Source organism: Pholcus phalangioides, unplaced genomic scaffold, assembly GCF_987345545.1.
Source record: "Pholcus phalangioides strain wild (caught in Gottingen) unplaced genomic scaffold, Ppha-v1.0 ptg000002l_1, whole genome shotgun sequence".
Lineage (NCBI taxonomy): Eukaryota > Metazoa > Arthropoda > Arachnida > Araneae > Pholcidae > Pholcus > Pholcus phalangioides.
Window position 1 is genome coordinate 4,412,694 of NW_028301595.1, and position 129,742 is coordinate 4,542,435.

A 129,742-nucleotide genomic window follows, 5' to 3' on the forward strand; every position below is an offset into this window, starting at 1 on the left:
TATATATACAGTCAAACCTCTCGAAACTGACGGGACTGAAAAAAATTTCGAGATGGAGAATTTTCCAGTTTTTTGAGTGAGAAAGGAAAAACACACACGCCAAAAGTAGCAAAAAAACTCGACTGATAGAAACTAAAAAATACCGTATTATATATTACTACGTACTAATGAAATTATTGGTCAAGGTTCAATCACATTATGCAAATACACTGATATACGTTCGATTTTTTTATTCTTTTTGCACAATTCAATTCAAATTTGTTTGCAAACTTTATTTAAAATAATCCGTCAGCTTGGACTGAGGCTTGGATTTTTGGCTCTTTGAACTTTAAGCCTTCATAAATTCATTCATATTAGCAAGAACTGCAAATATTTCGAGCCCTATCATCTCAGTTTGCTTTAGGAAATGACGCGGCGTTTTTACAGCATTTTTGTTTAGCATTTTTTACACTGCTACTATTTTCTAATTTCTCTGGAGCATCTTTTGCTGTATTTTCATCGCTTGAGTCGTCCATACATTCAGCAATGATTTCGGTGTCAGTCAAGGTGCTGAAAGTTTGTCGTAAACACTGTTTATTTCCACAAAATCGGAAAATGAAATTTTTAGCTTCAAGTGTTCTTAGCAATGTGTGTGCCCTAATGTTCTGAAATTTCATCTTCAGCATTGTTTTGAGAACCACTGAAATCCAAGTGAAGCACCAGATCACTGAGATGACTGATTCCAAATCCGCACCTTTCTTGAAGCAATTTTAAATTGTCTGTTATGATTGACAAGATCCATCAAACACAATGGGCTGTACGAATATAACCCTTTTTTATAAGTTTCACTTCCGAAGAAAAGCCAGTCTTTACCCGAAAGAAAGGAATTTCTCTTTGTTTTCCTTTTTACTATCATTGGGCTTGGCCTTCGAGATAGAGTTTTTCGAAAATTTTTCTTCGAGACAGAGAGGTGAAAATTCATTGGTTTAGCACTGCAAAAGCAATGATTGTTTTATTTTTCGAGATAGAGTTTTTTGAGAAATAAATTTTTCGAGAAAGAGAGGTTTGACTGTATATTTAACCATTCTGCATATATTCATAAGTCTATCTATCCTTTACAGATGAACCTACATATTTTCGCAGCTGCAGAAGATAAAGATACAAATTTTCGCTTAATAAAGCAGCAGATGGAGTGAAGCTATATTGTCGTAATTTGCAAATAAACCTCTCTATTTTTACAAGTGTAGTGTAAGCTAAATGTTGTCACAGCTGCAGATGAAGCCCTACTGTTACAGTTGCAGAACAACCTGCGTATTACCGCAGCTGCAGATGAAGCCACATAGTGTCACATTTGCATAAAAAACTACAAACCATCGCAGCTGCATATGTAGCTATATTGCTGCAGCTGAAGATGAAGCTACATATTTTCGCAGCTGTAAGTGATCTAATCACCACATTTGCAAAATTAATAAAGCTACATATTATCGTAATTGCAGATGAAGCTGGTTACCGCAGCTGCAGATAGAGTGTGAAGCTATACTTCCACACTATTGCAGATAGAGTGTGAAGCTATATTTCCACACTATTGCAGATAGAGTGTGAAGCTATATTTCCACATTATTGCAGGTAGAGTGTGAAGCTATATTTCCATACTATTGCAGATAAAGCTCTTTATTTCTGCATCTGCAGATATGAAGCTAATCACCGCAGCTGCAAAGGAAGCAAAATATTGTCGCAGCTGCAGATGAAAATCAGATCATATCATCTTTAAACCATCGACTCCAACTGTGTAAGCTTTCATGCCTCGCCAAAGTTTGGTGGGAAAAAAATAGAAGCCGATCCAAATTAAAAACCCATTCACGCACGATCCATGCCACCGAATACGTCGCACGGGATACAAATTACAGTAAATAACGGCAATGAAATATTACACACAGAAAAAAAGACCTTAAATACGTGGGTGGGAGACGATCTATAAAACACAATGGAAACCCCAACAATGCTATTTTAATCTAATGAGAGAGAGAGAGAGTCAAGAATTCAATCTAGGTCATCATCGTGTATATAATAGACGAATCCCTATTCAACAATGAAAGCTTGACTATTATAGCTGCAACATTAACATTAGCCTGTGATAATTTCTATAAAGAGCGTCTTTTCAAAAGTGTTTCCTCCGAAGATTCATGACGGATATGCAAATGATGTTTATAAACACGAGTAATTATTTATTATTACCTGTGTGTCTTCCTACACAGATTTATTTTACATTCATTATACGTTGATTTTATAGCGCTGCTCAAAAACAATAAAAAACCGAATATACTGTACCCATATTTTAAGCTCTTGTATTTTTATTGCATCAAAGTTTATTTCAAAGGAATGTCCGTAGGTGGGATATGCTATCGAAAACAACCTGAGAAATGCAAATCAATTTTTTTGCAGTGTTTTAACTGAACGATGATAGTAGCGGAACAATTGTAGAATAATGGTAGTAACAATAAGTTTTAGCAGATTTGTTTTAATTTAGGGGTCTTCAACCTTTCAGACACGACGGGACAAATCGAAACGTTCCATGAAGTCCGCGGGAAACCAACTCATGTAATTTAGTGCCATCTTAATAGAAGGGGGCCAACGGAGCCCTTAGTTAAACAGGGACTTTTATTTGTTCTGAAATTATTTATTTTATTAATTGTCAATTTTGATTCGTTCTGAAATCATTTTTTCCCATGTGAATAAGTTTTTGATTAATTACTGATTAAATTTATTAATTCTGATATTAATTTTAATCTGAAGACACTTTAACTGATTCTTTAGTTTGATTCTTTAGACAGTGTATACTTTTTCCCAGGTTCTCTCAATAACTTTGTTTTTCCTTCCACTTGGGCCTATAGTTGTAGTGTTAGTGTGATTTGAGATAGCTAGCTAATTCTAAGAAGTAAAAATTGTACTTTGTAGCTTAATACTTTTTTTAGAGTGTGTTCTATTCTTTATTTACATATTTATTTTATTCTTCGTGGTTTAGTGTTGAGCATTCTATTTTACGTAATTTTTTCGTACGATCTCTTACGTATATTTCGCATAGTAATGTATTTTACATTATTTTAATTTCCTGTTAACGTTTTTCATTTTCCTATTTTTAATTATTATTATTATCTAGCTTTAGCAATAGTGTTAGTATGCCTCGACCTCGACTGGTGTGTAGAGCTTGCGACGGGAGGTTTCCCTGGTCTAGGGGTATAGTAGCTGATAGTTTCAACTGTAAAGGGTGCTTGGATAGGAAAAGGCTGGAACTCGAGGTCGAAGCTTTACGAGAAAAAGTTAGGGTGCTAGAGGGCCCGGTTATAACGGAGCCTCTGGTCGTCGAGCCACCTGTTGATGAAGAAGCAATCTCCACGAACAACGACAGTTTAGAGGGCGAATGGGTGGTCGTGGATGAGGTAGAGGGGGATAGTGATAGGGGATTAATCATCGGCGATTCTATGGTTAGGGAACTTGGGAACCGAGTGTGTAGGGATTTTCGGGGTTTCGAGCGCTGTTGTCTTCCTGGGGGGAAGATTGGCAACGTTCGAGACGTTTTTCATCGTCGAAAGTTGCCCTTGCGGGTGATTCTGTGGGTGGGAACTAATCAGGTAGGAGCGAATATTAGTGAGTCTCTGTCAGAGTACCGGGATTTACTATTATCCGCTAGGGAGGGGGGTTCAGATGTGGCAGTGATTCCAGTGCTGCCAAGGGGTAGTAGGGGGTATAGGAATAGGATCCACCAATTCAATATAGGCCTGAAGGACATTTGCTCCTCACTTGGGGTCACGTTCTTGGAGCTTCCCGCATTTACCGATAGGTGGCTTCGTTCGGATGGGATCCATCTAAATAAGAGGGGGGGGGGTCTGGGAGGTTTACGATAGTCTTAGGTCAGGTTTTTTACTCCCAGACCACGAAGTCGGGAATGCGGGTTAGTTAATGGTAATCACAACAGTACTGACGGGGTATTACCCACCTCTGACTTGGATGGCTTCTTAATTGTCACTAAACCACCGGGCAAATTAAAATGTGTGTTAATAAATGCCAGGAGCTTGGGTAATAAGAAAGATTTTTTTAGAAACTATGACAGTTGGGGAGGGCCTGGATCTTATAGCCATTACAGAATCTTGGGCAAACGATGGGGATGAATCTTTCTTACACATCTCAGGATACGATACTTTTTTGAGAAATAGATCTGATAGGAAAGGGGGTGGAGTGTTGATATACGTGAAATCCTGTTTGAAGGCTAGAGAGTGTAACGTGCAGAGAAGTGATATTGAAACCATATGGGTTGAACTTGACAACAAAAGACGTCATAAACTTATTGTTGGGGTTTGTTACAATCCACCGAATAGGGATCCAAACTGCATCGCCAAATTGCATGATGAAATTTCCTTCATGTGTAAGCAGCGTAAGAGGGTTCTCATACTAGACGATTTCAATTACCCAGGTATTGATTGGGAGAACCTTTCATCTGGAAATCAATATGAAAGAGATTTTTTTAAGTTGGTGCTCGAAAATTTTTTGTATCAGCATGTATCAGAAGCCACTAGGGGTACTGCTATTTTGGATTTAGTTCTTACTAGTTCTGAGGATCTAGTTGAACATGTTTCAGTGGGGGAAGAGTTTTCTTCCAGTGATCATCGTATCGTCAGATTTCACTGTAACTTTTCCTCGGGTAAGGTTGATAACAAAAGATTGGTTCCTTGTTTTCGGAAAACTAACTTTGATGTTTTGAGAGGAAGGTTAGCGGAAGTTTTCAAAGACCGGTTGGAATCAGTAGGGATGGTAAGTCAATGGGAAGAATTTAGTACGAAGCTGTCCTCTGTTTTGCACGACGTCATACCCTTTGTTCGAAAAAAGCGTGTTTGTACATCGCACCCTCTATGGTTCACGGATAGCGTGCGGAACCTTTATCTTGGAAAGAAAAGAGCATTCAGAGAGTATAAAAGTAGACGAGGTGACCTATCATTGTTTACTGATAAAAGAAGACTGTTGAAGAAAGCGATAAGGGAGAGTAAAAAGGAAGTTGAATCTAGGTTGGCAGATAACATTGGCTCTGACCCAAAATCATTTTTTCGATGCGTCAATAATGGATGTAAGGGGACAGTTGGCCCCCCTCTCCATAGGAGGCTCTAGGGTAGAGAGCAATGTAGGCATGTGCAGTGCTTTCAATGACTTTTTCGCGTCGGTTTTAATGGAGATAATGATATTCGATATACGGGTGCTGCATGGGGTAATAAGACCCTCAACGATATTCAAGTAGAAGACGTGGAGGTCCTAAATCTTCTAAGAAATGTATGTGCAAGCAAAGCACCAGGACCAGATGATATCTATCCCAGGGTCCTCAGGGAACGTGCTAATGAATTGTTGGGGCCAGTCGCACAGATATACAGAAGTAGTGTTGCTGAGGGTATCGTCCCAAGAGATTGGAAACTTGCGTTGTTCCGATATTTAAGAAGGGTAGTAGAGAAGTGGTGTCTAATTATCGTCCAGTGAGTTTGACGAGCTCCCTCTCGAAAATTTTGGAAATTATCATCAAAAGGCAGTTTGTGAAGTGGATAGACGAGAATAATGTATTGTCGGATAATCAGCATGGGTTCAGGAAGGGGAAGTCATGTGTAACTAACCTCCTTTGCTTCTATGATCACGTGACTTTGGCTTTGGGTAAGAGCAAAAATGTAGACGTTGTTTACCTTGATTTCCAGAAGGCATTCGATCGGGTCCAATATGGCAAACTCTTGAAGCGTTTACACGAGATTGGAATTTGGGGCACCTTGCTGAATTGGATAGAATCGTGGTTAAGAGATAGGTCGCAACGAGTTATGGTGAAAGGGGAATTCTCTGGTTGGACAGACGTCACAAGTGGAGTTCCTCAAGGAAGTGTCCTTGGTCCCATACCTTTTTCACTTTTTATCGATAAACTCGATCAGGGTATCGATGGGATTACTAGCAAATTCGCAGATGATGTGAAGCTAATGGGGGTAATCGGGAATGAAAGCGATAGGGAGTTGCTCCAGACCAACTTAAACAAGATTGCAGCATGGGCAAATGAATGGGGCATGACGTTTAGCGTAGATAAGTGCATGGTCGCTCATTTTGGTTCGAACAACCCATGGTTATCTTACGAGTTGAATGGTGTCACTATCCCGGATGCAACTAGAGTCACCGATTTGGGAATTCTCATTGACGAGCGACTTAAGTTTTCTGAACATTGTTCAGCGGTTGTAAAAAAAGCGAATAGAATGCTTGGTCTCATTTTCAAAAAGGTCTCTTCGCGTTCTCCTAAAGTCATTCTTCCTCTTTTTCGAGGATTAGTTCGTCCTGGACTGGAGTATGCTGTAAGGTTTTGGAGACCATACCTACAGAGGGACATAGAATTGGTTGAAGGGGTGCAGAGAAGAGCTACGCGTGTCCTTGTTGGCACACAGGGCTTGAGTTATGAAGCGGGACTTCATTTTTTGAATATGTTTACATTGGATGAACGTAGGTATCGAGGAGATATGATCGAAGTGTTCAAAATTTTCAGTGGGATGGATAGGATGGACCATGAACTTTTAGTACACCGCCAATCGACTGCTTTTACAAGGGGCCACCAGTATCGATTGGTGAGGGACAATGCAAGGTTATGGTGTCGCAGGGAATTTTTCTCTAGTAGGGTTGTTAATCAATGGAATAGCTTACCCCCGGAGGTAGTAAATTGTAACACAATTGACACGTTTAAAAAGAAATACGATAAGCATGTTGGGGTAAATCGAGAAGCTATCCCTATTTAGATTAAGTATTCTTTATGGGCATTGTGTAATATTTTATCGTGTGTATATATCTATCTATATATATAAAATTGATTTTCTGTGTGTGTGTCTGTGTGTGTCTGTGTGTGTGTGTGTGTGTGTGTGTGTGTGTGTGTGTGTGTGTGTGTGTGTGTGTGTGTGTTCTCTATACAAATCTACAATTTTAGATCGATCGTCGCCAAATTTTGCATATATACCAAATGGGACCCGACTTGAACGATAGGCTACTTTAAAATTTCGTCAGACCAGGGCAAATGCCCCAAATGGGCGAAAAACTGTCCGACAACAATGGTTTTTGGGCCTCAACAATCACTTTCCGAACGTTTACTTTGGTTACCGTGGTTCCCTAGCGATGAGTTTCAGACGTGTTTATGTCTTTACAATGGTTTGTCACTTCTTTAATGCTGCCAGTTATGTATAATAGTTTATGCCTTTATAATGGTTTGCCAAATTTTCAATACTCTCAGTAATGAGGCTTTTTGAATAGACGTCATAATCATCACCATCATCGCTTTGATGGTCAGGAAAAGGGTGATCCTCATAGAAATCAGTATTAAAATCGCCGATTTAACTGCATAAATACGGAAATTTAGTGGGGGGGGGGGGTTCCCTGCCACATCAATAACTTTAAAAATTAAATTGAATTCTAGATTTTTGAAATATTGAATTCACTTGGAGATACGAAGCCCAGAAAATTAAAAATATGAATAATTTACCGGATCTACTTTTGAGTTGGATATCCATGTAATAACATTGATTTCAACTTTTTATTTACATCTTATCAAGCATGAAAATTAATGTCTCCGTATTGTCTTTTGATATTTATTTGCATAAATTCATATAGTTTAGGATGTTTTTAAAATTAGTTATGGGCCCCGTAAAGTGCATCGAAAAAATTCCACAGCTTTAATTAAGCATTTTTGGAAGCTGAAACAGGCAGAGACGGGGATAACTTGAAGTTCAGGGGGAGGGAATCGAAATACCTAACACCCATTAAAAAAAGGGGGGGACTATTCATTTCTACGTTTCTTTAAATTTAGATTTGTTTCTTTGATGAGTCGCGCAGGACGTCGCCATATTCGTTAACTTAGACACGGTTTGCATGTCCCTCAAAGAAAGAGGGAAATATCGCATGATCCAAAAAGCCTCATTGAAGAAAACCCGGGCAGCGCCGGGTATTGTAGCTAGTTGTTTATAATTTGTGTTAATTGCATTTTTAATGGGGTTGCTGTATTTTTGAAATATATGACATCCATATTTTTATGGGCATCTTTTTATCAGCCACCTCGTTGGGCATTTTGCCTGTTGTGGCGTTATATTTGTATTTGTATTATTTAATTATGTATTTATATCGGTAATTCTGAAATAATTTTCCTTCTCAACATATTTTATCATTTTTTTCAATAATTACGCAATTATTCATTTACTAATTGTGAAATGATTTCTATATCAGAAATTACGAAATTATCTCTTATTGATTTATGTAAATTGCTTTTTTTTCACTAATTCTGAAATTATTTGTTTAAAAAATTCTGAAATTATTTCTTTCAGTAATTCTGGATTTTCATCAATTCTGGAATTATTTCTTTCATTAATTCTAAAATTGTTTCTTTCATTAATTCTAAAATTGTTTCTTTCATTAATTCTAAAATTGTTTCTTTCATTAATTCTAAAATTGTTTCTTTCATTAATTCTAGAATTAATCGTTTTCAATGTTTTCAACCATTTTTTGAAAATCATCGGCTGGCCATAACAAAAATCTCAGAAGGCCAAATGTGGCCCACGGGCCATGCTTTGAAGAACCCCCCCCCCCCCGCCTCAATCAATATAATCACAACTTCATTTATATGATAAATATGGTGAATGCCGTTTTTGTGAATGAGCAATGAAGCGTTTGATCGATCGTAACTTTTTAGAAGAATTCTCTCTCCCATCCAAATCTATATCAAAATCTATACTGTTTACGTAATTGTATTTTTGCCAAAAATAATTTTGCTGCTCAAGGGATATTTCAGAATTAATTGTTGTAAAATTGACAGAGGGAGTTCAAAGGCACATCACAACAATGTTGAACACTGACTTCGTTCAAGGTCGTCAGAAAAGTAGTATTGCAGTTGGATAATGTTTGTTTTTCAACACGGATTCAAAGTACCAATGCTATTGTTTGTGTAAGAAAAAAAAATGAACAGGGGTAACAGTTTGTACCGGAAAAAAATAAATAGGAAAAAATAACTAACATACTGGCAAATGTACATAACTAGGAGAACTAACTTGGGGATCGGCTGAAAAAGCAAATAAATAGGATTAATAGTTTGTGTACCGGAAAAAATAAATAGGAGATATAATTTTATGACCCACAAAAAACAAAAAAAAAATAGGAGAAATAATTTGCGGAGGCAAAAATAAAATAATCAAAAGAAATAATATGCAGACCGGAAAACACACACAAGTGTGAATACGGCTGAGGCTGAAATACAAACCAATGTAGAGACGGTGTAATTTTTAAATAAATCTCTAAAATTTTATGTGACGGCTACATGAATTGGTTGAAATATTTTGCGGAAATTCTCACGAACTGGCATCGGTCCATGGACCAGCGGTTGAAGAATACTTGTCTGTATCATACTGGTATATGGTAAACCTAATTAAACCAACACCACCTATAGAACAAGGCCTCCGCACGAAGCTCGTGACAGGGCCGCAACTAGGGGGGAACATTTTGGGTCTCGTGCCCCGGGCACTGGACCAGAGGGGGGGGCACCCATTTTATTCTCAAACCTCTCCTTCAACATTACAAGGGGGCACCAAAATGCTCACTTGCCCCGGGTGACCAAGCATCTAGTTGCGGCCCTGGCTCGTGAAGTCACGAAGAAGACCATTTGACCTATAGCCGTTGAATATAGCAGGCCGACGCATGCGATATCTTTACCTTTTTTTGCAACATATCCAATGGCAGGAGAAATGGCCTTCTTCATTGACGTCATAAGCTTCGTGCGAAGGCCTTGTGCTATAGGTGGTGTTGATTAAACGCACATTTTCATGTGTGCCAGGAATCTTCAACGCATGACCCGTGGGTCACATTAGACCCGCGAATATGTTGGTCGTGGCCCGCCTGTCATTTTCAGAAAATGGTTGAAAACATTAAAAACGATTAATTCTATATTCGAATTGATGAAAACTTCCGAATTTTAATGAAAGAAATAATTTCAGAATTTTAATGAAAGAAATAATTTCAGAATTTTAATGAAAGAAATAATTTCAGAATTTTAATGAAAGAAATAATTTCAGAATTTTAATGAAAGAAATAATTTCAGAATTTTCGAAACAAATAATTTCATAATTAGTGAAAAAAAAATAACAGCCTAAATCGATGATTGAAATAATTTCGTAAATTTCTAATGGAAATTATTTTACAATCAATAGAAGAATAATTGCACGATTAGTGAAAGAAATGATTTCAAGATATATATCGGTAAGGATAATAATTTCCAACGTACCAAAAAAATAATTATAAAATCATTTAAAGTGGTTTCAGAGACTAAAATTAATTTTAGAATTAATTAGTAGAGTTAATTATCAGTAATCTATCAAAAAATATTTTCAGAATTAGTGAAAAAAATGATTTCAGAATTAGTGAAAAAAATGATTTCAGAATTAGTGAAAAAATGATTTCAGAATTAGTGAAAAAAATGATTTCAGAATTAGTGAAAAAAATGATTTCAGAATTAGTGAAAAAATGATTTCAGAATTAGTGAAAAAAATGATTTCAGAATTAGTGAAAAAATGATTTCAGAATTAGTGAAAAAAATGATTTCAGAATTAGTGAAAAAAATGATTTCAGAATTAATCAAAATTAATAATTAATAAAATAAATAATTTCAGACAAATAAAAGCCTTCAATTATTTTTGTCCCTGTTTAACTCCCTGCTATTAAGATATCACCAAATTACATGAGTTAGTGGCCCGCAGGCTTCGTGGCAAATTTCAATTCGGCCCGCCGTATCTGAAAGGTTGAAGACCCCTGATGTATGCCTATTCTGGGTGCTTATCTACCGCCTTCAAGTAAATAAAACCGCAGCTAAATTGATCTCCAAAAACTTTTTGAAACCCAGGCTCTTAAGTAGCCGTTAAGAGGGTTTTGGGATCGACAAATAATTGTCTAACTAGACCATCCGAAAGAAGATTCAACAGGGAAACAAAAGAAAAAAAAAAAAGATACGATCAACCTGATGATTGATTAGTTTCGAGTCTTTCCTGTACGGCTCGAGAGAAATCCGAACATAGACTGTCAATGACCGAAATCTCGCGAGAAATTATTATTGCATCGTTTTCGAATATCGCACGGTGTTACGCATTCGTTGTTCCGTATTGACTCATGACTGTCATGATGATGACGATAGCCATGGATTGGGAAAAACTCTCGAAACGTGAGATCATTAAAAAAAAAATGAACTTTTTTTCCCCCCACCATGAAATTCCATGTCACGATCAACGTACATGAGTCAGATACGCAATCGGCGATCCATAAATGAGAAGCCTGAAACAATTTCTAGAACTGAAGCCGATCCCTTAACAAAGATACGCGTACGAAAGCACATGCATCACCGCCACTGACCACCGTCCGAACGGAGGTCACGTGCTCTCCGTACTCACGTTTTTCGCGAGAAATGGAACATTTTATCATCACTTATAATTACCCTGAAAATATAAATAAATAAATAAAATACTACGAGACGGCTATATATTCTGTTTTGTTAATTTTTAAAACGTACAAACTTCCTTAACTTTCTACCATTTATTTCCGTGATCGAATTATTATTGTTTTTTTTTTTTTCACTAAATATAAGTATCATCATCATCATCACCATCATGACCGAACACTCTATTGTACGTCGGAGATTAAAATAGCCGTTTTTATTTTACTTTATTTATGTTTTATTTTTAAAAAGACTATACATCACTTTTACCGAATCGAGACCTTCTTCTTTTTCCACGTCAAAGGGATTATTACATGGAAAGAGATCCTTTTCCTCGTGGAGAGGAAAATGTCTGGCTCTTTTTTTTTTTTTTTTTGTGATCGAATCATGCTACAAACTCCTTGAAGGTGATGCTCGGGGATATGATTTATGATATTTGAAAAATAAAAATAAATTGCATGGTTTTTACAGAAACATCTTATAGCGAGGAGAGCGTCTTATAGCATTATCAAGGATATAAATGAGATGAATTATTATCATCAGAAAGTTACGATTCGTTAAAGTCTTGTCATAACACACCTTGGTTCTTTTTTTTCGCATGGCTTCCGACTGAGTTTAATTTGTAGGAAACTTTTATTTTGACTAATAATAATAATTAGCAGCGGCAGCATCTTTTATGTTACGTTGATGATGAATATTGAACGTGACGTTGATGGAAAAACGATTGTTGTTGTAATTGTTACGGCAATGACCGAAATAGATTCCTCTGCAGTTGCGGCTGTACGTAGTTTCATCTGCAGCGGCAACGCAATGTAGCTTGATTTGCGGTTGCGACAAATTAGCTGCACCTGCAGCAAATTTGTTGTAATATACTACATAAAAATATGTAGTTTCATCTGCAACTACCCCAATATGTAGCTTGTTCTATGGCTGTGCGACAATATGTAACTTCATTTGGAGCTGTGGCAATTGGTTTCATCTTTAATTGTAGCAATTAGCTTCATCTGCAGTGGCAACACTATGTAGCTTAATTTGCGGTTGCGGCAAATTAGCTGCACCTGCAGCTTTTCAAAAATGTGTAGTTTTCATCTCCAACTGCCCCAATATGTATCTTGTTCTACAGCTGTGCGACAATATGTAACTTTATTTGGAGCTGCGGCAATCAGTTTCATCTTCAATTGTATCAATTAGCTTCATCTGCAGTTGCGGCAACATGTGGTTTGTTCTGCAGCTGCATCGGTATTTAACTTGTTTTGTAACTGCGATAATATTTAGCTTCATCTGCGGCAAAATGTAGCTTGTTCTGCAGCGGTGGCAATATGTAGCTTCATATGCAAGCGTGGCTATCAGCTGCATCCGCAGTTCTGACAATGGCTTCCGACTGAGTTTTTAAAAATTATTTTTTGATTGATAATAATGATTAATGGTTGTCAGAATGGTATGATGTTATATATAACTCTGTTTAAATTCTGTTAGATGCAATAACCTGGTTTTCAGTATCATTTTGATGATGACAGCATTTCTTATGGTACATTGATGATGAATAGTAAAAAGTGACATTGATGGACGATTGTTGTTATTTTTACGGCAATTGGATTCATTTGCTACTGCAGCAATATGGAGGTTTTTCTGCAGATGCAGAAATATGTAGTTTCATCTCGTCCTCGTGCGCAGAAAATGGTCGTGGTGAGATAAAACTATCAAAAAATTATCAAATGATATATATATATTTTTTACGAATGAATGCAGAAGTCTTGAGTAGAAAGTTTTTAATTTCATTTTTGCGAATAAATATGAAATTTCCGATCTGGAAATTTTGGGTTTTTACGCATCCTTAATTTTTCTCCCCTTTCAGACCTTACTTCGCCAACTCTAGTCATATCGCAATTTACTGCCATTAACGAGATGGATTGGAAATGAAGGCGCTGTCTATTGGTGGTCGCCTCAACTTCAATTGGGAAAATATCTATTTCCTCCCTCGGGTTCGGATCGCGACAGAAACCTTCAAGGTGGTAGACGAACATCTTACCACCACGCCACTCGGGCGTTCCCTTTCAGACCCTGTGCCAAAAATGTATCGGTTGCTTTTTCTTGATGTGGATTTTTTTTTTTTGACCTAAGAAAGTTAAGTTCTAACTTAAAGGATTGTGTAAGTTTTGAATTATAAATATGGTGAATATAAAGTTTGGGGGCTTTCGTTAGAGGGCAGCGCTTATAGTTGAACTTTCAGGGGTTTTTTATGATGGATTCTAAGAGAAAGTACCTCCAGGAAAAGTATGACTTATAACATAAAATTTTGCAGTAAAATTCTGGAAAACAATTGTATGGGAAGATAAATTTCCCCTCATTATCTTTGCTGAAAACATTTGAAAAAAGTGAAGTAGTTGTTTACGAAAAAAAGTAAACAAAAATTCGAAAGGAAAAAATGAAAAAATTAAAGATTTGATGACATTTATGTTTTCTTTGCATTTTTCGAGTGCCAAAAATGCACAAAAACATTTTGAAAATTCCAAAAAATGAATGCCCGGGTTTGAAAGGGTATGTAGCATGTTAGTTCCCTGTTTTATATACTGTACGTTTTCACCAAAGATATGAAATGACATGTCCAAGAGACTGGTCAATAGGCACACAACACCTGCGCATATTTCATTTCAATCTACCGGAAATAAATTAAAACAGCTGCACAGAAACAGGTAAACTCATGAAGATGAATATCATGATTCCAGTCACCCACGACTTTGATGTTAACTTCCCGTGGAAATTTACGACAACAAATTCTTTTTGAGAATATAACCTCAGGGAAGGTTTATCTTATGTAAATATGTACACATATTTTTCTCACAACGAGTCCATATTTTACAAAGGCTACCGAAAGGTCACTCGTTTTTCCTGTTGCATGAAATGTGGTCACTTTCTCTCACTCGGCTCTAGACAAACTGCGTGAGATATATTACTAATCTATCTTCTTGTTACGTAATTTATCCCATCTTAGTTCTTGGGAAAGTATCGAATGCGATCACTTCCTCGTTTCAAGGGTCATAAAAGGGTCATTTTATATATATATTAGCGTTACACATTTCCATTTAATACGAACATCTTCTTCTTCCCATTACTACTAAAGTATGAAGGATATTACTATTGCCTTGAGGAATGAAAGTCGGGACATCTTTTTCCTCCATCTACGATCACAAATTAAAAGCTCGAGTTTCTTAAAAAATAACAGCGACGCTCGTTATAACGACTGTGCGTTACAGCGACCGTTCCGATGTGAGGGTATCTTATTAAGGTATCTTAAAACTTTTTCTGCGGTGAATAATTTAATTATGCGTCAAAAACATTGACAGATATTTTGTCATCTGTTTTAATTATTTTTTTATCTGTTTCGTCATTTTAAAACTTTTCATTCAGTGATGGGCAATATTTCGACACGTTCGATGTTTAGACCTTAGTTCAGTAGCAGATGAAATGAAGCAATTTTCGCTGGCTGCATTAGTTATACGTAATAGATGCGAAAATTGATCACAATAATGTTACTCAACCTGTAGTTTCTAGTTTTTTATTCGGAATTTTTTTTCAGTTGGAATCAAAGCCACCACGAGATGAAATTCCTTCCTGTCCCGTCAAAAAACTGAAAAATAATGTCTGCGGAAATTATTTAGGACGGAATCTTGAAACTAAAAGTGACCATATAACATCCATATGATGCCAGAAACACTTCGATACAGTATCGCGCCGATTAATTCGATAACATTCTTTTCCTTGTTACATACTTTTATAACTTCTTCCGCAACCGGAACACCTCATGTGTATGTATACATAAAAGGAAGAAAAAGAGGGGGGCCTTACAGGTTCTTTAACCCATAAATAGAAGAAACTAGGCTACCTGTACGAAAAAGCAATTTATCCTCAGGAACCATCTACGAGATAAAAAAATTACACGCCAGTCCATCCGAAAGAACTTTTACATTGTAGACAATGACAACACGTAGGTTCAATCTCGATTCTGGTACTTCCTGGTGTATTGTTGTGCATTAAATGCTAGAAAAGATATCACAGGAATAAATGTCGATAGGATCCACACCCGATCCTGCAACAGGAACCCATTCCCCATGTTCACATCCACATTCAGGTAGATCTCTATGCCCTGGTTGTTGTTATTATTACCACTTTTCACTTTTCATGATTCAAATCACGTTGGTCTTTTTTGTGGCAAGTTAATCTACATATCACTATGCCTCTCTATGTTTTATAAACTCATTCGGAGGATTTATTTCGTTCTACGTTATTCATTCGGATGAGAGAGGGGTCAACGTGTCTTTTAATTTCTTTTCTTACTTGACCAGTAGCTGAAAAGAGGAATGGCCTGTGAAAGGGTTTTTGATACTTTCTTCCATCTTCCAAAAGAATTATCACATATTTTTATTCTTTATCTTTTTTATTATAAAAAAGAAAGACGTGGGATTATCGTTGAGAAACACGTGGATAAGAATAATAATAATTATTATTAAGATTGCCATATCTGATAGGACTTTTGTAAGGTTCGTCTTTAAGTCTGTATAACCATTGCATGTAGTTTTTTTTCTTGGCTTTGTTAGTTTCCATTTCTTATCATTTCTGATCAGAATTTTTTTTTTGTGAGAATTATATAAGAGAAAATGACTATGATTATATATAAAAAGAATGATATTTGTATATAATTTACTTATCTATGTTAGTAATAATTAGAACATTTTTCTTTTCAGTTAGGAGCTTGTGAAAGTGCTTTTATTCAATACTAGCTATAATACCCGGCGCTGCCCGGGTTTTCTTCAGTGAGGCTTTTTGGATCATGCGATTTCCCCTTCTTTCTTTGAGGGACATACAAACCGTGTCTAAGTTAACCAATATGGCGACTCTTGAAACAAACAAATCCAGAAACGTAGAAATGAATACATTTTTTTCCTTTTTTAAGGGGCGTTAGGTATTTTGATGCCCCCGGAACTTCAAGTTATCGAGATCTGCCTGTTTTCAGCCTCCAAAAATGCTTAATTAAAGCTGTGGAATGTTTCGATGTACTTTTACGGGTTCATAATTAATTTTAAATCATTAATTAATTAATTTTAATCAAAAGACATTACGGAGATATTAATTTTCATGCTTGAGAAAATATGAATAAAAAATTGAAAAATCAATGTTATTGTACGAATATCCAACTCAAAAAGCCGGTCCGGCTAATTACTTCATATTTAATCTTCTGGGCTTCGTATATCTCTAAGCGAATTCAATATTTCAAAAATCGAGAATTCTACACAATTTTTAAAATTACTGATGTGGCAGGAAACCCCCACTAAATTTCCGCATTTCTGCATTAAAATCGACAATTTTACAACTGATTTCCATGAGATCATCCTTTGCCTGTCCCTCAAAGTGATGCTGATGATGACTCTGATGACTATTGAAAAAGCGGCAAGCCATTGTAAAGGCATAAACACGTCTGAAACGCATTGCTAGGGAACCACGGTAACCAAAGTAAACGTTCCGAAAGTGATTGTTGAGGCCCAAAAACCATTGTTGTCCGACAGTTTTTTGCCCATTTGGGGCATTTGCCCTGCTCTGACGCAATTTTAAAGTAGCCTATCGTTCAAGTCGGGTCCCATTTGGTATATATTCAAAATTTGGCGACGATCGATCTAAAATTGTAGATTTGTATAGAGATCATACACACACACACACACAGACACACACACACACAGACACACACACAGACACACACACAGACACACACACACACACAGACAGACAGACAGAAAATCAATTTTATATATATAGATTAACTGTATACCGGTTGTAATGGTACAGTCAGAGCGGTTGAAATATTTATAACTATGTGAACTAAATGGGAAATTTCATTAATTGTGAGAAATTATTTTTTTATTAAATGCAGGTCTCCCACTCAAAAAATTAGAAAGAGTAGGACGGGGGGGGGGGTATTTCTTCCCCCCCCCCCTGATAACATAATCATAGCATAATAAACGGTTTAAGTACGTTTCGCCTTAATTGGAGTGTTAATCATAAGGTGTGATGGGGACATCGCGTTGAAGTCCTTCTGAATGTCATAAATAACCTTGGCTTATCTACATCCTTCTCCGAGTGGTCCAAGGCCAATTTCGAATCTGTCATATGCACAATCGCGGAAAATTTTATTGACAGTTTTCGAAATAGGATTGAAGAAAGCAATTTTAACCCATATTATAAACATAATCCCGCTCAAGATGTTTTCTTTAAAAATTAAATGTCCCTATGTCAGTGGTGCGAAATGGTTGCATTTAGAGCTGTGCCATACATCGTCATCATTGTGTCTCCTCTCCCGGGGGCCCTAGCTTATCCCCAACCTAAACCAAAAAAAAACATACCAGAAGTCCCTTCTGGGTGCCCATAATCCATATTATCTACTAATTCAATGGCATTAATTCGTCTAGTGTGGAGAAAATATGCACTCAATATGGTATTCAATATCTTACGCATGAAACATACATCGACTGAACACACTGAATATACATTGAAACACTTATAACCATATTACCATGGCGCCATATCACAGTGGCGCAATTATGCCAAGTTTGACGCACAGTATACGCGATATACATTATCGCGTATTCAGCTCTATCACATAACCCAGGTCAAACTTTATTTAGATTATTCAATTTAATGTATGAGATTTACAATCTCAATTAACTTTTATAGGTAAAATACCAGTCATAGATATATCCATCAGCAAAAGTCAGTAAAAATCAGCAAATTCAGAAGAAAAAAACCAGTTAAAAAATAATATTCTCGCAGCCTGTCATAGACACAAGTTATTTAAAATTTCAAGGTACCATTTGAAATCTTCCGCATAAAAAAAAACAACAACATACATACATAGTAAGCATTTACGACTATATCGCCGAGGCACAATTACGCCAAACTCGACACACAATATACAAGAGATATGCATTATTACGTATTCAGCTTTGTCACACGACACAGTTGAACTTTACATAAACATTCGATTTAAGGTATAAGGTTCACAATCTCAATTATCTCTTGTAGCCGAAAATACAAGATCACATATATATCCATCAGTGTTGTTGTATACACAGGTGAGCTTAGTTCAAACAGATCACCGGATGTCAATGGTGTGATTATCGTGGGGAAATTGATTTCCTACACGTCATTGCAAACTGCAGTCATTTTGCTGGCCAACGTCTCGGTTTTTGGCTCTCGGACATTATCGTTGTGTGATTTATCCAATATTTTACAAGATGGAAGAAACTTATTGTTCCATATTTTTTAAGCGTTTGTATTACATTCTGCACCTGGATGTTCATCTATGTTCCTCTTTTGTAATAGCTTTTTTGCACTGTGGGCTCCGGCTTAATGCACAATAGAGACATTATTACCATTTTACCATAGTATAATAAAAAATCCCTAAAAAAAATTATTTTTTTGAAACATTTTTTCAATTTTTTTTTTTTTTTCATAGCATTATTTCAGTATAGTGTAAGATTGACTCGAGCCAAAGCAAAATCACGGAAATGACTTTGTAACAAAAACAATTTATGGCCAAAATAGGGTATTAGCAACCACAAATAATTATTTTCTGCCTCTCCTCGCAATATATATTACATTCTTTTTTCTTTTTTTGGAGTCTTCCACGGTCCAGTCTGTCAACTCTCTTCAACAATAAACACGGCAAATTATGATGACATGTAAGTTTTTTTAAGAATGGTGCTCTTTCGAGACCACTTCTCAGAACACAGTGCTAAATATGTAAATTGCAAGGTTCGATATAAATAAGTCAAGGTGCACCAGATAATTTTACTGCGTTGTCCATCCATTTTTTTAAAAGGATTTAAGTTTTAGCGCTGAACGCACGCCATATAATCGTTTTTGACGAATGAATCGCTTTCATTTCTAGCTCTTTGCTGAGGACATTTTAAATACTGTTTATGCCTCTTCACATGCCCTAAAAATACAGAAGACCATTGAATGCTATTGGGTAGAATCAAAATCATTAAACCTAGAATAGGCCTATCTATCCAACTGCTTTGCTATGCAAACTGTTGTATCACCTATACACAAAATGTGCACCATAATAATTATGCACTAAAATTATTTTGAATGACGAATGTTAGTAAGAGACCATGAAGTATTAAATACAATTTTTTTTTTCAACCAGGTAGAAGTTTATAATTACTACGTGTTGAACTCTCAAACTAAGCAAGCGAAAAATTAATAAACCACCAAATGATCATTATTTGGCATTATATATCGGTGATTCCCTCCACAATTAAAATCAATTATACGAATTTTGTTGATAGGTTTTGGTAAAAAAGTAGGAAAAGTAGGACAAAAGTAGGGCATTTTACAAAAAAGGAGCAGAAATAGGACGAGTGGGAGCTCTGTAAATATGAATTTTCATCAATTTTGAAATTATTTCCTCATTAAATGTGAATCTTCATTAATTCTGAGAAATTACTTTTTATTACATATAAATTTTCATTGATTTCAAATTATCAGAAAGTATTTCTTCATTAAATGCAAATCTTCATTAACTCTTCAAGAATTTCTTTCGATATTTCTGGAAATATCTTTCAATAATTCTGAAAAAAACATTTCTTTCACCAATTCTAGAAATATTTTTCCCATTAAATATGAATTTAATGGATTCCGAAATATTTTTTGTTGAATATGAATTCCCATCAATTATGAAATTATTTCTCTATTAAATATGCGTCCTCATTAAATTCTTGAAATACTCCTTTAATTAATTCTGAAAATGTTTCTTTCAATAGTTCTAAAAATATTCTTTCCATAAAGAATTTTCTGAAATATTTTTCCCATAAATTCATTCGGAGGATTTATTTCGTTCCATGTTATTCCTTCGGATGCGAGAGAGGGAGAGGTCAACGTGTTTTTTCATTATTTTTTTTTTACTTCATAGTTTCGGCTCGGCGCGATTTCTTTATGCGGAAAGTACCTCTTCTTAGTGATTCTTTACGTCATGAAAATGAAGCTTATAACCAAATTTCATGTTTATAGCTTCAGCGGTTTCGGCTCGGCGATGATGAATCTGTCAATGAATCAGTCAGTCAAGACGTGTTATTTTTTATATCTATAGATGGATTTCCATAAATTCTGAAAATATTTCCTTCAATAATTTTGGAAATATCTTTCAATGGTTATGAGAATATTTCTTTCAATAATGCTACACAAATATTTTTCGTTAATTCTGAAAATATTTCTTTTAATGGAAATAATTCTAAAATTACTTCGCAATAATTCTGGCATTATTTCTCATTAATTCTGAAAATATTTTTCATTAATTCTTAAAATATTTTTCATTAATTCTTGAAATATTTTTCGTTAATTCTGAAAATATTTTTCATTAATTCTTAAAATATTTTTCATTAATTCTTAAAATATTTTTCGTTAATTCTGAAAATATTTCTTTTAATGGAAATAATTCTAAAATTACTTCGCAATAATTCTGGCATTATTTCTCATTAATTCTGAAAATATTTTTCATTAATTTTTAAAATATTTTTCATTAATTTTTAACATATTTTTCATTAATTTTTAAAATATTTTTCATTAATTTTTAAAATATTTTTCATTAATTTTTAAAATATTTTTCATTAATTCTTGAAATATTTTTCGTTAATTGTTTTTATTATCGGCATTATTTCTGATTAATTCTGAAAATATTTCTTTTAACGGAAATAATTCTAAAAATATTTCCTTTAATGGAAATAATTCTAAAATTATTTCGCAATAATTCTGGCATTATTTCTGAAAATATTTATTTCAATCTTACTGGAAATGTTTTTCGTCAATTCTGAAAAATTAGTTCTCATTAATTCTTAAAATATTTTTCTTTAATTCTTAAAATATTTTTCATTAATTCTTAAAATATTTTTCATTAATTCTTAAAATATTTTTCATTAATTCTTAAAATATTTTTCATTAATTCTTAAAATATTTTTCATTAATTCTTAAAATATTTTTCATTAATTCTGAAAATATTTTTATTAATTCTGAAAATATTTTTCATTAATTCTGAACTAATTTCTTTCATTTCAGTTCTTCAGTATTTTCTTATAAAGTAAGTTTTGAAACTACTTCTTCCACCAATTCCAGAATACATTTCTTCATTGGTGTTTTTTTTTCCATGAATTCTACGAATTTATATAAATTCTATAATTATGTAAAAATTCTCGTCGGTGGGCCACCCTTCGTTCAAGACCTCTGATTTACATCATGTTTTAAAAAAATCGCGGGAAAATTCCGCTTCTCTTTACAGGACAAAACCCATCAAGATACAAACCTCTGGTAACCCTAGTCTAAAAAAGCTATTCTGATTCAAAACCAGAAATAAAACGAAACAAAAAACATGCATAAATATTCCACACAATGTCACGGTTAACAAGTAATGATTCCTATTCTGTTGTTTTCTTCTCTTCGTCCTAGAAAACCTCCATCTTTACCTGTATAACCCGTAATGATATTTTTGGCAAGAGAGGTCTGAAAGAGAGAGAGGAAAAAATAATCATAATTATTATTATTAACAATATTGTTATATGACGTAGGTGTTCGAAATATCGAACGAAATCGTTTCCTTCGGGACTTTAATAATAACTTCTTGAAAATGGCACTTTCGTGGCTGGTCCATTTGGTTGTGAATATGATGGAAATGCGACTCAGACTTCCTTCTCAGACATCTAAATCAAACGATATTCGCCATTGTTTCGAACTAGTTCAATTTATTCTGTCTTGAAGATCACGCTATTATGTGTAAGTATGTATAGTATGTGGAGCGTAGAATTTCGAGTTCCGACGTATTGGATATCATTTGCGAGAAAAGAAACTGCGATTTCAATAATTTATTTGAATATCAATCACTTTTTATCACTACTAAGCAACAAAAATTGTTATATTAATGTCAATATTTCCACGGGTTAACCAGGTATCCTGGTTTAGTACATCCAGATATCTGTTGTTACGATTTTCGTTGTCACGGAAGAATCTTTTACATCGTATTTACTTGACAAAAGTTGGCGTTACTTGACCAATAGTTCAGGAGGATTTACTCTTTCCGCGTTTTTATAGATTCAACTGATCCGCATTACAAATGGCTCAGTGGAGATAACGACACCCCCCCCCTGTGAAAAATATGCCACATCTTTTCTCAAGAACACTGACGATTTTGTGCAGGTGTGATATTGCTCCGTCGTCCCACTCCGAATCCCGAGAATAACAAACTGAGGAAGAGAAATACGAAGGTCTTCAACTGCTGGCTGATGCGAAGATGAATTTGGGACAGAGAGAAAATTCAACAGCGGGGAATCAAACTCGCGTCCTCTCACTTGTCAGGTAAGTGCCCTAGACCACTAGACTACAAGTACAACTCAACGACATCAATCTTTTCCTTAGAGTTCGTGTGCGCTGAACGGAACCGTACAGGGTTGCCTTTGTAGTCTAGTGGTCTAGGGTGTTCATCCGGCAAGTGAAAAGACGTGGGTTTAATTACACGCCGCTGCATTTTCTTTTTTTTTTTCCTAAATTCATCTTTGCATCAGCCAGCTGTTGAAAACCTTCGTATGGATAATCGAGAGTGACATCATCCTTGGTGAAGAGAAATACTCTATCTTTTTCTATCATTTATACCAGGGGGACACAACCTCTGCCCCGCGGGCCAAAAATGCTGCCCTTTCTTTCTTTCAAACCAAGTACAACTTCGGTCTATCGTCATGGCTAACGATTGAGTCAGTGGCGTTGGAGACGGGGGTGCTGTGGGTGCTCGACCAACCATGGTATTTTTTGGCACAGGTCTGAGCACCCCTTGAGAAATCGTAATTTCCAATATAAAGCTCAAGACGAGTACCCACAAGTTCGAAACACTTCCGACTCCCCTGGATTGAGTTGTGCCGGAAGTGTTACAATTGTACGATTACAGACTGATTAGTATGGACGATGCATGATTACATTCTTAATTCCAGATTTCTTATTGTATGTATGTATGAAATAACGGTTGTTATTTTCTTATAAATTAACAAATTTCCATACACAGCCATCCTTCGAAAGCACTTCGATATCTCTCTGAAATGTGAAGCGGGGAGGGGGGACGTCCGGTTCTTCAATGTTCAATGTGCCGGAAGTGTGAGTGTGTGTACCTAACAGTCTTAGTGCGTATGTATAGTGTTGTGTGTAAATTTTAGTGCTGTCATAAATATTTCAAATTGTGAGGGAAAAGTAGGGATTAAATATTTGTGCCATTGCAAACCTGTTGCTTTCTGTGGCGAGACTTGTTAACGAGAATATCGGCTCGCTTTCGCGCCTCGAAGTTGGGAACCACAGAAAACCAACTACAGACGACCACCACTGCGGCACCGGTGGAATTTGAATACGCCAAGGTGTTCCGTAGACCTACGGAAGTTGTTCCGGTAGAAAAGTATCAATATACATAACAAGATAAATATCCTTTCTAAGCTGACCACGTTTCCTAAAAATCATAAAAATACAGGGAAATCACCCAAAAACTTGTCAAATGCAAGTTTCCATTTACCACCGAAAAAAATTGCCAAAGGTAAGTAAAGTCGCCAAGAGTCGATGAAACTGCTGAAAACCTGCAAATTGCAGAAAATGGTCAGTACTTCAAGTAAAAATTTAATTCACCAAAAAAACATATTTGTTTGACAAATGTGAGATATGACATGAATGTCGCTATTCACTTGTTAATAAAAGATATACGGAAGACTGTGGATGTTGTGAAGATATTTTTTATTTGAGATGTTAATTTTTTTTTTTTTTTTAAGGAAGGAAAAACTCATCTCTGCCTCTACCGGGAGTCGAACCCGGGTCCCTCGATTGCCGGACTAGTGCTCTGACCACTAAGCTACAGAGGAGATAGAGATTGTCCTTCGCTAGAGCGTATGTATGTGCGTAAATGTATGAAGAGCGACATTCATGTCTCATATATAGCCATCTGGTGGCTCGTCGTCCATGAGCTATTGGCTGATCGGTTCACCGTCCATTGCACGGTTCCGTTCGGCACATACATACGCTCTAGCGAAGGAAAATCTCTGTCTCCTCTGTAGCTTAGTGGTCAGAGCACTCGTTCGGCAATCGACTCCCGATAGAGGCAGAGATGAGTTTTTCCTTCCTTTAAAAAAAAAAAATTAACATCTCAAATAATAAATATCTTCACAACATCCAGTCTTCCGTATATCTTGTATAAATGTGAGATAAATATATTTTCCGACTTTTGTTCATTATGATAGTCATAATTATCATAATATAATTTAAGAAGTATAGTTATATCAGATCATGAAAATAATCTTACTTCTTGATTTCAGAAATTCCCTCGAGCCTTGTTAGAAAAAACGGGACATTCTATAAAAAAAATAGGACGGCCAAAATTACGGGAATACCCTTCAAAATACGGCTCATATGATCATTTTTATATGCAAGTTTCTGTTATACCACCTTCTCTCTCTCTCTCTCTCTCTCTCTTTTCCCTTCTGTTATCAAAACATGAACAACGGCTCCACCCACTGGCAGTTGATTTGACGGGCTGGGGGTATAAACACAAGCAAACAAGGCTTTAAGGAGAAGCAGGATTCACAAAGGTCTTGGAGTTCGTCATTGTCGAAATGAAAGAGTTTTAAGGAGGCGAGATATCTCATAATTGCCGAAATACAAAGCATCAAGTTGGGTGAGACGTCTCGTAAATGCAGCTGAGAAGGCCAACAGGTATCCCGGTTTCATAAAATTGAAACTTAGTCTCACGTACCAAGTTATGTTGATATATTCGACTGAATACTAGAACAATATTTGGAGCTTATCTTTTAGTATGCTTCCATTTATAATTTAACATATGCGCAATATCTTTTGTCATCTTATTGCAAAACGAACAGACGCCAATTTTAATCTCGTTAGTGGTGTGTGTGTGTGCACGCACGAGAATATGATCGATTTCGGACAGCCGAGCCGAGCGTGTTTAATCGCGCACGTTCTCTTGACATCCATCCTTGAAAAGCCTAACCCCCTCACCAACTTTAGAATCAAACTTCATTGCCTTTGACACTGTTGAATACATCGAAAATCGCCAAATTCACACGGAAGTACACAGACAGTGTAGTAGAAAGTAGTACTAGTAGTAGTAAGTGGTATAAAATGTTAAAATTTTGACAGTCAGTGTACTCAATCTGAGAGTAGGCTTTATATATCATCATCTCATTAAGTAGAACTTCACAAATTTTAGCTGTGATTTTGTTCAAAGCTGTTGATTTTTCAAGATAAGGTGAAAAAAAGTTCAAGAATATTTAACCAGGTGGCATTTTGATTGTCATTATCGTTTAGCGCATGTCCGATTTAGTATACCTAGACACTTCTTCCATCGCCCTACCTTCATCCATTCAAAACTTATGACCACTTGAAGATCTCGTGTACAGGGAAATACGCGCTGGCTCTTGCAATCATTTTCAACCTCTAAGAATCATTTTGAGATGCCCGGGAGCAAAAAAAAATTATATCTTGAAGAGAGAATTTTTTTTGGAAACATTGGAAATTTCACATAATCTGGAATAGCTCCCAAAACATTCTACATAGAGTCATGGAAGTAGCGCAGTTTTATAGCAATAAGAGTACGGCTATGTGATAAGAGTACGTGCTATATGATAAGATAGGTTAGAACGCCACCTGGTGGGAAATTTAGGAACTTTTTTGTGTTATTTATCAAGAGAGAGACAAAAAACTTCAACAACGAGGTCGTAGAAAAGCCTTCAGTCAATGAAACACATGCTCGGTTATGAATAATGTGATGAAGACATTGTGTGTGTGAAAAAATTAGTGTATAAACTATTTAGGACGAACATGATCACTACTCGGAATTTTGTTACATATTCGTGATTGCAAGTTGTAAGCCTTTATAAGTTGTTCGTATGTATGTGCAGTATCATATTGTAGGTCTACTGCTCTCTTCGAAGAGTAGGGTCCATGGAAATGAACTATCTCCTACAAAAAAAATTAAAAAGCTGCAAAGCAAATGATTACGTGTTCCTGCGAACGGCAATGCTATATCGGGCAAGCTTACGAGGATTTTTTTTTTCTAAAATATGAAAAATACGTACCCCACTATTCTCTGCTTAAAAGTATTTACTTTTTTTTTTGCCAAATCTCTCATGCTTGCACACTGTTTTGGTCACTCACATGCTTGCACACTGTTTTTGTGACTCACATACTCATGGTCACGCTTTTGGTCGCTAACTGACATGGTTCCTTGCTTTATAGATCACTCATTTGATTATTTACTCTTTTACACATGCTCCACGTAATTTTTTTGGACATTCACATGCTTTCAAACTGTTTTTGTCACTCACATGCTTACACACTGTTTTGGTCACTCATATACTTGCACGCAGTTTTAGTCACTCCCATACTTGTACATTGTTTTAATCACTCACATGCTTGCAGACTGTTTGGTCACTCACATGCTTACACACTGTTTTGGTTACTCCCATGCTTGTACGCTGTTTTAGTCACTCACATGCTTGCAGACTGTTCAGTCACTCACATGCTTGCAGACTGTTCAGTCACTCACATGCTTGCAGACTGTTCAGTCACTCACATGCATGCATGCAGACTGTTCAGTCACTCACATGCTTACACACTGTTTTGGTCACTCACATGCTTACGCATTGTTTTTGTCACTCACATGCTTGCGCACTGTTTTCGTCGCTCACATGTTTGCAAGCTGTTTTGGTCTGTCACATGTTTGCACACTGTTTTGGGGCTCACTCACATGCTTACACACTGTTTTGGTAACTCACATGCTTGCACATGCTCTACGTCGCGCTTTTGGTCTCTCACTGACATGGTTCCTTGCTTTATAGATCACTCATTTGATTATTTACACTTTTACAAATGTCCTACGTAATTCTTTTGGACATTCACATGCTTTCACACTCTGTAAGTCCCTCTTTTAGTCGTTCACATGCTTGCACACTGTTTTAGTCACTCACATGCTTTCACAATGTTTTGGTCACTCACGTTCTTATCTTACACACTGTTTTGGTCACTCACGTGCTTACCTTACACACTGTTTTTATCACTCATATGATTGCACACTCACTAATTGCACAGTTTTGGTCACTCACGTGCTTATCTTACACACTGTTTTGGTCACTCACGTGCTTATCTTACACACTGTTTTGGTCACTCACGTGCTTACCTTACACACTGTTTTTATCACTCATATGATTGCACACTCACTAATTGCACAGTTTTGGTCACTCCCGTGCTTATCTTACACACTGTTTTGGTCACTCACGTGCTTACCTTACACACTGTTTTTATCACTCATATGATTGCACACTCACTAATTGCACAGTTTTGGTCACTCACATGCTTATCTTACACACTGTTTTGGTCACTCACGTGCTTACCTTACACACTGTTTTTATCACTCATATGATTGCACACTCACTAATTGCACAGTTTTGGTCACTCATGTGCTTATCTTACACACTGTTTTGGTCACTCACGTGCTTATCTTACACACTGTTTTGGTCACTCACGTGCTTACCTTACACACTGTTTTTATCACTCATATGATTGCACACTCACTAATTGCACAGCTTTGGTCACTCGCGTGCTTACCTTACACACTGTTTATATCACTCTTATGATTGCACACTCAGTAATTGCACACTGTTTTGGTCACTCACGTGCTTGCACATTGTTTTGGTCGCTTCGTTGCCTGGACGGGACATTCTTCAACATTTCCATCGCACGACGTGAAACGCACATCTTACCAATGTGATTTAAAATAGCGCCCGTTTGTTTGGAGGCACAGCGCATGTGCAAAATCCCAAACGCTAGCTCTTTATATAATGAGGTGGTTTCTAAATAAAAATCGTGACTTTAAAAAAATTATCCTCTAATTGATTATTAAAAGAGGAAAAATCGTTTTAGCTTTGATTTCATTTTTAATTAATATATCGGTAAAAATAAATATCAAGGATAATTTGGTAGATGAAAGTACACATTTCTTCGAGAAAATAATGGATTACGAGATCTGAGTTGAACACACAGATGAGATCGATATCAATCATAATTACCATCTGTCATTACGATGTTATCGTAAAAATCCGTCGATTTCTTGACAAGATGAGAAAATACGAGGAAAATATACGAGAGATGTGGAAATTACGAGAAGAAAATGATGTTCCGATGTTATCACTGTTGTCTAAAGTCTCTTTAGTTTTTATAAATGAGCAACATCATTCCTGAATGGAGTAGTAGTTATGTATGCAAAGAGAAAAAACTAACCATTCTTGGAGCCTAATTTTGTCCCTGTTTTACAGTTTCTTTTAAATTACACTAGAGTTCATCAAACTTTCTAGAGAAACTGTTATCCTATCATCAGTTAAAGTATTTGGATTCGCTGATGAAACGTCAAAGGTAGATGGATGATAAAGAACTGCTCTGTCCTTGGCGTAGAGCAAAAGCAATTCATTGAGTATCGCTGCAAACTGCAGGGCCCGTTTTGAACGTTTTGCAGCCTGGTGCGGTCACTTCGGCGTCTACAGGGTGAGAAATAAGGAAGACAAGGTCGTGTCTTTTCAGCGGTGTATGTGGTAGTGCACTTTCCCGGTTTTGCAAGAGGACTTTGGTTCGATTCCCAGCGGAGAGGAGAGGAGACGAATTTCTTTCCGAGTTTAACTCGCGGCATAAAATACAGAAAATGTCTATTTACTTCATGTGGGCATTGCCAAGGATTCTCATCGAGAGAATCCAGGTTCAAACTTCTTTGGCGGCACAGCGGTTGGCGGCAGTTAAACTGGTTTTTCTGCGGTTTTCCAATTTAGTGTTCCGAATATGGTTCGATCTCCCATTCGAAAAAGTCTCCCTGAAGGGTACTAGCAGACCTTCAACACAATACTGCATTTACATAGCATGAAAATTCAGTCATTTTTACATTTCCGCATCAAAATATTTAGACAGATGGCAGCACCAGCATAGCACGAAAAAAGCGTAATTCTGACAACATAAATACGTAAGGGTCACACATACAATCCGAACTCACTTTCCAGCATGTACCGATTCGTAAGAAATTCCACAGAGAAATATGAACGAGATACATGTCCAGTTCAGTAATAGTATTAGTGGTGTGGTGTGAATGCGAGCCCCGGTCTTCCGTTTGAAAAATTCTCTCCTCAGAGAGCAGGCAGCCCTACAAAATATGATACTCACGTAACATGAAATTCAAACATTCATCATCTTCACTTCAGAATATGGAAGATAGTTGTCGACTGAAGTTGGTTTGTTGCGGTTTTCCAACTTCGAGCTATGGAAACTTCAAACTATGGAAGACAAATGGCCGCACCAGTGTAATAAATATGATGAACACATAATATGATGAAATTATATGACAACATAATATGATAAAAAATGACCTTCATGCTTGAAGACCATCGTCCATTTGAGTTTGTCCTTAACGTTTCCCTAACACTTTGTGGTTGACATATTCAAAAGAAAGGGTAAGACGGAGAACGCAAAATGGTGTAACTTAACATAAATATGTTAGGGCCACACACACACACACACATACGCACAACACATGTTCCCGGCACGTATCGATTCATTGGAAATTTCCCAGAGGAATGTTTACGCGGCGCATATGCGGTTGAGTAGTAGTGCTTAAAAATTGGGCATGCGCAACAGCATTCATAAACAACAGAATGCAACTTTTTTTACAGCGCATTTCCATTATTCCAGTGAAAAAAAAATTCAACGTGTAAAATAACACCCCCCCCCCCTTTTACCACTTAATGATAAGGGACCAGATATCTCATCCAAACGCAAATTGAAGAAATTCATTCCGGCTCTCCCTGATTATCTACCTTATCATCATCGGAGGCTTTATTGCAACCCCATGAAAGGAAAAGTTTTTCCCTCTCTCCCTTCTTTCCACACTCCTGTTTAGTGATTCCCCCCCCCCCGATGTATAAATGTATAATGGTGGTCGGCTGAAGTTGGTTTTCTGTGGTTCCCAACTTCAAGGCGCAAATGCGAGCTGATCTCCCCGTTAAAAAGTCTCGCCACAGAGAGCAACAGTCCTACAACGATAAATCATTCAATCATAACACTTCACTCATAGTTAGAAAAACTGGTGGCAGATGGCAGCACTATACATAACAAAACATTACATAGAAACAAACTTTACGTCAGGTTGCACTACATGTACACGCACATTGCCGCATGTACCGATTCGTTGGGGGGTTCCGCGGGGGGGTGCATTTGTGGTGTAGCAGTAGTAGGTAGGGCCTCAAAAAAATGGCTCGGGGATCCATAATGTTTCAGCCACCTCGTTGGGCAATTTGCCTGTTGTGGCGTTGTATTTGTATTTGTATAATGTATCTTTCTACTATATACAGTCGACCAAGGCCACAACTAGATGGTTAGTCACCCGGGGCAAACGCGCATTTTGACTCCCCCTTGTAATATTGAAGGAGAAGTTTCATAATAGAATTTGCGCCCCCTCAGGTTCAGCGCCCGAAGCACGAGACCCTCCTGCACACCCCCCCCCCTAGTTGCGGCCCTGCAGTCGACTCTCGATATAGCAACCCCCGTCCCATCGGAAACGGACGTTATATTGGGAGGGTCGTTATATCGGAAGTAAAACATATATGATAGCCGTTCTATGAACACATTTGGGTGGGACTTATCGCACCGGTCGTTGTAATGGAATGGGCGCTATAACGTGGGGTCGTTATAACGAGCGTTGATTGCGTTTATAAGGGGAACAGAAAGAGAACAACCACAGAGACTGGTATTTTTTGAGAGAGAAAGAGAGAAAGCGAGGGCACAAAAAAGTGAAATCTCTGTGCTGCACTAATCTTTTTCCCATTTACATTTCTAACATTTGAACTAAGAAACCAGTTTTTGAGTTTGATCTTCATACTTCAAATACAGATAAACCAAAGATTTTGCCAAATGCTTGTATGTGAAGGGGTAAATTAGCACACTTTGTTGTGCAGAGTCATACAATGCATACCAACTAGATTTGTAGTACCTTCAGTCCATCGGTTCTCTATCTGTGAATAAGTTTCTCTGAGATTAAATTTCCTCATCCATCAAAAAAAGCTAAATCTCTTCTTAATCCAAAAATTGATTTCATCACCGCGTCAATGATCAAACACTTTCTCGACGATCGTGACTCAAATCCTTAATCTCTTCATCCTTGATACACAAGAAACTCCCTTTGTTCCTTGCAATGGTTAATAGTCCGAAAGGTCAAAGTTTTTCGTCTTTTAAGAAATATGGTTATTGAATATAGGGCCCTACCCCTATAGGGCTTCGAACTCTTTCTTTTAGTCTTTGTTATTAAAAAAGGACATTTTCCTTCTAGAAAATTCTAGAGACACTACTTTTTCCTCGAAATAAAGCGGAACAAAAACCTGTGAATTCAGAGTGATTCGGTAAACAACATTTACGACCTCTTCTCTTTCTTTTTGTCTTTGGGCTTTTTTTCCCACAGCGACGCTATTTACAGACCCATGTTGACAGTTATATGAATTCTTAACTGAGAAACAGGACCATGACTCTCTTCTTGTTTTTACCTCATGTTGTTGTTGTTTTCAGGTTTCAAAGAAATATTCGTTGAATGTATTTGTTATGGTAAACACTGTCAATTTATTGAATTTAAAGAAAATGGACTAATGAAATTAGTAAATACCAACTCATCCAATAGAAATTTTGTATTGCATACGCACAATTTTTTTCCGCAATGTCTGTTTACTTTTGTTTGAAAATGGTATTTAATTTTTTTTTTTCTACTCAACCTATTTTAGGGTTTCTCAACCTTTCTGAAAACAAGGACCCGCAAAATGTCTGAAACAATTTGACGGGCCAATTGTGTCCCGTATTACGGGGCATTCCTGTAGTTTCCGTTGTTCCGATTTTTTTAAAAAATAAATTTGTCTGGTTTTTTCAACGGAACTTTTTCAAACTATACTTATTTAGATTTGTAATATTTACAAAGTTTGTGAATACACAGTGTTTTTATAATGTAAATAATATAATGATGGCAAAATTACAAATATTAATCTCACATATTTGTCAAATTTAATCTTTCCGTCCGCAATTTTTTTTTTTTTTTTTTTTGAAATTCCAATTACGATTGGTGATTGTGCCTATTTCTGACAAAGTTTTTCGTGGCAATTGGCGATGTCCCGTATTTTACGAATTACTACGTCAGCATCGATGGGGGTTTTACGATTTGCTGACTTTTGATGACAAGGGGGGAGGGGGGTTTGGATGATGCTTACGTCATCAACCACCCTCTATGAAAATATTTTGAATGACATCTTATAAGCGCCACTTCAGTGATCTCTAAATGTTTCGTGGATATAAGTGATCTGGAAATGTGTCCGCACCTCTTAAGTGCTCAGGAAATATGTCCGCACCTCTTAAGTGCTCTGGAAATGTGTCCGCACCTCTTAAGTGCTCTGGAACTCTACCACGCATCACTCAAGTGATCCTTAATTATATGTGCCGCGGATCACTTAAATAATCAGAGAATGTGCCGCAGGAAATTTGAGTGATGTAGAACCGCACTTAAGTGCTCTAAAACTACGTCACATGTCACTTAAGGGATCTCTAAATGTGTCACGGATCGCTTAATTGTTCTGGAACTGGGTCATTTAAATGATCTGAAAATGTGCCACGAGCCGCTTAAATGTTCTGTAATTGTACCACGGGACACTTAAGTGATCTATAAATGTGCCGGTCAGTTCATTTTTACAAAATTAGGTTTGAGGAGTGGAGGCCGCATCAGATAAACCCCAAGGCCATATTTTGTCCGCGGGCCAAGGTCCTTTATGCGATTTATCATTATATGGCTTAGAGGGTGGGTCACAATGAATTTATTAAAGATAAATTTTGAGTTCATAGCCTTCAAATAGCATTAAAATTAACAGAAATTGATTATAATAACACATAAAGGTAGTCTTCCGAAATTTCAATTTAAACAAAAAATATATGCCATATGGCATATGGGGTCGGGGAACCCCTATGCCCCCCCCCCCCTGTACGTCTCTGATCCCACCAACGTACATTAGGATTCAGAAGGCAGAGCTGATGACGAAATTTTGCTAACAAGGAGGAAGGGGGTCAGAAATGGCTAAAAATTTGCTGACGTAATACTTGAACGACCCCTTAAAGTTAAGTAACCACAGTTTACCGTATTTTCCTAAATGAAATATATATAGTCATACCATTTGAATATTTTTTCGTGAAATACATTTTTGTTTACTGCGATTTGTGCCAACCCTTACAGGACATCATGTATAATTTCTAAGTAAAGGTCATGAAAATAATCTTAATTCTTGAATTCAAAAATTCAAGTAAGCCTTATTGAAAATAAGGGGAAAAAAGGCACTTTTTTTTATGAGAAATTTGGGGCGGCTAAAATTACGTGAATGTCCCGTAAAATACGAATCATATGGTCACCTCCTTCTATATATACAAGTTTCCCGCCCACGAGCGGCAGAAATACCGTGTATCTGGCCCGCGGACTGAAAAGGTTGTGCACCCCTGTCCTATATGGTGCATCCAGTAGCAAGACCTTGTCTAACAAAAGCAAGTCACCAATTGTTACTGCGGTGTATCCAAAGACATATTATATTGTTAATCAGAGTCGGTCTTGATCGATTACATCACATTTTTTCTTTTTCACGATTGTCCAATTTCATCCATCTTGCATCGATGATAGCTCAAACCGACATTGAATTTCAATTGTTTTCTCGTTTTTTGATTCTATCATAAATGAAAGCCAAGTATGGATTCTACTTGTTGATTTTCCATTGAATTCGTCGTTCATGATTCATTATATCGATTTGACGAACGTCTATTTTCTAAATTTGTCTATTCAGGTCTTTGAAATGTATTATGAATCGTGATCACATGCCCTTTGCATGATCATTGGCCGAGTTTTCCTATGAGGGTCGTTTCCTTCCAAGTAGTAGAAAAATTTGGTTTCGTTTGTTGAAAGTTGGTCGTTCTCTTGATTTCGCAGATGTAAACTTTTTTTTTTTTTTTTTTTTTTTTTTAACCGAGCACAACTCAGGTCTATCACCATAGGCAATTTTCTACCTAGTGAGTTGTGCCGGAAGTGTAATTGTGTGTACCTAACAGTCTGAGTGCGTATCTAGTGTTGTGTATGATTTTTCAGTGCTGCCATCTATATCTCAGAAGTGAAGTAAGTGATTTGTCGTGACTGAATATTTGTACTGTTTATAGGTCTGTCGCTCTCTGTGGCGAGACTTTTTAACGGGGAGATCGGCTCGCATTTGCGTCCCGGCAATTCTCGCAAGCGTTCTTGTCTTTGAGCGTTCCATGTCTTCAGTGGCGAATTTGCGGGGGATTGCGGACTATGGCCCAGGGTGGCAAATTTGAGGAATGAAGCGCCAGGAAAATTAGTAGAATGGAAGAAGGACGGCGAAAGTTGCATAAATCTCGATAAATCCACCTCTGCCCAGATCGCAAGGGGACTAGGCTAATGAGTGACCAAGAGAGTGACCTAGAGAGTTTGCAAGCATGTGAATGACCAAAAAGAGTAACCTAGAGGGTGTGAAAGCATGTGAATGCAGTGCCGTCTTAACGCATGGGCCCACCCGGGCATGGTCCAGGGGCCCTCAAGAGAAGAAGGGGCCTCAGAAAAATGAGAAGTAGTTGAATTTTTTGAGAATTCGTCATGTAGGGCCTCAGAAAAATCACTTGGCCCGGGGGCCCATGATGCTCTTAAGACGGCGCTGTGTGAATGTCCAAAAAAATTACATAGAGCAGGTGTAAAAGTGTAAAATGATCAAAAGTGTAACCTATAAAACAAGCAACCATGTCAGTGAGTAACCAAAAGCGTGACCTACAGCATGTGCAATTATGTGAGTAACCAAAACAGTGTGTAAGCACGTCAGTGACCAAAACAGTACACAAGAATGTAAATGACCACGAGAGTGGCCACAATAGTGATTTAGATGTACTCTCAGGAGGGGGCCATGTGGGGGGGGGGTCATAGCAAAGCGTCGTGAATTCGGGGAAAGAGTAGTCACGAAAATTAGACTATAATGGATAATGGTAGAAGGGCGGCAAAATTCATGTAGCGCACAAGCGGCAAAACCATGAATGCGCCCTCTGCGTGTCGTGCGATAAAAATGTTCAAGATGGGAACATGTGAAAATAAGATTCGCTTGTAATAAAGGTACAGTAATAAGAATAATAAGAATATAACGAAAAGAAAATAAGGTATAATTCCCTACTACTACTACTACTATACCGTACGCGCGTCTCGTAAATGTTCAGTATGACGTCGGACATAGGCGAATGCAGGGGAAGGGAGGGACGACCACCCTCTCCCCAAAAAAAGGGTTACTAGCATAGGCAAGAGAGTGAAGGTTAAAAATCCGCGCCCCTCGTTTGAAAAGCCTATAATCGTTTATGATGTTCAGAGTTATGTCGAAGCAGTTTAGAGACCCGGGGCACATTTACAAATCACTGAAGAGGTTCACGACATATTTACAGATCATTTAAATGACCTGCGGTATTGTTCCAGATCACTCAACTAAGTGGTCCGCATTACGTTTTCAAATCAATGAAGTGGCCCGCATTCTCCTGAAGGTGGAACACCCTTCGTGTATACTTGCCGTTGCTACTGTTGCGATGTACCGAGCACTTGTCTTGGTTTTTCTACTTAGGTAGGGATATTGATCAGTCAATGGCAAAATTTTTGCTTATAAACAACCAGAAACGCCCTTGGTGTATATAATTAAAGAAAATGATGTAAATACAAATGCAACCAAAGTCACCATCGGTTGATAATTTAAATATATATATATATATATATATATATATACTGTATTTTCATCTTTAATTCTATAAATACGTTTCTAGCCCGAGATTTGATAAAAGTTCCTTTAAAAAAATGAAAATTGCAACCAATAAGCGCATCCGTTGCATTTGAGCGGATGTAACCAATACGCTTATTGATTGTGGTTTTTTCTTTTTTTTTCAAGTCTTGTGTAAGATCTTTTATCGATCTTCTATTGTGTAATCCCATTCTGTACGAGTAAAAATTTCCAAATATTTCTCCTAATATAAATATAGTGTAGGCCTACATCTCGCGCTTCGCCAAAACATCAACATGTTCTTGCAGCGTGAAAAAAAAAAAAGAAGATGGATAAAGAAAAATCCCTGTTGATTTTCTGTCAAAAAATGATAGCATCGTTTTCCGTGAAAATATTTTCATTGCATCGAGTGCAATTCATACAAAAGAAAGGGTTGGCACGACATACATATAAAAAAGCACATAGAATAGCAATGATAATAATAATAATAATAATAAAACCGCGCCCTCGATTCCCAGGTTTATTCTAATACGAACCCCAAAATAGAACTATGCATTCAGACTATGTATATGACTCGTTCCATCAGCGTCTGAAAATCTTTTAAAAGCTTCAGCAAAAACGTCTTTGGACGTCTTTCTTTGCATATATAAGCCTCGTTATATTCCGCCAGAATATGTGCCATTACAAAAAAAGCTAAAACCAATTCTGTTCACCTCTAAGCTGTCTATGAGGTGTCTTTTCATATCAAACCATCTCATAAATATTGTTAAAATCTGTTTATCACAACAAAATACTCCACTCAATCTGTAATTCCAATTAATGATTAACTCTTAACTGTCAAGGATTATATTAGTAATAGTTGTTTGAGATCAATAGAACGTTGGTTGATATTGATCGATCATAAACCCATAAAGTGGGAGTCATAACTTCTCAATCTGATGCTTTCCTCGAGATACAAAATTTCTCACTTTCATATGCCTTCCAGATCTCCCACTATCTCTCTCTTCACACGCTTCCCCCCCCCCATTCCTCCAAAATCTTTTACTTTTCATATGCATTTCCTAATTCCCCCAATATCTTCAAGTTCGTCTCCCAATCCTGTAAAATCCTCCCACTTTCCCTTTCCATGCCCGTTACTGATCTCCTAATATCTTTACGTACTTCTAATTCTCCAACAATCTCTTTTTTTCATACGCTTTCCAGATCTCCCAATATCTTCACGCACTCTCCCTCCTCCTAATCCTCCAAAATCTCTCACTTTTGTGATACGTCTTCCTCATCTCCCAATGTCTTCAAGTGCATCCCCCCAACCCTCCAAAATCCTATCATTTTTCATACCCACCCTCCTGATCTCGCAATATCTTCACTCGCTTCTTTTCAATGCTCCAAAATCATCTCTTTTCATAAGCCTTCCTAATCTCCAATATCGCCATATGCTTTTCCGAATCCTCCAAAATCACAATCAAACTGAGAAAAAAAAACACAAAACAATAAAACTCTACAAAAAGCAACATTACGATGACACAGGCACTCTGTGACCCCAAGGGACTGATAGTCCTTCCAGTGGGTCAATATAAGTTAAATTAAAGAGTTAATCGCATTATGCAACAGTCTTGTTACAGTACTAATTGGTTAATATTTTATAAAGTCATGTATATATTTTTAGATATTTTTTAACTGAACAAAGAAAATATACATATATATATAATATATTTAAATCCAAACATATAAAGTCAGTTAGTTGACGAACACAGAATTCACGTGTACTTTTAAGTTGATTACAGGAATGGTTGTATTTTTGATGTTTTTGGAATGAATTATTTTGTGTTGTTTTATGATCCATTATTGTTGTAGCATGGACTCTAAACTATTGTTTATTGAGAACATAAATATATTGTGATTGGATCTTATGTTGTTATTTGTATGATTAGTTGCATGATATTGGTTCATTATTTTCTCTGGGCAGTGTATCTATATAACTCTTTTGGAATAGCGTTTTATTTGTTTTCGGCACTTGATATAAGTTATTCAATCTAGATGAGGTTCTATTTTGTTTCGTTTCTATCCATTTATTGTTTAAGAATGAGAATTTTATTAATCTATAAATATAGTTTTGTCTTATAGTTAGTTTGTGACATTTTGTTATATAATTATTTGCTGTAATGTTTGTTATTTGGGATCTTATTCTTTTACATATATTATCTAGTTTTTGTATATTTGCTTCATAAGCACCTCCCCAAGCAGTGATGCAGTGATTCCATGTGTTACTATTGAGTACACCCAAGCATAAAATAAATCTTTTAGAAAGTTATTGTCGATTGTGTTTTTCAATCTATATTAAAATGGCGGCATATGTTCTTAATTTCTTTATTATTTTTTCACATCGTGAGTTCCATTTTAGGTCATCTTGTATCATTATTTCTAGGTAGTTGTATTCAGGAACTCTATCAGTTTCATGATAATTAAATTGTGGAATATTTTGACATGGGCAGTGATCATGGATTTTGATTTTTATGTTAGTTAAATTATTTATATTTCTTGTTTTTAAGCAAATATATTTGGTTTTTTGTATATTTAATTCAAGTTAATTTTTCTTCAGCCAGGTGTTGATTTTGTGTAGATCCTCTTCGACTTTTTTCAGTAAATTTGCAATTTCAGTATCTTCAACATACAGTATTGTGTCGTCTGTAAACGAGATTAGTTTACCATTTATATTTAATTTAAATATGTCATTTATGTAAATAAGAAATAATATCTGCCCAAGGGCAGATCCCTGGGGAACAGCTTTTTTAACTTCTAGGAATGTACAGATTTCTTTATCTATTTTAACTGCTTGTCTTCTATTAAAGTAATATTTTTTAAGCCAGTTTAATGTATTACCTCGTATACCAGCTGATGACAATTTCTCTGTCAGTATCCTCATCTCCTAATGTCTTCACGAGCTTCTTTCGATCTTCCAAAATCCTCCCGATTTTCATATCCGTTCCTTATCTCCCAATATATTCACGTGCTTCTCCTAATCCTCCGAAAAATCTCTTTTTTCTTACGATTTCCTGATCTCCGAATATCTTCATGGGCATCTCAATCCTTGGAAAAAAATTCTATCATATTTCACCCGCCTTCCTGATATCCCAACATCTTCACGTGCTTCTCTCAATCTTCCAAAATCTATCACTTTTCATACCACCTTCCTTATCTCTCAATAACCTTCACGTGCTTCTTTCCAATCTTCAAAAAATGTTTCTTTTCATACGCCTTCCTAATCTTCCAATATCTTCACATGCTTCCCCCAATTTCCCAAAATTTGTCTATTTTCCTACCTACTTCGTGATCTCCCCATACTTCCATATGCTCTTCCCAATCCTCCTAAATCTCTCACCTTTCATACACATTCCTCATCTCCCAATATATCTTCTTTCAATCCTTCAAAATCTCTCTCTCTCTCTCTCTCTTACCATTCGCTTTCCTGATCTCCCGATATCTTCACTTACTTCTCTTTAATCTTCCAAAATCTTCTACTTCACATGCCTCCTTTTTGTTCAAAAGTTTTTTATGTTCCACCTCTTATATTCTAAAAATCTTGCGCGCTTTTCCCGGATCTTCCGGAATCTTAACTTTCTTTATCCAGATTTACGAAAATATGCGCGTGATTCCCTATTCATTATTTCTAGACAAGACAGAGGTTGAAAAGCTCATACAGACAAGGCCGTCTTAAGAGCATCATGGGCCCCGGGCCAAGTGATTTTTCCGAGGCCCTACCAGGCCAGTTCTCGAAAATTTCAACAACATTTTACTTTTTTGAGGCCCCCGGGACCATGCGTTAAGACGGCACTGCATACAGTGTTCTGTAAGTTTTTATTCGGTATTTGTCTCATTAACCGTTCGTCGTAGAGGTATGATTTCAGTTCGAAAAATGCTTGAAATGTGTTCTGAAATCACCCTGTACCAGTTTTGACAGTGAAAATACAGTGTGCCACAAAATAAAAAAATCTAAATTTTTATAAAGTAATTTTTTTTTATGGTTTTTCCTGTCCTCCAACTTGTAATTAGAAATTTGTTGCCCTGTCTCTCCTGAGCACCTAAAAAAAATCCCATATTGCAAAGTGCAATATTTGTTGAGATGTTTGAATTCAAAATCGGAGAAAAGTTAGGAAATAACAGCAAATGAACGGACAACGCTTCTTTTCCTCATTTGTGCTGTTCTTTAACAACTTTCCTCCGAGATTTGAATTCAAATATCTCAGCGATTATTGCACTTTGCAATATGGGAACTTTTTTGGGCTTATGAGAGACAGGGCAACCGATTTCTAATTATAAGTTGAAGGACGGGGGACCATAAAAAAAAATTGGATTTTTTGACACACTGTATATTTTCATTCTCAAAACTGGTACAGGGTGATTTCTGAACACATTTCGAGCATTTTTTATAAATTAGAGCCATACCTCTACAACAAAAGGTTGATGAGATAAAGGACGAATTAGGACTTACAGGAAACCCTGTATATTTGCTAATTTTTTTTTCGCGTTTCAAATTGTCTGTGGGATGGCGTCAATGTATGGGTGGTCAATGCATAGTGGGGTGGCAAAGGTTTCCCAGAACCTTAAAAAAAATGAAACCTTCGAAGTATGCTCAGTATTGACACGGTGTGTCAATAATGATATCAGCAACTCGGATTTGGTCTGAATAAGAATCAAGACACGTCTCAGAGAAGTTATATTTGTCGAAGCGTTAGGCCAATCATTATCCTAAGAAGAGAGACTTTCTCAAGGATCGTGACCTTTTTGGTCGGCTGGACCCTAAGAAAGCAGAACATCAGCTTCTTGGAAGAGGCCTTTGTCCTTTTTTCCTAAATGCCTCTAACTGACTTAACACGTTTTGTTAGAGAGCATTTATATAACACGCCATTACTTCCTTCTTCCAGATTCTCACCTTTGATCATTCAAGGAAAACTAATGCATCCACGTTGAAATAACATTTTAAAATACAGTTCAAAAATATTATAATGGGGTTTAAGTAGTCTAATTTTTCAATATAACGGGACCATTTTAAGGAGAGGAATCGACATATTTCCGTGTTTTTTAATAACTACATATTTATTATATATTAATTTTTAGACGTAGCAATGCAACTATATGCGATCAAATTCATAACTAGAGCCCGGATATATATGTGCCGAAATAGTTGCAAAATGTGCACCGAAAAAGCTGAAATATGCACTAAAAATTAAGATCAATCTTCATTCAAAAATGCTGAGATATGATACGAAAGCAAAAATTACCTGCGAAAATAGGAAACAAATCCATCTAATAATGCTAAAATATAGGACTAAAATTGAAAAACATACGCAAAAATGGAAAAAAATGTATATATATGCACTTGAAAGTGCCAAAAAGTGAAAAACTTCATAAAAGTTATTAAAAATCATTTAAAAATATTGAAATATGGCTTTAACAATACCGAAATATGCATAAAATAGAAAACATGCTCTAAAAGTTTTTCGATATGCCCTAATGAATGAATGAACACCAGAGCTTTGCCACTGGACTTATCCCGTTGCTGAGATCTCTTCCAGCCCAGCTTCGTGGCAGAGTTTGGAACACTTTATTTTGTGTCAAAAAAAAAGAAGAAAAAATACAAACTTTCACAACATATTTTTCCCGGACAATTGGGTACTGTCGCGATTAACAAATATTGTGGTGATTACATGGAAATATTGAAAAATATACGTTAAAAAGAAGAAAAATGCATTTAAAAATGCTGTCGCTTCTCTAAAAAGGGAAAATATGCGCGAAAATTGAAAAATTTTTGAAAAGACAAAAATTTGATCTGAAAAGGGAAAATTCCCACAAAATAATTGCAGGAAAAACTAGAAAAAAAGCATGTACAAAAATTAAAATATGCACAAAAATTTTTAAAAATGTGCACAAAAATTTTTAAAAATGTGCACAAAAATTTTAAAAGATGTGCACAAAAATTTTAAAAAATGTGCACAAAATTAAAAAATATATATACACAAAAATTTTTAATAAAATATGCTGAAAAATGAATAAAATATGCTGAAAAATGAATAAAATATGCTGAAAAATGAATAAAATATGGTGAAAAATGAATAAAATATGGTGAAAAATGAATGAAATATGCTATAGAATGAAAAAAATAGGTATATATATATATATGCGGAAGAATGAAAAAATACGCATATTAAATGCATTTAAGTATGCTCTAAGAGAAACGAAAAATATGCAGTAAAACTAAAAATATGCGCAAAAAATGAGAAAACGTGCAAAAAAATATGCATTTAAAAATTCCTAAAAATGTGTCTCAAATTGACTAATACTCAATGGTGAAATATTTCCTTGAAAAAGAAATCAAAGAAATTTGATTAAATTTACAGAATAAAACGATAAAAAATAATCTTGAAAACATTAGTCCAATGCGATTTTTTAAAAAAATTTTAAAAATATGCACTTATTCTAAAATTTCGGCGATTTTATACATTTATATGCAGTAGGTATAAAAAAGTGCTAAAATATGTAATTCCATATGCACTTATGCATTTACATATTATCCGGGCTCTATTCATAACATTAACTGATCTAAAATTCAGTAATTGGTAACTTCTTATTTACAGCTTTATTATCTCAATGTTTCTATCGGAGAGTTGAAACGCCTCGAGGGATTATGCATAATGAAACGGGCTCGTAGCCAATAAGAACAAGATTTTAATCTCAGGAAGAGAAGTGAGCATAATACTGACAGATCGCTAACAACTGATGTTTGAAAGCATGTTAAAATGACTGCACCTGAGTAATTCAGGCTGAATTTGATGAATGTTTTTTCCTCATATAATAAACTATTTTTATTTCATGAAAGTGATTACATGAGAGTGTCTGTGGTTTCTTTTTAATGAATCGATTTTCAACGCTTTTCATAATACAATAACAAATAACGAGGATTTGGGTCTCTGGCAGTTTTTTTTTCCTGCTCTGTTGTATATAAACGAAAGACTGGGAATATACAGGTTGTTTTTTTTCCATCATTATTATTATCACCTGTGGATAATGGTTTCTTGGAATGTTATTTCCTTCCTCAGGACAGATCGCGTGGACCACCAGCAGACACTGATTAAAGAAGTGAAAAAGCATCTCCTACGATGTTTTTGTTGACCTTATTTGAGAACAAATATCGGGTCACCTTGTGTTAATGAGTAAACGTGCCAAAGACTGTGAATGTTTGGCCGAAATATACTGGTGGAAGTAACCAGAGCTAGATAGGGGATCATTCAAGTATTACGTAAGCACCTATGGGGGTTTGTTTTTGCTTACTTTTGATAACAAGGCGTGGGACGGGGGAGGTTGAATGACAATTACGTAAGCAATTAGGTGTGAAAATACGAAAGTGAAAAATAATTTTATTTTAATTAGAATTGAAGGAGACCTAATGCGTATCTAATTTTTACATCAATGGAGTGGGGACATACAGGGTGGATACTATCGACCACCCAATAATTACGCACGTGATTCTATGTGAAAACCAATATAGAAAAGTGTTTTTTTACAGTTTTTTTCTCTCGGTTCCTATTACTATCACTATCCCGGATTCAACTAGGGTCACCGATTGGGGAGCTCTCTTTGACGAACAGCTTAGGTATTTCAACATTGTTCAGCGAAGGTCACAAAAGCGAATAGAATGCTCGGTTTCATTCTTAAAAAGGACTCTTCGGGTTTTCCTAAAGTCATTCTTCCGCTTTTCTCAGCCTTAGTCCGTCCTGGACTGGAGTATACTTTAAGGTTTTAGAGACCACGCTCACAGAGACATATAGACTTGGTTGAAGGGATGCAGAGAAGAGCTACGCGTGCTCCTATTGGCACACAAGGCTTGAGACTATGAAGAAAGACTTGATTTCTTGAATATCATTACATTGGAAGAACGCAGGTGTCGGGGGGCATGATCAAAGTGTTTAAAATTTTCAACGGGATGGATAAGATGGACCGTAAGTTATTGATACACCGTCAATCGACTGCTTTGACAAGGGGACACCAGCATGGTTTAGTAAGGGACAATTCTAGATCGTGGTGTCACAGAAAGTTTTTCTCTAATAGGGTTGTTAATAAATCTCCGGGGGTCAGAATTTTAACCCAATTGAGACATTTAAAAAAGAAGTACACATAGTGGGATAAATAAAGAAGTTATCCATACTTAAGATTGAGACAACCATAATCTTTGTTATGGGCCGTGTATTATATAGCATTAGTTAACCAATAATTATTAGTTTTTTTTTTCTTTCGTAATATATACTTTTATATCGGGTTGATGTTTTTTGTTATATTTGACATCTATATTTTTTATTGGCATCTTTTTTCAGCCACCTCGTTTGGCATGTTGCCTGTTGTGGCCTTTGTGTTTGTATTTGTATGAAACAGATGGTATCACTGAAAAATCAAACACAACACTTTATGCGCACTCAGACTGTTGGGTACACACACACACACTTCCGGCAAAACTCACTCGAAAATAAATTGCCCATAGCGAAAGACCGTAGGTGTGCTCGGTTTGAAAGAAAAATAATTCATTTTATGGACCGCCTGATTTGCATAGATCTGCTTCATTTTCATAGTTATTAAGAATTTTCTGTTTTTTGCCAAGGTATATTTATTCTATATTGATAAATTTTGAAAATTCGAATTTCGGATACTTCGAACTTTTTTGCTGTCCCCTTGAGCTTCGAATTAACCGAGTTCGACTGTGATCTAAAAACTAGTAGCCGGCTTCCAACGTGTGATTTACGGGTTCTTAGTTAGCATTAATAAGTGTCACGTATGGCCTAACTTTTGGTTAATCTATTATTCATACAGTTTTCAAGGGTGGTTTATGGCTTTGCCTAGACTAAACGCCTAGTTCATTAACCGTATAATTGCGTCAGACATAACATAGCATTTTTTGCATTTTTTTTCCCTGCCGTGTAAATTACTCGTCATGTGTATGTTTGTTATCTTCTCGAGAAACGGTAAACACCAACCCTATAAAAAAAAACTATAAAATCTCGAAAGAATGGACACTAACTCTTTGCCCTTTTGTGAAACGTGATACGAATTAAAACTGAGAAGATGTTATATGGTATGAGAAATCTCAAAAAAAAACTGGCCACGCTGAGAATTTTATTCTTCTTATCTTTAATCTTCTTACCTTTATGTATATATAAAAATAATAATAATAACTGAGCTAGTTTTCCAAAGTCGAAGAAGTGTTCTTTCAAATAAAAATGATATGACTTTACTTTTTGCTGAAAAAAAAATAGTATTATTTAAGAAGAAGATAAAATTGCCGGACGAGGTCAAAGCCGACGGCCTCTTTACTCTTTACCGTGGCTTACTTTCATTCACTATATTTTGTTTTATTTATTTATTTTTATTTATTTTTTACATCGTTTCAGGACATAAATCTTTTTTTGTTGATTCAAGTCTTGATCTTTCGTTGATCTTCCCTTTGTTTAAGTATCTAATGATAGGTCCAACTTGTTGCTAATAGGTTCGAACTTGTTTACTCGATTTAGTTTGTATATTCGCGAGTTTAGTGTATTACGGGATGACAAGTCATGAATAGAGATACGTAAGTTTCACAAATAAAAATTCGGAATTTTGCAAAAACTGATGATTCTTGCTTTGTCCACGGCGTTTTCAAGTTACAATAGGGCTGCCGTCCACCACCTCCCCCCCCCCCAAACATTAGTGAAATGAAATTACTGCAGTCGGACCCGGATATACCGCACGAGAACGGGAAAAACATTCCCGATATCGGTATTCGTTATAGCCGATACACGGTAAATACTCGAGTTTAGTGAGCGGAATCCGTTTGAACTAAAAATTCATGGCAGATTCTAGGAGTGAACAGAACCAGTGCTACGTGTATGTTACGGTGAATGTGGTAAATTCGGTTATTATACATAATAACAGGTTATTAGGCCTATTCGCCGAGCGCACTGGCAAGTTTGATAAACGTCCTCAAATTTATCACATTTACCGGTGGTGATTATGCATAATACCCAAGCGTCGCGTCGTTGATAAACATGATAAATCGTACTATATAATATACCATACCATACATGATACTTCATACACATATTGTATCATTCCATCGAGGTGTAATCGTAAAATTGGTTGTCGTTATATCGGGGTCTGACAATATTCGTCACACATACTAGACTGATTTGGATTTTGTTTTTCATATGTATCAAATTCATCAACTAAACTAGAGTATTACGCATAATCACAAATAAAAGCGATAAATTTCAATTATTTATCTAATTTACCAACGACACTTTGTTACTATGCATAATCTTCGGTAAAAGTGATAAATTTATCAAACTTATCGAGAAGATTGGTAAGTATGCGTAATAAGCGGTTATTTATATATAATAACCGATTTATCACATTTACCGTGACATATTCACTGTAAAAATTGGATCTAACTAAAAAAACCTTTGACACCCAAGGGTCCTCGGAAGCACGCTTTGCCCAGACCCCCCCTTTCAAGTTGAAAAATAGGGACCCCCCCCCCCCACTCTCAACCATTAGTGTATGTTTCTTAAAGTGTGTGTCGCGACTCGTAGGAGCGGCACCTGACTTTGTCAGGGGAGTCACGGTGAGCTGGAGGTATTGATTTTCGTGCCTATTCACGCTTTGAAGCGGTTCTTTCACAAGTAAAAATATCTGCTAAACTTTTTTGGGGGAGTAGCAGATGACTTAGGGGAAAGGGAGCCGCGGGTGACCAAAGTTTGAGAACCACTGCATTAGTGAAAGGAAATTACTCTTTTCTTCTCCCATGAAAGCTTTTCATCTAGGAATGATCATTTCTTTCATTGCCCTCCATGGGTGTGCTAAATAAGACTGAATGCTGTCTATAATTGTGAACACTGTGTAACATTTCCACTGTGGTCTGATTTGCATACGCGTAGATATCATCTATTCTTTTCCTTCCTTGTACAAAAAAACACACAGGGCTGGTTTTTTTTTTTTTGTTTGTTTTTTTTCGTCATTTTCCTTTTCGCTCATCCTTTGCTTTGAGAGACGATGCGTTTCAAAGCCAATCTAGCCGACGGATAAGACAGTGAATGTAAGAACCCGTCCGTCATCTGTCGTTTGATGAGACATGAAGAAAAGAAAAGACAGATTCCTTGTCTGATGGTCATTCCGCCATCAATCATTTCCATCACATCTTGTCTTGTTTTTTCTTAAGGCTGACCGAAGAACAAGAAGAAGAAAGATGAAAAGTGTAACAACAGAAAAATGGGAGAAAGAAAGAACACGAAAATTACACGAACTCGGATTTCCTCCTGAAGAATGTAGGTTAATGAGAAACTTCTCGAATCTTCTTCTCCGTTTAATGATAAGAAGTCCTTCTCTCCTATATAGACAAGTTGTATCACTATTTGAGACCGATACCAATCCATCGATAGTGAGAGGGAAAACGAAAATTATCGACTGTAATAGCCAATGTAATGACCGTTTCAGTCACATACTAAGTAATAATCGTGTAATTGTACTCTGATCGGCTATTGCCTTGTTTACTTTATTTGTTTTCCTGTGTAATGTGGTTGATCGCTGATGATTGGTGTATTTGGTGGTTCGATTGGTGTCGTTGAACCTTATGGTTACGTTTCTTAAGGCAAACTCTGTTATAACGATATCGAAGATTCCACGAAATTTTGTCGTTATAACCGAGGTTAACGTTTTTAAGACTTTTTTTTTTTTGATGAAGAGTATGATCAGAGGTGATCAAATACCTTGTGTATGAAATTTTTATTTCTTTATGATTAAGCTGATTAATTTGATCAAGAAAAATACGAAAAATTTCGATAATTAATATGGTGCATCGCCGATTACAGCCAAACAAGTAGCCAAGTGTCGACGAAATTACCAAATATTGTTTATAAATAACCCTTCGCGAGAAAAACAAAGTGCTACAGCATGTCTGTCAAAATGTATTTCATGGGAGAAGATGAATTTGGCAAATATGTGAGATAAATATTTATGGTCATATTCGTTATGACACAATTTATAAATTATGCAAACGATCTTCATTCCTGATTCTACTAAAGATTGGAAATTAATGCAAGCTTCATTAAAGAAAAAAACGACGGGACATTTTCATAAAATAAAGTCGTTGCGATCATCAAGTCAGAACGTCATACATACATTAATTAAAAATATTTTTTTTTTCAACTTTGGACGAATATTCCCCGAATGTTATCAGCTCTGATATTAAGAATTTCTGTGGAAAACGTCATTGAAATGGAAACAAAAGTGATGAAAATTTTATATCCGAGTTGATTTCTTTCCATCGACGTTATAAACAAGGTTCATTAACAACGAAATGATGAACCTCCCCGCTAATTATACAAAGTACTATTGCCTGGATACGAGATCCGGAAATCTCACCTCCAACATTTCGCCCTCACATTTCGCCTACCCTGACCATGTGAGTGGCCAAGTGAATGATCGTCACTCACTTTGTCGCAATCTTATGCTCAATTTATTTACAATGCCAAAAAAAAAACATATGCAGCAAAACCTAGCTACAACGATACTCGATATAGCGATAAATCCCTCTATGACGGTATTTTTCGAATCCTGTTTACAATTGCCTATAGTCTAATGTTAAACTCCTCTCGATACAACGATATATATCCTTTACTATAGTAAACCTCTCTACAACAATGTTTTAGGAGGATTTCGAAACCGGCCAACGTTATTTCTATTCATTTTTCGCTGGAAATATTCTTTATATTTCTAAAACGGTATTTTAGTCTCAATTCATTAGTTTTTTTCTTTTAAAAATTGAAGAGAAAAAGAATCATAATGTAAATGTATACAAGAAAGCACACATTATAAACGAGATTTACAGCAGCAGTGCTGAGGTTATCGTCCCAAGGATTGGAAGCTGGCTAATGTTGTTGCGATACTTAAAAAAGGGTAGTAGAGAAGCTGTGTCCAAGTGAGTTTGACGAGCTTACTTTCGAAAATTTTGAAAGTCATTATCAAAATTCATTTGGTGAAATGGATCGGCGAGAATAATGTATTGTCGGATAATCAGCATGGGTTCAGGAAGGGAAGTCATGTGTGCTAACCTCCTCTGCTTCCATGATCACGTGATTAAGGGTTTGGGTAAGGGTAAAAAGATAGCTGATGTTTACTTTGATTTCCAGAAGGCATTCCATCCGGTCCAATATGGTAAACTCTTGAGTCGTTTTCACATGAGATTGGGATTGGGGGAAACTTGTTGAATTGGATAGAATCGGGGTTAAGAGATAGGTCACAACCTGATTGGACAGGCGTCACAAATATAGTTCCTCAAGGAAGTGTCCTTGGCCCCATACTTTTTCACTTTTTATCGATAAAATCGATCAGGGTATCAATGGGATTTGGGATTGCTAGCAGAATTCGCACATGACGTGAAGCTAATGGGGGTAGTCGGGAATCAAAGCGATAGGGAGTTGCTCCAGACCAACTTAAACAGGATTAGAGCATGGGCAAATGAATGGAGCATCACGTTTAGCGTTGGCAAGTGCATGGTCGTTCATTTTGGTTCGAACGACCCTCGTTTCTCTTACGAGTTGAACAGTGCCACTCTGCCGGAACTAGGGTCACCGATTTGGGAATTCTCATTGACGAGCGGCTTAGGTTTTCTTAACATTGTTCAGCGGTGGTGAAAAAATCGAATAGAATGCTCGGTTTCATTTTCAAAAAGGTCTCTTCGCGTTCTCCTAAAGTCATTCTTCCGCTTTTTCTAGGCTTAGTTCGTCCTGGACTGGAGTATGCTGTAAGCTTTTGGAGACCATACCTACAGAGGGACATAGACTTGGTTGAAGGGGTGCAGAGAAGAGCTACGCATATCCTTATTGGCATACGGGGCTTGAGTTATGCGAACACCAAACATGGTCCCCGCGTTGTCCCTTGTGGGATATAAGTAGGCTACCTTGCGGCTGGGCCATGCTGGGAGAAAAAAGAAAAATCCCCGCCAGCCACCAAGACCACGGGCCGGACGCCGGCTGGCATTGCGCCACCGGACCTCCGACCCACGCAAAGGACCACAACTACTACCACTAAACATGACCCCGCTCTGAAGCAGATTACCTAGTGGGCCATGCTGGAAAAACTCTTTTGATGTCCGGGCCCGGCAGGCATCCCCGACCCGTAAGCCACGGGACCGAACCCCGCCGGGGCCCCATCGCCTCCGACTCGTGGCAATCACACCCCCCAAGGCCCCCGGAAACCCCCGCCGGCCGTCAAGGAGCACGGACGGTTCGTCCGCCGCAACCTCGCCATAGAGCAAGAGACCAACGAAAACATCCCGAGCCATCCGCCTTCATCACCGTATTCTGTTCCCAACCATCAGCCGGATGACTGATCTGCGACACCAATTCCTCTTATCCTGTCCTCTATTGGAGGGGTTTTTTCGTATGCCCGAATCTGAAAATAGAACATGAAAAGAAAAACACACAGAATACGTGTACAAATTCAGGTCCAATGAACTATAGTTATGAAGAGAGACTTCATTTTTTAATATGTTTACATTGAAGGAACAAAGATGTCAGGGAGATATGATCGAAGTGTTCAAAATTTTCAACTGGATGGATGGGATGGATCATGAAATCATGAATCATTAGTACACCGTCAATCGACTGCTTTTACAAGGGGACTCCAGTATCGATTGGTAAGGGACAATTCTAGGTTATGGTGCCGCGGGGAATTTTCCTCTGATAGGATTGTTAATAAATGGAATAGCTTACCCCCGGAGGTAGTAAATTGTAACACAATTGACACGTTTAAAAAGAAATACGATAAACATGTTGGGTAAATCGAGAAGCTATCCACACTTAGAATAAGACAACCATAAATACATTTTATGGGCATTGTATAATATTTTATCATGTACAGTCTCCCCCCCCCGGTATTCGAGGGTCCCCCCCCCCTTCATAAATATATATATATATATATATATATATATATATATATATATTTATTTATTTATTTATTTATATATTTTTTTTTTTTTTTTTTTTTTTTTTTTTTTTTTTGCAACACTTAGAAATCGTCATTCATGTGTTTCGTTTACAAAATTTGAGTTGTGCATGTTTAGGATGGCTCGCAAATGGCATCACCGTCATCACTAGAGCCGTGACAGCTCCCAAGACAGAAACAGTCCCCTCTGGTTGGATTAACCTTTGGCCACAATGTGCGTTAAAAGACGTAACCATTTCTACAGGCCGGAATTCTAACGCAATTGACACGTTTAAAAAGAAATACCATAAATATGTTGGGATAAACCGGGAAGCTATCCGTACTTATATTGAATAAGACAACCATAAATATTTTATGGGCATTGTATAATATTTCATCATGTACATACAGTTTTTAGTTTTTATAATTGCATTTGTAATTGGGAGTTGGTTGCTGTATTTTAGAAATATTATGACATCCATATTTGTTATGGGCATCTTTTTCTCAGCCACCTCGTTGAGCATTTTGCTTGTTGTGGCCTTGTATTTGTATTTTCTCATTTTACATTTTTTGTGCTTTTCCGTAAGATTAAAAAAAAAATAACAGCACCAAATTTTCTAAAATTTTATAGGAATTATCTGTACGACATTTGTTAATAAAGTAAACCTCAAACGTGGATAGCTGATTATTTTTTAAGAATTTTAAAAATTTTAAAAATAATTTTATGAATTTTAAAATTTTGGTTAAAGAAGATAAATTTCAGAAACTTAATTCAATATTTGTTTAAAAATACCACATTTATATGAAAAAGGTGGGTTTTTTAAAATCATTATACCGTTCCCTACGGTGGCTGGGAACTCGATTATATTTTGGTCAATTGCTAAGTCGAGGTTCGTTTTACTTACGGATGGGCTGCTTCCAGAAATTCGATCTGAGAAAAACACGTTCAAGGTGTTTGTTTCTTTAATACTTTTACATTGTCATCCACATTTTACTTGTTTCTTTTATTTTGAAAGAACCACTTAACCGTTTGACACGAAATTTTTCGCAATCAGTTTGCAATCAGATTACAGTCGCTTCTCCGTATTCGTGTGGGTTACGTTCCGGAGGTGTCCGCGAATAACATAAACCCTAAAATTTTGTTCTTTGGACATCTCATTTTTACAGTATCTGCTTTATGTGGAAGAAGTGGGGGGGGGGGTCCAGTGGTTCAAGGCGATGCTTTCTGGGAAGAATAACATAACGTCCGTTATTAGCCGTTTCTTTTTTGTAAATTTGTTAGAGTATGTTAACAAGGCTTCCTTTACTTCCTTTACCAGTTTTGCTACACTTCAAAATGTACCAGAGATGATTTCATGGAAACAATCTATTACCGATTTAAACTTACGAAGCCTCTGAGATGTTGCTCATATTGAACTTGTCTTTTAATTCCCAATCTTGATCATCTTCACAAGGTATCGCTTCGGTTTCAGAAGCAGCCAGCTACTCTGTTGATTTCTGAATTGCTATTAATTAAATCTCTAGTTTATTATATCTTTACATCAGTCAACCCTTCTCCATGAACAATCCAGAAAAAAAGGTTTTCGTAGTCCAAGCTTTTCCATTGTTCATACAAAATGCTTCTACTACTGCTTTACCGTGCATGCACCTCGTATACATTCCTATACGAAATTTCTAACGAGTCGGCACATGCCGGAATGCGAGTTCTGAGTGTATGTGTTGCTCTAACGTATTTATGTTCTCGAGTTGCGCTTGTTTCGTGTTGCTATCTGTCCTCCATTTTCTGAAGTAAGGATGGGAATACTTAAATTGCCATGCTATGTCAGCAGACTTTTCCAAATGGGTCACCGGCTAACATTCTCACCTCGAAGGTGGAAAACAGCAGAAAACCACCTTCAGCCAGCCACCACTGTGCCGTCAACAGGGTTCAAACCTCGATCCTCAGGACGAGAATCCAGCACGATGCCCACACGACCGTACGGCGGCTCATACAAGACACTGGGATATGTGATTTATTCTTTTCATCAATGCCTCACGGATTCTGAGAATTGATAACGGAGAAGTGATAACATGATATGCATTATACATAACTTGCATAATTTTTTTATCGTACCAATAGGGAAACAGCACTTTCTACATGAGAGACATGTGTATCCAGGGCTATATAGTGATAGCGGATGTAGCTACAGCAACAGTTTTTATCGAATTTCAAGTTCTTATTTCTTGGCATATTTGACTACAGACTCATTGATGCCTTAATAGCGAAAAACCGCAGCAATGAAGCTGACCTTTGTCAATATTTCGAATTGACAAATCCCTGCAAGTTTTCACTTTTGAAAACATTTAAACAACAGTCTTGTAAAAATATTTTGAGAAGCAACAAAATAACTTTTAACAAGGATTTTTTTAAACGTTTATTTAACACCAGGTATGCCAGGTCTGCAGCAGCGACGACAATCCGCGCTATGAGGTCCTCCAGTGTGTCACAGGCGTCGCGTAAATGAGTGATTTTAGGTGATCCCATAGGAAAAAGTCGCACGGATTGAGATCCGGCGAACGTATGAGCCAAGCAACGGGTAGCGCGCGTCCAATCCACCTCCTTGGGTATGTAACATCGAGGTGGTCATGCACCTCGCGGGAAAAATGTGCAGGGGCACCATCATGCATTAACCGCATGCCTCGCTGCAGTGCGGCCGGCACACTTTGCAGCAATTCCGGGAGGACGTGTTGCAGGAAAAACAAGGTACGTTGCTCCATTTTTCACTCGCGTGTCGCTCGGGGGAAGTCTCGACCTTGGATAAATTCCGAAAAACATATACCTGCTGGTTGATCCTGCAAGTAGTCATATACATATATATTTTTTTCTTTCAATTACACATGATCTTCAATTCTCTTCGAAGGAGACGTGATTCTGTGCACATAAGAATACTTTGCCTTGCTTTAAACACATATCTGACTGGAAATTGCGTAGGAGAAAGATAAGATTACTAACCTACGCAAAATATTTGACTATACAGGTGTGTAAGAGACCCTAAATACAGTCTCTGTGTTTGGCCAAGTCCTCGGGTATCGTAAAAAAACGCGTAGTAGTAGTAGTAGTAGACTAGTAAATGTATTAAACTAAGATTATCGTAAAAAAAAACGCGTCTAAATATACTGCCATAATTTAATTCACAACACCAGATGCTTACTATGAATAAATATGTACGTGTTCTGGGAACTTGACTCCAAGACTTGTTTATCACTCACGCTTTATTCATGTTCCCGTTATAATTGATGCCTACTCACATATTCATATTCATGATATTCATGGCGTTGTTGCCCCTTCGGCTACTTTTTTTTTTCTATAACAATTCTCTCCTCCTCGTCGACGACAAAGAGAGTTGCTGTTCTTCTCACTTCAGAAGTCGAACGCACTTCAGAAGTAACCGCGAACACACTTTTCTGGTATAATTAAAGTACCGCATTCGGTCTTGTTTTCTTGTTATTCTGCGCTCCAGCAACGGGCAGTCTGGACTTTCCATTTCGAGACAAAATCTCTCTCTCTTTCTCTGTATTCGATGGATGACTGGGAACATCCTTTTAGCCTACGGCGTGAATAAAATAAAATAAAATAGTGAACAACGTCCGATGACCTAAGCTCTTTTCCTTGTTCCTTGACTAGGTGCAAGTTTGGCTTCTTTTATCTTATTTTCTCTCAACGCTTAGGGTCTAGGGGTCAGTAGGTCTTTAGGTGTTAAGAGAAAACGACGCATCTTTTTCCATGGCTTCGTTTCCTTTCTTTCTTTTTCTTCAACGAGATTTAAAAAAAAAAATCGCCAAAGGCCAAAGAAAAAAATCGCTTTTTCTTTTCTTTACCTTAAGATAGGATCCAATTTAAATTGCAGTCTTTGGTTTCTTTTCTCAATGAGGAATAAGGGAATTGGAATCCCATCTTTCCCTCTGAAGATATACCAGTAATAAAGGGGAAAAAATTATTTTATTTATCTGAAAAATGGGGGAAAAGTCCAATGAAATTCGATATCCAATGGTATTTGTTGTTATGCACCCAACCTATATTAATATCTCCATCAGAAATTTGTAACAGTTTCGCCGGAAATTAAGGAGACCGGAAATTCGAAAAAAACCAAAGAGGGAATAAATTCAGAAAAAAGAGGGAAAAGTTTGGAAAGGGATTTAAAAAAGAACTTTCCGGCAGTAGCATATTTACAGGAGGAGTTGGCGGCAAATTCGGGGGGGGGGGACAAATTTGTTGAGTGAGTGGACAAGAAAATCAGTGGGATGGGAGGGCGGCAAAATTTGAATAGCCCACCATAAATTTGTCTCTGCCCAGACAGGAAGAAAGCTTGGTCAGTGAGTGTAAAAACGAGTGACCTAGAGAATTTTTGATAGCATGTTAGTGAACAAAAGAGTGTGCAAGCACATTGGCGTACGCAAAGGGGGGGTTTTGGGGTTCTAACCCCCCTCCCCTCAAACCGAGATTATAGTGTTATTTTGCAGGAAAAACATAAAAACCCCTCCTTGAGATGAAAAAAAATTGAACCCCCTCCCCCGAGAAAATTCTGTGTACGCCTATGTGCAAGCATATGAGTGATCAAAAGAGTGACCTAGAAAGCGAGGTACCAGTTTAGTGAGTGACAAAAAGAGTGACTTAGAATGTGTAAGCATGGGACTGACCAAACGAGGGATCTAGAGCTGTGTTTTTCATCCGCTGGTCCGTTGATGGTCGGTGGTAAAACCCTCTGGATTCCGGTCGTAATACCGACAATACGAAAATTCCTATTCAAATAATAATCCCGATTATTCCATTGAAAAAATTATTCAATTGAATCAGTTCGAAAATTCACCAACAGGATGTGGTGGTACACAATGGATAAATTTGATGTATTACGATCGAATGAATTTTTAAAAATTCAAATTTCAGATGTAAGCCTCCTGTCGGAATCTTCATTTCTTGCACGAAATCTGCGCCCCCAACAACCTTTGGTTTTCTAATTCGTGAATGGGAATTCCGACAGAGAACCGAAGGTGCGGCTTATGTCTTCAAGATTAAATTTGTTTAAATAATTAATTTATAGTTCATTCTTCGCCGCCTCATCCTCCTGTTGATGAGTTTCAAAAGTTCGTTAAATACAGGATGTTCTATAAATTCGTAAACAGTTTAAAAATTCATGAAATTAAAAGAATTGGTATATTTAAATGCGGTTTGCAAAAAAGTTATTCTCACGAAGGGAGAATTGTGTGTGTGTGTGTGTGTGTGTGTGTGTGTGTGTGTGTGTGCGCGCGTGTGTGTGTACAGAGGTAAAATTTATCAATTATCGATAGAGGGCGCTGAACGAAAGCAAATCACTCTGATATGTAAATTAGAGTCCTATGAAATGAAGGATGTATGACAGACAGCTCATTTCTGAATTTTTCTTTTACTGGTGCTGTCAGAAGTTTTTCATTTCATTGTGATGTTGACAGCAGTGAATAAAGCACTATTGGTGAAGTTATTTTACCTCAGCAACGGGCAGAGGCGGATTTAACGGCTAGCGCATGGGGCCCCGACTTCTGAAGGGCCCAAAAAAATCCAAACTTTACACTCTTTTTTAATTCAAGGGGTCCAATATTTTTCTTTTGCGCCCACGCCCTCACCCGACATTAATCCGCCACTGGCAACGGATCACCGTGTAGTTAACTATCCGGTTATATTGTAACCTTGGGCGATTACAGCAACGGTTCCCAAGTACTATATAGTCGTAGACCCCCCCCCCTCCCCACGAAAATATTGGTGTCTGTCAAAAACCTTAACCATTTATAGTAGCAGCAGAAACTATATCCATCTATCAACGAGAAAGTTCTTGAACAATAGAGAACTTTCGGTCCAGTGCTAGTAAATGTGGATGCGATAGCGATTTCATCTACTGGACTGCAAAAACACAAAAAAAAAATGCTTCATACCCGTAATCGAGATCTAGTTGTCGCCACGAGTACATTTTTTGTCAAATCATAACAATATTATTACTGCAGTCAGAGTTGGACTTAGTCATGCAGCGGCCCGATGCGAGAACAGTTTTGCGGCCCTCTTTAATATTTATATCCATGCCGCTTTCTTCCTCAACACGAATTAGATTCAGAGATTACCTCATTTTCGCTCTACACACATTCACCGAAAATCAATTTATGGGGGCCCTTTATAAGTCAAAATTTGGGTCCGTCAAAGAACCTTTCCCAGGAGGTTCCAGAGTTCAAGTCCGTTTTAACGCATAGGCATAGGCCCACTCGGTGGCTCGAGTGGTTAGGGAGCCTCATAACAAAACATATGCAAAACAAAATAGTGTCTAATGAAAAAATATTTTGAATTCGGGTGGCTGGCACCTCAAGTCTAATTCAGAAACGTGCCCAGAGAATCTATTTTTCCGAAGTCTCATGGTGCTGTTGGGATCATGCTCCCCCACCTCCCATGGGAAAAACTAATGGGGCTCTGGGGCAACGCCGTCTCAAGAGAATTGTGGGCCCCAGGATAATTGATCCTACTTTGTTAAAAATGCCTGCCTACCAATATTTACATTCTTAATCTTGAAAATTTTAACCAGATTAAATTTGCGCGAAGCCCCCTCTGCACTTGGGGGGGGCGGCCCAGGACGTGCCTGAATGAGTCCATGTGTTCAGATGACCTGCTCTGGGACCTCTCAGAGGTATTGGTCTTATACTTTTCCAATATTTATAACTATAAATTTTCTTGAAAACCAGTAATTATATAAGATACCAGCTAGAAATCTTAGTCTGGGGGAGGGGGGGGGGTCCTATCAAAAATTAAGTCCCCCATCATCAAAAATCGGATGATGGGGGAGAGGGCACACACACGTGAATTCACTGTGATTGCCTATGTGTGTCTGTAATATATATCAACATACATCAACATATTTTTCATCGACAGATCTTCAAGTTCAGGCTTTTTAAAGTAGTTATAGTTTTAAAAAGTTCAGTTTTACGACCCTTAGTATCTTGCAGCCCGGTGCTATAGCACCCTTCGCACCTGCTCAAGTCCGATCCTGACTGCAGTCTACCAACGCTGCAGCGGTGCTTTTTCGTGTTAATTTAATTAAAACTTTTCTTTCCAAGTAATTTATTCGTTTTGTTTTCACCTTATCAGTAATATTTTTATCATTCTACATTTTTTCTAATCGTGTCGTGGACCCCTGGGGGCAGGGCCGGACTTGGGAATTTTGCGGCCCGGAGCAAAAAAAAAAATTGCGGCCCCCCCCTCTAAAAAAATGTATGTAATTACTCCCGATTTACGAACTTCCCAAGTTGCGAACCGAAATATTTTTGTAGTCTTGGTTTTACAGCGTGCAACGAAAATTTTACAGGCAGTGTGATGGAGATCAAAATCAGAATGTGCGTTGAAGGGAAAGTAATGTTAACAAAAGTCTTTTTTATTACTATTATATTCAGTGGCGGATTAAAGTCGGTCAAGGCAACACCCTTATAAATAAGATCTTATCTATGGGGGATGTTGGTCGCGGTCCCGGGAGCAAAAAAAAATAATGGGCCCCTTAAATTAGAAAAAAGTGTGAAGTTTAGGTTTTTTGGGGTCCCTTTAGAAGTCGTGGGCAACGAGCGCGTGTCCAGTGCACCTGGCGATAAAAGAATATAATCCACCTCTGATTATATTCTTATTTATTGTATACTGGAAACAGGGGCGCAACTGGGGGGGGGGAGTAGGCGGATCTGATGTCCCTGGTGCCAGACGTGAGACCACAAATTTCATACTTTAGCCTCTTCAATATTAGAGAGGATAGCAAAAATGCGTGCTTTCCTGCAGCTGACCAAACATCTGGTTGCGGCCCTCATTGGAAATATTGGAAGGGCTCAAAAAATATTGGCGAGGAAGGGGGCTATAAAACCCAATGTTTCCATTAGTATTACAAATATTAGGGGGGAGGTTTGATCCCAATACAAGTTCACACATATGCACACCGGGTTCCTCCACTAATTGAAATGGCTATCAGCGCTTTTATGTTATTGGGGTTGAACTGAAAGCTGCTTCTTTTACACAAAAAATGTAAGTTTCAGAGGAAAAAATAAAATTTTTCACAAATGGTTCCCATTTCAGAAGAAAAGGGTTCCTTTAAAAGCAAGGGTTTCTTTTCTTCCAGGAAAATTGCGGCCCGGTGCGACCGCACCTTTCGCACCTGCTTAAGTCCGGGCCTGCCTGGGGGCCCAGCCAATACCTTCTAGAGAGAAGGCCTTCGCCCGAGATATTTTCGATGCTGTGACGTCACCACACTCCGGCTTAAACGAGAAAGAGAATTTCTTCTTCTCGGCATTCTCCCCCGATCCACGCTCTGCTTCTCCCAAGAAATCGCCATTAACGAAGGCACGTGGTCGTCGATTAGATATTTTTTTTATAGAAATATGTCTGACCCAAAAGTATCTGTATTTTATTTTCCGAAATGTGAAGATCTGAAGAAGAAGTGGTTGAATTCCATCCAAAGAAAGGACTTCGTACCGAATGATCGCAGTAGTGTAAGTGCTCATTTCGTAAACATTATATTGTTTTATTCTTTAAGAAAAATTAAAGAAAAAAACAACGGAATGCAAAAAAATCAACTCCGATATTAAGAAGAGATGGGACAAATAGTGATTCGGCGGAATAACCGAGTACCAAATATTCAGATAATGTTTTGGCCAGATAGCTAATATTTCGTGGCCGAATATTAGCTCTAGAAGGTATTGGCCCAGCAGTCGCGTAAGTAGGCTGGAGCCAATGCCTTGGGAGCTCTAGTCCAATGAACGCATTAAAAAAAGGGGGTTTTTTTTTGCATATTTCTTTGAAATTTTGAAAGTTTCTTGTTTGAAATAATCTGCATAATAAGAGTAAAGGAGTGGGGACATCCTTTTTCTGAGCTTAACTCTTTCAAGAGGTCCCAAAAAAAAGTCTGCTCCGGGGTCCCCCGAGAAGCCATGCTACTGCCCTGGAGTGCAGGCATACCCAATGGGAAACCGCTGGATTGTAGTATTTATTTCTTTGATGCCATCTAAGGAATATAAAACCAACTACATTTTAAACACGTAGTTTTTCGTTTATTTCTTAGATGGCAGCAAAGTTTCATGTAACGATAATAAACCACTATATTTGTGGTTAGAGCCGAACAGATAGTTAAAGCCGTCCGGATCATTCAAAAACATCAGCGCAGATCTCGAGTGTGAACATTTCAATGCGGATCATTTTTTCTTTTCATTTCTATCAACGCATGAGTAAAGTTTTTGTCCGCGTTTTTGGATCCAGGTGCGTAAAGGTGGGCTTTCCCTCAGTGGCGTAGACAGACGTTATTAGGACAACAACTACAACTAAAGATATCAATAAATCCACGTGATTGCACCGAGAAACACAATGCCACATTATCTTATCGGAACAAAAGCTAATTTTTCAAAAGCCGCATGTCAACGAAGATAGCGTATTTGTTTTGCGTGGGTGCGGTACGGTCATAATTTCGTTGTAGCGATCTAACTAACCCCCCCCCCCCCGGTATTTGTGATGATTCGTAAATGTCATGCACCGATTGAGCAATCCTTTTTTCAAAAGCGTTGATATCTTATAAAGGACTCGGCATTTCTCATCCAGATATTATGATGCAGTGAAGGTATCTTTTCAGGTATAAAATTATAATATTTCTCTATGAATAGGAGCGCATGCAGGGGGTGATCTTAATGGGGGGGGGGGGAGATGTGCAAGAGAGCACTTTTTTTAGTGAGGAAGTGTAAAATGCTTTTGATGTTATTGTCGCTAGAATATAAATTCAAGTTTACAGGGGAATGCTGATGAATGCATCAATAATTATGCTGAGTTATCTAACGTACAGGGTGGTCATAAAATAACTTTTGCTGCTATACAAGCCACTAGTGGCGATAAAAATCAAAGAATTGAAATGAAATTCAAAATACAGTAGAACCTTTATAACTTAGAGGGACTGAAGGTTGTCCATTTTAACACTTCAATGACAGGAATTTCTAATTACCTAGAACATAGTTTCCCAACCTTTTTTGTCCCATCGCTCCCTTCTTCAGGAATGTTTTTCTCCTATCACCCCCTAACGCAATCTAACCCATAGGATCCTATGTTTTACCCGTAGCTTCTACCGCCCCCCTGGAACTTTCCATTGTCCCCAAGGGGGCGTTAACGCCCACGTTGGGAATCACTGACCTAGAACAATGTAGCAGTCAAAATGACCGCTGTAAGAAAAAATTGACGAAAATTATTTTTCTTTATTGAAACATCTTAAAGCAGTCTCTTTGACTTATTTTCACAATAAACCCTTGTTCGTGTACTAATTTTTTGGAATTTCGGAAGGGCTTGTTATGAAAAAGACTAACCCTGTGTTTTGTTAATTTAAAAAAAGGTTTGACAATTTTTTAGGCTCTTGTAACCGGTGGCTTCAATTTCACTTGGCAGTCTACTGACAAGGTTTTAAGTATAATACGCTTGAGAAATTTGTGAACAGATTGCAGGAGCAGAATGAAGAGACCACGAATAGCCGCCAATTCCTGAACACTATGAAATACATATGTGAGACAGTTTTTCGATGTTGATTGCATTGTGCACTGAACAAATTCATTTTGTTGAAAACATCAACACTCCGTAGGGGCCGTTCAAGTATTACGTAAGTAAATTTTTAGCCATTTTTGACCCCTTTGTCAGTAAAACTCTGACCCCTTTCCCCTATTGTCAGCAAAATTTTGTTATCGGCGCTCTGCCCCTCTGAATCCAAACGCATATTAGTGGGATCAGAGATGTACACAGGTGGGGACTCATGCCCCCCCCCCCCGATCAAATATATTTTTTTTTAATTGAAATTTTGGAAGAAAATACTTTTATATGGTATTATAATCAAAATTTCATTTAATTTCAATATTATTTGAAGGTTATGAACGCAAAATTTACCTTTAATAAATTCATTGTGACCCTCCCTCTAAGGCATATAATGATAAATCACATAAAAGGCTGTTGGCCAAATATGGCTTTAGGCGTTATCTGATGCTGCCTGCCCTCCTCAAACCTAATTTTATAAAAATGAACTAAGCTGCATATTTACAGATCGCTTAAGTGTCCCATGGTACAATTCCAGAACACTTAAGCGATCTGTGTCACATTTAGAGGTCCCGTGAGTGACATCTGATGTAGTTTTAGAGCACTTAAGTGGCCCCCAGTGCGTTTCTACATCACTCAAGTTACCCGCTGCACATTCTCAGATTATTTAAGTGATCCAGTGCATATAATTACGGATCACTTAAGTAATGCGTGCCACAGTTCCAGAGCACTTGGATCTGTGAAACATTTAGAGATCACTGAAGTGGTTCTGTAGGGCACTTATCAATAGCAGGGGGGGGGGATGTCACTTCAAGTGCCCTCAAACTATCGAAAGGTTTTTCTCGTTTTTGGCACACCGAGTAAGATGGCATTAAAAATATTTCATAGTTTCATAAAGGGTGGTTGATGACGAAAGCATTATCCAAACCTCCCCCTCCCCCTTGTCATCAAAAGTCAGCAAATCTGAAAACCCCCATCGATGCTGATGTAATACTTGAATGGCCTCTTAGGGGTCATTCAAGTATTTCAAGTATTATGTAAGCATCGGGGCGGGGGTTTGGATTGGCTGACTTTTAATGACAAGGGGGAAGGGAGGTTGAAGGTTGCTTACATCATCAACCACCCCTTTTTGAAGATATGAAACATTCTAAGCTGCTTGTAAAATTTTGCTGACTGGGGGAGGAGGGTCAGTGTTTTGCTGACTTTTGCTGACAAGAGGGGGGGGGGGTCAAAAATGGCTGGAAATCTGCTTATGTAATACATGAATGGCCCCTTAGTAAAGCAATAACATTTCATTATTTCTGGCAGAAATTTCCCTTTTCTGCAATTTCAATTTTGTGTCTGCACTGTACTCAAAACCTACTACTACTTAACCAAACATGCACCTTGTACACATTCCTCTGTTGAATTTCTAACGAATCGGCACATGCCGGAGAGGGGGAGAGAAAGAATGTGTTCTAAATGTATGCTTGGACCTAATGTATTTATGTTGTCAAGTTGTGCTTGTTTCATGTTCATGCTGCCATCTGTCTTCCACTTTATGAAGTAATAATGGAAATGTTTAAATTTTCATGTTTTGTCAGTACCGTGTTATAGGACCGTACTCAAGATCTAGATTTTCTCTATTAACCAAATACTACTAAACTAGACATGCACCTCGCCCATATTCCTCTGCGGAACTTCTAACGAATTGGTGCATGTTAAAATGTGTATATACGTATAGTTAACTTTTCCCGTAAAGTTTGTTTCTGTATAATGCTTGTTATGCAATCAATTTTTTTAAACCATGAGTTTTTTTTCTCAACTCGTAGTAAACCATATGTTGTAATAAACAAATAACTGCATTGTTTTGTAGACCTGTTGCTCTCTGCAGCGAAACATTTTAATGGGCAGATCAGCTTTTTCATTCGCACCTCAAAGTTGAGAACCGCAGGAAACCAACTTCAGCTGACCACCATTGCAGGGTTCGAACCAGGATCCTTGCGATGTGAGTCTGTCACTATGACCACTCTACCACCACAGCGGCTGTGCTAACCAACTGTCAAATTTTCAAATAATCAACTGTCAAAAAAAAAAAAAATTGCTAACCAACTGTCTATATACATTTTTTTTTTTTTTTTTTTTTTGCTCCTTTGGAAGCATTGCCCCTACATCCTGGATCGGCGCCCCCCAGGCTAGGATCTTTGGTGGGCGCCCAAACCAGATTTTTCATGGGCCCTTCTATAGTGAATTTATAGCATGAAAAAAGCAGAATGATGGTAATTGTTTCTGGCCCCAGGGCTGGAGCTCTGTCAATCCCACTCTTGCAGGAGTGCCATGGCTGGAAGCACCATATGTTGTAAATTAATGGCTCCCCACATCATCCAGCAGAGCCCCTATCCTGGGATCTTTGGTGGGTACCAGGGCTTACTCCCCTGTATAGTGAATTGTAGTGTGAAGAAACAAAAAAATATAAGAATCGTCTCGTCCCCTGGGCTGGAGCCCTGCCTATGGTAAAATACAGTGGAGCCTTGATAATCCGAGGTGGATGGGACCAAGACCACCTCAGATTATCGAAACACGGATGAGATACTGATAGCTTGCAAGTTCCTTTCCGATGATTTTACTAAAGCAAGCAGGACATAATGCCATTGTCCATCATTTCTGAAGAAGACCATCGAATTTACTCCTCTTTTTCAGCGACCCCCGAAATTTAAAATGGTCTACGTCCATTCAAGGGAGCCTAATATTTTATTACTCCAGTTACCCATTATATGGGTGGGAGCTGCCTTGTCCCTTTCAAACTGAAAATTACTGTGCAGTACGTACATAATATGTAGTATTCCTGAGAAAAATAATAATGAAATAGAGTTCTTGGAGTAAAAAAAGAGAAAAGGTTTCAAAAAAAGGAAATTCAAAAATTTTCAGTGTCTCAGATTATCCCAAAACTTGAACATTCGGGGCTCGTATTTGTGAGGCTCTACTGTAGTGAAAAATTAAGGTTCTTTTTGTTATGCGACGTTGGACCAGTGAATCCAATGAAGTAGAAGTGCAAAAATACATAAAAATGCTAAATGAACAGAATGAAGTACTACGACAAGGTTTTTTAATAGTGTAGCTTCTCGATTGGTACAAAATGCATAGCTACTGGAGAAAAGCGAACCCCATGATAGAACATCTGTTTTCCCAATACTAATGTTCATATTAGAAGATTGTCCATTTCAGCATGTTTTGCTGTCATATTAGTTAAATATCTCCATGGCGATCATTTTGACCTCTACCGTCATTCTAGGTTGAACTTCATTTTTCCCCCTAAACTAAGAAACCTAGAATGTTCATACTTCAGGTATTTAAGAGCCTCAACAAGATAAGGACAGTCATAAAGTTCCAGGTACGTGAAATAAACGGAGTGTAATTGCGTGTTAAAGTAAGTTTGCACTCAAACTAACCGCTTTCGTCATTCTTGTTTTAAGGAGAAAGTGTGTTTTATAACAAATAATTCCAATAAGGGTGTAATGCAACAAGGTGTGCATCCACGAAAGTGCAGTAATGAGCTGTGAAAAGTATTTCTTACTTATTCAAATAAAAAACGACTCTCAGTATAAGTTGAATTGAAAAAATATGTTATACATATACATTGCATTTATCTTGATTTTTTTTGCTGGCGAGTGGTACGAGTCATCCATATGTACACAAAATAACACAATGATTAATGTTTAATCGCTTGCTTAGAAAGGTAAGACTCATCAGGTAAAAATAAGCACCCTTTGTTATCATTACAATTTTTTTAACTGTCCGTTATAAGTGACATTCATTATAATGATGTTCAACTATACATGCATCTCAGAGTATGCACTCGAGAATTTGTAGAGAAACAAAAACGTGGTAACGGTTACAGCAACGAAATTTCAAAAAATTCAATGATACTTGCACACAATTGTGGTCACTCAAATGCTTTCACGCACTTTAGTTCACTCTTTTGTCAGTCATTGATCGGATCACTTGCTCTCTATGTCACAGTTTTGGACATTCACATGCTTTCACATACTCTAAGCCAGTGGTTCTCAACTGGGGGCCATATGGCCCCAGATGGGCCTTAGGATATTCCAGGGGGGCCACGGATGAAAATCTCGCAAAAGGGAAGCCACGGCTACTGATATGGGGGCCACAAAGAGAGAGAGAAAGTTTGTGAAATTAAATTTTTTTTTTTAGTCACTCTGACTAAAAAAAATTAATTTCAAACAAAATGTGTGCATAAAATATCTTTTTAGCAATTTTCCCCCATTCAAGTAATATTAACATGAGGAAGGAAATAAAAAAAGTGTTGCATGTAATCTCGATGGTTTTACGACTTGGGGGTGACAGTAGGCCCTGACACAAACTATAGAAGTTTAAGCAAAATGGAGTAACTGTAAAGACCAAAAATTGAGTGTGTTCAAAGACTTTTCATTCAAAGAGGGCTGCCATGAAAAAAACTGACAGAGATTTGTTGACCATTCATTGACATTCTTTTGAGTGCTGATAGTAAATGTAATCCAAGAAGTAGATAGGTGAAAAATGAAAGCTTGTAAAAAAAAAAACGATGGTTTTTTTTTACAAGCTTAGCTTTCATGCAATTACAGACGGATAGCCATCTAGTTTAGCACAAAGCTAACTTCAGCAGTGGGAATACATTTATAAAAATTGAATAAAGAATGATTGCTCTAGGGTTATTTTTTTATGAATTTTGATGGGGGGGGGGTGCCAATCCATTGCCTCTGATGAAAAGAAATGAAGTCGAAACCAGTTATAACCAACTCCAAGAGACCAAATCATATATGAAAAAAAATACCCGCATAATTTAATTATTTAAAACTACATTGTGTGGTATAACTTAAGAAACTGTAAATGCATAAAATTACTGTTGTTTCAATCGCAAATGTTCATATGCCATTCCTTTCAATTTAACAGGAAAATGTAATTTTAAACATATTTAAGACGGTCTTAATGTCATTTGGTTTGCTGATTAGTTTTTATAAGCAATCCAAGCAGATAATGTATTGGGACTTCCTCTAAGATCGACACCACATCTTTAAAGTTTTTTTAATCCATACTGTAAAGCTTCCTATTAACAGCCCTACTACTTAAGCCTGCTGCTGGCCTGCAACATCCCAAATAATTTCAATGAAATTTTCCTGTCCTGCAAGAACAATATTGTGGACATTAGAAAAAAATTATTCTAAAAGGGCGTATGACCACATTTAAAGCAATTTAAATCCGTTTATTTGAGACTTACTGTGTCTGCTGATTTCTCAGAAAAGTGCAATAAATTCTCACGTAAGTCTTCACTTTGAAATGTCCATAACCCGCGTCAATGCATCTTTTTCTATCTGTCAACCTAAAATTTATGGTTTTTAGTGTTGATAATACGCATCCAAAACCAATTCAGCAACGCGTTTTCACAATCTGCAAAAACTGCATGGATTTGACAGCTGGAAATGATGTCTAAACGCCAAAGATGTGGAGTTTGAATCAAAATGAAAATGTCAAATAATTGAAATTGTGCTTCATATAAATGAAATACTTTAATATTGAAACCTATATATAGAGATTAATCGTGACCATAGTCAAACGTCTCATAAATGTGAAATTTTGTCATAAAACTGAGAGTGAGCTTTGAATCCCCCTTTTGCAAAAGTGGAATTTCTAGGCATTTACGCATAGCCAAGTCTCTCCTGGCCATTTTCCTTTTTTTTCTCCCCACTTTTTCTTCCTTTTGTTTCCTTCCAAAATTTATAAAAGTAAAAAAGACTGTTTTCAGATTAAATTGCCGAAGTTCAATTACTTTAGTGCAAAAATGTCAGATTTTTTTTTTGGGAGGGGGGGAATACAGTCAAACCATATTATAATGAACTCCAAGAGACAGGGGAAATCACTGCGTAATAACAAAATTTCGTTACAAAGGAATTCCAGATTTTTATGTTGTTTCTATGTAAACTTATCCAGGGGATTAGAAAAGTTTTCGTTAAAATGATATTTTTCCCGTTATAATGGTATTCGTTAAAACGGGAGTCGACTGTATTTCGTTAGTCTTAGAGCAGCGGTTCTTAACCTTTTCTGACTTGCTGAGCCCTTTTCAGTGTATAATTTCTATGGTGGAGTCCTTTTCTCTATATTATTTATATCGCGGTACCCTTTAGGCCTCTTTTTTTTTTTTTTTTGTTTGTTTATCAAATTTATTGATTTATCTTATTATCCTCGAGTGGTCGCGGAGCCCCTGGGAAGTTCTGAGCACCGGTTGAGAGCAGCTGGTCTTAGAGACATACTTCCAACTAGAAAAAATATCCGAATCACGTGTCCAACTCAGACATGTCATTTATGTTGTAAGGGGTTGTATAGTTATGAAATTTAAAAAAAACCTTTTTATATCGTCCCAGTGTGCCAAAAAACCCAAAGTTGTTGCTCTGTCTTTCTCGATGCCTAAAATAATTTCACATTTCTAAGTGCAATATTCACCGAGATACGCGAATTCGAAAAATTAAGGAAATTTGGGAAAAAAACAGTGTTAAATGCGAGTAAAATGGTTTCCCCACATCTGATGCTGTTTTTTTCCTCCAACTTTCTTCGAATATCTCAGGGAATATTGCACTTAGAAATGTTGAATTTTTTTGTTGGAGACAGGGAAACAACTTTCCAACTGGGTTTTGGGGCATAGGGTGTCCATATAAAAAGTTAACATTTTTATTTTGATAATTATGCAACCCCTGGCAATATGAATCAAATATCTGTGTATTGCATATTATTGGGGTACTTTTTCCAACTGGAAGTATGCCTCTATGACCAATGGTTCGCCAGTAAAATGTCATATGTCCCGTTACCTTTGCGCCCTGTATATTAAATATAGTGCGGACTGTTATGTGCAATATTGTGTTGTGTCTAACTCTATCCCTACTATATCTGGCCGATCTGGCCAAAGTGGGGGGGGGGGGTGCAGGCATTCACACTCTTTTATTCCGTGGGCTGGACACAGTGACAGATTGTTGACGGCTGCTGCGCGGGGTTCTTGTTGGAGAAAGAGGATTATTTTACAACTACAGTTACTTATGAAAGAATGACTATTGACGATGACAATACCTCAGATGAACTTTGAGAAAGACGTGTGGTTACTATTTTTTGAAATTTCGCCAACATTCTGATTTTCATTAAAAGTTTATTTCGTTTTGTTTGAAACTAGTAAAACATCTGCCAGCTAGCTATAAGGTTGATTAGTAATCGAAGAATTTCTTTCATAGTACAATATTACATCAGAAAATCTTAATTTTTTTTGTAATTAAAACATTACAAAAATTTTATTTTCGGACATTTTTTTATGAAACACTCAATGAATGACTAAATTCAGATGTACTGTACATCGGACCCATTAGAATTTGAAGAAATCAATGTTCAAACAGACAACTAAATATTATTGTATTTTTGCATCACTGTCGTTATTGTTAATTAACTTACGTACAATTTCAAATGATTTCTAGAACTAAGATTACCGAAGTTCGATCTTTTCATATTTTTTCTAGCAAAACATACGCACACAAAGAAAATAAAAAGTTTCCGTCAAAAAAGTGATTAAATGTCGGTAAAACTGAAAGAAATTTTTATTTTTTTATTTTTGTGGATTTAGTTCGAATTCTGTATTCCACACCCAACTGCAGTGGTTCTCAAACTTTTGTCACTCATGGCCATGCGCCACCCCCCACATCCTCGAGTAGGGTGGCTAGGATCTCTTGCAGGCCCCCAGCGCAGACTGTCACAGGCCTTCTTATGATGAATTTATGTGTGAAAAAAACAAAAAAAAAATTAAGAATCATCCCGGAACCCAGGGCTAGTGCCCTGTCAGCTCTACCCTTGTGGTGGTCATGCTCGTGCTGTTCATAGTTCATCTATGGCTCTCATTATAGTTTAGTATAGATATTGAACATCCATAAAAGAACCACCTCAAGACATAAATAGGCACACAAATACACATCAATATTTCCAGCTCGTCGTGACGCCCCTCACAAAAGGTTGGCAACACGCCTAGGAGCCACAACGCACACTTTGAGAAACACTGCCCTGGCGGCTTAAAATTAGTGATAAGAAAACTAGAATAGATTTTAATAAACACCACTATCTGTCTCCAACATTTTCAGCCTCTGATCCACTTGACAAAAGGTTGAGATGCTTGAAGAATTCACTATCACAAAGTGGACAATAGATGTATGAGAAGATAAGTAAAAGCTTTTATACAGGCGTGTTCCAAGAAAAATTGGCCTGACCTATACTATTTCAATATATATATGCTTATAACAATAGCAGAATTTGGGTTGTGGCTCTCACATAGGTTTGTTGTGCTGTTATCCTGTTGCTTTTTGGTGTGTTTGAGCATCTCTTTTCATTTTTAGCTCTCATTCTGTTTGTATAAAAACCAGCAGGGCTGGATTAAGGAAAATATTCGCCCCTGGGCAGGACTCTGCAAAAGAAAGACTTCTTGGAAATGGAAAGACTTACGGTGAAAAGATTCGGCTTCAACGTGATTTGAATGATTTCCTACAGCGACTAGATTTTGGGAGGTCCTTACGTATCTGAAAAAAGGGCATTTAAAATTCTTTTCAAAAAAGAGGATTTTTTTTTTATCGATTCATAGATTGGGAGTGAAGACCTACAGCTCTGTGGATACGTACATGTAGCTCTTTAGTAATACTAAGAAAAGAATAATACAGTGTAGTTTACTTGGAAAAAAAAGAAAAATAACTTTTTGCTTGTGAATAAGTTTTGAGTTAATTGTGAAAGATAGAGGTTTGAGGCTTCTCACACAGAAAAGTTAGTCGACCCGAAGTGGCGTGTAATTTAAAGATCTTTATAAGTACTTTGTTGGGAAATGCAAAGACATTGAATTGGAGAAAATCTCCCTTTATTCTCGTGTATTTCCCAGGACACTTTTTTTTTACCACCAATGCATCTGGTATTAAGTTCCATTGTGCGATAAATAAGGATAAAATATTTGTGGGATGTTTTTTATAGTCTAAACTCTGTCTTCTACTAACAGACATGTCACTAGTTATCTGCAATCTTCTTGAATAGATAATGTCCACACAATTCTGTAATGTGATTAGTTTAGGGATTATTTTTAAGCTTTACATTTCTCTCGTTTCCGTCATCTTGTCTTGATACATATTCTTTTTAAAACAGGAGTAGGTCGTAGAATATTTTGTCTCTCAGATTCGTACAATTTTATCGATTATTAAGTTTAATCCGATTTCTGCTGTCACAAAATGCTGTTGATGAAGACATTTGGCGAAGTTGGTGATGGCAAATAGCATAAGTAGCCAAAACTTCGCATCACAGGAAATTTACTGTGTGAAGACAGACGAATCTTCTTTATATACCTGGTCATTTTGCTTGGTCGGAGAAGAGGGCGTTGAAATACTTTGTTTTCTACCAGTAATCCGGTCATTGTCGAGAAAAGTTCTACAATGTGCAGTAGAATAATAGGAGAAATAAATACAGGGGGTAAGAAATTTGTCTCGAAGAAGCTCTCCGAAATCCTAGGATCCATAGATTTTCACCCCTCTGGTAGGTAAAGAGTTAAGCCAACTCACACGTTGCTTCGTCCGCCTGCAAGAGAGCGGCCACATTACAAACCAAAAAGCCACTTGAAGGTAGCTTGTCATCCAATGAAAAAATCAGATTTTCACCGTTTCGAAATTGAAGTCAACAAACTGATAATTTTCTTATTTGAGAATCTGATTATTTATATTTTCCGATGGACTTAAAATCCTGATAATGAACCATTATTATGTTCACACTAACAGTTTTGTCACTGTGTACATGATTTCTCTGGAATAAATGGTTCAAACAAATATTTAAAAATTTTTCACACGTATTTTAGTTCATTTTTTTAAATTCATAGTAGGGCTACAACAGGAACCTATATCTTTGATACATGTGTTATTGTTGAAAACGATGTGAAAGTTGAACTTTTCAATTGTGATTCATTTGTGTGGCTACTCCCTCATTACTACTTTTATCCACATGAAGAGAATAAAATTAACAAAACTGCTTGCTACCAGTTTTTTCCGTTTTATCATTCCACAAATGTGTATTTTAGAAGCTACAACTGACATTTCTCAATGAAACCATAATCTTTTACACAAAAAAACTAATTTGGAAATAATACAAATTTCATCCAGTACAATAACTTGATGACATTGTTACCGTCTTCCAGCCCAGAGTTTACATTAATTAAAAATAATGTATTCTATTTTTTTTTACTGTATTCTGTTCATTTTGCTTTTTCGTTATTTTCATTAATTAAAAATTAAATTAAATTCAAAAATATTTACACTTCAGACAATTTTTGAATAACTATCTTCTAATGGGAAAACGGGGGGGGGGGGGGGGGTAGAATAGAAAGTTACTCATGTTCGCAAGGGGGGCCACAGAAATGAGAAATGGTTGAAAGGGGGTTGAAACCTTTCAATCGTTCACCCAGACTCAGTTCCTTGTCCACTAAATCATTTATTGATTCTGTCTTTCTTTTCATCACTCTCATTCATAGATGCTGACATAAAGAATACACTGAGGTGGGGGGGGGGTCAATGCAGAATATGCTAAAATCTGTGCTGCTGCAGAACAATTTGGAAGAATTGTAATAAAGTGTAGCAAAGAAATACTGTTATGGGAATTTTTTCTATCAGAACATTTTCCAGTCAGCAGAGGGTTTGTTGCAGAACAATGCAAAACATTCTGCTGTTGGGGGACTGAAAGTTACCGGTTATCCTGTATACAGAAAGTGATTCAAAACTCAGATTTTATCCTCATTACTCAAATTTCCCGCCCCTCTGAACTTCCCGCCCTAGGCTATAGCCCACTTAGCCCCCCCCCCCCCCCACCATCCCTGCAAATACACCTCTGATTATATTTTGAGCGAAATTATTTTTATTCTGTTTGAAAAATATACTGTCACACCATACCAATTGATTTTCAAGTATTTGTAAATTAATATGCAAAATAAGAAATATGATCTTGTTATAGGTAAGCATATCGTCACAGCTTCCATGATGTTAGCCAACAGGAGGTATGGGGCAACAAAATACGCCCTTCAAATTACTCAGAGCTTCACCGATGATGATACGAGTGAAGATGAAGCTAACCAAAGTGACAGCAGCAGTGCTGATATTGGGAATGCTATGGCATATCGAAGTCTACATCGCAGATGTAGGTCAGCCAAGCCAGCTATGAGCATGACGAAGTGGTCAAAAGATAGAAGCCTGGATGGTTTTGCTGTTCCTGACTTTCATGTCACTTTACATCAGGTGTGGCTTCATTTATTCTTCTGTAACTTATTTGAATTCGTTTTTTAGAAATAAAACCATTTTCACATTTATTTTGCAAATGAGTTCTTAAATTTAGTTCATTTATGCCATCATCATTATGTAGGTCAGAGCATAGGTTAGCAGTCTTTCTAAATGGTGTATTTAAATTGCTGTCATATACACTCATTGCCATAAAAATTTGCGCACCAAGAAATAATTGTGGGATCGAAACGAAAGTTGGCCTAAAGGTACATGTTGGGCAGATATGCAAATGATTAGAAATGCAGCGTGATTGCGCATTGCGTAATGCCACTAGAGGGCGTTGAACTTTGTTCTCCTTGGAGTATAAAACAGGTAAGCAGAGCTTGCTGGAGTGTATTTAATCGTTTGCAAAGGAAATGCTGAGGTAGACATGTCGTTACGCCGCCGTCGAAGACCATATGAGCAGTTGTCAGAGTTTGATAGGGGAAGAATCATCGGGATGATGGAAGCTGGGTGGTCAGCTCGGCGAGTAGCTCGTCAACTAGGCCGTTCTGATTTTACTGTGAGGAGGTGTTGGGACCAGAGTGGAAGTTGTGGACAGAAGAGACGTCATTTACACGGCGACCAGGTTCAGGATGCCCTCGACAGACCAGTCATCGAGAAGACCGTCACATCATCCGAAACGCATGCGTAGAGCCAACTGTCTCATTGGCCGCTATCCAGACACAGGCAGCAGCTTCACTACGGGCCCCTGTGTCTTCCTGAACCATCGCAAGGTGCCTGGCTGAAGGACATCTGGTATCGTGGCTCCCATTATGTGTGCTGCTAATGACACCCACCCACCAACGCCTCCGTTTGGAGTGGTGTCGAGCACGATGGGATTGGACTGCAACGGAATGGAACCAGGTCGTCGAGATTCAACTTGAGCAGTGATGACAATCGTGTTCGTGTGTGGAGGCCCCGTGGTGAACGCTTCAATCCTGCCTTCGCTTTACAGCGACACACCGCTCCCACAGCTGGTGTCATGGTATGGGGTGCCATTGCTTACGATACACGGTCACCCCTAATATTGATCCATGGCACAATGACAGCCCAGCGGTACGTCCATAACATCCTTCAGCCACATGTGTTGCCACTCATGGCAGGGCTCCCAGGAGCCATTTTTCAACAAGACAATGCTAGGCCACACACAGCAAGGATGTCACAAGACTGTCTCCGCCACATTACCACCCTTCCCTGGCCTGCTCTATCCCCAGATTTGTCACCAATCGAGCATATCTGGGATCATTTGGGATGGCAAGTTGGACACCCTACGAGGTTGGTCGAACTAGAGGCGCATTTACAGCAACTGTGGAACGAGATGTCTCAGGACATCATACGGAACTTGTATGCCTCAATGCCCGCTCGTATCGCATCGTGCATTCGCGCTAGAGGGGGTCCAACAGAGTACTAAAACTTCTGTTCATCTGTACTTTTTTCTGAAATAAATGATCCTTTTTCTTGGATTTTCTAATCACTTACTTATATCAACGTAGTACTTACAGGTGTAAAATTTCGTTTCATTTTGACGACTTCTTCTGGGTGCGCAAATTTTTATGGCAATGAGTGTAATACAGGGTAGAGAAGACGTCCTGGATACATTTTAAAAATTAATAACAAATCAATCAATTGACATAAGTTTAATTTGCACTAAAATACTTATCATAGCTTAGATTGGTTATTTTCCCTTGGTAAATTTAAAAAAAATCTAAAATTCAATCATAGGGGGCACTGTAAAACAAAAAACTCAACATACATAAAATGTAATACAAACAGTGCATAATTAATGTTTATCACAATTTGCATTATATAAAATGACCATATTTCAACATAAGTACCCTTTCACCCATTTTGATATAGCCCAAGCTAAAAAGGGCACTCGTAATCGTTTTATGTAATGCAAATTGTCATTCACATTAATTATGTACTGTTTGTGTTTTATTTGTGTTATGCCAAAATGTTTGTTTCAGAGCGCCACCTGTGAAATGAAATCTGAATTGTTTTAATTTATCAAAAATAAATAAAACTAGGCCATACATGATAATTATTTTAGTACAAACCACACCATTTTATGTCAATGGGGTGATTTGTTAATTTTTAAAACGTGTCCTGGACTTGTCGTCCACCCTGTATTTCCAGTTTTGTCTCTTGTTTCCAGTTTTTTTATCTTCTAAGAAAATAAATAGCAGTACTTAAATGCATACACACATGGAACTTACATAAATGCTCAAACAGGTTGCACAATAATTACAGTAGACTCGATAATCTGGGCATTTGCTATTCCAATCAAAGCAGGACATGAGGCACTTGGACGTGTGCCGTTTTTATGCCGGACAATCAGCCAGATCATTACAATTGCTAATTATGTCTTATTGTTTAATAATAAATTTACAAATAATGAAATATATCTGTAATTAATTAGGTCTTATTTATTTAATGTTTACTCTAAATATATGAATAATAAAATGAATATAATATAAAATTATGAATAAAATACAATATATTTCATATCATGTGATTAGTACTACCCATCACATTTACGTATCAACAATTTTATATCACATGATTAATATTACATATCACAATAATAATAACATTAAGTTTTAGAGTACTTTTCAGCCAATGATTAAAATTTTATTTTAAGCGCCTTCACCGGAATTAAAAAAAAAACCAATCAAGAATTTTTCGAACTTCCTTGATAAATGTTCATAGTTTTGATAATATATTTAACATTAGCAACATATCTGTCGAACCCAATAAAGCTGACCATCATGTACAAAAATTTCTTTGTTGCGCTTTGATAATACTGTTTCAGCCATCTTGAAATAAACAATGGAAAAACATGTTACAATGGCTGATGCTTGCGATGAAATGAATGCCCCCCCCCCTTTCTCCTCACAGTGAAACAGTGTGCAGACCACTCATTTCAAAGCGCCGCCAGCCATCCAATACGGTTGGCATCCAAACAGCATGCCCCCAAGTGTCTCACAGCCAATGAGCTGAGTCCAAACAGCCACATCCTAAGGTCATGTACCCATTTCGGTCACCCATCAATCTGCCATTTTTTCCAAGGTCCACCCCCCATAGAAAAGGAAAGCATATCACTGCACAGCATGTCTTTGTGCAAAAGTTTATATTATTTTAATAGATTTTTTCAATTGACTTCCAATAATCCAGCACACCCTGATATGTGCCGAATTATCGAGAGTCAACTGTATTTCGAACACAGCCACTTCTTTGATAGTTAAATGGTGCGAAATTGCATTTGTGGGGATAGATCAGGGCTGCATATGATTAGTAAACCTCTTAAATCCCAATTCTGATTTTCCAAATTTCATGAATCCAAATCTCGAGCAGTTGCTGGTTTTGTGATCAGTCCATATTTACTAGCCATATGATCGATAGCATCAGAGCTGGGAGGGGGCTGTGGCCAGAGCACCCACAGTATTTTGTAAGTTGGACCTGTGCGGCTTCCTGGATTTTTCTTGCAGAAATACATATATTACTTAGATCAGGCTACTTCTACCTTTCTACAGCTACAGACTGGTGAAAGTAGTTGAACAATTTCGTAAACCAGCAGATTTGAGAAAAATAATGTTTTGGACTAACAAAAAAAATAAATAAATGGGTGAAATAATTTGCAGAGCAGCAAAAAATAAATTGAAAAGATAATTTGTAACCCGACAAAAAATTAATACAGTGAATGGGAAAAATAATTTGATTACCGGCAATAAATAAATAGGAGAACTAATTTGTGGACTAGCATAAAATAAATTAATTGGAAAAATAATTTGCGAACCAACAAAAAATAAATAAATGTTAGAAATAATAAATTGGGAATTTAATTTTTTGAAATAGTTGCTGGAAATAATTTGCAGACTGACAAAAAATGTATTCAGTGAATGGGAAAAATGATTTTGGGACTGTGTGACAAAAAATATAAATAAATTGCAGACTGGTAAAAATTTATGAATTTGAAAAATAATTTGTGGGCCAGCAAAAAAATAAATAAAATTTGCAGATCTGCCGATGATCAACACCAGTATAAAAATGGTGTAATATTTAAATAAATCTAAAATTATGTAGCTGCTATATTGATTGTCCAAAATGTTTTGTGTATCAGCCATTGAAAAACACTTTCTTAGATAATCTAATTTGTTAATGATTCAAAATTGTGAGCCCCAAAGCAGAATATGCCAAAATCTGCGACGTACGTCACAGAACAATCAGTGCTACTGCAGAACAATCTGGAAGAAATTTAAGAAAAGTTTAGTGTAGAAACACTATTATGGGAATTTTTACTGTCAGAACATTTCCAGTCAGTCGAGGGTTCGTTGCAGAACAATGCAAAACATTCTGCTTTGGGGATTGTGAATATTCCTTGTAGCCTTACTTACAATCATCATATTTGTTTATTTTATTGTTAATGTCTTATGTTTATGTGTTTTAATTTTTTTTCTTGTTTTGCCTTTGTGACAGGCTTCGCGAGATGGTGATGTCGAAATGCTGAAGATGTTTCTTGACCATCTCAGTCTCGATTCTGCTCGAATCAAGGTCAATCAGAAAGATGAGAACAAGCTTTCCCCTCTTCATTATGCAGCACGTTACAACCATAAGGGTATTGTTGAATTGTTGCTGAGCAAAGGAGCAGGTACGATGACATAAAAAAAAAAAGAGACATATACCATATTTTCCTCTTGTAACCTGCAGCAGCTTATGCAGCACAAATGTAAATTTTGCTAATTCGAGGAAAAATACAGCATAGTCTGCAGTGGGTTTTGGCTGGAATTGAGGTGGGGGGATGGAGTAAAAAATTTCTAAAGAAGGGGTGATGGAACGAGATGTTTAGGAAAGTCTTATCTACATGGAAAAAAAGGGGATCCCCTTTTTCAGAATTTCTGACAAATCGGTACATGCCAGAATGTATGTTTCTCAGTGTACATTTACTATAACGTATTCACTGTAATAGTTGTGCTTGTTTTATGTTCTTCTGGTGCTGCCATCGGTCTTCCATATTTTGAAGTGAAGATGGTAAATGCTTGATTTTCCATGGCATAATGAAAGTGTCTGCTCTCCATTGTCTCTACTGACATGCATTCCTAAAGTGACTGAAGTCATCTTCCAATACACTCGGCCACTGTTTATTGTTATCTAGGGCCTTGCCTCCCCCCACCCCACACACACAATGGTGGAACGGACAGGGCTCTAGCCCAGGGCCGGGATGATTCTAATAATGTTTTTTTTTACACTATAAGTTCCATTGCAGAAAGGCCGCAATGAAAATCCCAGCTTAAAATCCCTGCAGGAGGATGTGGGGGAAGCATGTCTAAGACAATGTTCTCAATTATTGCTTAACGAAGGACCCTCAACATCAAGGAAACCAGGGACCACTTGGATATTACCCCCCCCCCACCACCACCACCACCACCACCCATAGTCACTCTCTATATTTTCACTCTAATTCAGTGGTTCTTAACCATGAATCCATAGAACCCTTGGATTTTTTTGGGGAGGTTTTAGTGTTGTCAGTGAGCATGCATGAGAAAAACATTGTTTTTACATCATTATGTGCTGAATATCATTTTGCAAAGGTGTGTGTGACAGAGTCCATGGATCACAAAAGGTCAAGGGCCCCTGCTCCAATCTCTTGGTTCTTATGTATTATGACATCAACCATTTTCGATTTGGTGATCCCACCAAACTTGCAGAAATTTGGTTTGAAATTATATATTGTACACTTAATGCTGGCACATAGCTAAGTTTGGATTCACTTTTACTTAAAGCCAATTGTTAGTGTCTCAACATCCCCAGAGGGGATGCAAGGTCATTGTGTGTGTGCTGCATGAGGTGGAGTAGTGAGCCATCATGGAAATATAAAAGCAAAATTGCATTTCCTTTCCATTATTGACAACAAATTATACCATTTGGCCTTTGGCAGCATAACAATATGTAAGTAACAATTTCTTTGTGCTTTTCTAAAACACGTCCAATGCATTTCTTATCAACTCATTGTGTACCCCCGAATGTGACTACTGCTCGGAGGGTAACCTTAATGTTATTCAATAGAATGCATTTCTGTTATATATGAAATGTGGTTGTTGTTTGGATGGTTGGAGGAATAACACTGTACAGTTCTTTAGTCATCACGAAATAGATGATATGATGTAATGCATAACAACATCAAAGCCTTCCTGACGGTTATTAGCCACCTCGTTGGGCATTTTGTCTGTTGTGGCATTGTATTTGTATTTGTATTAAGCCTAAAATACACAAAGCCAATGTTGAACAAGGTTTGATTTGGTTGATGTGATCATTTTTATGAACCATCTACTATTTTTCAATAATTTCTATGTGCTGTATTTGGTTATTCAGATGTCAATGTTAAAGGTGATGGTGGTCTAACTCCTTTACACTTTGCGGCTCGGTATGGATACAATGAGATTTTAAAGCCTGAGGTAGGTCGAATGTGATATACTGTATTATACGTATTCATATCATAGTTCTACATTTTTAAAATTAATTTGAAAGTCATATCAATAGAAAAGTCGCTTAAATCTTATGTTCAAATCTTATCTTTGTTCAAAACAGCTATCATTTTCAATCGTTTTTTTATTGATTAGTCCAGCGAAGAACCAAATTTACGTGTCGGCACTTGCAAAACTGTGATATGTATTTTGGTCACCAATGGGGCTCATGTTAACTGCAAAGATGACTTCAAAATGACACCTCTCCATTATGCAGCAGTCAGAGGAAATGCAGCTGCAGCTGAACTGTTGCTGAAATGCCAGCAGATGAACACAGAGGTTAGTCAAGTTTTACAAAATTTTATAAAAGTTTGTAACACGAGTTTTTTGTGTTACAAACTCTTATTTTGATGAACCTCAAATTTTTTTATTAAAAACACAATTGTTTGTACCTGACAAAGTTCCTGATGCAGTTCCAGTGTGAATTGATTGTCACATTTTTTGCCGGGATGAATATAATTTCTCCCAATTCCTTATATTGTTCATATTTCATAAAAAAATTTCACTGCATATTCTGAAGTGCAACGACCTTGTCACAATATTCCAAAAAGAAAATTGTAATATGTTTTTAAATTACTGTGAGCCTGTTCTCATTTCTAAGAGTGATTCTGGTGCAAGCCATCTTCAACCTGTTGCTCACAAGCTCTGTCGTGTTTACTTACTGCTAAACCCTACATATACACTCATACAACTTCCTCTGAAAAATTTTTCTAAAGAAATAGTGCATGCAGAATCATCTTTGTGTGTGTCTTATACCTTACATAGAGATGATTGTTGAGGAATGTGTATTCAATTAGTGTTGTCTACCAAACTTAGATGCAAAAAGTTGATAAATTATTGTTTCTACACCTTATGCATGAATTTGTTAGCCTACTACTACTAAACCAGACGTGCACCTCGTCCATAAAGTTTGTTTCTGTGTAATGTTTGTTATGTGTAGTGCTGCCATCAATTTTTCTAATTATGTATGAAATGTAATGATTGAATAGTATACCATTGTAGGCCTGTTGCTCTCTGCGGAATTTGTTAGCCTGATTGCTCTTTTTATAGAGACTTTTTGAGTGCGAAACAGTGGGGCTGGAACTAGATGGGGGAACGCCCTCAAGCAGCAAATTTAGGGACAGAGCAAAAATACACTTATAAAATCATTGCATTTTGCTGTGGTGTGGGTGGCATAATCATGTTTGCCCCCCCCCCCCCATAAAAGTCCTAGTAAAAACCGTGGAGACAGGCTTGTATTTCACTCTCCAAAGTTCACTGCTACTACAGACCATACATGCACCTCATATACATTCCTCTGGGAAGTCTTCTAACGAATTAGTGCATGCCAGAAAGCATTGTGTGTATATGTATGTTCGTAACATATTTATTATGTGAGAGCTATACACATGTTTTATGTTTACAAAGTGTATCATCTGCCTTCTATGTTATAAGCTGCAGTGTTCACTGTGGCACTAAAAAGTTCTTGATGCTTGTGTTTGATTTTTTTTGTGCTCAAAAGTACTGATCAACTTCCCAATAACTAATAAAAGGATTACTATTCCACTAGTTTGAGTGAGAGCTTATTATCAGAGCAGCCATGTGATGCTCCTCTAAAAGTGAGCATAGACTGTGCTCGTAACTAAAAAATGAAATAGATAACCCTGGTTTATGCTAATACAGTGGAACATCAAGAGAATGAAATAATATTCCATTTAATCAGGTTTTTTCTTATATAAAGGTGAGCATCAAACACTAATCATTGTTTGGACTATCTTTTGATTACATTCAAGACAGGTTTTCTTCTCCTACAGTGTCTGTATCAGACAGGTTTCACTGTATGTAAATATGTAAGCTCTTGTGGTTACATGGTTTGAAAAATCATGATGTTTTCTCAAAATGTCTGATTAATTTGATTTAAATCAACTGGTTGTGCTTACTAAGCAAAATTAATTTTTTTCAACCATTAACCAGACTTTCACTTGTCCTACTTTTTGGTAAAATGTCCTGGTTTTGTCTTACTTTCTAGTATTTGTCCTGCTTTTCGTACTTTTTTTACCAAATCCTATTAACAAAATTTGTGTAATTGATATAAGGAATACAGGGAATCATTGCCAAATATTACAAATGTAGTAGATTGCAATTAATGATTCTGCCAAAGCAAAAATTGTATCATTTTTAAAGTTATTTGTTGGGGGGTATGTAGACCATTTGGTGGTTTATTAATTTTTCATTTGCTTTGTTTGAAGGTTCAACAAGTAGAGTAGTCATTAAAAGCTTCTGCTGGTTGAAAAAAAAAATAATTTTGTATTTATTACTTCATGGTCTTGGACAGTAAGTAACATTCCTCATTCAAAATTATGGTGCACATTTTGTGTACAGGTGACACAACAGTTTGCATAACAAAGCTGTTGGGTACATAGGCCTATTCTAGGTCTTGTGACTCCGATGGTACCTAATTGCATTCAATTGTCTTCTGTATTTTTAAGGCATGAAGAGGCATAAACAGTATTTCCAATGCTCAGCAAGGAGGGAGAAATTAAAGTGCTTCATTTTTCAAAAACGATTACACTGGTATTGAACACTAAAATATAAACAAATCCCTTTAAAAAAAAAGGCTGCAACACGGTAAAACCATCTGGTTCATCTTGACTTATTTACATCAGATCTTTGACAGACTCTGTAATTTGGAAGACTCCAAAAAAATAATGTAATATATATTACGAGAGAGACAGAAAAGATTTATCTGTGGTTGCTAGTGCACTTTTTTGGCCAAAAATGGTTTTGGTAACCAAGTCATTTCTGTCATTTTGCTTTGGCTTGAGTTAGTCTTATAAGATACTGAAATAGTGCTAAGAAAAAAAAATTAATTTTTTTTTTAATAAAAAAATTTTTAGGGCTTTTTTTTATTATGCTATGATTTTATATGTTGTCTAAGGGGCTACCCCCCCCCCCCCATCCTACGTTTTTCTACTTTTTTTCTAAATTTTTGAGTGAGAGCCTGGTTTGTGGTTTGGGATGGGATTTGTTCCAATGGTGAGCCCCTCTCGTTTTTGTAGGAAAAAACTGTCAAAATTGATCAACCTGTTTACCAGAAAAATTGCAAGCTTGCATAGTCTCGAAAGCATTTTGGAAAAGACATTTCAACATTCCAACAAGATTCAGCAGCAGCGTACACAGCAAAAGTTAACCAGCAGTGGTGCAGGGGTCATTTTCCTGATTTCATCAGATCTGCTGAATGGCCACCATATACCCTTGATCTCATTCTGATGGATTACAGCAAGTGGTCCATTTTGGAGAACAGGGTTTGTACTAAGAGCTACTGAAGTTTGGCATCACTGAAGAAAGCTCTGAGTTGGGAATAGGATAAACTTTCAGAGAGGTGTGGCATGAAGGTAAAAATTTTGCAAAGCATTTGAAGCTTTGTGTCGCAGCCAAAGGCAGCTGCCAATTGTTTATGTTACGAATGGTCAATTATTTGTAATTTTAATTAGTAAAAAAATTATCTGGAGAGAATGGTGTGTAGTTATTTTATATCACCCTGTAAATAAAGGAAAAAAGTAATTCAAATTTTGTGATTTAAATCAATGATTTTTGTTATAAATCAAGTGATTTTGAATCATGATTTCAAAGATTTTGAATCGTGATTTCAAATCTTTATTTTAATTGTGATTTCAAATCTTTATTTTAATTGTGATTTCAAATCTTTATTTTAATTGTGATTTCAAATCTTTATTTTAATTGTGATTTCAAATCTTTATTTTAATTGTGATTTCAAATCTTTATTTTAATTGTGATTTCAAATCTTTATTTTAATTGTGATTTCAAATCTTTATTTTAATCATGATTTAAATCAAGCTGATTTTAATCGCCATACCCTGTGCAACTATGCCTACTTTAACAAAAGTAATATTTTTTTTATGCATGGATTGTAATCTAGAGATTTATAAATATCTAACTAATTATTATATTTGAACCTTCAGCCTTTGTATAATTTACACCACAAATGTTATACTAATGGTAATGTTACAGTGATAATCTGTGACTGTGTAATATTGGATAATCTTAACAGTAATGATAAATGATTTATAAAAAAAAAGTGATTTTTTTTTTATATTTGAAAATATATTAGAATTTCTTTATTTGTTTTGCCTTTTCCACCCCAATTTTATATGCAAGGAATATGATAAGCAAGAAATGACGCCATTGCATTGTGCTGCTTATTACAATCATACAGAAGTTGTAGAATTGCTGCTGCAGGCCGATGCGGAACCCAGGGTTGAGGATGAAAATATGTCTACTCCTCTACACTTGGCTGCTTCTACGGGTAACGAGAAAATTGTTTCTCTTTTGCTGGAAGCTGTAAAGAAACGTTATGGACTTAAAACCTTATCCGAGGTATCTTTTTTTTTTAATTTATGAATAAATACGTAAATGAATTAATAGTTTTGGAACACTTATTAAGTTTTTCTGGAAAAAATTTAGAAACTACATTTTTTTTTTTTTTTGAAAATTAAAATGTTTAAACCCAAGAGATCTGTTAGATCTGTCTATGGAATGATAAGTAATTTTTTGTTTTCAAATGATAGAATATTCATCATACCACTTCAATCTGTTTTTTTTTTAGTATATAGAAATGAAAAACAATAGCATGTGCACTGCTCTTCACTTAGCTGTCAATAAGAGTGACTTGGATATAGTTCAAAGACTTATTGAAGCAGGTTAGAGTGTTACGTTTCATGGAAAATAAAAAGGAAATTTTTTGAGGTTGATTTTTATTTTCCATAATATAAAATTTCCATGTTTTCATTTCCAGGAGCTGATGTGAAAGCTAAGAAAGAAGATGATACTCAACCAATACACGTAGCTGCTGTGTGTGGAAATGTGGCGATCATGACTTGTCTTGTGGATCATGGAGCTCAAGTCAATTCTTCTAATGCATTCAGGGAGACACCACTGCATAAAGCAGCTGCATTCAATTGTATCGATGTGATTCGTTTCCTTATTGAAAAGTAATTAATTTCTACAATGAATGCTTTTTGAAATATTTGCTTCATATATTTTTGTTCCGAGAAATTTTTGAGTAGTGTTAAAACTTTTGATGCTTTTAAAGTTGAAAAGAAAAAAAAAATTCTTTGATTTATTGATTAGCAATGCCAGCATTGAATGTCGTGACAATGGCCACTTTACGCCACTGATTCTTGCAGCAGCTGAAGGGCATAAAGAGGCTATCGAAGTCTTGCTTGAATTTGGAGCTAACATCCAAGCCGTCTGCAGAATGGATCAAAGTACCGTTTTTTGGGCTTGTCAAGAAAATCATCCAGAAGCGCTCAAGGTCAGTCAGTCATCAAGTCAAATTCAAAAGTTTGTCACATGGAAGAGAAGCATTCAAAATGACAGCTATTTCTTTTTCTTATTTTACTAATACGTTGCATATGACCAAGGTTTCTGTGACACATTTATCTGGACACTGTTCTAGAATGTTGCTTTCTTGTTTAAAAATACATGGACCCCAAATAGTTCAATACGTACATGAACCAATTTTGTGAAAATTATCAGCTGCCTTAACCTTCCTTAATTATGCCAACTCCATGTAGGCCTAATATAGCAAAAGTTCATTATAACTAAAGTTAACAATCACAAGAAAGATTTTGGTTTTTATTGACTTCTCATTATAAGTAATTTTTTATTTTTTGATCTGTCAGTTTATGAAATTATTGAAAATTGCTGTTTTATCTGCATTAAAATACCTTTTAGTATATTGTTTCGCCTTAATATTAATGATTCAACAGAAGTCTAGTCATGAAATTGATTTTTTCACCGCAGTTCTTACTCTCTAAGAACTTTTTGCATAGAATTTTGTATTATCAAAGCAATTTAGCCAACAAATCACACACTCAGAATTCTCGTTTAGTATATCACTGCTCACTTCCATGGCTGTATGGACTCGTCAACATTTTTTTGCTAATCAAAGTTTATTCAGCACAATTTTTTTGTCATTTGAAAATGACTTTGAACTACAAGTTCTGTTTCCGTGGTCCCAGAAAAGATAAAAGTTGAATAAAATCATCACTTGACTCATGTGTATAGTGAGGAGGACCAAAAATAGGAAGAAGAGGTTAAAACAATTTTACATTATACTATATTATGGGGTTAGTTACAGAATTTTTATTGTTTGATTTGAGAGTAATTTCTATGAGGAGTATGTGTAATAATAAATGTCATCCTTAGCTTAGTTCTTGGAGAAAAAGGAAGAAAAACCGACATTTGCAAGAATTTTTTCACACATTTAGCCAAATATTTAGTGTATCTTTAGCATTAGCTATTTGACAATAACTTGTGAATCACTCATTACATCCATAGCGATATTTTCCTTATAAGATGTACTCATTATAAAAACTTTTTACTTTAATTGGTTTAAAAAGCTTATTTATATATTAGTTCTGTTACAACCTACAAACTCGTTCTGTAACTATACAAGTAAATTTACACATTTCACTTTTTCATCATTTTTTGTATATTTTGCATAGTAATTATGCTACTTCTAAGCTTATTATTCATTATTAGACAATATCTGATGCCTTTGAAGTCATTATACTTACGGGCAAAGACAGTGAATAACATTTTATGAGTGCACAAAACCAATTATGTTACTTTTGTTTCCCCCAGGTGCTTCTTAGTAATGTTAATGGAGCTGTGCTTGTTGATCGTTGTGACAGATATGATAATAATCCACTTCACATTGCAGCTCTAAAAGGTTATGAAGAAATAGTGCAGGTTAGAGTTTTCGAATGTTATTATTTAAGGTCTTGGAATAATAAAACTTTGGTTACACAAACATACTCAAAATGGCTTTTCAATTAATTTATTGTTGCAGTATATCCTTCTTGTTATGTCATGCCAGAAAACAGCAAGGGAGACCGGCATGATGGCTGGATATACCCTTATTTTCCATGCTTGGAAATTTGAGTGACAGATTCCCTATATTTCTTAAATATTTTGGACTTTAAGAATCAATTGAATTGGCTATTTGAACCTTATCTGTTCTTTGCATTGTATGGCTCTTTCTGTTTTTATGGAACTGCGTTCAAATACTTCTAACTTTATGTTTGGTTTTGCTACCATAAATCTTGCTTCAACCCTTTATGGCAGTGTTGCTCTGAAATAACACGAGTTTCTTATATTTTTCAAATAAAGGCATTTTATATTTTAAGCTTGTTTCAGCATTGATGCTTCTAAGCAACTCCTAAGCATTCGATTTTTCTTGTGAACTGTTCACAAAGTTTCTATAATTACTAGCAGAATGGCTCAAAAATACATATGTCTCCTATTTTATTCACAAACCAAGCAAAAATATTTTTTTTACCCTTGTATTTTGGAGGAAAATACCATGTGTGGAGGAGACATATTGCTGTGGATTCTTCATCAATGATAGCAAAGTAACAATGCTACTATGCCAATAATACTATGCAAATCTACATAAATCATATAAATTCAGTGTGGTACCTAAAGTGCAGCATCCCATATTTTTTAAATATTAAGAATAATTTTTTTTTTTTTTTTTGGGTATATACAAGCAAACTTGGCTAATCCAAATTTTCGGATTTCTCCTTGAGTTTTTTATTCAACTTAATGTTAAAATTTTCTGTTCAATTTTATTTTTCATAATGTTTTGGATAATTTGAAGTTGGATTTGGATATGCCATTTGCAAAATGTCTATTTTCTCCTAATTTCTGGCTAAATTTTGGTTATCCTTTTCTTTATTTCGTGGTTTACTTATCTTTCCGAGAATATAACATGTGGGCATCATTAAAAAAATTACAATCAACAAAATCTGAAATTTTTTGTTGTGGCTCTTAGCAATAAGAAGCAATGTTTCCATCATCTGTCCCACACACTAGTCCACAACAGCTTTTGTTTTTCCGTGGGCAGCTGGAGTTTTGCCGGTTCTTGAATTACCACCTGCCAAGAGTAGATGCAAAAGTGACTACTCAGGAAATACGAAAAGGTGTGTGTGTGTGAGAGAGAGAGAGAGAGAGAGAGAGAGAGTGGCAATCTCTACATAAGCGGAATGTTTGAAAGCTGGAATGATTGAATCCCAGTCACTTGTCTGGTAAAATGTCTCTACAGCATTATTGTTCATTGATTCTGGAATATCAGTATAGCTCAGCGTATTTCACTGTGTTCAAACAAGATTAATACTATACCTCTAGTTAAATTCTAGGGAAAAAAACTGTGGATGTGGACATAAATGAAGTATGGAATAAATTCACTTTGAATATTCTCATAAGGAGGGTGAAAACAAACCTAAAAAAAGCAACAGAGACCCCTATTTGAACACTTGCAAAAGCTATGGGCATATTAGAAAAAAATAAACGTTGAAGCTCAAAAATTACATTTTTCATTCTCTAAAATAACGATTCTGAATTAACTTGAAGATTTTGTGCAATGTTTAAGAGTATCCAAAAGAAACAAAATTAAAAATTTTAAATGAAATAGTTTTCATGATCGTTTGTGGTTTATGCAGGTATAGGAAATGTGATATCATTCAGTGCATTTTTATAATTATTGAAAGTTTTTGGTTTTTGAGAAAGTATAGTTATCCCATATTGATGAATTAGATAATTCAAAGTTTTTGCTGTTCCCTTGAGCTTTCCATTAACTAAATTTGACTGTATTTAGAAGACACCAACGAATAAGGCAAATACACAAAAAATAATAAAAGTCCTAATGCATTTCAACACCAATGGGTGCCGTCTTCAGAGGAAACATTTAACCACTAGTTTCGCTGACCGAGTTTCCCATTTGGGTTGAATACCAAATCTTCACGCTCGGTTGCTCAGCGGAAGAAAGTACGTCTGTTCACTTCAAACGTCATGGTCATAATGAAGCTGTGAGCCTGCGTGAGATACTAATGCAATCAGGACGCTGCATTAGTATCTCACGCAGGCTCACAGCTTCATTCTGACCACGACGTTTGAAGTGAACAGACGTACTTTCTTCCGCTGAGCAACCGAGCGTGAAGATTTGGTATTCAACCCAAATGGGAAACTCGGTCAGCGAAACTAGTGGTTAAATGTTTCCTCTGAAGACGGCACCCATTGGTGTTGAAATGCATTAAGACTTTTATTTATTTTTTTTTTTTTTTTGTGTATTTGCCTTATTCGTTGGTGTCTTCTAAATATTCTTGGGCAAAGTGGATCAACTCTTCTAAATTTAACTGTAATAGCATTCAGGGTACCTCATTTGCTTAATACATCCCCCCTCCCTCAACATGGTTTTCTTCTGAATATTTCAATGCTTGCCAATTAAAAGGTTAATAAGAATATGCCAGATATAAAGCATATTCGTTTATGTTAAAGATTAGGTGAGTTAAATGGAAATATGAGTAGACTGAAAAGTATTTTTGCGATTTTTGATCATGTGTGTAAAATTGAAGTGATTGGAAAGTTGAAGAATTGCACTGCAGAAAATGGTGGGTTTTAATATAAAATTAATGGCATATTTCTTCAATTTCTGAACACTCAAGGAACCATGCAAAATATCTGTTATTTGTATTAGATTGATGATAATTAAATTAGAGTAATGAGAAAATCTTCAATTTTCTCTATTGCCACCAAATTCTGTGGCAAAACATGTTTGCTACAGTGAAAACTATCATTTTTCATTACCGTCTCCTTTGAGATGTATTAAACTCAATAAAATTGTAATGTATATGATTTAATTACTTTCATTTATGATTTTTTTTGTAGATTTTGCTTGATCATAACGTTACTTTATGTAAGAAAAATGAACATGAACAAACAGCTATACACCTGGCAGCCATGAATGGACATGTTCGGTAATCTATAACAATTAACAATGCTATGAAGTAGAGCAAAATATAGTATGTGTCAAAAGTATGGACGATGCATATTTTTTAAAATAAAATATGAAAGACAACAACATCCATAGATATTTTAACACACCATTATAGAACTAATTATGTGTTTACAATAATTTTGACATGAATAACAAAATTCCAAGTTGACTTATAACAAAAAATTTAAAAAAATGCTGTCTCTAAAGTATAGAGAAAAATGTATGAAACAGTGATTTCCCAAAGAAGTTTAACAAATTTGCATAAAGTTGGAAGGAGGCCTTAAAAGTATGATGTTTGAAGTGAATGGATGGATTTTTTCACAATTTTCCGGGTAAATTAATAAAAATGAGTCAGTTATTGTATTACTTGGCAAATTCTTACCAAGAAAAAGTGATTTTATCAGAAAGAAACAAACTGGATGGCCGAGAAAAACAACAGACAGAGATGACTGTGCTTGTATTCATCACAAAAATTTTTGCTACGTGAAGTTTTTCAAATTATCAACTGTGTAATATCTCAATGTACATGAAAAAAAAGTTTGTAGAAGTATAGAAAGCAGCAACATTGTGTGCCACAAAATACATTTGTTTCCGAAATTTTATGTGCACCACAAACAAGTTCGATTATCATGGGCTAACTCTCAAAAGCTTTGGAAGGACAAATGTGTCACAAATATTTTCTGTAATGAAAAAATGTTCAACTTGGATGAGCCAGACGACTGAGACTGCAGTCGAACTTGGTTAACTTGAAGTCCAAAATCACTAGAAAAAAGTTTGAATCATCCAATTAATCTATCCTGGGTCTGTAAAATGACTGGATGAGCCAGATGACAGAATGAATGAATGCCAAAACTTTGCCACTGGATTTATCCCGTTGCCAAGATCTCTTCCAGCCCAGCTTTGTAGCGGAGTCTGGAACACTTTATTTTGTGTCAAAAAAATGCCAAATGACTGAGACTGCATTTGAATTTTGTTAATTTGAAGTCCAAAGTCACTAGGAAAAAGTTCAAATAATCCATTTAATTTATCATGGGTCTGTAAAATGATTACAAATTGCAACTTCGTCAATATTTACATAGAATAATAGTTACCAATTATTAAAATTTCATCATCAGTTACGGAACTTCTTCCCAAATTTGAATAATTTATTATTATAATTTATCTTACCTTCTACATTATTCCACTGTTCTGTAATCATCGTCATTGCAATTTTTTTGACCATGCTCAAAACCTGATTTACAGAAACAGTTCATGATCATCCCTTACGAAACTGTTTCCCGAATTTTGCTTATATATCTTATCCTATCAAGGAAATATACTTTCATTAACATTTTGCAACACATGTACTCTACAATACTTTTCTCACTCTTAATGATGGTAAAAAAAATTCAGATTTTGAATGGCACACCTTAATCTATAGGTTGAAAAGCATAATCGGTATTAAGTGGTATACGGTCTCAATGCACATTAGCTGAACAATGATAGAATGGGCATTAAATTATAAAAGAAAGAACTGATAAAAAAACAGAATTTTTAAACTTTTATTAATCTTAAAAAAAACTTTTTGTTTAAATACTTGATCAAGAAAAGCAAAGTCTGGCTTGTGGAGTTTTTCCAAACTAAATTTGCTCATACGAAAATCATGATTTTTTTCCCTTCAATTTTGAATTATCCAAAACATTAAAAATCAAACAAAAAAACTTAACATTAAATTAGATGGAAAACTCAAGGAGTTTGCAAGAGCTCAAATTATCCAAAGTTTGAATTAGCCAAGTTCTCAAGGAAACATTTTATTTTCTGGATATTATGCTGAGGTGAACTCAGAAAGAAAAGTAATCTTGTCTCCGCCGGGACACAAACCCAGGCCCTCTTGCATACCGAGCAAGCATGCTACCATCTACAACACTGGAGACACGACCCTGCCTTTCTTATTTCACGCACTGTGGCATGAGGCACTGAAGTAGAGACATTAGTAGCCTCTCTTAACTTCAGAAATTGGCCCCCAAGTGGGACGGTTTAGAGAGATCACTTTTCTTTCCGAGTTCACCTCAGCATAATATACAGAAAATAAATTGTTTCCTTCTTGATATCTTGGGCTGAGAAAAGCCATTTATCTCTCTAACCAAGTTCTACTGTATTGCTGGCATGATTTGAGGCTTGAACTTCACAATACCTCCAGTAGACAAAATAGAAGGGCATCTGTTGCAGTTACAAATTAACATTGCATGGCATTTTTGCACATCTAAATGAAGAATGAAAGTTATTGAGTCTTTTATACACTGTGTCAAAGTACTTTCATGCATAGCCTACAGAACCTATGGGCTAAGGCTGTTTGAGACCCCCCCCCCCGAATAATGATTAATGAATATACAATACAATGCAATGCATCATTTCCCTTTTCAAGGTCTTGAGTCCTGTATATACGGACCACCAGGCAACTTTCATCTCAATGTTTTCTTCATTTCGATGCCTCTGCTGTCATGGGATATCCAACATTATGAAAAATTTTTTAATTTTCTTTGGGAAATCATATACGTTTATCTCTATAATTTTGAGGCAGTATTTTTTACATTCTGTGTGTATAACTCAAATTGGAATTTTGTTATTTATATGTAAATTATTTCAAAAGCATATATTAGTTTAGTTTTATAATCATGTGTTAAAATTTTTTCGGATATTACTTTCATTTATATATATATAACATACATTCTAAAAGAGATACTTAATTAGAAACCAAATATATTGACTCACCTAAAATACCAAAGGATGTTTAGAGATGTCACGAGTTCGATACCTGGTTTGTCTTTATCAGAAAACTTTCCTGACACGGGTAAAACCAAAAAAAATCGACTTGACCGCAGCAAAAATCGCTACTGCAGGGAGTCTCCCATCGAGGGGTTAGCACACCAACCTTTTGATGAATATAAAAAACAAGCCTGCTGTTCGGAATCGACAATAAATTGTAGGACATGGTCTAATTAGCTCTCATGTGCAGAAAATGACCGTGGTGCAACAAAAAAGATCAAAAATTGTGTGCTGCTTTACTGATATGTATTCAAGAATTGTTAAATTATATAATCATCCGCATTTGTAAAACAATGACCTAAGCATTTACTGCTCATAACTGTTCAAAAGGACCATGATTTCCTGCGCATAGTAGGGGTGTGAGAATCAAGAAGGTATCTATTCTTCATGTGTGAAGACACCATGATTTATAGGCATTGCATTATATTTTTCTCATAGTTTTTAGTTTTTTTATGGAAAAAGTTTTTGGGTTTCTAAATTTTTTAATATATTTGGCCTTTTTTTAAATTTCATTCAGCATATCAGTCTACGCAAGGGCGTCTGATGCATCCCAAATTTGTGTCTGCCAGACTCATTTCTCAGAACTTTCTCCCAATTAGAATAAGACTGCTTGTGTGATGACCATGCATTGCATGACAAAAATCGTTCCATTCGTTCTGAATCAACCTGTATGTGTATGTATGTATATATATATAGTATGTGTGTATATATATATATATATAGTATGTGTATATATATATATAGTATGTGTGTATATATATATATATATAGTATGTGTGTATATATATATATATATATATATAGTGAAAAATGAACAAATCTTGCACCACTGTACTTAGGTGAGGTCTTTATATACATTGGCACGTAACATATTTTTCAAATCTGAATTGATAGATATAATTATAGAGATTGATACGTCGAATGCCAGGTAAAATGTTACAATCTACACAAGGGCGTTTGATGCATTCCAAATTTGTTTCTGTCAAACTCATTTCTTAGAACCTGCTCCCAATTAGAATGAGACAGAATTTCCATAGCCACATCTCTTCTTTTGAATTAAAATAAAATAGATATTGGAATGAAAATCAATGAAATGAGTGAAAAATGATTGGTAGGGGGGTTAAAAAAATATTTATTGCAAAAAATACTTTACTGATTTAAATTTGTTGTTTGTGGCACTGCTAACAATTTTTTTTTCGGTACTTCCATAACCTTTGTTATGCATTTCATTTTATTGCAAACTAACAAATCACAAGTTCATAAAATAGAAACTTGTAGCCGAATGCCTTTTTTTTTCAGACATCTCTTATTGGGTAGTTTGTCTGTTGGGGTTTTTGCATAAAATTATATTTATTATATAATTTGAAAAACATCTGAATTTCTAAGTGCAGATTTTAAACTACTATGTATCATCTTCAGCTGTTTTTCCCAAGAGGCTGCTGGAATACAAATAAATATTTTTCAAAATAATCAAGAATTTAATTAAAAACTGAAGAAATTTTGAATTTTTTTTTTTTCTTTTTCATCCTAGAGTTGCTGAAATCCTAATAAAGCATATCAAACATATAGTAACATGTGATGATGATAATTCAAATACACCTCTCCATTTTGCTGCATTAGGGGGACATGAAGAAATGATCACTTTGCTAGTGAACAACGGAGCAAATGTGGTAGCAAGGTAAAATAAGTTTTGTATGCTAAATAAGCCACTTTATTAGAATAGTTAGGGTTTTTCTGTGAGTGGGAATCTATTACAAGCATCTTCAAGCCAGTGTTGTTTGCTGATGCCATCCAAGAGTGATGCTTGAGTGTGATTTTGTGCTCATGAGGTATTGATTAATACCTCAATTAAACCATCCATTAGTCATTTTCAAATATTAGCATTAAGTTGATTTGAGTTTCAGCATGAGTCAAAATTAGCTGCATGAATCTTCTGATGGCTCTTCTGGGGCTTATACAATGTTCAAAATTTGATAAAGGTTGAAGGCCAAAACATTTTAAAAAAGCCATCAAGAGATCAAAGTTTCACTTTTTCTTTATTGAAGTCAAGAAAAAGTTTTGAAAACTTTATTCATTTCAATTGAAAAATTGATTGGTTATTTTTTTACACAACATAATTTTAAGTACAGTCCATGCCGCTTAATGTGATCACATTGGGACTCTGGGTTTCCGATAATAATAGCCAAATGATAGCTATATCCTAAGAAAATCATGTTTTCAAGTATGGTGACCATACATCCTGTTTGACCAACTGGGGAATATGGTAAACAGATATTAGTAAACCAGGTTTGTTTTTCTTTCCTACATAACTGGTTGCAATATGTTCAATTATTCCATTTTTTAATTCTAAAGTGGTACTTCTTTCTTTCCCATTGGGCTAAAATCCTGCATTTTTGTTATTCAGTGATTATGAGACATTAGAATAGAACTACGAAGGTTTTAACAACTGGATGTTGCGAAGATATATTTTGGAAAGAGAGAAAATTCAACTGCGCCTGCGGGAAATCGAACCCACATCCTTTCACTTTCCTAGTGAACGCCCTAGACCACTAGACTACAGAGACACAGAATCTCTCAATCTTTCCTTGGAGCTCCATATATTTTCCAAAATATATCTTCGCAACATCCAGTTGTTAAAACCTTCATATGATAGCGGAGAGTGACGTCATCCTTGTGTAGAATAGAACTGCCTAATGTATACCACAAATTAAAATTTATTTTTTTTCACTGTAACAATACATTTTATAGATCCCTTGAAAAAGTCTCTCAAAAAAAAAAGAAATTTGAATCTGGTCAACTAAAAAAAACTGATCAAAAACTGAAGGAACAAACTTTTTTCAACATATATTTGACTTCACTATAGGGACATCATTGCAAAAGCAGCTCCACATGTACATGGACCACAGTGAACACTACAGACCAATTACGACCTTATGTACAGAAATGTTTGGTTAAACCTTAGCTTCAGAATGCTCAAAAAATAAAACTTTTGATGGCAAAAAAAATTAAGAACATTATCCATAGTCCCGATAACTATAAACAAATTTTTTCCCATGTTAGTATATTGATTCGCTCCGTTCTTTTGAAAAGTGATAACAATACCAAAATGATGACATTATTCGTGATTTTAATAACTGGTGTCAACTGTAACAGAACATTTCATTTCCATTAAAGACAGTTTTTTGTAAATGAAAAGTATCTAAAGCACAAAAAAATTGCTTGCTGTCATTCGTTTTTGTACTAATAAATGTTTATCAATAATGCCATTTTCAAGGAATTGTCAGCTTTGGACTCCACTAGATTGTGCTGCGTCCAAAGGGTATAAAAACTGCTGCCAAGCTCTGCTAAGTCTTGGCTGTCCTGTGAATGCCATTGAAAAGACAAAGGTACACACTTATTTTATTATTAGTGTTCCATTACTCATCTGTTTGGCAATGAATGATTGTGAGTACCAAATGATGTATGGTGAGCTAATTAATGTAATATTTCTCAGACTACGCCTCTTCATTTAGCTGCACGAGAAGGGCATAGAGATGTTGTCAAACTCCTTTTGAAATGGGGAGCCAATATAGCCCAGTGTGACAAGGATGGCAAAAATTGTTTGGACTGGGCTATCGATAAAAAGCATGAGTACGTTCAACTTGCAATTCTTAACATTTCTCTCTTTTTTTATATATTTTGGTTTGTATTAAAATATTACTAGCAATTTTTAAAATTGTTTTTCCATGTTTATATACCCCTTTCATAACCATGTTCACAAATGGGGGGGTTCATTGTTTTTTCTCGCTGTAGATATTTTTTTTTACCTCAAGGAGTTCTGCCTTGACTTCTCAAAGATAACACACACATAATCCTTGGAGTCAGAGTTGAACTCCCTAAGGTTAAAAAAAAAAAGAATATCTAAAGAGATAAAAACTGACTCTCCACATTTGTGCACACAGGGTGTGAAAGAGATAAGCAGTAAAAATATTCTAGGCTAAAGCAGTGTGTCTTGACCTTTTTCCACCATTGCTCCCCTTTTGAAGCATAGTTTTTTCTCATGCCCTCCCCCCCTGTCTTATTGGGGGGTCCCCTCATCCAGTCATAAGACCTTTTGATTTTATTTGAGTTTATTTGATTTTTTTCAATAAATTTAAAGTAAAGAAAAAGTTTTTTAAATAAGGTTGATATCCAGACTCCTGGGCTAAAGTCTAGTGAGCTTTCCTCTTAGTCTTGGCTCTATTCAGGTCCATCGCAACAGCATGGGCTCGGTGGGCTGAGGGATCATTTAGAAGTTCTGTACTTATCTGGAAGTAACAGCTTATGTATTTACTACTTTTTCTCAAAAATTGCATTGTGTAAGCCCCTTATGGACACAAGGCTCCTGGGATATACATGCACGGTTCCCATGCGTGAAGATTCTATGAGCAAGTCTGCTGGATTCTGAAAGTAGTCTCACTTCCCCCCCCCCCACCACCTTAGTTCTCTTAAAAGCTTTATTTCCTCACATCTAAACTTTTTTTCACAGTTCTCTGTGTCCCTCCCCCCCTCAACAACCTATTATGGCTCCCCCCCCCCCTTGTTATACACCCGTGGCTCCTTAGAATATCCCAGTACCTCGTACCTCATAGGAGTCATATGGTTGAGAGCCACTGGCGTAAAGATTCATGAAAGTTGTGAATCCAATTTATTTTGGCAGATTCCTTGTTGACAATACCCTTAAATCTTCTTTTGACAATACTGGTCATGAGAGCCTATATCTAATTAGCTATGTACAAAGCCTGCATTCTTTGTGTTTGTGAAAGGACTGTAGCAGCAAGTTTCTATTTTATGAACTTGCGATTTGTTAGTTTGCAATAAAATGAAATGCATAACAAAGGTTATGGAAGTACCGAAAAAAAATTGTTAGCAGTGCCACACACAACAAATTTAAATCAGTAAAGTATTTTTTGCAATGAATATTTTTTTAACCCTCCTACCAATCATTTTTCACTCATTTCATTGATTTTCATTCCAATATCTATTTTATTTTAATTCAAAAGAGATGTGGCTATGGAAATTCTGTCTCATTCTAATTGGGAGAAAGTTCTAAGAAATGAGTCTGACAGAAACAAATTTGGAATGCATCAGACACCCTTGCGTAGACTGATACGTCGAATGCCAGGTAAAATGTTACAATCTCTATAATTATATCTCCTTTGTGAATATTAATCATTTAAAATCTCAGTTATTGTGAGCCACAGTTTTGCCATAGTAAAATGCTGCTTATACATGAAGAAGACATCTCCTTCTGCTATAAGTTTTGCAAAAGCTATAAACAAATATGCAAACTGAGGTTATGAAAATTTCGGTTGTTGAGACCATTTGCATATAACTAGGGATACGTAAATTTTGTATTTACGAAATAACCGCAATAAATGCGAAATTTACGAAATAAATGCGATAAATGTGAAATTTGCCAACTTTGACGAATAAATGCTGAAATCGATTTTTTTTTATTACTTTTTCGTGAAATCTAGGTAATTTACACTTTTTGAAGTGGAAAATCATAATTTTGCTCAGTACTTGTGAGTGTACTTGAAAGGGAAACCACAAGCATCACTTTTTTTCCCCCTTTGGCGTTGTGTTAGATGTAAATACAGTCGAGTTCAGTTATAACATAGCCCTAGGTGATTCGAGAAGTGTATGTAACAACCGTCATGTATGTTATAGAGAAGTGCTGAAATTAGATTATGTAGCAATGACATATATGCATTATTGAGACTATCGTGGGAAAAATAAGCTTATGCCTCACATAATTGAAATATAATATAGCATGAATATAGTTTTTGATTGGTATCTGGAAATTTATTTAAAAAACCAGATAAAATATACAACAACATGCAGATATTTTTTGAAATGTTAATGATTTTTTTGAATTTATGCTAATGGTTTTTCCCTTTGAAGTTGACAGTATTGTACAATTAAAAATTCAGAAAAAATAATCCCCACAGATGTTTATGAATTCACCAATTAATAATACATTCGAATTAGCCACCAGTACCCCACCAATCTCAACTTGAATTGAGACTACCAATAAAAAGATCTCAAAGTTATAACAACAAGCAAAAATTTCATAATTCGAAAAGCATAAGACGATACAGTTCTGCACAGCAAGACAAGATTTTATTAAATGTCAAAAATTTTAATTGCCAAAATAGTTAAATTTATTATCGACAGGTAGCGCTTAAGTTTGTCAATTATAATATTCAGTGCTATCTGTTGATTAGGAAGTGTAACTATTCCATCCATTGTGTTTTTTTGCAGTATTATATCTGGATATTTTTTTTTTTTTTTTTGGGTTAAGCCGTTTTTTTTTTTTTGTTTTTTTTTTTGGTTTGTTATATCCACAGCGAGTTTTAAGCAGGGTATAACAGAGATAAAAATGTATAGACGTGAATGGGTCAAATTTTAAGGATTTCTCAACTGTATTTCATATCCACCAGTTATGTTATATACCCGATTGTATATGCAACTTTTTTGAATTTCGGAAAATGATGCTATAAAAAGCATTTGAAAAATATAAGTAATATAAAATAGAGATACTTTTTTTTTCAATGCAAAATTTTTGATTTAAAATGGTTCATTTATTCGAGTTGTTTTTGTGTGTGTGCAAACGAAAGTGAAATTTTTCATTTGGAATTCGTTATTGTGAATAAATGCAAAATTTCTGATTTTAAAAAGAAAATTTTGCAAAATTTACGTATCCCTACATATAACACCTATAAGTTGCAGTTTCAGTTTATTCCCCATAGAGCATAATGTTACTTAACCCTGAAGGTTTTGAGCGTCATTAAAACGCAGAGACCTTGGATATAACAACACATTTTTCAGCAATTGCCTTCAGAACTTGCTTCAAAGAATACTTCAGGGACAAAACTGTTGCTGACTATTTCTATCATCAATTCACATTTGAAAAATATGTTACGTCCCAATGTATATGAAGACCTCACCTAAGTACAGTGGTGCAAGATTTTTCACTCTATATATATATATATATATATATATATAGGTTGATTCGGAACTAATAGACCGATTTTTGTCATGCAATACATGGTCATCACACAAGCAGCAACTCACCAAACTGTCACTTGAGATGCATTTATGTTACAAAAAACAGCTCATGTGGCACATTCTGAACGATTTTTTTCAGCTGTATGCAGCAGAACATCCTCTGCAGCATGTGGCATCCTCACACTCCTGTATCCTACATGCCACTGTCAAAGGAGTATGTTTTCACAGATGTAGTCGCTCAAAGGTTTTTTGATTTGGCATGTGTGTAGTTTGAAAACCCTCTCTGTAAAAATGTTTGGGTTTCCAAAGCATTCTCGTCCACAGCACCATACAGGAAATATATGTTCTGCATTTTCCTGATTCATGAAACTAGTCATTCCTTCTGCAATACACAATAGAAATGACTATAAATAGGAAAAACCAGCGCTTTACGTGCTCAATGACAGCACCATCTACCAATTCAGCTCTTCCATTATGACCATGCATTTTATGGCAAAAATTGCTTATTTAAATGTGTTCTATTATTATTTGAAGTTTTTCAATGAGTTCTCAATCTCTCTGTATATAAGAATGAAAGTGACTACTTGGTGATACTACTTTCTGATTCATACCAATCTCATAAAACCTCAACCTCTGTTTTAATGACACTTCATTTATGAAGACACAATTTTTTGATTTCTTGTACTTTTAAAGCTGATTTCAACTGCAGATCTACAGTAAAAACTTCTAATATAGGAAGGCTAAGGCTATAGGACGGAACTTCTAGGCTATAGGAAGTTTGATATGGTTTGAGACATCAGATGGACACCAAATTTTTTATTTTTCTATTCCTGCTGCCTGGAAAATTGTAAATGAGCCATATCTTGAAGCAACATGAGTTATGAATGGTTTTTTTTTTGTAATTTTTGTCATTTTCATATTTGTTGCAGATGTTGCGGAGTATGTTTTTACAAAATGTGTGAAAAGAAACGATTTTTCTGATGATGATAAGAAGCTTGCCGTTACATATAACTATGAGTTTCTTGATGATATGTTTTCATGTTATCAGAAGAACTTGTACGACCTTGTAAGTGATGACAACAGCTCATCTGACAGTTCTTCCAGCTATTCCTATACAGGTTTATTTACCTTTCATACAAAATACTTTTATAACTTTTAGTTTAGCATTTTAATTTGATTTTATGAATTTCTGATTATTTTATTGAGTTAAATTTTCTGAGGGTTTATTTCATGATTGTATAGTATAAAAATTAAATTCTATTTTATGAATTTTCATCTGTTTTTTTTATTCTAGGATCTGACCTTTATGAATCTGACGGCCATGTAAGAGATAAAGCGAAACCATACAGTGATGACAGAGATATCCTCAAATGCAATCACCCTTTGATGCTGATGGTATTAACTAGTTTTTTGGAATTTTTGTTTCAGTAAATATTTCTCTTGACAATCATTGTTAATTTACTGAATGCTGTCAGAGATACCTGATCACACCTATCAGAGATAGGTGGTGATTTCTGAACTAGTCGCAAAGAAATAGAGAAAGATTTCAAGTGAACCTGAATCAAAACACACACAGTGATTCCTTAAAAGATTAATTTATATCTTTGTACACAAATATATTATGGAGGATATTAATTGATAATATTAAATAATTTAAATTGGTTCTCTAATTTAAGGAGAGCAACTGAGCCCATGGGAAAAGGAATGAAAAATGTTAATTTTATTTACAATTATGAAACATCATGACTGCACAGAAGTGTATGCAAGGGAATGAGGACCACAGGGGCACTTGCCCCCCCCCCCCCCACTCCCAAGCAGACCAAACAATAAAAAAATAGAAATGTTGAAAGGAAATACCTTTACCTGCTATTTTAAATGATTAACATTAATTTAAATGGTTTTAGAAAGTTTGCTACTCAAAATTTTTCTGGATGAAAATCCAGATGTGCCCCCTGCAAAGGTTGGTCCTGTGTAGATCTCTGTGACCATACTTCAATTGTGAAAAATCTGAAAATAAAGAATTGTCTGGGAAATAAACCAGATTTTTCAGTGTCAATGTTCTGTCAGCTTTATACCTTATGCATATGTATGTAAAATGGCAGTTTTTCTACAAAAATTATCAAACAAAAACCAAAATACAATGATGTATTATTACATTGTGTTTGAATTGCCGTTTTTATATTTTAACCTTAAAATATAGGACAATTTTTGTGTTTTATTTTTATATCCAAATTCTTTAATTTCTTTGCAGGTAACTTTTAATCGACAGAACTTATTGAATCATCCTTTGTGCCTTAGTCTTCTTCATCACAAATGGGATAATTATGGACGTTATGTTTATTATAGCAATCTTTTCATATTCATCATATTCTTAGTGATGTTAACAACATATGTCATTGTTGCCTCCCCTCCATGTCCTGCAGAAGATATCAGAGATCCTAAATGCTGGTATGTCTTTGAGATCACATTCTTCCTGATTCCGATAATGGTACAAAATATTTCTGTAGTGTTTGGTCAGAACATGATATTTCCAAAAAATGACTTTTTCATTTTAAAGTAGATCTTGCTAATTATAAGTAATTAGAAGTGAGAGAAATGCACAAATATGTGTGTACAGCTAAACGACATGCTGATGTATGATATTTTCATTTGTATTTGTGTGTATGCTTTAATGCTTTATTTTTAATTTTTAAATTACAATGAAAATGCTTATATTTCAAAACTGTGATTTTGGAATTATGTTCTAACCAAACACCATAGAACTATTTTACTGAATTTTTTTTTGCTTGTTGTCATTTTTTTCCAGTAAAATCTTGATATAATAATACTTTGCAGACCAAAAAAAATAAAAATATTTTTGCAGAGGGGGATAATTGTAAAATCGAGAAGCAGCAGTTTAACATAGGAACTATATGGATTTCTACACAAGGCTTAAAGAAATATCATTGTAGAGGAATTTATCAACATATCGAGTATCATTGTGTGTGTAATGAGGTTTCACTCCATTTCTAGATGTTGGTATTTCCTATAAAGTAAAATAAGAAAAACTATCTTTTCAGCATGATTGAATACTTTTAAAATATTTTTTTAACATTTCATTTCACTTTTTCTTGAATGAATTTTTCTTTTTTCTTTTGTCTAGCTGGTTTTTGAATTCCACATGTCAGCCATTTATGGGAGAATGTGGACAAGCAACTGAACATCATTTGTTAGAGGTCTGCAAAAACTTCATTTATGTCTTGGCTGTTATCCATTTACTCAAGGAGGTAATTTGATCAGATCAAGGAATAATGATTTCTTCGGCAAAAGTATTTTGAAGTTCTCTGTATGAAATTGTTTTGTGGATATGATTGCTGTCACAGCACTACTACTATTTCACTGTACATGCACCTTAAACACATTCCTCTGTGGAATTTCTATTGAATCAGTACACTCTGGAATGTGCATTCTGAGTGCATGTGTAGCTTTAATGCTGGGCCAGCACTGCGGGAGGTAGGGGGCAACTGCTTTGATAGACAAAATTTAATGGGCAGAAGTTTTAGGTGGAAATGAAGAGGACACTTGTGAAATTATCAAATTTAAAGTTGTGGTATCAGCAAAATCATATTTGCCCCATGGGGAAAAAATCCTTGTTACACCCTTGCCCTAATTCATTTATGTTGTCAGTTTTTTCACAATATATTGTGATTTTTTTCATGTTTTTGCTAGTGCTGTGATCTGCATCCCACATCTGCCCCACTGTGACGCCTGGTTGAATTCTGAAAAAGCCATGTGAGAACACCAATATTAAACAAAAAATATCTTTAGGTGTAGTCTGGCAAGTGCCATTTAAAGTTTAATCTTTCTTTGTTTTACAAATTTATTTAACACATAAAACATATAAGTATATCCATCCCTTCCACAGAGACCTTGGGCAGGGGATGGATAACCGGTAACTTGTTTTTTGTGTTGATATGAAAACTATTTTCTATTTGTCTTGATAATGATCAGTTGTACAATTAATCGATTTCGAGTCTAATTAGTTGTTGCAAATATTCAAATAATTTGTTAAAGTCAAATTGTAGCTTGCAATGCAAATGTCTCAGATAATGTTTATATGTTTATGATCGTTAAATGACATTTGATAATTATTTTTGTCTTGAAAAATTAGTGTTTATTTCCTGTGATGGCTGGATTAGGTGTGTTTATCTGTTTTTAACTTATACACATTTTATGGGTTTTTTACTGCGTGCTTCAGTTGAGGGATTAGAAATTCTTAATTTCAAATATTTTATGTTTTGCAGACCTATCAGATGTATCAGAATGGTATGTGTTATCTTAACTTTGAGAACTTCCTTGAATGGGCCTGTTACCTTTCTGCTCTGCTCTTTGTCGCTGACATCAGTGAATGCTCTGAAAAGACGGGAATTCGAGAGGTATAATTTTTTTTCTTTATATGGTAAATTTCACAGACTATGGATATAATAAAGGAGAAGGGCTCAAATTTTTGTCTTTTTTTTTTTTTGGAAGAAGAAGCAAAAAATATTGTTATTTTTGCCCCCCCCCCCTTTCCCTCACAACCTGTTTCTTTCAAGATGTGGTGTTGGTACAACCAAATCTCTTGTAAGGTTAGACAGTTGCTTTCAAATGTTGATGAATATTAACCAAAGCGCATGGAGAATGTACACACATGCCCATAGATAGACACACGGGAGTATTGAAACCATTTAAAGTAACTTGGTGTCAAAACTGTGTTTTTTTTTAAACAAAGTTATCAGTGTCTTCCTTCACAAATAGCAAAATAGAAAATTCAAGATGTATTTGCTGATTGATAACCAAATTTTGTAGATAAGATGAGAAAGATTTCATCATAAGAAAAATGAATGAATTTTTCATTGTTCTAAAAAACATTATGAAAACTATATATGCATACCATTCAGATATTCTTATCTAAACATAAGTCAGGTTCATGAAATTTGATTTTATGGAAAATTCACTAACAGAAAAGTCACCACTGCAATTTCTTCACTGACAACAGTTCATCACAATTGAGTGAGTGACCACAGACAGAGTCGTTGAGTGACTGAATGAGTTGGTGAATGAGCTAGCAAATAAGCGAGGGGGTGACCATATGAGTGTACAAGTGAGTGATTGTATAAATAATTGAGTGACCATATGAGTGAGCGAGTCAGTAATTGTATGAGTGACGAAATGTGTAGCAACTGATTAAGTGCCCGTATGAGTGACTCATTTGCTCACCAACTCCTTGACTAATCTATCACTTGCTCACTCACTATATCAGTTTGTTGATGAATTGTTTCTGCATTTTTTTTCAGTGAATCGCGTGGCAGTAAATTGTCAGTGAATTTTCTGCATGCGAGTAAATTTAGGACATAAAAAATTGTCACTTTTCAAAATTTTGCCCATGTTCAATATAAGCTTCATCACTGTGTATGTAATCGAAAATGTGTGTGTGTAATACTAGCCATTAAATTCATTGACAATATTTTTCAATTCAAGAATAGCCATGCATATTCATGGAGATTTTCTCATTTCTGTAGGTTTGGCAATGGGAAATAGGATCGATATCTATATTTTTAGCTTGGATGGTGCTTGTTATGTTCATCAGCAAATTCCCTTTCCTTGGAATCTATGTCATCATGTTCATACAGATTTTGAGCACTTTCGCAAACTTCTCATTTGTTTTCTTCTTGTTCATCGTAGCCTTTGCTCTGGCGTTCTACACACTCTTACAGAACCAGGTATTTTATGACTATCTTTCAGTTATTCACTCTTTTCTTCCATTTTTGTTTTAAAACTGCTGTCTTTTTCTTTTTTTTTTAATTTATGATAATATTTTTTCAGTTATCATGAACTTAATTTCCTTCATTAGGATCCATTTGAAACACCTGGTGAGTCTTTAATAAAAACTGGTGTTATGATGATTGGGGAATTGGAGTTTGATAGCATATTCAATGATCCAGACAGTGAAGTATATTTTAAAGGTCCAGCCTATTTGTTGTTTGTGTTGTTCGTCATGATCATGACTATCATTATAATGAATTTGCTTGTTGGTCTTGCTGTTGATGATATCAAGGGTGTCCAGGAACAAGCCCAGCTTAGAAGGTTGGCTATGAAGGTATTGCATCTTTCCTCAGTTCATTATCAGTTTCCTAATTTATAAAAATAAGTAACTATCTCATCCATTTTTTGAATTAGTACTTGTGAGAATTTTTAATTTTATAATTCATTATACTGCAGAATATATTTCATCAAAGACAAAGGGGCAGTTTGGATTGGGGGGTGTATTTTTATTAATGCAGTCAAACCTCTCTATCTCAATACTGATGGCACTGCCAGACATTTCGAGAAATAGAGTTTTTGTGTAAGAAAGAAAAAACACATGCCAAAAAGGGTGAAAATGTCAATTGACAAAAACTAAAAAATACAGTCAAGGCTCATTATAATGACCCCATCGTTATGTAGACAACCAATGTTATATTGGGATAAAAAGATATAGGATAGTCACATCATAATAATAATAAAAATTAGGTCTTATCCTATCGGTTGTTATAATAGAATGGTCACTATAACAAGGGGTCATCATAACGAGCATTGACTGCACTACAGTTTACTACACACTAATTAAATTTTTTTGTCATCACATAATAAATATTCAATTATACAGAATGTAAATACAATAAAACACGTTTGAATTTTTCTTTCATTCAATTCTCAATTTTTATGTACTAATTATTACTTAATTATTTACTTACTATAATACCTTATTTCAAATAATAATCCATAAGCTTATATTTACGCATATGTGTTTTGCTCGTTGAACTTCCACAGTATTATCAGTACTGGTAGAGGCGCTGACATGAAGAAAACATTGAGGGGGGGGCTGAAAACTGTCATTCTTCCCGTATATATGAGACTCAAGCCTATATTTAGGGGGTGCGGAAGGATGCATTGCATTTTTGAATTATTGTGGGGGACTCCAACAGCCTCAAGTTTGTGGCATCTACGAATATTAGCAAGAGAGCTGCAAATAATTTTGTCTTCTCAGTTTGCTCCTGATAAGTTTTCTCCAACAAGGTCTCATCCATTGACAAGTGCAATTGTTAAAATTGGCTAAAAATGATAGAGCCTGAGCCGTATTTGGTTAGAAACAAAGTTTGCTCCAAAGAATGAGACAGCATATTCCAGCATTCTCTACTGTCACTTTTTTCTAACTCCTCAGAATCATCATCTAATGTATTTTGTCAACTGGGTCGGCCATACATTCGACAATAATTTCAGTGATTCAAGTGGAAATAAAATTTTGCGATTCAAGTATTTTTTTAGTAATTATTATGTCCCCAATATTTTGAAATTTCATCTTCAGCATTGTTCTGAAAATCATGGGAATTCAACTGAACCACCAGATCTGATCCATGGCTGTAGAATCGCAATCCTTGTCCTCTGTCTGTGACCAAACCCATTCGTTTTGTTCAATGTTAACCCTAATATTCATATCAGTTTTGTGCACCTATGCTATGAGCATAAGCGGACACAGGCTCTTCGAATGGAAGTGGCCATATGCCACTACACTTTTTAAATGAGCTGCATATGCCCATCATCCAAAATTTCTGCCTATGATTGACAAGATCCATCTCATCACAATGGGGATTAACTTGAAGTTTTCTTCTTTCTTCAAGTCGAAGTTTTTGTATATGAGATTTTTTTTAAATTTGTATTCTCCCAGTGAGGAATTGATGGTGCTGCATTCATGACCATTTCTTTCCCTCCCCCTTTTACTCCAGTTTTCTTGATAAACACTGCCCATCATAATTAATTTTGTCATCTGTGCTTTCAAATCATTTGCTGCATGTCTGGTCGTGTCGAAATCACAATTTAGCTTTTGCATAGTTGCTAATAAATGCAGTGCTTAAACATCGGTACAAATGAGATGATGCAAAGATTTTTTTTTTCAAAAATGCGAAAGCAATGGTTGAGTCAAGGAAACATTTATTTTCTGGATATTATGCTGAGGTGAACTCGGAAAGAAAAGTCATCTTGTCTCTGCCGGGACTCAAACCCAGTCCTTCTTGAATACCGGGCAAGCATGCTGGAGGGCTGGGTTTAAGTCCCGGTGGAGACAAGATGACTTTTTTTTCCAAATTCACCTTAGCATAATGTCCAGAAAATAAATGTTTCCCTGATATCTTGGGCTGAGAAAATAACCCATCTATCTCTCTCCAAAGGTTGAATGTTTTAAGTTTTAAAGAAAAAAGAAATCATCGATGACATTTGATTCTCAAGGAAAAGTTTTTTGTTGAAAAAGTAAAACATCCCTTTTAATACTGTGTAATATATACCCTTTAATATTTTTAGAGAATAATCTTGCTTGCTCTTTATTTATAAGTTTATTTTATACAAGTATTCCACATATGTCTGTATACTTATATGTGCGGCCATTTATATATATGTATATTATATTCTCATTCAATAATTATGAATTAGAATAATTTATCATAGCCAATTTCTTCATGTCCAGCAGTTTTATATTTTTCTTACTAATACGATATTCGTAAGTGGCACTGTTATTTTAAGAAATCCTTTTTCCCCTTCTGAAATCTGAATTTCTAACAAGTTGAACTATCAATAACCTGGAAGTAATATCACCTGCAATAATATCAATAATCTGGAAGTTTCTTGTTTGTCGCTGCATATTCAACTAATCAAGATTTGACATTATGTATGTTAATCAACTAGGTAGAGTTGGTATTAACTGTTGAGCGCATACTTCCAATTATGGCACTTAGAAAATGGGTGATCAAGGAAAAGACTTTGATGCCTAATTCTACAAAAAACATACCATGGCTCCTGAGACTGCTAAAAATAAGAAGTGCCCCGGTTCCAACAACAACTTCAACATTCAGGGTAATTATTGTATTTTGGTTTTTCTTTTATATAGATGTACTTTGAAAAGAACATTGATTAAAGTGATTCTAATAAATTCATATGATGATGTATTGTGAATTAAATCCCCAAAAAATTCTCTGTGCATGTTACATTTGGGACAGTTGTTGTTTTCAATGATTTCATTATTTGGTTAGAGTCAGACCCACTTATAGCAAGCACAGATATAACAAAATAATTTTTTTCATGTGCCTTGAATTTTGTATTTTTGTCTATGTTATTTTGATTGATAGAGCAAATAACTAGTATTGGGGGAAATACACATTTTTAATAGAATTTTTGACTAGTTCTCAGTTTAAATGAATAAGGATTAAAATTCAGTTAATCGATCATTTTTTTAGGAACTAGTTAATGAGAAAGCATAGGCAGAGATTAAAAAAATTAACTTTCATACCTTATCTGAATAAGTTATTCCTTATTCACACAATTAACTAATTTATTAAATATTTAACCTCATTAATGATTAAATAAGTCATACATTTTCAAATTTAAGTTGCGTGTGTACAAATATATGTCGTCTCTGTGTTTGATTCAAAACAGTGTTGTAAAATTGTCTGCTAAAAACACTCATTGAAATTTTCATATCTAAGAATTTCTGTTTGCTGTAACTGTCATTTTAGTTAAATACAGTAAGCACCGCTTATAAGAATCACAGATGATGTTATCATTTGGGTATTGTTATCGCTTCCGCCAAGTAAGGAACAAGCCTGTATCATAGCATGGGAAAAACTTCGTTTATCAGGATTTCGGTTCATGTTTATCGGTTATGTTATAAATTTTTTTCCCCGTCAAAAGGTTTTTTTTTCACATTTCATAGTTAAGGTTGAAGCAAACTTATTTTTTTCCCTATAAGTTGTCATTATCAACCTTCAACACAATGTAGAAGGTAAGAAGATGCCCCAAAGCAGAATGTTTAGCACTGTTCTGCGACGAGCCCTCAGCTGACTGGAAATGTTCTGCGGTAAAAATCCCCATACATGTAATAATGTTTTTTGCACTTTTTCTTAAAATTCTTTCAAATTGTTCTGCAGTATCGCTAATTGTTCTGCTATGTACGTCGCAGATTTTGGCACATTCTGCTTTGGGGATAAAATGTATCTTCATCAGTTCACCATGTCCCAATCAGGTCGTTGTAGCCGCTATGATCCGTGTATGTGTGGAGCTGCTTCTGTAATGACCTTATAGTGGTCTGTTCCATAAGGTAAAAAAAAGAAACCTTACTTCAGCTCTTGGTCCATTTCTTTCATCTGACCAAATTCACCTTTACTTGGTGAAAAGATTTTTTCAAGTGATCTATGAATGTACATTGAAGAAGTTATCATAATTTGTAATGCATATTACATAGTTCCATTCTAACTTCTCACAATGGCTAAATACTAATTCAAGGCCATATCAGGCAAAATGCCCAATGAGGTGGCTGAGAAAAAAATGCCCATAACAAATGTGGATGTCATATTTTAATAATGCAGGATATATTCACTCAAAGGAAAATATCCGGTTTTAGAAAAAAAAATAGAATGGCACAATATTTTGTGTGTGTGTGTGAGAGAGAGAGAGAGATTTTTTCCTACCAGTTATGTGGGAAAGAATAACGAATTGCCATTTTCATATGTCCCGCTCAATTGAATAGGACATATGATCATATCTGCTTCCAGATTTGTTTCAGATATAGTTATCTGTGGTGCCACTGTGGTGGTCAAGTGGTTATAGTGACGGACTCGCGATGCGAGAATCCGGGTTCGAACCCCACAGTGGTGGTCGGCTGAAGTTGGTTTTCTGTGGTTCCCAACTTCAAGGCGCAAATGCGAGCCGATCTCCCCTTTAAAAAGTCTTGCCACAGAGAGCAACAGTCCTACAACGATAAATCATTCAATCATAACACTTCACTCATAGTTAGAAAAAACTGGTGGCAGATTGCAGCACTACACATAACAAACATTACACAGAAACAAACTTTACGTCAGGTTGTACTACACATACACGCACATCCCGCATGTACCGATTCGTTGGGGGTTCCGCGGGGGGTGGTGGTGTGGGCGGGGTGCATGTGTGGTGTAGCAGTAGTAGGTAGAGCCTCCAAAAAATGGCTCGCGGATCCATGATGTTAAGTCAGCCACCTCGTTGGGCAATTTGCCTGTTGTGGCGTTGTATTTGTATTTGATTATTGTTATCAGATACCCAGAGTCCCAATATGATCACAATAAGCAGCATGCACTGTACCAGTTTTAAATGTCTGTCAGTTTTCTTACATAAATATGTTTGAGCTGTTTCCCTGTCTCTTCATTTTGTAGACTTCTTTTGAAGAATTGGAAGAAAGGCATATTGAGCTCTCAAAGCAGTTGAAAAGCATTCAAGATTCGTTACGTGCCTTGGAAAAGAGCACCAAACATGTTCAGAATCTTCTGGAAAAAAGATGATATAAGGTACTTTAGCTATCACGTGTGAATACACAAACTTGCGGACCATATTTTGCACAGGACTACTCTTGTGGGCTGCATGAGAGATGAGTTACTTCTGCAAGGATTAAATATGAATGAACAATAGTGACGAAATATTTATGGTCATTCTTATTTTGAGTAGTGCAGGTCTTTTTTTTTTTTTTTTTTTTTTTTGCATTATTATCAATCTGTGTGGAAATCTCATCTAACTGCATGTTTCATATTTTAATGGCATATTTATATTATAGCTCTGCTGACTGAGTGAAAGTTTGGGAACGGCCAGATTGGCCCCTGGCACTCGTATACTACAGTTAACACTTTTTGCATTATATCTGGTCATTGTTCCAAAATTTTAGGACAATTGATCGTTTCATTTCTCAAAATATTTGATAAATCAATGTTCACATAATTTCACCACAGAATTTTTTTTATTGGCACTTTGACCACAAGTTTCTTGACTTACCTTAATTTCCTAGGTATAGCACGCAGATTCAAATTCCACTACTTTGAAGAAAAATATTGTTTAGTCCATGGCGATGTGTAATCTACATGTAAAAATTTAATCCATCAATAATGAAATATTGAGGAATGGAATAGGTTGTTTGTCACGTTTTTGTAGGAAAATTGTTGATTTTTTTGTACTTGTATCTATACGCCATCTATAAATCTTTAAAAGTTATTTTTTTACACAAATTAATTTTTTAAATATTTTTATTCTAATGTTTCCGATGAATAAGCTACATATGTCACTCAGCAGTATATAATCTGCGCTGAAAATTTCTGATTTTTTACTGTTTAATCTATATTACACAGGTTTAATATTTTCAGGTTTCAAAGAAACAGATATTTTCTAGATATTATGCTGAGGTGAACTCGGGAAGAAAAGTCATCTCAAAAAAATATGCTTGCCCAGCATGCAAGAGGACCTGGGTTCGAGTCCTGGCAGAGACCAGATGACTTTTTCTGTCTGAGTTCACATCAACATAATATCCAGGAAAATATCTATTTACTTGATATATTGGGCTGAGAAAATAGCTGTCCAACTCATTATCATGTTTGTTTTCTAATTCAAATTGTTGCAATATTTTGTTTTTCGAAAACTTATTTTAAGTTTATGCTGAAAATCAATGCTGAAGTTACTACTCATAATAAAGCAGTCCCGGTTGCATCCCTGCCTCGTTATAGCATGCAATCTGGTATTCACGTTAAACGACAATGGCTTCTACAGTGTTAAGACGTCTTTTGACGGAGCTCCGGAATTACATCATATCCCGGCGTAACCATTTGTAAGCTGACGGATCCTGGTGTGCCGTGAGTTGGGGGACATCGAAAGGACTCTTTAGAACTTCGAAGCAAGCGTCTACGGCGTCGAGATGAAAAGTTATCTTCACTTACATCGCGCCGAGTGAATTGCGGATCGGTCGGCCATTGTCTACAGCGTTAGCCCTCCCATTGGACTTCAAATTCATCAAATGTCGGCTGATTGAATAATTTTTGTGTACTTTATGTGTGACATAAATGTTCGGTTCAAATTTATCATCGAAAATCGTTTTTAATTAAAATTTGATCGATTTCAAAGTAAATTCTATGAAACCCGCCATCTTAATACAAGCCTATAGATTTATCATTATTGTAGAGGCTGTATTATTCTTCTATGGCTCCATAACATGTGTAACAAGGCCAATCTTATTATTTGTAATATAAAGGAGTTCTTATTCTTGAATTCTATTTTCGGCTGGCCTCGAGAGCAGATTACTTTAAGATGCACTATTGTTCCTTCAAAGGCCGAGAATAATTATTATAAGTAAAGTTGCCTAGAATAAGGTATAATAAATAAAATTAACACAAACAACAGCAAGGATAATACAAAGTCACATTACTGAACAAAATCTTTGATCAACATGAAATTTGAACAATTGCGACACCACTTGGCCATGAATAACACCACGTCATCGGACGACCATATCGATGTCACCAGTATCCGCAGCTCGCAACTTTTGAATGCTTTGGACTTATCCGGTGGACCTGGGACACCTTCCTACGCAACACGAAGCTGCCAATGTTCAATGAAGACTGCTACTCCCCTCTACGGATTAGTTCCCAAGAGGAACTTCCTGAAATCAACAGTTCGTGCTTCAGATGTCGTGACTCCGGCTTTGCATCCCCAGACCCAAAAGAACATTGTGCCAACTTCTGTGGTAAAAGCGATCTTAGGTGACCACGAAACGAATGAAACTCTCGATGCTGATGACTTCTATACGTATGATGCTGCGTGGAACATCTGGACACTTTTAACTGATCCCCGAAGAGATTCGTTGGGCAGATCCCATCACCGCCTGCCTGTCAGTGATCATGAAAGTCTACAGTGCCTGCTAAAAGGCACCATAGATGCAATTAAATCGACTTGGAATCTCGTTCGAGACACCCGAAAACTCTCCTCGGGAAAGGTGCGGCACAAGGTGTCATTAAATGATCAACACAGTATTCGTCGTCTATTAGTCGACCTGGTCATGGAGATAGTTGGGCAGTCAGAAACTCAACCCTCGCCTACGAAGAATTCTAACGTCAAAAGTAAATCAAGCAAAGTGACCTTCCCTGGATTACAGAGCAAAATGACCCAAAAAGTCAGCGATCGTGTAATGGGCCAAACTAGCATACAACGTTCTCCAATCGTATCATGTACGAATGAACTTCGGTCGGATGGTGTTCTAACGGTCGCTTCGTGTTACGAAAGTAAGCAGTCAGTAGTCAAGAGAGTGAATCAGCGAGAACATAACATATTTATTAGTAGAGACACTCAAACTGATCATCTGTCAGTGTGTCGGAGTGAAACTGGTCCACTTATTGACAAAGAAACTCAGACGATCTTGGATCATGCTCCGGACGTGGACTCACCAGATCGGGAAGATTGTCTCACCGACGAGCGGCAACAGAACTTTCAATTTGTAGTAGCTTCCCAAAGTGATACAGAATATAATGGTACGGGACCAGACGCCCCACGAGAGAGGAATGCCTGTGTTAGCCCAACGACGACAGTATCCTCTCAACTGCCAACCTCGATATTTTACGTTGAGGATAGCTGGAACAACGAAACCACTTTACCTTGGGAACCTCCCAAACCTCAGAGACAACGTAAAGTCAAAATTGACAGGTCTCGGCAAACGAACAGTCCTTCGATAGAAATTGAAAAGGTGGACGCCTGGCCACAACTGCATTCGAATAAGCAACTGAAGAATAGCACTGTGCTTCCAGCTGAAAAAGTGTTGTCACCTTCCTCCCTCGGATTAAAGAGAACGTGGGCAGAAGTTGTAAAAATGGAAGACAGTGGCCAAAAGTGGTCCAAATATCAAATATTATCGGGCAGGCGGCTTGCACCTGAAAGGACTAAGGGCGTGGACATCTCCTCACTACACTTGTCAAACCCAGTGGAATCAGATGTACAAGCCGAGGTAATTTCATCGCATGACGTGAACGAAAAGAGACAATCCAACCCACTCTCCTGGGCTGAACGATGTGAAGACTATGACCGAACTATGAAAGGGACTGATACCGTAACAACAACACATAGCCGTAAGCAACTGAGAGAAGAACTTCAGGGCAGTAAAAATAGTCGGCATGGCAAAAACACTTACGCAACAGAAACCCACCAGGCTCGTCACCAGCGAATGAGCTACCTAACCAACACTAGCAGCGGTGCGGCGAAATTAGACTCTTTCAAGGTATATAGACGTAGTCAGGTACAACACGCAGAAGAGCAGTTGGCTCAGCCGTCAAGTAGGAAGGCCACAAACCCTCCCAATTTTGATGCTGAAAGAAATGTCAGGAGGTCTAATTATGATCCTCATGGGCGTGACTGTTATCCACCACACCGACGGAAACACATTACGTCTGACCATTATACTTCCGACTATAGGGACAGTACACTGGGTACAGCGAGAGAACACTTTCGACAAGACCAACGACGAAGAAAATACCATCACTCACAAGGAGTAGTACGTGAGGAAAGGCGGGTATATTTTGACACACGTGAACTCGGATGCCATCGCCATCGGCAAAATATACGAGGCGTATCGACGAGACGAATGCAGATGACCGGGTATACTCAACCGATCAACACTCATATGGACAGAACGGGCAGATGTGTTGACTGTGTGCTCATGAACATGGCGCAAGACCTCCGCTTTAACACGGACCACAGGTCGAGGAGCAGAGAATGTCCCAGTTTTCTCCTCACAATAGGTCTGCAGTCGACTCACCAGTTATTTAATCAGCGACGCAGAGATTGGTAAGGCGTGATGGTCGAAGAGAAAGGTGTAACAGTAAGTTACTAACTATGGGCCTGAATCTAGGCAGTGAATTAACACGAAACTGATGACGTCACATTCGGCAAAAAACAACCAAGTAAGACACGGACTTCGTCTCCTCCAATTAAATGCAGACAAAGCTAAGATCTGTATCGCACATATGGAGGCTTTCGTAAGAGCACAGTCAGTAGATGTGGTTCTACTTCAAGAACCATGGCAAAATAGAGGTCTTTTACGTGGTATTCCACAATCATGGCAGTCGTGGACGGCGCAACTATGCAAAAGTGCTATATTAGTCCCATCGACTCATATTAGACCGGCCACGTACAAGATTGACCGCCACCTGGTAGCTGTTCAGATAAGTCTGCAGGGACATGAACTTATAATTGCTAGTGTATACATTTCTCCGTACGAAGAAGTAGACGAAGCCATAGAGGAGATGGGTGATCTTTGCGAGTCAGCACCAGGTATCGACATTATCTTCTGTGCGGACGCAAATTGTCATTCTTCGTGGTGGGGCTATCGAGCGACGGATCCAAGAGGGCGCGCGATGCAGGAATTTCTCACCAGCAGGAACTTGTTTCTGTTTAATTCTAGACGGACAAGACCTACCTACGAATTTTATGACGCAAAAGGATGGCCAGATCTTACTTTTACAACGTCAGAAAATATTTACAGGCGTTCCGATTGGTCAGTAGGTACGGAAGATTCGTATAGTGCGCACAAATATATCCATCTACAACTCAATATTACGCCTAGATATCAAAAACCTACGAAGTATAGAACTACCACAAGACGATTAGCAAAGATCAGGCCTGCTACAGAGCAGATCTTCATGGACCTCCAAGAACAACTTCATATGGTTTTGGACGAGGATCAGGTTAATGCATGCTTTGACGCCTCAATGCAGCGGCTGAAAGAACGATGTATCCAGGTGTTGGGCTATGCACAACCGCGTCTTACTGCTTCTTTGAAATGGTGGACCGATGAGTTAGCAGCTTCACGCAGGCAACTTCGTAAACTAGAGCGTCGTTTCATTAAGGCCAAGGGTGATGATAGAGTACAGGCGAGGATGGAGTTTAGAAAATTCAGAGCAGGGCATATTAAGGCCGTAAACAAGGCAAAAACGACTAGTTGGATTGCCTTTTGCACAGAGGAAAGCCGCCCATTTGGACAAGCATACAAATCTATGTTCAAAACGAAGCGTCTACCACCACTGGTAATGATGTCCAACGGTCCACATACTGGTGCCACGATGCTGGAAGCGGCCCAAGCACAATTGGAGGAGATTTTTCCGAACCTCCCGGATACTATAAATTTGACTCCATACACGCCATCTATGATTATGACGGACCCACCATTCACTCATATGGAGATCAATCAAATAGTCAGAAGACTGAACAATAAACGAGCTCCGGGTATTGATAACATAAATATTCCTCTTTTGAAAACCCTAGTCGCAGCCCATGGTCATGTTATCACAGATATCTTCAATAGTTTAGTCAAGTTGTCGGTGTTCCCAAAGTGTTTCAAACGTGGTAAGGTCTTGCTTTTCCTGAAGAAAGATAGGGATCCAGGGGTGCTGCAGTCGTATCGCCCCATCTGTTTACTCTCTACAATGGATAAAGTCCTAGAAAAATTGGTGGTGCAACGGATCACCTACTATCTAGAGAAGGCAGACTGGCTTAGCCCAAGACAGTTCGGATTTCGTACAGGTGGCTCGGCAGAAAAAGCAATAGAATCACTGATGGAAGAGATCACGACTAGACATCGACGAGGTCAAGTAACTGCCATAGTTTCCATAGACATTCGCGGTGCTTTTGATTCGGTCCGCCATGAGATAATAATCAATACTGTACGAAAATTACCAATTCCTTACAATCTCATTTGTATAGTGGAGAACATGCTAAAAGATCGAACGGTTGTGATGCCAACTGATGGAGGAGACGCGGAAAAGCATCAGGCCATGGGCTGTCCTCAAGGCTCATGCAGCGGTCCGCTACTATGGTCTATCGTGCTTGACTCACTGCTGAAAAAGAATTGGGGACCGGATGTCTATGTCCAAGCTTTCGCCGATGATCTGGTGTTTGTGATCTCGGCGAGAACTCCCAACGACATTGGCAGCACTGCGGATGCCGCGTTTGACGAACTGTCAAAATGGCTAGAAGATAATCGTCTCAGCATGGAGGTGACTAAAACTAAATTACTATGGCCACACCCCAAGAAAAAACGTCCCTGCATAAGAATCAATGGTGTTCGACTGCAAATATCTAAATGCATGAAATATCTTGGAGTGCATATTGACCATCAGTTCAAATTCACGACGCATGTGGCGAAACAAATTGATAAGGTTCAAGATACCATGCAAAAATTGAGACGAATAGCAGGCCCAAAGTGGGGTATACGCCAAAAATTTAGGAACATTTTGTACAGATCGGTTGTACAACGGCAGATTTCATATGCAAGCGCCATCTGGTATAAAAACCCGACACAGAGACTCCGTAAATTACTCGATGTTGCCCAACGTCCGTTCTTATTGTATGTAACTGGTTCATACAGAACTACAGCCAATGATGTTCTGTATACTGCTACGGGAAACCCTCCGCTCAGCCTATATGTTGAATATGACGCTCGTCGATCTACAATCCTGCATTTCGGTAAGGAGGTTTGGATGGACGGAATTCTTATAACACCTGATGCCTACGAAGGGAATAATAAGAGTTGGCTTCATCATCCCAGTGTGGACTTGTTCCAGAATCAAGTTCCGCTGCCTGGTACGGAACAATGCTCATCGGATGAAGCTATTAGTATATTCACGGACGGCTCAAAAACAGAGACATCCACGGCCTGTGCATACGTAGTTATGAATGCAGAAGGATCTGTTGAAGAGGCTTGGAGTCGACGGTTGCGTCAAGGGAACAGTATCTTTCAGGCGGAGGTTCTGGCCATACTAGCTGCAGTAGAATGGGCGATTAAGCAAAATCAGCAGACGACGATATATACTGACAGCGCGTCTAGTATTAATGCGATTCGTGATCAGCGCACTCCACATGAAAATACTCGGCGAATACGCAAGCATTTATACGACCATCCGTCTATCAGTATCAAATGGGTCAAAGGCCACGCAGGAATAGCGGGGAATGAAATTGCGGACAGATTGGCCAAAGATGCTCTTAATCTCCCAACGGAAGAACAACTCTTGCTACCTCGCAGTCACATCAAACAGGCGCTAAAAAGTGACCTGTTACAAAAGTGGCAACAGCTATGGGACAAGAATGCACATAAAGATGCCTATAAGATACAGAAACGCGTCCGTTGGAACAGTTCCATTTGGTCTAGAGAGAAAGTGATCATGATAACTGAGCACGGCCCATTACCGACGTATCTAGAACGTTTCAAGAAGTCGGACAACGCCATGTGTGCTTGTGGTGAGATTGGATCTTTATGGCATTACCTGACATCTTGCCCATATACAAAAAAATTTCATTTTGGTGCTATTCCCGAAAACGGTCGACTGTGTTTCAAAAAAAGAGTTTTGAAGAGCCCTATGGGCCTTGCTCGGGTGCGGTGGATTATATTGTTCCTCGATAGCAACTTACATCGCATACATACTAAGAAGACTGGAAGTGCGCGTCTGAGCGGTGGGAGCGATGACGAGTTCAAACCGGCAAGAGCCCCAGCGATTGATCTTAGGAGGAAATATGATCTTCGACCACGTCGGCGTCAAAACAAAAGTAACCGATAAATGGAAAACAGAAGCAAGTTCACCTGCAAGGAGATGAATCAAGTCATCGATGGCAAGGACGAATTAAGTGTTATTTACTCGGCTATATAGTGAATTGTGATGATCTCAGTTCACCCGGTAACGATTCCGGTAACGACTGGCGGCTTAGACGATGATGATCTGCGACTAATTCACAGTGATTCGAAATTGTATATACCAAGATTATCGGCAATCATTCGATCAATTGACGATTACTGGATTCTTATGGGATGGACGACACCAGCATCTTATAATCCCGTTTATAATTTTGATTGCCCATTGGCGTTGATTGTTTAGATTTTATTTATTTGTTATATGACTTCAGAAGTTGGCGATCAATTTTTATGTAAATTATTTTATTTTGCTGCCTTCGTCTGAGGTGGTCATGTTACGTTGTTTTTAATAAAACTTTCCGGATACACCCATCCTTCGGGAACGCTTCGATATCTCTCTGAGATGGGAAGCGGGGTGTATCCGGTCTTCAAAGGTCAAAGGTATTCACGTTAGTATTCTATGAGTACAAAAAATAAAGTGTTTCACAAGCCAACATATAGCACCATCTGATACTGAGAACAGCTCAACCGTTTTATGTTCAGAAATTGTTGCTTGGAATGCTACACATCAGTGAATTCGTATGCATTGAGCAAAGTTAGTCGGGATGCAAAACTTAAAATTTTGGTTCTTAAAGTGACGGGGCTTGACGATTTTTATTAAAACTGCTGTTGTGTGAAAGTTAGCCTTTAAGCATTAAAACCTAGTGATATCAGGTGGAAGTAACTACAACAAACAGAGCAGGATCAAAACCGCTTGTTGCAATCAGCATCATCCAATATTGGGGTCTGTTTCATGCATGTGCCCCTAGGGCCCACAAATTCTCCAAGTCCATTTGGATGCCAAACGGCTTTTCTTTTTTTCTTTTTTTTTTGATAATTTTTTTCAAAATATTTTTGATTGTCTTTGGGAGGAACTCGCCCTCCTACCCCATATGTGCCTCTGCCTCAAAGGATGCTATATATAAAAGTCCCAAAAAAATTGTGTTTGCCCAGGCACAGAACTTTTGAAAAACAGGCCCCGCCAATATCTCCTGATGATGCCAACAGCTGGTGTTACAGAAATGCCAAATCGACTCTTATAATGACCCTTTAGTCCGAGAAAATCTCATTCATTGAACAACTGCTGCAAAAATCTAATTAACTAGTTTGAACCTAGATAAAATTGTTAATTAGTCAAACCTTGTTAGGTGGGGGTCACTCTTGGGAAAGCAAATATATATGACTCCATAAGCAGAGTAACCCGATAAACGTAATGGGCCATGACATTGCTCTACTCCTTCTACCCCTAATGATGAATTCATGCATGTTATACAAACTGATCAGTCAAACGAATTTAACCTTGGAAATTTGTAGATGCAAGTTAATTCTACTAATTTATATTATTTACCTTAATTTGTCCCACAGTTCTGAAATTTTCAAAAGCCCAAGACTAGATGTGACTAGATGTCCAGCAGGGATGTAGAAGGGATGCATGAAGACAAAAATTGGGAGTCTGTCACATGGCTCTCTCAGAGATATCTTAATGTGACCCAGGGCCTTAATTGCATTGCTAGTCCTAGTGACGATGAGATTTGGTACCATGATTTTTGAGAGTAACTAAGGATATAGGTAGACAGATACTTCCTGCTATGTGTAGAGGTCCATAATATATTTTTGTTAGAGGGCCCTGTGATACTCTTAAGACGATCATGCACTCTTTCCTATCTTATAGCCAGTCCTCTAAGCAGCGAACAAATTTTGTGATTTTGCACCAAATTCGTGATGCATAAACAAGCATTCATACAAAATTTGATTCATCCTTGTGCCCTTCCTCCAGATAAAAGTCTATCAAGCCAACACCTTCTATGGCAGAAAGGCTCAGCGCAAAGCTCGTGACGCCACTGAAGGTGTCCATTTCACCTACAGTCATTGGATATACTGCAGAAAAAAAGTAAAGATTTTACATATGTCGGCCTGCTTTATCCAATGGCTACAGGTAAAAGGGACAACTTCAGTGATATCAAAGCTTCGTGCAGAGGCTTTTTACTATTGAAGGTGTTGACCATGCTCCCTTATTGGGGAGCCCATGTTCTGTCAAATGCCATAAAAACCACCAATACGTGAGAATCAAGCTTAGCATGTATATGCATACACTGTACATTGTATGAAGAGTTTCTGATTTCTATGAGAATTTATGAAGGGTATTCTCATGTTAAGAGAGTGTGGAGATGCATTGTCAGGAGTTTAGTAATGTAAGAATGCCATTGAATGCCAATGATATTGTAAAAAAAAAGTAACTCGTTATGCAAAATGATGTGTTATCTGGGTGACCCGTTAACAAGGTTTGACTGTGTATATATATCAGGGGTTTTCTTCATTTCCCAACATGTGCAAAAGGTTGATGTATAGTTTTGAAAAAATTCTTACATTTTTTTATACTTGTATTTTGCTCAAACAATTTGCTCAATATACAAAAAAATTGTTATTTTGTTATTACATATGATTACTCAAACGTTAGACTCTGATCATTTACAAAATGTGATAAGTATGTGTTATGATGATGATTTTAGCATGGAGTATATGCTATAGAAAATATTCTTTTTGTGTATTGTACTTATAGTTCGACTATGATGCCATGCAAAATACATTCCACAAATAAAAAAATATTACTATTGAGAAATTATTGTTATTTGCATATTTTTTTGTAACTCAAAACCAGTGGTTCTTGACATTTCTTCCATCCTGAACCCCCAATACAACACCTGGTCAGGAAGTGTGCCGCTATGCACTTAAAGATTATGGGGGGGGGGCTGTTGTGTGGCTAAAGAACCGATTATCTACCCAATGCCACAACTAGATATTCTTTGACAGTCAAACATGCATTATGCCTCCCTCGTGTAATTTGGAATAATTTTAAAAGTGGAAATTTAACGCTAACCCCCTCCCCTCTGGTCCAGTGGCACTAGATCCCCTGCATTCTTCCTCTGGGTTGGGGTTGTGTGAAAAGCCTAGACCAAAGGGTTCAATGCCTGAATTTTAGATGTCTTGGCATCATCCTGCAGCAGGGCCCCTCAGCTAGAATCTTTTGCGGACCGCACTATAGTGAATTTACAGTATGAAAAAAAATTGATAAGGATCATCCTGGGCTGGAGCCCTATCAGCCCCCAACCATGAGGCCATGGGTCTTGGACAGAATTTTAAGCTCTTTGCTTTGTTAACATAAGGCAAATGTTGAGAACGTTAAAGTGAAAATGTAATAAAAATATTTTTATCCCGTTTTCCAGCCCCTAAAATTTAGCAGCCCAGTGCGACCACACATTCCCAAGTTCTGATGGAACCAGAACTTACAATTTAAATTCGTTTCCGAATAACTAAAAAAAAAAATGGAGCTAGAAAACCTTTCCGATTAGCAGAAAAATGTTGACTTTATATTCAACTATGGAAGTGAGCAGTTATATAATAATTGAAACAAGATTAAGGTTTGGTGGTTAGGTCTATGTCTTGAAGAACTAATGGCTGCGAGATCAAAAAAAAATTTCATAGCTAGAGTTCTGTTCGTTATAATCAATATTAAAACATAATCACCTAAAAGACGTTTTAGCAAATAGAGCAGCAATTCTCTGCAATTTTATAACCTGATAGAACAAGAAATTGGAAATTTGTTTATAACAGCAATTTTCCTCGTTATTGTAAACTTTAAAAATTGTAAAAATAAAGCTTTTACTGTATTTTTTATTAATGGAGCCCATTCATTAAGTGTGAGGGCCACCTTAATGTATCAATCCCACTAGGCACAGCCGGGAGGGGGCCTTCTTGAGTGTATATGACCATGACAATATGAGATGAGAGATGCGGTGATAAATAGCTGATGCCGCTTGGACGAATTTCTCATTTTCCAATGGGAAAAATTCGAGCAATCAACAAGGGCCTCGTAGTTTCAGGGTCCTCTAATTAATGATTTGCCCGTGTCCCTTACAATACAATACAATAATAATTATACAGGGCTCTCGGCTACTATGACCATCCCCTGATCATTAAAAAAAAAAAAAAATTGAGAATAGAGATGCCAGGATCATAACAAAAACATCTAGGAAATTAGAAAAAAGAAATTATGCCTATCAATTATACATTAACAGTCAATAATAATAAAAAAAATAATAATAATTGTCAAAATTGAATGATAACAAAAACCATGAATAATACATTGTCGCAGGTGATGACAACAACAAAAGCATAAGAATCATAGCACAGATAATGACAACAATAAAAGTATTGAAACAAAGCAAAGAATAGTAATACTGAAAAATTTATACACATACATATATATATATACACACACACACACATATATATATAGTGAGTATCGATAGGATGAAACTTGAATACCAACAACTAGACGAAACGGGAACTACGAGTGACGAAACGTTCAAAGAGAGGAATAATAATATTAGGAGGAGTCGACGCAAAATCTCGCCAACAAGAGACCGGAAAATGAAGATTGCGGAAAGTAGCATTACGCACAGAATCATAATGACTGCAATAAAAAAGAAAATGAGAAGCAGTTTCCAAATTGTTACAATGGCTACACAATGGACTATCCGCCCTATTAATGCGATGTAAATACTCAAAAAGAGGAGCCCTGTTACAGAGGAGCTTGTAAAACATATTTTCAAATTTACCGGACGAAAAAAAGGATGAATACAATTTGCAACAATCATAAAATGGACGGAAATCAGGAAGTGTATTTTTAAGTGATTGAGTGAAATATTTTTTATATCGGGATTTAAAAATTGAGATCAGATCTTCTGGGTAGAGGCTGGAAGGGGTTACACGCTGAGAAGAAGCCGCAGTGCGAACGTGACTATCAATAATCTCATTAAAAGTAATGCCAGAGTGACCAGGGACCCAGATAATAGAAATGTGATTAGAAAGAGAGCTTGTGAAAACAAGCTGGTAATAAAGAAGAAAAATGACTGTAGGAGAATGGAATGAGAACGCTCGTGCTGCAGAAATAACAGATTTGGAGTCTGAGATTATGACAATGGGTTGCCGAGAACCAGGAATAAAAAATCGGAGGCCAAGAATGATTGCAAGAGCTTCCCCGGTAAACACAGAAGAGCTAGAATTGATAAACCATGTCTTGACGACGTTAGTTAAGGGACAGAAAGCACCGCAGACAACTTGATTTTTCTTAGAGGCATCCGTGGCGATGATGATGGAAGATGGGTCCAAGGAGTCTAAATAGTGCTGGAACGAAAGTTGCAAAGAACCATGGGGGAAACTTTTCTGAAAATCCAAGTCATCAGTGATGAAAGAAACGTTTTGAAGATGCCAAGGGTAAAAATCAAAAATAGGTTGAAGAGTGCTTGTAAGATTGAAATCAATAGTCTCGGAAAAATTTTCCATTTTCATCCTCAGAGGGGGGGCTAAACGTCTGAAACCTGAGTCCCACAGATTAGAAGGGCCCTGGGAGGGTGACGCCGTTGACCGAATGCAAGCAGAGCCACATCGAGATGAAAGGAGTTCAGTAAGAGTCGGTAATGCCAAAATCATTCTCATTTTGTCAATTCTAGTAGATATAGGTAAACCTAAAATCGAACGCAAAGCAGAGTGATAAATAATATTAATTTTAGAAAGAGATGAGCGAGAGGAATTGAACCAAGCATGTGCACCATAGCATAGAAGACCAGACATCATATTTAAGATAATGGGTTTCGTATACCTGCAAGGAACATTTCGAGAGCGGAATGCGATGGACCGACAAATATTTAAAGTAAAAGTGCCTTTAGTTTTAATTGTACTGAGTTGTTTCGCCCAAGTCAGAGATCTATCAAAAAAGACCCCCAGAATTTTTATGAAGGGATCAAAAGGAACAGACACTCCACCAATTGTAAATGTAGGAACATGAAAGGAACGTTTCCTAGTAAAAATTGAAAATTTTGACTTGGGAAGGGAGATAGTGAGACCACTGTCTTCAGCCCATTGCATGGTCTTAGATACAGCGAGAGTAAGAGAAGATTCAGCGGAGGATCCATCCGAACTACTTGCGGCCAGGAAAATATCGTCCGCATACAAGAAGAGATGAATGTTAGGAGGCAAGTATGAAGGTAAATCAATCGTAAATAAAGCGAACAGAAGAGGCGATAAAGAAGAGCCTTGAAGGAGACCAGTAGTAGGAGAAAACGTACTGGACTTCCTGCCTCTCCAGTGAATAAAATGGAGACGGTTGATGAGGTATTCATAAAGCCACGATAGAAATTTCTTATCGAACCCCATTCGTGCTAATTTGTTAATTAGAAGATCATGACGAACCGAATCATACGCTGCTTTCAAGTCTAAGGCAATGAGATACAAGACATGAGAGTTCTTGAAAGCATCCCAGATAGTGGACACAATGTCTCGTAAACATGATTCTGAACCAGTTTTGGGGCGAAACCCATAAAAGCAGGAAGAGAACAAATTAAATTTGAATGAAATCCAATTTAATCTAAAAAGAATGAGGCGTTCGAAAATTTTGTTCACAGTGTTAATCAGAGTGAGAGGTCTAAAAGCGGAGGGTTCCGATGGTGAACGGCCAGGTTTTGGAATAAAGACAATTCTGCCTTCCTTAAATGAAGGAGGGATATAATTTGATGACCATAAATCATTGAACGCATGTAGAAATTCCAGACCTTTTTTTGGAAGACTTTTATAGACTCGTAGTGGGATACTGTCTGGACCCGGAGTACTCGATCTACCAGTCCGAAGAGCTCGCAATAATTCTATATTTGTAAACGCCATATCCATATGTTCACCGAATGAATGAGGGGGCCCCACAAAGACATGAGGGGGAACCCTACGACCGCACGGGAAATGATGATCTCGGAAGAGGTCAATTTGATCAAGAGCGTCGGCATAAGAGTTTTGGGCAATGACAAAAAAAAGATGAGAGTTATCAAAAGATTTGTTTGCGACGTATCTATGACGTCTTAGTGTTGAATAAATCTTGGAAGGCGGAGAGAAAGGAAGTATCTCATCTGAAAGAAGTTTGACTCTCAGAGTGCGAAGGTGGCACCGAAATTTAGCAGACAACCGTTTGTATGAGATCCAGTTGTCTTGCGAAGGAGAAAACCTAAAATGACGAAAGGCCAGTTTTTTCTCCTTAAGGAGAAGACGCCCATCTTTATCAAGAGAAATACGAGGGTAACGAGGGCGCCTGGTGATAAAGGAATTATTTTGAACCATTTCAGAAATGGAAGCATAGAGAGTATCAAACGGTGCGTTAGCGGAAACCCTACTTAAATCTTTAAGTAAGGATGCCCAACGAATTTTGTATGAGTAGTAGATATTGGAACTTGACAATGAGGAGAATGAGATCATAGCAGGAAGATGATCACTACCAAATAATGATGACAACGGTGACCAGGATAGTGAACGATGAACCTCAGGCGATGAAAAACACAAATCCAGATAGGATTGCGTGGTAGCACCATAATAGGTAGGGCAAGTAGGAGGAGTAAGGCAAACATTATTGGATAAATACCAGTTATAAAGAGCTCGGCCAGCAGTTGAATCAAAATGCGAATTCCACGCAGAGAAATGGGTATTAAAATCACCAAGAAGAACAAAGTCCCCGGAAATAAAATTGAAAATTTCATTAATAGCTGTGAAAGAGAAAGGAGATGAGGGCCGGTAAGCATTGATGAGGTATAACGGACGATCTGTAAAAAATATTTTGACAATAAGGAGTTCAAACGATGAATCCACTCTTTTCCAAATAAATTGGGAGGGGTAGATTGAACGAACCGCAAGTACAAGACCACCCCCGAAATCGTCAGGTCTATCAGCACGATAGATATGATAACCCGGAAGGAAGAAATTTTTTGATGGCTTCAAAAAAGATTCCTGAAAGCATAAAGCATCATAATCTAACATATAATTATGTATCGCTAAATATTTAGATGAAATACCCCTAACATTCCATGAGATAATCTTGATATTACTGTCAACATTATTCATTACATAGCAAATAGTAAAAAAAAAAGGTAAGGAAAAAACAAAAATAACCGACTTTAGGGGAGGGGGAAAAAAAACAACAAAACAAGTTTGAGCACAATAACAATGAAATCTTTTCACTGAATGCAGAAAGAAAAACAAGGGGGGAAAGAAAACTACGCACATAACAAAGGCAAAAAAGACAAAAAACATCGCTATCTACTTGATAACGATCGGGTGCGGGGGCACTCAAGTTCAGGATTGGGGCTCAGACCCCTTTTTTTGTCTTTTAATTGTTCGGCGTTGCTTCGCTCTTTCCGCGGGCGAAATGGAGAAATCATTACACTCGAATTCACTAGAAACATCGGAGATTAGACCTTTCTCAGATGATAGTGTGTCATTAACGTTTATACCAGAAGGACCGGAGGCCTCCATGTCCACAAGTGCACCGTCTGAAGCTGGCATGCACGTATTTCGGAGTGATGACTGAATTGAGCTCACGATCACCGGTATCAAGGATTTAATTGAGTTGTGGAGAGATTCTTGGAGACTGGCATTTAGCTCCTTGAGAACGATTTCTCTAAGAGCGTTTACCTCTGCATGAACAAGGGATCTGATCTCTTGTTTCAAAGAGTTAATGTCCGACGAAGTTGAAATATTGGCTCGACCAGCATACGACGTATCATTGGATTTGCACCTGGCTCGCGCAATGTTTATGGGGACATAATTTTCAGCTTTGTATTTGAGGACTTTTGCTTCAAAAACAAATGTCGGGCAATTACGGTCAGTGGCAAAGTGAGAAGCTTTGCAGTTTATACAAGAAACAGAGTTTTGACATTGGTCATAGTCATGGTTATCGCCACCACACTTTTTGCAAATTTGATTAGTAGCTCTGCAAAACTTTTTTCTGTGCGAATAGTTAAAACACTTTTGGCATTGTTTTGGTTGATCTATGAAACGGCGTGGATGGAAAATTAGGAACCACAATTTAACCTCACTTGGTATATTTTTACCAAGAATCGTGACTAATACCGTCTGCAAGGGATTATTGTCTTTGATGAAACGACGGACACTGATAACCTGGAGGTTTTCACTTTGGAGCTCATCTGCGATTTCGCAAACCGGAATATCAGTAGGGACATTATTGAGAACAAATTTAGATGAGATGGATTCTGTAAGAAGGAAAGGTTTGACAGGAATATCAAATATATTGACTATCTTCAAGATCTCCTTAGCTATTTGTGGATCACCTGTGGTAATCAGAAGCTCACCGGCACGGGTGAAGCGAATTTCATGAATATTTTTGGGGTTTGAAATTTGGCCACAAATGTATTTCTTCAAATCAATAGGTCTTGTTTTCGGAATAGCTTGCGGACCGGAAAGTTTGAGAGTAAAAAGACACGCTAGTTCGGAATGATCGATGATATCCATGTCGCAAATCGAGGACGACCAAACATTAAAAGGGTTAGGCACCTTACCTGTGCTAGACGAAGCGAAGGTCTCTGACTTGGCAGAATTCATGGTTGTTTGGAACACTTTAATACTATTATCCAGAAAATCTATGAAATTATCCTTGTTCTTGCGAAGGGCATTGTAACCACGTGGGGGAACAGAGCCCTTACCTTGAGTCCGAACTTTATAAGATTTCACTTTAAATCGAAAAAATAATTTACGAAATATCAAAATAAATAATCACCGAACCACTAGAAAAGTATAGAATAATTCAAACACGTTGAAAGGAAAAAACGAGAAAAAAACAATTTTTTTTTTCCGAAAAACGCGAATTAACACTAAGGAACTACCACACGTGCCTTCTCGGCACCACACACAAAAAATCCGTCAACAAAACATGTTTTCTCCCGTGTCCCTTATAGAGACAAATTTATGGTGTTGCTGCCCTTGACCCATCTTAGTCTAGTTTCCTTGATCACTCATTCCTCCAAATCGGCCGTCCTGTAAATATGTGTATCTGTCGTTCTATAGGTCCTTTACATCATAGGTAGAGATTTGAAACGGGGGCACAATGATGTTGAATCAAATGTATTTGCATATGCATTTGGTCATCTGCCTCCCCTCTGTTGCCCCCTCCATGTCTTCACCCATGAATAAAGGAGGATTAAAATTGGGGGGGGGGCAATTACAAAGATGTACAGTTGACCAAGACGTGTATGAACCGCTTGATTTTAAAAAGGGGCTTCTGACAGTTTTGAAGTGTCCACGAAGACCTTTTATAAAGTCAAGGCGTTCATAAGTACTAACATCGTCTACCCCCATACCAGTTGGGGGGGGGGGGGGGGGGTCTTAACACATGGGCCCAAACCCCGGCAGTCCTGAGTGCAGAGGGGTGCCTCATGAACATTAGATCTGGTTCAGATTTTTTAGAGTAAGCATGAAAATTGCCAACCAGGGAGGGTCCCTCCAAAGTAAGGGCCAAAGAGACCATGCCCGAGACCATGATGCTCCTAATTCTCCCCCCTCCCCTCAAACTTTCAAGTCCATCTTTGCCTCCCTCTCTCTATGAGCGCTTAATTTCACAATTTCCCTGAGTATTTCTGTAATAATTAGCGGTTTTGTTCATTTCTGGTGACAAATTGGCGTTCCCCCCCCCTCCAGATCCCAGATTCCCGTATGTTTTCAGAAAAAATATGGTCAGCTTAACACATGCAATTTGCAGTGTATGCCAAATATTCCAGCTTTTGCTGCCATCTACCCAGAAATATGAGAACTTCAATAATGAATCACGAACAGAAAAATAGCGCGATGCTGTCA

General features: G+C 36.7%; 1 protein-coding gene across 1 annotated transcript; it reads left to right on the plus strand.

Moving 5' to 3' along the window:
* Positions 1-60,952: 60,952 nt before the first annotated feature.
* Positions 60,953-121,670, plus strand: LOC149089106 (uncharacterized). The gene is made up of 25 exons (XM_089237245.1): positions 60,953-61,058; positions 73,016-73,296; positions 77,797-77,968; positions 79,690-79,772; positions 79,938-80,120; positions 84,000-84,218; positions 84,448-84,541; positions 84,637-84,832; positions 84,972-85,155; positions 86,490-86,597; positions 89,574-89,662; positions 94,019-94,165; positions 95,762-95,873; positions 95,981-96,117; positions 97,509-97,630; positions 100,449-100,637; positions 100,814-100,914; positions 101,771-101,967; positions 102,662-102,785; positions 103,803-103,934; positions 105,060-105,260; positions 105,392-105,637; positions 108,256-108,423; positions 110,754-112,096; positions 119,462-121,670. Exons 2-24 carry the CDS (start codon positions 73,039-73,041, stop codon positions 110,877-110,879), a joined length of 3,588 nt encoding a protein of 1,195 aa, XP_089093371.1. The 5' UTR covers positions 60,953-61,058; positions 73,016-73,038; the 3' UTR covers positions 110,880-112,096; positions 119,462-121,670.
* The last annotated feature ends 8,072 nt before the right edge of the window (positions 121,671-129,742 follow it).

Bases quoted from the DNA above. Each gene is read 5' to 3' on its own strand.
- LOC149089106 (XM_089237245.1), top strand. From the start codon at position 73,039: ATGATGTTAGCCAACAGGAGGTATGGGGCAACAAAATACGCCCTTCAA. The intron at 79,773-79,937 runs GTAGGTCGAATG...TTTATTGATTAG, and splicing joins ATGAGATTTTAAAGCCTGAG to TCCAGCGAAGAACCAAATTT. The intron at 94,166-95,761 runs GTAAAATAAGTT...GCCATTTTCAAG, and splicing joins GGAGCAAATGTGGTAGCAAG to GAATTGTCAGCTTTGGACTC.